Source organism: Mirounga leonina, unplaced genomic scaffold (genome assembly GCF_011800145.1).
Source record: "Mirounga leonina isolate KUSES-001 unplaced genomic scaffold, KU_Mleo_1.0 Mir_168, whole genome shotgun sequence".
In the NCBI taxonomy this organism is placed as follows: domain Eukaryota; kingdom Metazoa; phylum Chordata; class Mammalia; order Carnivora; family Phocidae; genus Mirounga; species Mirounga leonina.
In genome coordinates this window covers 17,657,268-17,758,816 of record NW_023270426.1, presented here as the reverse complement: position 1 = coordinate 17,758,816, position 101,549 = coordinate 17,657,268, and the positions used below count along the sequence as shown (strand labels likewise).

The following is a 101,549-nucleotide window of genomic DNA, read 5'->3' as shown; positions in this document are numbered from 1 at the left end:
TGTGCAGAGTGGGGGCTAAAGAGCTGAGTCTGATATAATGGAAATTGCGAGACACGATGTCTCACCTGGGAAGAGCCATACACCAAAGCCTTTCCCATTACCTGTGAGGCCCTCTCCCACTCACAGAGCTCCCCTCCAATGTGAAGAGGGGGTGGACAGGCTGTGCATACGTGAAGCTGGGCTTTAGACACTGAGGGCCCAGTTAGAGAAGGGAACACAACTCAGCAAATGCTTCTCCACCCTGGAGAAGCTCTCAGACTGGCCAGGGCAGAGACACATGCAGAGAAGAAACCACAGACCTACCTACTCCATGAGCCAAGGCAGTGGGATGCACCAAGGAGATGAGCCAAAGACCAGTCTCCCGGAGAAGGGAGGCGACACACAGAAGCGATCCTAAGTCAGGGCAAATCATTAGCCCAAATCACCCCTAGGGTCAGTGTAAACCGGATGTAATATTCAAAGAGACACAAAATCCTGCCGTCAGAAGTAGTTTAAGAAATTTCAACTCTGACTTGGCATTTCTTAAGGAAGACTTTGCATTTTCCTCTCTTACCACGCCCCCACTACTGTATCTGAATCTCTCCCTTTCCCCCTCCTGCCCACACAGCCTTCACCCCCAGCTGTTTATTTCGTCAATCAACTTCATTGATTTCCCGTTTATGCATCTCCCAAGGTTCCCCTTCCTCGGAACAAAGCATCTGCATCACCTGGGAACTGTTAGAAATGCAAATGCGCAGACCCCGGTGCAGATTCGCTAGATCCCAACGACCTGTATTTCACAAGCTGCCCAGGGGATTCAGAGGCACTTTTGAGCCACTGCGTTACCTTAAAGGGGAGCCCAGCAGCTGATCCACAGCAAGGGTCCTCCCCACCCCTCCCTCCCCTGCCTCTTCTGCAGTCTCTTGCACCCATTCTCCTGATGAGGTATTAGAGAAATCTGGAAAATGAGCTGGCCAAGACTCGAACTCGTAGAGGCTGGGCAGTGACAGGAGACAATCCTCTTTAAAGGGAAGGAGGTGGAGGAAAATGCCTGGGGACACTCATACCGCAGGGAAGCTCGTGCCTTCCCTACCACTCAGAAGGGGGATCTCTGCCACGAGGCAAGGAAAGGAGACTGAGTTAGGTGTCCCGGGGCTCACCTTTGGTCCCGTGGTTCTGCAGCTGCTGTTCGCCCCTCTGCAGCAGACGCCCAGGATTCAGATAATCATGCAGCTGCTTCCTGGAGATCTGAGCCCACAGCTGGGGACTCCTGCACCGCCCGCCCCCCCACAGAAGTCTGCATCACTCCGTTCTGGGGTCACACACAGTCAGGAGGAGCAGCTCAAGGCAAAAGGAATGGTGGGACCTCTGGCTCTAGGTAGGAAGGATTCATGCGTCACTGCAGGGACTGGGAGAGACGCTCCCCCCCACAGAGGCTAGAAGCCACGCCCCCAGGTGGAGGTCAGTGCCTCTCTCCCCTTTGGCCACCCTTCAGCATTGCTCCTCAGGAGCCTGGGTTCCTGGCAGGTAAGCAAAGACAAGAAAGAAGGTTCCCTGGGACTGCTTATTCTTTGCGCTGCCCGAAGGCAAATTACATGACTGGTGTTCACAATACTTTTATCCCTCTTGTTTGTCATGAATGTCTTCCACACCCATCATCTCTGGGGTGGAGGGGACTGGTGTGATCCCAATTTTACAGATGAAGAAACTGAGGCTCCCAGAGTTTTCGTCTTTCGGAGTGAGAATGCGGTGCATGATGGGCACCACCGGCGAGCTTGTTAGAAGTCCCACTCCAGCCTCCTGAATCAGAATCTGCCTGGAGATCCCCAGCTGAGTGTGAGAAGCACAGGACTGGCTAATTCCCGGAGATCTGGGGCCAGTCCCACATTCTGGAATTAGCGAGGCCACACGTGGGGGTGGTCAGAACCTAGGGGGTTACTAGCAAAAGCCGGTAAAAGAGCCCCTGTTTTCCAGCCGGGGCGGGGGGGCGGGGGGCCTCTGTGAAACCACACCTGTTCTTTTTTTATTATGTTATGTTAATCCCCATACATTACATCATTAGTTTTAGATGTAGTGTTCCATGATTCATTGTTTGTGTATAACACCCAGTGCTCCATGCAGTATGTGCCCTCTTTAATACCCATCACCGGGCTAACCAATCCCCCCACCCGCCTCCCCTCTAAAACCCTGTTTGTTTCTCAGGTCCATAGTCTCTCATGGTTCATCTCTCCCTCCGATCTCCCCCCCCTTCATTTTTCCCTTCCTTCTCCTAATGTCCTCCATGCTATGCCTTATGTTCCACAAATAAGTGAAACCATATAATTGAATTTCTCTGCTTGCCTTATTTCACTTAGCATAATCTCCTCCAGTCCCATCCATGTTGATGTAAAAGTTGGGTGTTCATCCTTTCTGATGGCTGAGTAATATTCCATTGTATATATGGACCACATCTTCTTTATCCATTCATCTGTTGAAGGGCAGCTCAGCTCTTTCCACAGTTTGGCTATTGTGGACATCGCTGCTATGAACATTGGGGTGCATATGGCCCTTCTTTTCACTACATCTGTCTTTGGGGTAAATACCCAGTACTGCAATTGCTGGGTCATAGGGTAGCTCTATTTTTAAATTTTGGGGGAACCTCCATACTGTTTTCCAAACAGCTGTACCAACTTGCATTCCCACCCACAGTGTAAGAGGGTTCCCCTTTCTCCACAACCTCTCCAACATTTGTTGTTTCTTTCCCTGTCCATTTTTGCCATTCTAACTGGTGTAAGGTGGTATCTCAGTGTGAAACCACACCTATTCTGCTTCTGGCTATCCTGAAGGAGGGCTAATGGCCGACTGCATTCTCCAAACTCCGGACGGAAGGCTTGAAGGAGTGTGACCCAAGGCAAAGGCAGAGCGATGCTGCCCTCCTGTGGCAGCCTCCGTGCGGCAGCTCATCCGCAGCCCAGTCAGAAGGGGCTGCGGGAGGGCGGGCAGATTCTCACGCAGCCAGCGCTGCGGCAAACAAGGCCATATTCTTAGCAACTCATTTTTGGAGGGCAGAAGCCCCACATTCTAGGCAAACAGCGTTCCGGGAGATTAACATTCGTCCTAACAGCTGGAATGGGGATTCCCCGCTCTGCCATCCACCTGCTCTGAGCGCTTCACCCGCTTAGGGCCCTTCCTCATCCACAGAGCGCAGGCTTGGGCTTGGGATCTGATGTGAAGTAGAGTTCTAATGTTTTGGGGTTGTTATTCATTGAAAAGAACGCCCTTGTGTATTCAGGCATTCCCTGAGCGCCTTCGGCATTTGCGGGCTTCATGCTGCCTGAGGGGCCCGTTTCGAGCTAGGCAGAGTCCACCACCCTTCAGGTGGAGGAGGTAGAATTGACAAGGACAGGACGAGTCAGAGGAGTGGCCCCGGCCCAGCCTGCGGCTGCCCTTACCACTGCAGGGGCCTGAGTCCGATCCCACACAGCTCTCCTTGTCCTCACAGCAATCTCCCCTGAGTCCTAATGGTCTCTCCACTCGTGCTGCTCATCCTCAGAAATGCTTCGCTGGGATTTACATCTTGCAAGCTGAGCCATTGAGATGGTTTTCCATGTGTTTCCAGTTTTCTCTTCCCCAAACATTAGCCAAGTGTTAACTGATGAGACCAGTATATTTAAAAGTTTTAAGTGCAAGTAGAAAAAAACAATGTGGTGGGTAAGGGCCTGCTAACTTGAGGTTAAGAAAAGTGAAGTACTCTCTCTCCCTCCATGGATCCAGGACTCCAAATCCAACAGTCCTGGCCTGCAAAGGAAATACATTCAGACACAACCAGTGAAAAAGCCCAAACACAACTCTATTTGTATTTTTTTTTTTCTGCTTGTTGAGCTTGATTCTGGGAAATCGCACTGAGGAGTTAGAAGTATGTATCACCCCCATTCTCCCTCTATCCTGAGAGCAGGTGCCAAAAGTGGAGTGACAGTCAGGATTAGCTTGGCACTTATGCTCATGGCTATTGGACAAATCTGGAAAGCAGTCTGTGCCTTGCCAACTCCTCTGAGGGGCTTCCCTTCCCTGAACCCTCAGAAACTTACTCTATCCTCTCTGCTCCTGAAGTGTTGCTCCTACCACAGCATGGCCGCGTGTCCCTTTTGCCTCCTGGCCTGCAGAAGTCGCCTCCTTCATTTCTCCACCCACGACAGCTACTCCAAATAGCGGTATCCGGCTCACAGAGGACGGGGGCCCTGAGGGTCATGTCCCAGGCTGCTCCAGCCAGACGCAAGGGAGCAACACACAGGGAAGGAAGACGCTGCCAACTCCAAGGCAGCATGGGCCACAGGTAAGTGGTGGGAAGAAGCCCCATTTGCACACAGAACCTTGGACCCAGGTTGCTGCCCAATCTCCCTTCTCCCCAAGCTGATCTGTCATTCCAACTGGGCCACGCTTCTTGACCAAGAAGCTCCACCTGCAGCTTCACTGCGAGCCTCTGAGGCCCGGCGCCCACACTCTGAGAGCACCCCACAGCCACTGCCACCTGTCCCTTCCTACGCTCCCCTGCTCCCTAACCTGCCTCACGCAGGATCGCTCCTCTCCAGCAGCTCATTTCCTCCAGAGCTTCCACACTTGCTCTTCCGGACACATCCCAACTCAAGCCTTCAGTCCCTAAACCGGGAAGGCACCCCAACCCCCAAAGCTTCCTTCCACAACCGCTGTAGCTTTGGGATCTCTCAACTCCATCTTGAATGACTTCCTAATCCTTCCCTCGCCGGACGCACACCAGCCTCACACCGGCTTGTCCACGGACTCCTTACAGACTTGAGGGTCTACTCCTCTCACGTCTGCTGCTCCACGTGCAAAAGCTGGGGACCATTCTTTTAAAAAACTTTTTCAACATTACAAAATTCCAAAATGCTTATTACGGAAATCTTAGAAAATATCAACAAGCAAACATGGACAAACAGCAGTCACCCACAATTCTCCCTTGGAAGGAAACCACTTCATTCTGAAACACCCATCTGGTTTTGGTTTTTATGCAAACAGAGTCCATGTTCCTTCCAAACATGGGAAGCTGTGTGCATCTTGTTCTTAACCTACATTTCTCACATAAAAATACAATATTCTTGCTGTTAAAGCCACTTTAAAAAAAATGATTGAAATACATCAAGTGCACAGAAGCGTATCAAGAGCCAGATCAACCAAACCTCATCGAGCCCTTGAAGCCTGCATTGCATGGCTGTGTCATTATGCCGCGGCTTAACTACATGCCCGGCTTCGAGCAGCAAAGTTTGTGTGGGGTTTTTTTTAAGATTTATTTATTTGACAGAGAGAGCGAGCACCAGCAGGCGAAGTGGCAGGCAGAAGCAGGCCCCCTGCTGAGCAGGGAGCCCAACATGGAGCTTGATCCCAGGACCCTGAGATCATGACCTGAGCAGCAGATGCTTAACCGACTGAGCCACCCAAGTGCCCAGCAGAGTTCTTGTTTTCAAATCTTTCCTGTTCCTTCAGTACCAGGACCTACCATTTCCCCCTTTGTTTGGCTCATTCCCTTAAACATGGATTATTTTTAATGTCCTGTTACCTCTCCAACTTCTCCCAGGCCCAACTCATTCTACACACATCAGATGGGCATCCCTAAAACACCGTCACCCTCAGGCTAAAAGATCTGTGGCCCCCAGTGCTCCACACCAGAGCTCAAATGTCTCAGCTCCTCCACTTCCACCAACAGCTCTAGAAACACTTCAGATGCTTGGGAAAAAAAAAAAAAATTCTCAAAGGCCACTAGTCTAATGCCTCTCCGTGAATGCTCACCACCACCGAGCTCTGAAGCTCTTCACACAAGCTGAAGCTGCCACACTGCAAAACCTTCACACCAGCCTGGGCTTCACCTCCAACACCTTCTTCCTCAGTGACATGCAGGGCACGGGCTCCTCTCCCTCAGTAAATAGGACTGTTACTCTCTTTCCACATGATCCCAACACCTCTGTCGCCCTGGATGACCGCTAGCTGGTCCCAGGCTTCCCACTGAATTTACCCCATCCCACTCCTTTCCCAAGGTCAGAAACCCACGGGTATGCCCACCTTGCTGCAGACACACTCGCTGAAGGCTGCTGACACAAGCCCTACTGTTGGCCCTGGCAGGTCAGCTCCTCCTAACACAAAGCACTGGGACTGGTAAGTGGCAGGACTCTAGGGATTAAGGCCCTACACCCTTCCCCATGTAGGCCCCAGGCCTTATAGTTAGGTCTCTTCGATGGATTCGACCCCTTTCAACCCTCATTACTACCCGACATTCACACCCACACCCCCACACCCACACACACACCACATCCAGTGGTGGCCAAGTGTTACTAGCACACTCCAGGCCATGGCATTCTTCCAAGGAGCAGGCATCAATCCTGGCACTGGTCCTCAGTGGGGCCGTAACCACCTTCGGCTATTGTCAAAACCCTCAAAAGGACAGACAACACAAGAGGTGGATTTCTACATACCAGAGAACTGGGCCAACATTCAACGTGGGAGAATTTTGAGTACAGAAAAAGAGCAACTTCTTGCCACCTGTTAACAAGTGGAATTTAGTTAAGAGGACTCCTACCTCTGGAGTTTCCGTTGAACGAACACACACGCGCGCGCACACACACACACACACACACCCTTCATTAGAAAATTAAGGAAACCATTCCTGAGTGTAAGACAGGTTTCTTTTATTAATTTTTCCTAAACTTGTCTGTTTATTTAATGTTTCTCTTAGTGTAAGAATGTGACCTGGAGCTTTAACAAACCAATTTGGATAATGCAACCTGGATAAATTCTTGTCTGCAAACAAGTCGTCAATTATCACACACTCTCTGGCCTGGCCTCCAAGTAAATCCAATTGGTTTTAAAGCCTGTCTAAACAGAGAGCAAGCAGACCACATCATCTTATTTCTAGTTTAAACTTTAAACTTCAATTTCACCCCCATCCCAACACCCACACCCTCCCCCACACAAAGAGTTTTCTTAGAAGAAATGGCCATTGCGGACTGAGTCAGTTGCATAAGGATTGGCTTAATCCTGCAGCCAGCACACCAAAGCAGCTCTTGGCCTCACTGCAGGCCAGCTGGAACTCAAAGCATGACAGGTACAGAATGGATGGACACTCTGAGGACAGGGCCAAGTCCTGGTGCTAGAAGGCTTCCATGCGAGCTTACACACCAACATAAATACACTTCCACCTTCCTCCTCTAAGCAGGCTTTCTCTACCGCACTTCAGAACTTGGTAACACTCTAAAATTTTTTAGTGCAGAGAGGGACAGAAACTTATTCTAAATAAGCAAAGATCATGTTATTTCTAAGGTAGGCCAAAATTAAGAGAGGTACTCTGTTACACAGGTAACAATTATTACAAAGATCTAAAATGTAACCAACAAAGCTTGTAACAGTTTCTAAGGCAGGTACCAGCTATGGCCTCTAATACAGGCTTCCCTTGGAGTTTCCAAAATGCTTCCCTCCTATCAACACTGCCATAAAGGGCAGTCCCAGGGAATGCTTTGGTGCACCTGACATTGGCCACACAATAAGAATGCGGTGTTGCTCAAGTCAGACACCATGCTTCTTTAACACTAATTTCAGATCATCCAGTACAGTCCAGTGTATCTTAGGGTTTGGTGTTTTTTTCTTTTGTATGATCTGTCAGCTGTTTAACATATAAATTGGCAGGTTCATGGCAGATATTAACACAACATACAATTGACTGTGAACGAGCTAAAAAGAACTTTTAACTCTTGTCTTAGGACTTCAAGCTATACCTCAAATTTACACACAACATCTCTCACCTGAATGAGCAGGCCAGGATACAAGTCTTTACACCATAATTAACAAGAATCAGTTCCTCAGCTCAATTTACCATGCCTACATCCAACAATACATCTATCCAATTCTAACTCTGCAAAGAGAAAATTATTTAGACTTGATGTTTGGGGTATTTGTGAATGCATTTTCAGAAACATACTTTCTCAGGAAGAGCTTCCAGGTCCAAAATCCTCAGTTGCCAACTCGCTGCAGGTGAAGGGGTCTGTTTTCCCAAGAGCAGCACTCGGGCATTTGTAAGAGGAGCTCCTTCCCTGGAGCAGGGGGCGGGAGGGGCGGGAGGGGCGGGAGTCTAAGTGGAGCGGAAGTGCAGCGTGAAGGAGCTCAGCGCACGCCCCTCACATTCTGCTATGTTCATCCAGGCCATGCCATGCGCTAGTCCCCAGAAAGCGGGGACCCCAGCCCCATCCCCACACCAGGTGGGGAGCCTTCGTGGCAATCTCCACAACAGATTTCTGAAGCACAATTTCCAGAGTTCCTGCCACACAGGTCACAATGAAAAGTCTGCTTGACAGCTAGTTAGAGCCTTTGCTTATAGCTCAAGCTTTCCAAAACAAACTTATCCTTGTGTAAGCATATTAAACATAAAAGGAGTGAAGCAGAAGCTCGGTAAGTAAGACTAACTGGGCTTCTAAATAGTACCATTATGAAAAAGATACAATGCACTTAATTTCTGTATCTAACTATTTAGAAGTCAAAATGCTCCATACATTACCTATATCCCCTCCCACGAAATCCCCTAAAAACTGACTAAGAAATCTCCAGTATTTGATTGCTCTAGTTGGTATTTAGAACAAAGCTGACAACTTAAAGCTTTATAATAGTCTGTTTTAATATAAACAATTGTTGGAATCAATCAATGTCCATTTCAGGAAGCTTCTTGTCTGAATCCGAAGGCACAGCTGTGTCTGCACCCTGCTCGGCAGCCTGAGGGCCTGGGCTGTCTCCTTGTCCATCCACTGGTCCATTCTGCTCTGCATTTTTTTGCTCCTCTTTCGGAGGTTCCACTTTGGGTTTGGGCTTTGAAACTATAGGGCTACAGAAACTCATCAGCTCCTAGAACAGCAGAGGAGAGAAAACTGTGGGTTCTTAAAAATAGTAAATTTTACATGACATTCTCAACTTAAACCCAAGTCCACCCCCTCCCAACCAGAAGCCAGAAACTAAGATGCACTAATGAAGTTCCCTCCTAAGTGTCACTTTAAGGACCATTAATAATAAATAACAAGGCTGACAAGAAAAGACTATTAAATATTCAAAGCCATAAATTACCTTAATTTTAGCTTCAATCTCTTTTGCCTTGACAACTGGATCCATGGTCAGACTCTGCTTGTTCTGAAGATTCAGTTTGTTATTCATCCACTCCATGGCCTCATTCGTGCTTTTTTCCACCTTCATCATGTCAGCAGCATCCAAATGGTCATACTGGTCCTCCTGCAACCAGATGACAACCAGGCAAGTGTCAAAGGATGATACTCTCCCCACCCAAATATTATCTACTTGTTCGCCGTCTTTCAAAAACGTATATAGTCTTTCCAAAAATGAAGCACATTCAGCCTCACCATCCAAATGGACATTCAATTCCTTTTTAAAAGAATTCAATTAAGAGAAAGTAACCCCAGTTTTTAAAACACTCAGGAAATAGACTTAAGGGCCAAAAACATACACAAGGGTAGCAATTGAAAGACTTCAATGTATAAAAAGCGCATGCCTGACAATCTTATGAAGGTAATTTCACAAACATGACATTACAGGTCACAAGATGTGAGAGCAGAGGTTTAGGCATGCTAGTTAGGAAGCAAAACAATAATGAATACAATTTTTTAAAGGAGACCTTTTAGAAACAAAATTTTTTCAGAATTAAACAAGCCAAATTTACCACTCAAAAGTTTCTTACAGTGACTATCCATCAAGAACCTGGAGTAGAGTGGAGTGGTTAGGAACCCAAAATTTGTGGAGTCAGACCTCAGGCCAAACCCCACTTCTCAACAGTAAGCTTGGGTGTTACTTAAGGACAGTGAGGCTTAAGGAAGTTAGGAGGTACCTGTAATACTACTGACGTGACCACCTACCTCACTGGGGTACTCCTAAGGATTTAATGAAATAATGTATTTATGGAATGTATATCACAAGTGCTCAAAAAATTGTTAAGTAGTTTACTGTTCAGAGAGTCCTGCATCTGCATACCAAACCAAACCATGTGCCTAATGGTTCTCAGAAAAGACCAGGATAGAGCAGGTTAAGTCACTGATGAAGCATTTGACAGCAAGAAAAGGAAATCGAATATTGCTCACTTCCAAATTCTACCTATTAAAGAGTTCTTACTAAGAGTCTATAAAATATTATACACACTACACTAACATCCAAAAAGAAGTATTTAATATTTAACAATAGTTTAAAAAAGGCAAAAAAATCGCTATGTAAATGCCTCAAAACTTTCCCAAAGTAACAGTAGGATAAGAAAAAAACAGATACCTTGTTTTTGAAAGAGCTGATTACTTTCATATACTGTTGGATTTGTTTCCCTAGTTCTTCAAATAATTTTGGTCTTTCTTCAGATTCCTGGAATCGCATCTTAATAGGTTGACCTAGATTCTTAACGTAAGAAAGAATGTTTAAACTATCAGAGAAGTATTGTTTCTACAATTACTGAGATCTACCACGGATTAAAGTACATTTCATCTCCATGCGCTTGATGTAAGAAGCTCAATATTGCTCCCCATTCCACTGAAATCCATCCTTAGGCTATTAGACAATATACCTCTATACCGTTCCATGTGGAGCCACTTCAACTTGTCACTGGAGTCCTAATTCTCAAAACAGAGTGGGGAGACAACCCTAAAGGAGGTGTCTCCTGATAGTGATACACCATCCTTATAAGAAGCATACCTGCCAAAATATTTTTTTGAAAATGAAATCTGATGAAGCCTCTAGTTCTAACCATCAATTTATCCGATGGTGATAAATAACATAGAAGTGAATTAGAAAATAACAGCACAGAAATGAAAACCAGCAAAATCCAGACGGGGTGAAAATCTGACCTAGGACATCTGATCTTTTTAAATAAATGAATATGGGGGCAGAAATGATGGAAGAACTACACAGATTTAAGAGACAAAGCATAAAATATATGGTCCTTAGGGGGATTCAGAGTCAAACAAACTAAAAACTGATTTATAAAACAACTAGAACTTGAAAACTGAATACATGGTGACATTAAACATGATATTAAGGAATCTTTTTAAATGTGATAATAATATAGCTTAAAGTTATATTTTCCTTTAAATACATACTGAAGTATTTTCAGAATAAATATAACATGACGGACTTTCTTCAAATAAATGGGAGTGGGAGGGAGCAGAAACGGAACAAAACTGACCATAAGCTGACAACCATTAAAGCTATTGTTGTACTTTAATGTGTTTGACATCTCCCATAATAAAAAGTAAAGCAAAAGACTCCATCGGAGAGATCTCACTGGAAGCTCTTGTTATCCTTCCACAATGACAGGAAAACTGCAGGCACTGTCCTTGAGCAATTCCATTTCAGGTTAATCACAATGGCCCAGTTTAACAAGAAAGGTAAGTAACCCACAGAAATGTGACACGTTCTTCCCGTGCATTTGAATCCTTTTGCAAACAAAGGCCTCAACCTTAGATCATTTTTTGTATTTTTTTAATAAAGTTTTATTCAAATACAATCACTTCATTCATTTACAGTCCTTAACTCAGAGGAAAGGCATGACGCTGGACATGCACTAAAACACTCAAGTGTACCAGGAATGAACCAGAAACCTTTAGATCTTCAGCCTAACAACTCTCCCAACTGAGCTATTTCAGCACCCTCATTTTTTTGTACTTTTAACCCTACGGTTTAATGACCAGATTCTTTAAATACAAAACATACTTTGCTTTACCGAAAATCAAAATTATATGAACAACCCTGCCTCAACTGCACTACAGGTGCCTTCAGGACAGGGCAACATCTTTCTATTCTTTCAATTGCCACATCCAGGATGCAACCTCCTTCAGGAAAACATTTTAAGTCCAAACTGAATTTTCAGAAAAATAATTTTGTGCCATGGCTGCAAACAGGAGCCTCCCTGGTAGTGTATGCAGCCTGTTGATTGTATGGGTTGTCCTAAGGGACCTTGGAGACAGCCCTTTCCAGTGGACATTGAGGTCTGACCTCATGCTATCTCCAATCTAGGTTGCAGACAGGTATGCGGGGTGCTTTTGGAAAGCCCCAGGGCACAACAGCCAGGGTCCACATTGGCCAAGTCATCATGTCCATCCGTACCAAGCTGCAGAACAAGGAGCATGTGACTGAGGCCCTATGCAGGGCCAAGTTCAAGTTCCCTGGCTGCCAGAAGATCCACATCTCCAAGAAGTGGGGCTTTACTAAGTTTAATGCGGATGAATTTGAAGACATGGTGGCTGAAAAGCAGCTTATCCCAGATGGCTGTGGGGTCAAATACATCCCTAATCGTGGCCCCTTGGACAAATGGAGGGCTCTGCACTCATGAGAACCTCGGCACTGCCCCCTCCCTGTTCATGCCCACCAATAAATCCTACCTCGTGTCCAAAAAAAAAAAAAGAAAGAAAAAGAATTTTGTTATTTTGTAGGGTTCTAAAAACAAGAAAATGACAGTAAGTGATAAAGGGTATAGTTTTTCAATCACTTTCAGCCTGTCTTCATTACTTGATATGAAAATTCCTCCCAATTTTGAGATAAATCCTTGGAAATTACAGCATGGGTTCAGGTTTCAGAACACTTCTGCTTTCAAGAATCTTTTTTTTTTTTTAAACAGTCAAAAGGAAATGCTTTCCATCCTCCTGCTTTATTTAAGTAAACTCTAGGCCCAACATGAGGCTTGAACTCACGAATGTAACATCAAGAGTCATGTGCTCCACCAACCAAGCCAGCCAGGCACGCCAAGAATCACTTACTTTTAATTCCGCCAATTTATCGACATAAACTTGCTTTGGCTGGTCTTCTCCATCCTCATATAACCAATTTTCAGTATCTTCTAGTTTCAAGGTAAAACTGTTACGATCCTAAATATGAAGAAAAGATATGATTAGGTCAGTCAAAAATCAGCTGATTGACCAGCAAAGTCAATAGGCAAAGGCTGCAGTATCTGAATTTGCTTTAAAATACAGAGGGGACGGGACAGACGAGGGACACAGACAAGAATGGCAATGTCATTTTGCTTGATATCTACAGACAGTTTTATTATTCTCTCTGCTGCAGGGGATAGGTTTAAAATTTGGGATAATTTGGTTATTTGAAAATTTCAGAAATAAAAACTGCATTTAAAAATATGTAAGCTAGGGGAGCATGGGTGGTCAGTCAGTTAAGCATCTGCCTTTGGCTCAGGGCATGATCCCAGGGTCCTAGGATGGAGCCCCATATCGGGCTCCCTGCTGAGCAGGGAGCCTGCTTCTCCCTCTCCCTCCACCTGCCACTCATGCTCTCTCTCACTGACTCTCTCTCTCTCAAATAAATAAATAAAATCTTTTTAAAAGGTAAAATAATGTAAGCTATAAAAAAACAAAATCTTAAAAAAATGTAAGGTATATAACTAAAATACCGTATTGTTTATTTGAAAGCTGCTAATAATAAGCAAGTAGCTCTTAAAAGTTCTCTTCACAAGAAAAAATTTTTATAACTGTGTACAGTGAGAGATGTTTAGACTTATGTGATTATTTCATAATATATTCAAATATCATTATGTTGTACTCCTGAAACTAATGTTGTCAATTATAGTTTTTTTTAAAAGTGAATTAAAATACAGAAACATGAGAGAAGGGTGGGCTGACTTAAAGAAAAATACCAGGTAAATAAAAGCATGCAAATGTATCAAAAAGTGATGCATTAAAAAAAAAAAAAGAAAGAAAGAAATGTTTCATGAAGACAAGACTTTGGGAAACACTGCACTAAAAGAAACACAAAACTTTTCCCCCAAAAAGCCCATTTTTAATCATTTGACTGTGTACCTACGGATGCCAGAAATGTGCCTACCACATTTAAGGCTGCTCCCAGAAAACACCTAGTAGGTAAACACATACTTACATCTTCACTCACAAACTTCTCGTATTCCCCACTAAGCTTGTCTCGCATCTCGTACACATATTCTTCCACTGCATTCTTGGCATCATTCCTCTCCTTCTCCAGTTTATCCTGCATGATCATCTTACCCTGAGAACAGTATAAATTAGAAATTCAGACAACTCAGACAATATCCTCTTAAATACTAAGTCCTGTAATTATAAAAGTGGGAGAATCGGGCGCCTGGGTGGCTCAGTTGGTTAAGCGACTGCCTTCGGCTCAGGTCATGATCCTGGAGTCCCGGGATCGAGTCCCGCATCGGGCTCCCTGCTCAGTGGGGAGTCTGCTTCTCCCTCTGACCCTCCCCCTTCTCATGTGCTCTCTCTTTCTCTCTCTCTCAAATAAATAGAATCTTTTAAAAATAAATAAATAAATAAAAGTGGAGAATCCTTCTTCCCCCCCAAATCCTCTTAGTTCTGCAAATCATCCAAGAAAGAAGTGGAAGCATTGTCTCCAGTAAATTATGAAGATCAACTGTGAGTTCTGTGAGTGTGCTTAGAAAAAAACAGTAATAGAAGTATCAAGATTCAGAAACTCAAAAGCAAAATAAGGAAAAGAACTTAAAACAAGAGAACTTTAAGAAACTATTAGCTCCATGTTGTCATAAGGTGGTATATTCTGCTGTAGGATTACTATACAGTAATAAGAAAATCAAATGATTCACACAGTATAAATGTTACAGGTCTGTAAAACAAATCTAAGATCCAAGGGATATGTGATAAAAAAAAAAAAAAAAACTTCAGAGACAACAATTAATTCAATAATTTGTGCACCAGGGTGCCAAACCTTGCATCACTCACGGTAACAAGAGTTCTCAACACTGACTTACAACAGGGGAAGGAACTAAATACACAAAACAGCACTACCATGAATGCTTTGATTTCTCCTACTGATCAACGTCCATGACCCAGCACCTCAAACATCCCAAGCTCCCAAGTGAACAAACACACACACGAACCCGAACATGAATGATACCACCCTAAACCAAAGACATAATGTCAAAGATGTCTTAACAGAGCTCCTAGCTATAGACACATAAAACTATAAAAGCATTTTGATATGACATGGGATTTGCCCTTGAAGTACCCAAAAATCTAAAATCACTCCCTTAAACTCCAAACAACTGAAAATGCATAAAAGGTCACTAGACAAAGAGTTTTAACACTATGGCCACTTTAATCTGTTAGCTTCTTGTTCTAAGAGATCTGAAATAACCACCTCATTTTCAATGTACAAGTTGAGCATCTCTCGGTCTATCTGCCACAACAGCTGATTCTCAATTGGCAGGTCCACGGTACTGGTCTTCACTTTTGCCTTCTTGGCTTGAGGTGGTTGGTCCATCTTTTTGTCTTTTGATCCAGCTTGAGAGGTCTGAAATAACAAGAAATCATTATTAACAAACACATATACAGACTATCTTAAACTTCCAAATGGGTCGTGTTTCAAGAGCTCTTTTTGGTTTTTTATTAGTTTGTTTTCTAATGATATAAATAACCTGGGATGACTACTTGTAATATCTAGAAAGTTAAAAACATCAATATTCTATGAGTAGTCAAATCCAAAGAGACAGAAAGTAACAGTGGGTGCCAGAGGCTGGGGGGAGGGAAAAGTGGGGCAATGGGGAGTTGCTGTTGAATGGGCACTTCACACTAGAAAGGCACCAGTTCTCAAGCCACCTCAATGAAGAAGCCTAAGTAGCAACCACCCCCTGAAATGCCCCACAGCCCCACAGCATGTGGTGGGAGAAGCAGCTCTCCTTTCTCCTCGCCAGCTCCCCACATACACATTGAGGAAGTACTTCTCTCTCACTCTGCTGCCCCCAGCCATACAACATGAAGGGTTTTCCACCCTGGAAAAGGCCTTTCCTTTTCCTCTCCCCATTATATTTTCTTTTTTGTAAATATTTTCATAGCCAAATGGAAGTAATTAAACTTTATTAACTGATGTGAAAATGAGTAACAGACTGAAGCCATCTACGGGCTCTGCCAAACTTTTTTAAATGCCACCATCAGAAATACCTCACAAGGGCGCCTGGGTGGCTCAGTTGGTTAAGCAACTGCCTTCGGCTCAGGTCATGATCCTGGAGTCCCGGGATCGAGTCCCGCATCGGGCTCCCTGCTCGGCAGGGGGTCTGCTTCTCCCTCTGACCCTCCTCCCTCTCATGCTCTCTGTTTCATTCTCTCTGTCTCAAATAAATAAATAAAATCTTTACTAAATAAATTAAATAAATAAATAAATAAATAAATAAAACACTATCTTTGGGGCACCTGGGTGGCTCAGCACGTTAAGTGTCTGCCTTTGGCTCAGTTCGTGATGCCAGGGTCCTGGGATCGAGCCCCGCATCCGGCCCCCTGCTCGGCGGGAAGCCTGCTTCTCCCTCTCCCACTCCCCTTGCTTGTGTTCCCTCTCTGTGTCTCTCTGTCAAATAAATAAATGAAATCTTTAAAAAAATAAAAATAAAACAGGTTTGAACTGCAGAAGTCCATGTATATACAGAGTTTTGATAAATAACAGTACAGTACTGTAAACGTATTTTCTCTGCTTTATGATTTTCTTAGTAACATAATTTCTCTAGCTTACCTTACAGTAAGAATACAGTATTTAATACACATAACATACAGAACAGGAATTAATCAACTATTTGTGTTTTTCTGGTAAACAGAACAGTGAAGTTTTTGGGGAGTCAAGTTATATGCAGATTTTTTTTTTACTGCATAAGGGTCAGGACCCCTAACGTGCACACTGTTCAAGGGTCAACTGTGTAACTACCTTGTAAGATACAGTATCCCATGTATGTGAAGACATTACAAATCCTATTCTAAAACACAATTATACCTCCATTTCTTCAGACTCTGCCTTATTTTCTGCTGGCATCTGCTGCTGCTCTTCAGCATGTGGTTCCTCCTGGTCCACTTGCATCTTCTGAAAAACAGGTCACATCGAATCCCGAAGCTAGGAAATACTAATGGAAGACTAAGCAACCTTCATGACATACTGGCAAAATCCCATGGTATGGAATTCCTGATCAATTACCAGCCATCAGAACGCCTGGACTCAAACTCCAGCTAGGACACATGTTACCTATTAATATGGAAGTTTTCCTCTCTGGATCTCAGTTAATAAATCTGTACAATGGAGTAAACACCTGCCCTACCCTACCCGTATGTAAACAAGGGTGGCTGTGGAAATGCTTTGTAAACCACAGCAGTATTCACCTTAAAGGAGGGTGGCAATACTTAACGCAGTATTTCTGAAGAGAGCAGGAGTTTCTCCACGCTTCCTCATGAGTAAATTTCTCTCAAAAGTCTCAACATTTTCAAGCAGTTCTTAAATTAGTCTTTTCATCCTTACAAGTACAGCCACTGTGTGCATTAGGGGAGGTGAACACCTTGAAAATTCTGTTAAAAGAACAAAGCCTGGGGGCGCCTGGGTGGCTCAGCCAGTTGAGCTCCCAACTCTTGGTTTCAGCTCAGGTTATCATCTCATGGGTCATGGTTGGTTGAACCCCATGGCAGGCTCCCCGCTCAGTGGGGAGCCTACCTGAAGATTCTCTCCTGCTCTTCCCCCAACTCACGTGCATACGCGCGTGCTTTCCCTTGAATAAATAAATCCAACAACAAGAACAAAGCCTGACAATAATGACAAAGAAGGGAAAGTTTGTGGAGACCTGAATCACCAGCTTGCAATGTCTGCAGCTCATAAGAATGACCTCAGAGGCTTCTAAAAGTGATACCTGGGCCTTAACCCAGACCAACTCACTAAGACCTCTGGAGACTCAAACATTTGTAGTTTCATAAAGCTTGATTTTGATGCACAGTAAGGATGAGACCAGGGCATGATTCCAATAAATGACTGTAAAATCAACTTATGAAAATAACCAAGACTCAAAGCATTCTTCAGTAATGAGAATCAAAAACAACTCAACTTGAGTAGTACACTGTCTGAAGAGAGAAGCCAAATTATATTCCATTTCTGTAAGAAAGACTGCATAAAGACCTTCTGCTAGGTCCCCCGTGCTAGCATAAGGGGACACAATGCAAACCCACTCTCAGCAGCTGTCACAAGGTTCCTCCCAACCCAGTCAATTTGTTAGAATTTCTAGACAAGTCACCAGTACACCATCATAAATGGTCTAAAATGGTCTAAAATGTCCAGATTACCTCTTCCTCCTTTGCATTCTGATCTGTTTCCATCGGTTCCTCATTTTCCTCAAACTTAAGCACTTCCACTAGAGATGCACTGGACACACTGAAGATGCCATGGACGTTTACTCGAACCTTGACTTTCACTTTTGAACTGGAGCCATCAGACTGAGGAGTGACTTTCTGAACTAAAAACTGAGCTACGGACATACGAAACAAAAGAGAACACATAACCTGAGAGGACGAATTCAAACATGAATATATGCCCATACGGCCAGGTTATGCCCATTTCTCAGTGACAGGTCAAGTAATCTTACTAAATCATTAGATTTCTCCTCCTTCTCTCATAAATAGTCAAACTCTCAGTACCTTGTCCCGATTAAGGACTCACACATCTCCTAACCCTCCAAACATTTTCTCACCTCTGGTCCCTTATTCCAATTCATCTTTATATGCCACTGCCAGGGAAGTTCCTAAACTGATGCCACTTATCCTCTACTGAAAAAACCCTAGTGATTCCGTACTGCTTCTGTCATTTATCAAGAAATTGCCATACATCAAGAGTCAATTACTACACCAGAGTTCTACTTACGTTTTTTAATTTACAAAACATGAATTCTCATTCTTATTCCCATTTTACAAATGAGGAAAACAGAGTAGGCTAACTTTCCCACAGCTTCTAAGTGCCATTCAGGATATTCCTAATACTTCTAATACTTTACTTGTGTATTCTAAGTCTGTAATGATCATGTAATTCTGGTTTCTCTCTCACCTAGTGTAATTTCCAGATTATAAGAACTTCTGAGGATCTGTGAAGACTCTAGCCAACATGGCTCCATAACCTAGGATACTGACATAACTATTTTCTAATCATTTTCTGTGTACATCTTATAACTCTGTGTTAGGGTGAAAATTGAGTTTAACTCCTTTTTAGTGTCTATGTATTATCACATTATGCACAAGGTATACCCACTATGTGCATTAACCAAGAAATACTGCCCACACAACAGAGATCCAATTAAATAGTAACCATCCTGCTAGTAGTGAAATGGTCACAAGCCTGGAAGAGGTTTTTTGCGTGGGATTTACAATACCAAATTTCAGATTATACTTGCTAGCTCCCAGTTCTCCCAAGTACATAATTTTTCTTTTTTTTAAGTCTCCAATTCTACTTACCTATAGCAGGATCTGGATAGGGCAAATCCTGCAGGGAACTATAATAGGCCTCAAGAGTGAAAGGTTCCTTTCTATAAAATGTGAGTACTTTAGAGAAAGGAGCAGAATGATTTTTTGTAAAGACTTCACAGTCACTAGATGGAGGAAAAAGACAAAAACACACAAATTTAAGATATTCCTGAACACTTTTACCAACTTATTGTACATCTGTAATTACGGTGTGGCTCTAGTTACTCTTCTCATGCTCTCTCATCTGGCATCATTTCCAGGATATAAGAGGTTCCAAGGAAAAAGAAACTTACATATATATCTATAGATATATATAAAGTCCGTTTCAAGGAATATAAATATATTTGAATAAGTACGTCAAAGGCACCAATTACTTCAGCAGGATCAATTATAGTAAACTAAGTAAGGACACAGATTTATTCTCAAGACTAAAGTTAAGGCATCACTTTGCTTCATGCACTGTAATGAAATGTTACAGATCTGCAGAAGTTGAAATGGAGGGCAATATTTTACTCAGACTTAACACTAAGTTAACTGTAAGTATAAAAATAATTAATAAATGTTATTACCTTGACCCTTCTTCAGCTGGAGAATTCCATCTCAGAGATATGGGATATGGTACTACATCAGTGATAGAAAATTCTCTGACTTTGAAAGCGGGCGATAAGATTGCACACTAGAATAATAATTTTTAAAAATTCCATATGACAAATACAGACATTATGAACTGTTATTATGAGACCTATAAATAATAACTTCAAAAAACCACCATCAACGGTTTTTAAGTGTTTACATTAAGTGGTTTTAAAAACTTTCAGATTAACTATTACCTAGCCATTACTTTTCATTTTTCCATGAACTCAAACCTTTACTTAATTTATGTACAATGCTACTTCATATATAGACAACAGATAATGTGCCAAATTCCAGTAGTATTTCAGGCTTACCTATGTTTCTAGTAAATTAATTCAGCTTATTCCATGTGATAGAGTACAATTCCATTTATCAACACCACCTCTGATATCCATTGTAAAACTAAAATTTTAGAATCTTACACCTAGAGATCATCCTAAGCTATCCTCAGATTATTAGCTAGATATAGAAAACCAATGCCATCTTGGCACAATGACCTATAAATGGATGGCTACCTGTGAAAGAAAGCTCACCTGCAATGCACAGCCTCGAGTGACAGCTTCATCAGCATTTAGTGTTGTACTAAGCTCTTTACCAAAAAATTTGCTGATCTTCTCTTTCAATGCAGGGATTCGTGTCGCGCCACCAACTATCTCCACTGCATAAATATCTTCTTTCTTTAACTCTATTTTAAAATGATTAAAAAAGACACTGAGATGAAAACAACCTTTAAATTAGTACTTTACAATGAAATAAAAGAGCAATATAACATCTTAACACAACAAAATAACTTAGATTCCTAACAAAACCCTGCCACTCTTTCACCCCCTCACCACCACCACCACCACCACCCACACACACACACACATACACACACACATACACACACACACCCCTGCGGCATCTGAAAACAAGTAGGTATGTTCTGATGCACCAGGGGCAGTGCGGCACAATATTGGGACTTAAGAGGACAGGGCCATGAATACTAAATGCCCTACAGCGTAGAGAGCCCATAATCTCTGAAACAGTCCCACGTAAAAAAATTGCTGAAACATCAATAGTTAAGCTAGCCACAAGGAAAATAAGAGGGCCTTGAAATACTGAGTTACCCCTGACATGGCATGAAAGAAAAAAGTATTCGAAGCACACCTAGCCCCACCAGCACTCTACCCAGAGCATAGGCATTGGTCAGATTATTAACACAGGTACAGCTTCGTCCTAACATAAGTAAAGAAGGTGCACACCAAAGCTCTTCCATCACTCATAGAATACTCCTAACACCACCTGGTTTCCTGGTCACATTTTATGCAACAAATACTGACGGTATGCTGAGCAGGGCTATTTAAAGAAATGGGCTATCCCAGTATGGAAAGATCATGCCAGTTTGCCTAATCACTCTGATTTAAGAGCTGACCTTTGTCAAGATGACAGTACATCTCAACACTCTGAAATACTTAGCAACCAACACAACAGTGGACTCCAAGTGAAAGTATGCTGAAGGTTTTAGGAAAATTAGTGATATATTACTAAATCAAATATCTACTTTTAGTTAGAGATAAAATTAAAGCATCCTGTTAAAATAACTATGTGGTTATCACATCCTCCCTTGGCTGTATTTCTCAGTAAAACATTCAAACAGAAAAGCCTATACAAGTACTACAAAGCAACAAAGCAAAAGACAATTTTTACCACTATGAAATAAATGGGATGTTTATATCCATCTGGGTCTGAATTAGCTTTCTTGACAAAGTATTAGATTTCCCTGGACACCATTATCAAAAGAGGTGGGGGCAGGAGGCGGGGGTGCTCCAGAGAAAAGACAGACATAAAAAGAAGCTTAATATAGCAATGAAGTAGTGGTATATACAATGAAAATTTGTGTAACTTAAAAAAAAAAAAAGTAAAACAACATTTTCCAAAAAGCCATGATTATACAAACAATTCAGTCACAGTAATACTTACTGGCTTGTTCCAAAACACTACGAAGTGGTGGCTCCACTCTAGCTAAGAGATCATCGCACATCTCCAGAAATTTGCCCCTATGAAAAAAACAGCAATAGGTTTAAATCATATTCCACTTTTATGGGGGGGGGGGGGGGGGGCGATGGCTATAATCAAAAAGGCAGATAATAACAAGTATTGGCAAAAATGTAGAGAAACTGGATCCCTCATACATTCCTGGTAAGAATATAAAATGGTGTGGCCATTTTGGAAAAGAATTTGGCAGTTCGGGGCGCCTGGGTGGCCCAGGTGGTTAAGCGACTGCCTTCGGCTCAGGTCATGATCCTGGAGTCCTAGGATCGAGTCCCGTGCATCAGGCTCCCTGCTGGGCGGGGAGTCTGCTTCTCCCTCTGACCCTTCCCTCTCTCATGCTCTCTCATTTTCGCTCTCTCAAATAAACAAATAAATAAAATCTTTAAAAAAAAAAAGGGGGGGGGGTGCCTGGGTGGCTCAGATGGTTAAGCGTCTGCCTTCAGCTCAGGTCATGATCCCAGAGTCCTGGGATCAGGTCCCGCATCGGGCTCCCTGCTCAGCGGGGAGCCTGCCTCTCTCTCTCTGTCTCTCTCTGTCTCTTATGAATAAATAAATAAAATCTTTAAAAAAAAAAAAAAAGAATTTGGCAGTCCTTCAAAGTGTTAAACGCAGCGTTACCATATGACCCAGCAATTCCACTCTAGGTATATAACCAGAAGAATTGAAAACATACGTCCACACAAAAACTTGCACATAAATGTTCTTCACAACAGCATTACAACAGCCAAAAAAGTGGGAAAAAAACCTAATTCCTATCAAGTAACATTCAGGAATAAAAAGGATGAATACAGTAAGAGAGACTGATAAATGTTAAAACATGGATAAACTTTTAAAAAATTATGCAAGCTGAAAGAAACCAATCAAAAAAGAGCACGTATTATATGACTCCACTTATATGAAATGTTCAGAATAGGTAAATCCCGAGAGACAGAAAATAGATTAATGGCTCCCTAGGGCTGGAGTAGGAAGAACAGATGATGAAGGACAGCTCACGGGTACAATTTTTTTTCTTTTTTTTTTTTCTTCTTTAATACACTTTTTTATATCAGTTTTAGGTTTACAGAGAAATAAAATGAATGTACAGAGAATTCCCACATACCCCTCACTTACCCTCCTCCCCCAGTTCCCCTATTAACATCCTGCATGACTGTGATCACATTTCTAACAGGTGCTGAGCCAATACCACCACATGACAGTATAAATCAGGGCTCCACAGACATCTGACACAAATGTATAATGATAAGTATCCAGCTTGATGGTATCACATGGAATAGTTTCACTGCCCTAAAAATCCTATGCTCCACCTATTCATCCCTCTCTCCCCCTGAAGCCCTGCCAACCATTGATGTTTTCACAGCCTCCATCGTTCTGCCTTTTCCCAAATGTCATATAGTTGAAATCAAACAGTATGTAACTTTTTCAAACTGGCTTCTTTTGCTTACAATTATGCATTTAGGGTTCCTCCAAGTCTTTTTATACCTTGATAACTCATTCAGGGTTTTTTTTATGAGATGATGAAAATATTCTATAACTGGGTTGTGGGGATGGTTGCCCAATTTTGTGAATATACTAAAAAGCACTGACCAGACTCTTCACAAGTGTGATTTTTATGAATTCTATCTCTGAGGTACAAAATGAACACACACAAATGGCAAAAATTTAAGACCACCTATACCAATACTGGTGAGGATATAAAACTAAAACTCTTACATGTTGGTGAGACTTTGAGTTTTTTTCCCTAACAGCAAAAAAAAAAAACTGGAAAAAGCTATTGTTCACCAAGAGGAGAAAACAAAAAACCTACAACGGCACACTAGTCAGTAATACACACGAAGGAACAAATGACAGATACAACAACTCAATGAATGTCCAATTTTATACTGAGCAAAACAAGCCTTACACAAGACTACATACTGGATGGCTACATTTCTAAGAAGTCCTGGAACAGGCAATTTTCATCTCTGACCCCTTAAAATGAAAAGTCCCTGAGGGTGAAGGCCCAGGGAAACATTTCCAGAGATGATGCACTGTCTCCTGAGAAAGGTATTATTACTCCATTGTCAAAACTCAGCAAAGGGAACACTTCAAACTTGAGTATGTCATTATATAAAAATAAAACAAAAACTATGAAACAGTGAATTCTGATTAATATGCATACTTTGGGGGACGCCTAGGTGGCTCAGTCGTTGAGTGTCTGCCTTCAGGTCAGGTCATGATCCCAGGGTCCTGGGACCGAGCCCCGCATCAGGCTTCTTGCACAGGGGGAAGGCTGCTTCTCCCCCTCCCGCTCCCCCTGCTTGTGTTCCATCTCTCTCTGTCAAATAAATAAAATCTTTAAAAAAAAAAATGTGCATACTTTGGTATTTGGGGAGAAGTATACAGATGGATGTCTGCAATTTAGTTTGAGGTGCATCAAAAAACAGAACTGGTGGATAGATAGAAGGATGGATAGATAAACAGGTACAGTTAATGTTATAAATAGAATCCAAGTGGCAGGATAGGGATGTTCACTATAAAATTCTTTGTTTTGCTGCATATTTGAAAATGTCCATCATAAAAAAATGAAAAGACTCCTGCAGAGAGAAGTCTTGAAAGATGGCAACAGCAGTAGTAAAGGCTTTTTCTTTCTTTTTTAAAATTTGTTTGGAAAACTAATTCCCACAACTATAAAATTCACCTATTTAAAATGTATAATTAAATGGCTTTTAGTATATTCAGAGCTGTGCAACCATCATAATCAATTTTAAAACACTTCTGTCACCATTAACCATTATTCCCCTGACCCCCTCACCTACCCCTCAGCCCTAGGCACCCACTCATGCTGGACATTCCATATAAGTAGAATTATACAAAATGCAGTCCTTTGCAACTGGCTTCTTTCACCTGGCGTAAAGTTGCCAAGGTTCTTCCATGTTATAAGCATGTATCTGTACCACATTTTTTTAATTGCCTAATAATATTCCATTGTATGGACATACCACATTTTGCTCATCCATTTTGGTAGTTAACGGACATTGGTGTTGTTTCCATTTTTTGGCTATTAGGAATAGTGCTGCTATGACCACTCATGTATGAATTTTTATGTGCACATGTTTTATTACTCTTGAATGCATACCAAGGAATGGAACTGCTGAATCATATGGTAACTCTAGGTGTAACCTATTTTAAACAACTGCTGAACTGTTTACAAAATGGCTACACCATTTTAGACTGCCACCAGCAGTGTATAATTATTTCTCGGCATCCTCTTCAAGGCTTTTGACAACAGTAATCCTGGTGGGTGTGAACTGTTTTGTCACTGTGGTTTTGATTTGCATTTCCCTAACGGCTAATGATGTTGAGCATCTTCTCATACCCCTAACTGGCCATTTCTGTATCTACTTTGAAGAAGTATCTATTCAGATCTTTTGCCCATTTTTTAATTGCACTGTCATTTTATTATTCAACTGTAATCGTCTTTATATATTCTGGATACAAACAGTATAGTTTTTTAATCTCTTCATATCCTGTCAAATAAATACACAGAGCAACCCCATTAACACCTACAAGAAAAAGAAGTAACACAGTATCCTCCACAAACGCCAAAATACAAACGGGTAAAGAAAAACCACCAATAATTATACAATTCCTACAAAGTATCAGTATCTGTGCAAAAGGAAACAGAGGAAAACAACAGGACATATAATGGGCCTGAAAAAATAACCAAAAGTCAGCAGGCCAATTTGAAAACAGCAGATAAAGTCAGAAGTGGATGGCACACTCCAGAACAAGAGAACATAAAAAAGGTCCTCGATACGGTACATTAAGAACCATGCTGAATAGGAACCAATAAACTCTCTATAGTAACCAAGTTAAAAGTTTCCTTCAAGAAAAAAGGGCCACGATGAGGAAAAACTGCTGATAAAATCCAAACCAAAGAGAACACTGGAGACAAAGGAAGATAGAATAAAGGAAAACAGAAAGTTAAGAAGCCACATTTTTAAAATATTTCATAAAAACAAAAGAGGGCACTATCGAGCAGTGAATTCAGAAAAACTCAACACACTCCAGTCTAAAAGTTGAGAATACTAAAAAAAGAGGGGGCAGGGGGATGCCTAGGTGCCTCCGTCGGTTGACGGTCTGACTCTTGGTTTTAGTTCAGGTCATGATCTCAGGGTCCTGAGAAGCAGACCCGCAGCAGCCCTAAGCTCTGCAGGGAGTCTGCTTAAAGATTCTCTCCTTCTCCCTCTGCCTCTCTCCGCAATGACACTCTCTGGCACACTCTCTCTCCTAAGTAAATCTTTTTCAAAAAAAAGTTCAGGAGGGGCACCTGGGTGGCTCATTCATTAAGCGTCTGCCTTTGGCTCAGGTCATGATCTCAGGGTCCTGGGATTGAGTCCCACATAGGCATCAGGCTCCCTGCTCGGCGGGGAGCCTGCTTCTCCCTCTCCCACTCCCCCTGCTTGTGTTCCCTCTCTACCTGTCTCTCTCTCTCTCTCTCTAATAAATAAATAAAATCTTTAATAAAAAAAGTTAAAATTAAAAAAAATAAAAAAATTTTTGAAAGTTCAGGAATATTATAGATTTCACATAAAATGAGACTAGGCAGGGGCACCTAGCTGGCTCAGTCAGTACAGCATGTGACTCTTGATCTTGAGGTCATAGGTTGAGCCCCACCGTAGAGTTTACTTAAAATAAAAGAAAAAGGGCACTGGGATGGCTCAGTTGGTTAAGTCGCTGCCTTCGGACTCCAGTCATGATCCCAGGGTCCTGGGATGGAGCCTCACATTGGGCTCCTTGCTCAGCAGGAGTCTGCTTCTCCCTCTCCTTCTGCCCCCCCCCCCCCCACTTGTCCCCTCTCTCTCTCAAATAAAATCTTAAATAAATTAAATAAAAAACAAACAAAAAAATGAGACTAGACAAATCCACTGAGACAAAAAGTAGACTGGTAATTGCTTAGGGTTAGTGTGGGAGTAATGGAGAGGACTGCTAATGGATATACGAGGTTTCTTTTTGGCCTGATGAACACATTCCAAAATTAGATCATGGTCCTTGTTGCACAACCTTGTAAATATACTGAAACCACCACTGAATTGTACATTTTAAAGTTTGACACATTTTATGGTATATGAATTGTATCTCAATGAAAAAATGATACAGAAATGAAAGAACAGAATTCGAAAAACTAAGAATTAGAATAAAAAAATAAAAGAAAAGAGTATTAGAAATGAAAAATAACCTAGAAATGACACAAGGACAAACACCCCAAATAGTGGCATAAAGGGATGAATGGAAAGAGAATGACAAATATAGACCATAGTCAAGAAAAGATCCAACATACTTACATAAGAGTTTTGAAAGAATAAAATCAAAGTACAAGAACAGAACAAGTACTGAATGATGTAATTCAAAAAAAACTTCCTTGGTATTTAAATAGCTGTGAAACTACATACCAAAAACACACACTGCATACCTGGGAAAAACTGAACAAAAGCAACCAGCAACAAAACCCTATTACTCTGGTAAATTAGACTTTCAAGAAAAAAAATATATATATATACATACATATATATACATATATATGTATGTATATGCAGGCATCTAGCAAAAAAAAATAAAAGTAACTGAAAAGTACACTGTCACAATTAGACAGCAATGCTATATGCCGAAAGAGTATTATTACTCCATTTAAGATAATCAAGGAAAGGGGCACCCAGCTGGCTCAGTCAGGGGAGCATGCAACTCTTGATCTCAGGGTTTTAAGTTATGCGACCCTTGATCTCAAGGTTGTAAGTTTGAGCCCCACACTGGGTAAAGAGATTACTTAAAAATAAAATCCTTAAAGAAATAAGATAATCAAGGAAAGAATACGAGCTAAGGTTATGTTCTATCCAACCAGGTATAAATGTGGAAAACGGTCATCAACATGCAAGAACTGTACAGGGTTCACATGTGCCATTTTTTAAAAATCTATTAGAATATCCTTCCAACAATCAAAATGATGAAGACACACTAACATAAAGCAGCAGTAAATAACAAGCCTCAGCAAGGATGTGGTGAAACTGAAACCCTTATACACTGCTGGTCAGAATGTAAAATGGTCCAAATGCTGAGGAAAATAAACTGGCAATTCCTCAAAAAACTAAGCACAGAATTAGCATATGACTCAGCAAATCCACTCCTACATTTATCCAAGAACTGAAAACAAAATAGTCAAAATAATACTTATTCATGAATAGTCATAGAAGCACTACTCATGATAGCTAAAAGGTAGAAACAACCTAAAGGTCCATCAGTTGATGAAAGGATTAAAAAAAAAAAAAGTGATGTTATCCATACAAAAAGATTATTTGCCATAAAAAGCAAAAAAGTACTAATACGTGCTACAATGTGAATGAACCTAGAAAACCTTATGTTAAAGAGGTCAGACACAAACGAAGCAAAACACAGTTATAATGCCATTTATATGAAACATCCAGAATAGGTAAATCCAGAGAGAGATAAAAAAAAAGTAGTGGTTGCCAGGTACAAGATGCAGAGAACTGCTTAATGGTTATGACATTTTATTTTGGAGTGATGAAAATGTTTTGTCACTAGATAGAGGTGGTCACTGCACAACAATGTGAATGTACTAAAAATGCCAGAGTCTTTCACTTTAAAATGGTATGAGAGCACCTGGGTGGCTCAGTCGGTTAAGCATCTGCCTTTAGCTAGGGTCATGATCCCAGGGTCCTGGGATCAAGTCCCACGTGGGGGTCCCTGCCCAGCAGGGAGCCTGCTTCTCCCTCTCCCCTGCTCATGCTCTCTCTGGCCATCTCTCTCTCTCTCTCTCTCTCAAATAAGTAAATAAAATCTTCTAGGGCGCCTGGGTGGCTCAGTTGGTTAAGCGACTGCCTTCGGCTCAGGTCATGATCCTGGAGTCCTAGGATCGAGTCCCGCATCAGGCTCCCTGCTCAGCGGGGAGCCTGCTTCTCCCTCTGACCCTCCCCCCTCTCATGTGCTCTCTCATTCTCTCTCTCTCAAATAAATAAATAAAATCTTTAAAAAAAAAAAAAATCTTCTAAAAATAATAAAAATATAAATAAAATGATATGTGAATTTTACCTCAAAAGTTAATTAGAAAAAAGGCTTCAATGTCAGAAAAAATCCGGTTTCATTAGTTAAAAAAAAAAAAAAAAAACTGCTGGTGAGCATTATAGACTATATGAAGACTATAAACTAGAGCACAGGATAGGACAGCTTTGCACTCAATGTACACAAAGCACAACTGTTTAAAAAAAAAAAAACAGCACACACGTTTTCAGTTTTTAAAAAGTACAAACTACTTACAAGAGTCTACTTGGTTGTGATTATCATGAAACATTCCACTAAATTTCTGAGGGACACACTGGTACTAGCCTACCCCCCAGTCTCCCTAACAAATACACACACAACTGCTGCTTAATAAGAATGAAAACGCTCACTTTCAAGTGGAGAGGAAAGAGGACTACCAATGTGGTTACTAGGCACATTAATATAATTCCAATTCCATCTCAATTTTTTGAGGGTAACTGAGGCCATACTTCCCCAAGCAAGTCATCAATTGTGACTAAATTTTTACCAGGAGAGTTCACATCCTTAAGAACTTACCACTCTCATCATCCAAGCAACCCAAGAGAAAACAGTAACATTCTGGGTGTTTCTGAGGATAGTCATGAAATGTCAATTACCCAGAATTCTTGCAGCACTGTACAAAGACCTATTGCCCACAAGTGACCCTGATCTACCCAAGAACACCAATTTCTGAATCAACAACTAAATAAAACTCAATACTATTCAGCATTAAAGCACCTTGCCCTGATTTTTTTTAAAACTACTAATTCACATGTAATACATACACCTGTCAACTTACTGGAATAATCAGAACAAAAAGATCAGTCTACAATATTAGAATAATCAAACCAAACTTCACATAAAAAGCAGGATCCTGAATGGTCTCTAATTTTTACCCACAGAAGTTATCTTTATAGTAACGATGATAATTTCAACATTTGTAGCAGCCATGATAATTTCAACATTTAACTAAATAAATGCTAATAGAAGTGGAGAAAAATCACAGTTCAGTTTAACATCAAAATACTGGTCTGGTTACCTATTCATAGTCCCAGATACATCAACATCATTCATAAAACATTCGATGCTCAAAGGGAGGTCTGAAGCATTTGCACTCATCAATTTCTTGAGTTTCTCACACTCTTGAGACAGTCGTAATAATGCACGGATTTTAGATTTTATGTCTAGTTTGTATTTCTTCCCAAATTCTTCACAGAAGTGATTTACTAACACCTCATCAAATTTTCTGCCTCCCAGTGTTGTGTCAAATGCAGTGGCCAGAACCTTAGGAAAAAAGATGATAATTAATTCAAAAAAAAAACAATCAATTTAATATTTTATCATGATATATATTTAACTGGTAAATTATGAGTGGGCACATTAAGGTTGAAACAAGGCAATGTTGTACCTGTCATTTTATCACTGTGAAAAGAGACACTATAATCTCCAATTTACAGATGATGGCTACAGGCCCAGACAGGTCAGATAATCTGCAGGTCACAAAGCTAGTATGTGGCAGAAGTGCAATTCAAAACCCAATCCCCTCAATTCCAAAATCCAAGGCCTTTCTACTATACCCTTCTGACTGCAAACTAAAATTACATATCCAAGGCCAAATGCACTAACATGTCATTACACCGTTCTGGTCTTATCACTATCACAAAACTATGAATAATAGCAAAGCCCTACCTCAATGCAGTTTACTACCAGGAAACATTCTAGAAGCTTAATTCACAGCAACTTGTAGAAGTCTCATTAGTTTTGATTATCCATTACCCAAATCTTGAGCAGATTAGAAGCAAACTAGATCTAATCCAATTCAATAACAGAAGGTAGGCTAAATAAATGATTACATTCTTTTTTATTTTATTTTATTTTTTTTTAAGATTTTATTTATTTATTTGAGAGAGAGAATGAGACAGAGAGAGAGCATGAGATGCGGGAGGATCAGAGGGAGAAGCAGACTCCCTGCTGAGCAGGAAGCCCGATGCGGGACTCGATCCCGGGACTCCAGGATCATGACCTGAGCCGAAGGCAGTCGCTTAACCAACTGAGCCACCCAGGCGCCCTTTATTTTATTTTTTTAAAGATTTTATGTATTTATTCGTGAAAGACATAGAGAGGCAGAGGGAGAAGCAGGCTCCCTGCAGAGCAGGGAACCCAATGCGGGACTCAATCCCAGGACCATCATGACCTGAGCCGAAGACAGATGCTTAACCGAATGAGCCACCCAGGTTACCCAATGATTACATTCTTATGAAAAAATCAAATCAATAAAAACCAATTTCTTCAAAGATGTTAAATGTCATGGGGAAATCTTAATATATTAAGCGAAGAAAAAAAAAAACAGGACACAGAACTGATTATAGTCTAATTCTAATTTTGTTTTCTTCAAAACAGTAAAATGAAATACAGCATCCTGTTCATAGTAGTAACATTGTGAATGCTTTTTCTTTCCATATAAATGTCTTCCAAGCTGGGAGTGTTTTCATAATGAGTGTTTTTAGAATTAAATTTTAATTATAATTGCAAAACTGACAGACGACAGGAGATAATAAAGGACAATTTTGGTGGCGGGGAAAAAGGCAACTAATCACAAATATACATCACTTTGACCCAAAGCCAAAGCTCAATTATGGCCAGTAGCTTCTGTTTAAAAAGGTAAGGGGTGCCTGGGTGGCTTAGTCAGTTAAGTGTCTGCCTTCGGCTCAGGTCATTCATGATCCCGGGGTCCTGGGATGGAGCCCCACATCGTGCTCCTTGTTCAGTAGGGAGCCTGCTTCTCCCTCTCTCTGCCCGCTGCTCCCCCGCTTGTGCGCGCTCTCTCTCTGTCAAATAAATAAAATATTAAAAAATGGAAAAAAAAAGCCCTAGAAACAATATAAATCAGAACATAAAGTGAAACCAAGTCTAGTTTTCAAAATAAAAAGACTGTAACAAACAGGGTCTCAAAATGCCCTCCAAACCTAACGAATACTTATTGTGAGACAGTCCCGCCCCACCAATCCCCAAATTTGAAGGAGAAAGGTAACTGAAACCTCGGCACAAAGAACCCTGATACACAACCCTAGTAACTACAGCTAACACTCAAAAACTCATTGGTTCTTAAGCAAATTGTAGATAAAATCGGCTAGAGAACTGATTTTATATCCCATTGGGTAACTGCCATATACCGGCAAATTCAAATGTGACCATGTTGACTCTCTGGCCTTCCTTGCCTTAAACAGTGCTAGACTTCTCTGTGTAAAAGTGCTTTCTCCAGAGTTCTAAGATTTCCAGAATCTAGAATATCACTCTCAGTCTGGTTTCTTTTTGGCCATCCAAGTTTTAGTCCCCACACTCTTTTCCCAAACACTCAAAACCTTAAGATCAAGAATACAATACCTTTGTCATCTCTTCAATCCTCAGTGTAAAAAAATTCACAAAGGGACTACATATTAAGGAATCCTAATAAGCCTGCAGGGTAAGCATTATCTTCTGCAAATTATAGATTAGAAAAATAAGGATCAGGAATCTTAAGAGCTTGTTCCTCAAGGTCTATGCTTTTTGCTTCACACCATGCCAACTCTTGATAAACTACAGCTTCTACCCTACTTCTACATACCTAGTTCTAGTTTAGATGGCTCATACCAAGCTTCCATTAATGAAACAAAATTCTTTAAGTTATTTTTTCAACTGTCTCCCATAAATTCCTCATTACCATACACTTGTAATAAAGTTTTCCAGAAATAATATACTTACTTTAAGTTTTCCTCTATTAAACGCACATACAGAAACTTGATAAGAAGAATGCCCCATGTCTACAAAAACTACATTTCGTGGTTTCTCTTCTAGGGCAGGAAGATCTTGCTTATAGATTCCATAGGCAAGAGCAACTAGTAAGAAAACAATGAAATTCAATGTAACATTATCATTTAAATAGTACATTTAAAATACACTTTAAGTAAAAAAAAAAAAAATTTATACAGTGAATAGGGACTGCATCACATGCTATGTTTTACAAAAAATCAAATTCTTCATATGCTTTGCATAATTTATTCATGAGGAACAGTTACTTCAAAGAATTAAATGCTGACATTCACTTAGACCTCCTTAGTGTTTACAATTTCTACTTCCAATGACTTCGGCAATTTTTCCCAACCACTTCCCCCACTTTTCCAAACATATTTTCCAGGATTTCTTTCTTCTGCACCATCTCAACATTCCCACATATCTCTCCCTGAGATGTTGCTTTATAGTTTACAGCCCATTAAAGGGCTGGAGAAAAGGTGGATCTTTAAACTGACACACTGTGAACGCACAATAATTGTGTTACTTTCCAAACGAGGATGTGATTATGTACCAATGTAAGGGCTATGTGGATAAAGAAAAAGCATTGGTCAGATGAATTCTTTATGGGTGACACGGTATCCAAAAACACTATGGCACATAGGTGTAAGTGCTGCAAGCAAAATAAAGAACAAGAAACCCCAGAGTTTTAAAAGATGGCAGAACCTTCAAGATTCACCAAGTCACAGATGCTAACAGTCCCTGTTACCTGCAGTTGTTTCATTCATTAATCGCAGGCAATTAAGGCCAGCAATTTGTGTTGCATCCATCACTGATCGTCTTTCTGCATCAGTATAGAAACAAGGAACCTACAAAAAAATGTAAAAGTTTCCTATATTAGGGAGTCTTCATTTATTTTTTTTATTTAAAGATTTTAAGATTTTTTTTTTTTAAAGATTTTATTTATTTATTTGAGAAAGAGAGAATGAGAGACAGAGAGCATGAGAGGGAGGAGGGTCAGAGGGAGAAGCAGACTCCCCGCCGAGCAGGGAGCCCGATGCGGGACTCGATCCCGGGACTCCAGGATCATGGCCTGAGCCGAAGGCAGTCGCTTAACCAACTGAGCCACCCAGGCGCCCAAGGGAGTCTTCATTTAAAATACACCTCCCAGGGGCGCCTGGGTGGCTCAGTTGTTAAGCATCTGCCTTCGGCTCAGGTCATGATCCCAGGGTCCTGGGATCAAGCCCCGCATCTGGCTCCCTGCTCCGCGGGAAGCCTGCTTCTCCCTGCCCTAGTCCTCCTGCTTGTGTTCCCTCTCTCGCTGTGTCTCTCTCTGTCAAATAAATAAATAAAATCTTTAAAAATAAATAAATAAATAAAATACACCTCCCAAAACACAGTAAAATCCAGAAATGCCCTCAAATACCTACAGCAATTTATTCCTTATATGATCAAGGAAGTATTTCAAACCAGTATGGAAAAGTTAGAATATTCATTAAGTAGTGTTGGAACAAATGGATAACCATACAGAGAAAAAATTAGGTACCATCCCTACTGCACACCTCATACCAAAATATATTTCAAATCAAAGATTTAACAGTTAAAAAAAAAAGATGAGTACCAGAAGGAAAGGGGGTCTTTACCATCAGAGGGAAGAAATTCTGTAAATCTAACACAAAATACAGAAGAAAAAAAGGAGGAGAAAAGATCAATATATTTGAATAGCAATGTAACAGGACAGACGGTAACTACACTTGTGGTGAACAGAGCATAATGTATAAACTTGTCAAATCACTTAAGGTGTACACCTGAAACTAACGTAACATTGTATGTCAACTATAAACAAAACAATTTTTATAAAGATCAATATATTTGACTCATAAAAATTCTAATGACCAAATGCAGAAAATATTTGCGACTCATAACATAAAATGATAGAGCTAATCTAGTATACATGCAGAACTACAAATCAAAATGTAGACCCATAAACTCAAAATGAGCATAGAATAGGAATGTTTTACAGAAAAGAAATACAGAAGGGCTCTTAAATTTAAAAATGTTCTCAACTTCACCTAAAGAATAAAACATTAAAATCACACTTTCTTTTTTTTTTTTTTTTAAGATTTATTTATTCATTTGACAGAGAGAGACACAGCGAGAGAGGGAACACAAGCAGGGGGAGTGGGAGAGGGAGAAGCAGGCTTCCCGCCAAGCAGGGAGCCTGACGTGGTGCTCGATCCCAGGACCCTGGGATCATGACCTGAGCTGAAGGCAGATGCTTAACGACTGAGCCACCCAGGCGTCCCTCACAAACACTTTGATAGCATTATTCACCTATTAGAGAATCAGCTAACACCCCAATAACGTGTGCTGGTGAGACTGCTGTCCAACAAGTTCTCTTATACACTGCAAGTGAAAGTGTGAGTACGAATTCTTTAAAAGGCAATTAAACAAGTGTGGTTAAAATTACAAATACACAGGACACCTGGGAGGCTTAGATGGTTAAGCATCTGCTTTCGGCTCAGCTCAGGTCATGATCCCAGGGTCCTGGGATCAAGCCCTGATTCAGGCTCCTTACTCATAGAGCAGTCTGCTTCTCCCTCTACTTGTGCTCTCAATTTGACAAATAAGTAAATAAAATCTTAAAAAAAAAAAATTACAAATACACATATCCTTTGTCCCAGCAATTGTACTTCTAGGACTCTAACCTATAAATCCTACAAACTTATCACATAAGAGCAAAATCTTATCTGTTCAAGTTTATTCACAGCAAAAATTTTTTTTTTATTCTTTACAATTTAAAAAAAAAAACTGGAAGGGCGCACCTGGGTGGCTCAGTCAGTTTACCGTCCGACTCTTGATTTCGGCTCAGGTCATGATCTCGGTCATGGGATCGAGCCCCATGTTGGGCTCTGTACTCAGCAGGGAGTCTGCCCGAAATTCTCTCTCCCCCTCTGCCCCTCCCCCTGTTCCCATGCACGCTCTCTCTCAAATAAATCTTCAAAAAATAAAATAAATATGTAAGTTTTTAAAAAAAGGAAGCAACCGCAGGTCCAACAAAAACAGACTAATTAAAGAGATTTCATTACATGCATAACCAGAATACTCTGCAGCCACTGAAAAGAATGAAACCCTTCTCTACCACTAAGGAAGATAAGGAAGATAAAATGTCTAAAATTTATCAAAAGAAAAATGAAACTAAAAAAGGATATATATACACATTTACTTGGGTACACAAAAATCTCTGGAAAGATGTGTAACCAAGTAATAAAACTCCTAACATCTGGGAAGAAGAAACTTCCTTCTAGGTAAGCAGAGGGTGCTGAAGCTTCCCATACACGCTTTTGATTTTTGAACACCAGGGCTACTATTACCTTTCCAAAAAAATAAAGTTTATGTTTTAACAATATCAACTTATAAATAAAGCAAAATACGCCCAGGCTCTATTTATACAGCAATTAGACATAGCACAATAGCAAGAGCTAGGGCAGCGAATGTGCAGTGGAGTTTGTATAGGGGCCAGAGCCGGCTATCCTTAGAGAGGCCTGATGAAAAGGTTAGCTCTTTCCCAGCATAGAGGAACTTAAGTGATAAACAGGTCACTAAATTAAAGAAAAATCTCCCTAAAAGACAAGAGTGGCTCACTACACCTAAACTGTTTGTACAACATAATTTATGCTACATAGCTACTTTCCTTCTGGGAGTCTAGAATTTTTGTATGGATTAGGCACAAAGTGCCTATATGACTGACCTCCAGTTAGAAACCCTGGACTCTGAGGCTCAGGCAGAACTTGCCTGGTGTTCCGTATGTCACGTGTTATCACAACTTGTCGCTAGAAGAATTAAGTGCTTGCAGTATGACTCCCCTGGAAGGGGACTCTTAGAAGTTTGTGCCTGGTTTCCTCCAGAAACTGCCCTGTGCCTTTCCCTTTGTTGATTCTGCTTTGTATCCTTTCATTGTAATAAATCTTAGCCATAGGTATGGCTATATGGTGAGTTCTACAGATTCTAGCAAGTCACTGAAATTCAGTACAGTCTTGAGGACCCCTAATACATGACTTAATACATCACCTTTTAACTTGATCTCAAAAGCTGGAAAAGCCACTCGGGCATTCTGCCATTGTACGTACATAAATTTCACTTCCATACTGAGCATAATTGAGAATCAAAGTTAGGGCACTAGGTGGGGGAAGTGGGTACAAATCTGAAAATATGTTAGGGCAAGACAAATGCATCTAAGAAACACAGAGCCTGCAATGAATAGGAGCTCTTAAGAAAAGTAGCACTTTTATTCTTTGGATCCCCGGAATACAACACAACCATAATCCAATTCTTCCTGACAAATGTCAGTTCTACTGTACTAGATAGCCAAGAACCAAGGAATCTATCAGACAACAGACTGCAAAGTAAAAGTCACCTAACAACCCTTGCTTTGCTGATGAATACACCAATAGGAAGACAAAAGAGACCACAGAACTAAGATACTAATATAACAACTGCAGAATGAGGAGATTCAGTTGCAAAGCCAATACATCCACCCAAATTTCAACAGTTCCTAAGGACTCCATCAGGCTTCCATCTTAACAGGAATATGCAAAAGACAAGACTAGTCTACTGCCGCCCTGCCTTTAGTTCTAAATACAGGGCAAGCAAAAATAAAATATAGACATTGAAATGAAGAAAATAACATTTCTAATTGTGAATATTCAAATTCAACAAACAAGTGGCTATCACGTGCCAGGCCCTCTGCAAGGTGCTAAAAGGAATCCAGGGGGGAAGTGGGCTCTGAGGTAAGCCTTCAAATAGGAAAAATAGAGAAGAGCTGAGTAAAAACTAGGGGGCAGAAAAGAATACTCAAGAAAATGAAGACTAGGGCACCTGGGTGGCTCAGTCGTTAAGTGTCTGCCTTTGGCTCAGGTCATGATCCCAGGGTGCTGGGATTGAGCCCCCCATCGGGCTCCCTGCTCGGCGGGAAGCCTGCTTCTCCCTCTCCCACTCCCCCTGCTTGTGTTCCCTCTCTCGCTGTCTGTCAAAAAATAAATCTTTTAAAAAAAAGAGAAAATGAAGACTAGTTTGATAAATTCTTAAAATAATCCCTATAACCGAAGGCAAAAAGCAATTCTTTTTGCAACTGACAAAATTCTTCTCTCTGCTTCTTCACTTAAGTTCCCAATAAAACGCAGGGATCAAACTCACCGAAACAACACAGTCCACAACGGGCTTCTTAAGAACACTTTCTGCTGTCTCCTTCAGTTTGGACAAAAGCATGGCAGTCACCTGCTCCGTAGTAAAACTTCGCTCTTCCTCCATATATTTCACCTACAATAAAACAACAAAAAGGATCTAGACTTATTCCAGTTTTTCATGACCTAAAAGCCATTTAAAATGAGCAATTTTCATCATCAATGGATCACTATCTCAAGAAGGAACTGAAGAACACTCGTCTGGGAAGCAAAAACAACTTGAAGGTCACTTTTAGCTTTTTAACATGTTTATCAAACATGAATACCTGCAGATAAGGACCATTATGAAACAGTATGCTGTGACCACCAACAAAAGCTCAGATCACCTGTGTGAAGAAGCAAACTGGGAGTGCTCACCATGGCCCAACACTGCACCTCCATAAAGAGGTCTGGTGGTGGACACTCTGCCCCCTGGAATACTATGTGGGTTTTACTTTGTTTACCATGTTGACTTTATGATCATTTCCAAAATTAGGATCCGATCTAGCCTGAGGTCAGAGTTTTTGTCAGTTTGTTTACTGCTGTAGGCCCAAGACTTAGGACAAACCAGACACAATAAATACTTGAATTAAAGGATAAATGAATAAAGCTTCAAGATACCCTACCCCGCATAAAAGCGTGCAACTTGGAAAAGGGCTCCAAACTTGAAATGCTGAAAGACTGGCTAAGACAAGCCCCATCCCACATGCCCACAGTCCCCAAATGCAATCCACACCTTGAAAACAGAACTCTCTTCTTCCAGCTGCTGCTCCAAGTGAACCTGAGCACCACCTTCTCCTAAACTCCTGAAGTCTTCGCTCCCCAGCCCAATCCTAATTTATCCTGGTTCACAATCTAGTAGTCCCTTACTTTACTGCACGATGAACATGGGAAAGCGCCCCTCCCCATGAGCCTCTTCTTCCGTGCTATCTGCTTAATTCTTAGTCTACTGCTCCACTCCTGTACTTGGACCCACTTGGTCCCCGGATCTTCTCCCTAGTCTCTTCCTCCTTTGGCTCTTGCAATGCTTTGGACTAAATCTGCCAATACCTAATGCTATTTCTTTCCTGACTGTAAGTATCCTCCATCTACTCACAACCTTTTTTTCCCTTTTTCCCTCCCCTGTACTCCAGATTTATCCATTACCAGCCATTCAAACTGTTCTGAGATTATTGCCACAGATATCCTAAGTAAACCCAGTCAGCGATCATTCTTCCATTATCAGAATTCTTCACTTCTAAATTCACCTGAGTTCTCAACAGCACAACTCACTACCTTTTTCTCACAATTCTCATCATCTCTTGGATTTTGAGCCTGGTCCCACAATCCTGACTTCTCCAACTGCGGTATCTCAAACACCAAATCTCCCCTTGCTAAACTCAGTTGCCTCTTTTGTAGGATCAGTTCACTGCATGCTTCACAAACTCTTCTAGATGTCCCAGAGATATCAAAGACTAAATTCCCTTTCCCCCAAAAGAACAACACCTCTTTCCAATCTAAGTCCTATTGTCAAGAGTATGACCATACATCTGATTAGTGACTTTAAAGTGTTAAGTTCTTTGCTTGGTATTCCAAAAGTCGTTCACTAAAATCACACCAGAAAGACTGCTCCATCAGTAACAATACAAGCAGCAATGGCAATGTTAACTTCAAACCACCACTACCCATCTGTCCAACCCATTTTAACAGTGCCACCTATCACTCCCAGTCAAAATACAGAGCATTCAAAAAAGGCCAAATGGTCTTTCCTACCAAAACCTTCTCCTAGACACTTGTAAACATTTTCACTACAACTTGAACTCAGAATGGTAGAGAGATATATTGACCTGATATAATAAAACACTGTATTTTAATCCTAAGCCATCACTTTGAGACCTTACCTTTATACCCGTTAATCCAGTGGGCAGCTGCACAATGTCATACGCAAGGTTAGATTTTTCTGCTTCCACAAATGGATCAGAGAATGCTCGGCCATGGAATCTTTTAAATCCTTGGACTGTGTTCTTTGCATTAGAAATTACCTAAAGAGAAAGAACATCAGAATCAGAGTGAAAAGACTAAGAGCAATTAAATTAGGGGGAAAAAAAATTCAACAGCCTCAGATTAAACTAGCATCATTTTAACTCCACAAGGTTTCCTTTTGAGTTTCATTTTCTTTAGCACTACACCTTTCTGTATGATGCCTGCTCGTGTGTGAAGTGAGGAATAATGGACTTGTACAGACCACAGTGGCAGGGATGGGCACTAGAGCCCAACTTGTCCTACTTCTCCATGAAGATGGGGCACTGTACATGTACGAAGGTATTTTTCTGTTCTTAAACTTCTAATTAACATTTACATAAAATGAGCTTTAACTTTTAAAAACTACCATAATTTGTGATTCAAACTTTCCAGGAGTCATTTTGGCAATATCAATTCAGAAATTCTAGTGAAAGAAACTTTACAGGAAAAAAGAGGACAGTAAGTACATAAAGATAAATGTAAAAAGACAGTGACCAAATATTATTTACAACAGCAGAAGACTGGAAACAGCCTGGATGGTTAATTAACAGGAGAATGGGTAAATAAATGATATATCCATACAGTGGGTAACATTATTTTAGAAGGTTGGAAGACAAGTATCTATATGCTATGATCTCACTTTTGGAGTGGGGGAAGCATTTAAACCTGTAGAAAGAGTACAAAAGGTTATACGTTAAGATACTAACAGTGATGTTTGGATAAAGGTAGCACATGTAACTTCCAAATTTCTTTTACTTTTATAAGAACTGCAGAGCTCCTCTGCATCAGCTGTGTTATAAAGCACACAGAAGTCTTTCATAAAACAATGTTAGGCCCCCAAAATCGGGCCCTACTTCAGAAGGTTGCCAAGCAGAAACTCAGTACCAGAATAACTATGTTATCCTAGAACTAGGCAGCTGGTTTAGTACAATAACTATTCTCAATAATGAAAGCAAGTTTAAAAAGAGCTCACTGCAATTTTAGAAGACATTTCAAACTAGCTCTGTACTTGCTATCTACTGCTTCCTAATGAATCTTTGACTTCTTGAAAATAAGATTATAGAACAAAACACCCAATGTAATTAAAAATCAATGGGCTAAGCACCATTTTCTTAGGCTTTTTATTTATTTTTTTAGCAATCTCTACACCCAACATGGGGCTCAAACTCATAACCCCAAGATCAAGAGTCACATGCTCTTCCAACTGCATCAGCCAGGCACCCCTGGACTTTTATATTGTAGGCCCCGCCTAGTCCAGAAAAACAGACAGTTATTCATTCTATATGGTGCTCCAGGCTGAACCATAAAAAGGTCAAATATGCAACTCCTTAATTTTACAGCAACCTCAGACACTCAAAGCAACAGAACTCTTGGGGTCCTGCTGCTCTGGTTACTTAGAAACCAACAAATAATGTTAGGTTCCTGTTTTACAAAGTAAACACATAAATGTCAAGTGTGCTTCTATGAGTACACTTTCTTGAGAACCTAGATTAACAAGATCAAATCTACAAACAACAGTGACTCTAAGTATGCGTAAGATGAAAACCCCAAGAGACAGACTTTAAGGAACATATAAAATATAGAGGAATAAGCAAGCCTTGCTTAAACAAGATCTGGACAAACTACGTAACAGTAGTTTGCATTAAATAAATTATACTGTTCATGCTATTTTATCTTTTTTTTTAAGTAGGGTCCACACCCAGCGTGGAGCCCAATGTGGGGTTTGAACTCACAACCCTGAGATCAAGATCTGAGCTAGATCAAGAGTCAGACGCTTAACCAACTAAGCCACCCAGGGGGCCCTGCTCATGCTATTTTAAAAAGCTATTTGCTTCTCACTCAAGCACACAAGACTAGGGATCAGGCAGGGACTGCCGTATTAGGCACATAATGGGGACTGAAATAGTTGAAGGGAAAGATGGACAAAGCAGAGAAGTCATTTTAGGGAAAAAAACCAAAACTCTACCTGGCTTTTAGCTGCTGCTCCAATTGAACGATTCTTAGGACCAAAAGAAATGCAAGCCCTAGGGGAAAAAAAAAAAAAACATTTAAGCATCAAACCTTACTGCAACATTACATCCAACAGGATTACATCGCCACAGCAAGGAACTTTTCTGAGTCTTAGCTAAAAAGCCACATATTGTTAAGGCACACAGGAAGTCTATGATTCTGTTCTCTCCGCTGAGTAAAACTGTCCATGAGAATGGCTGGCCTCTTAGAAAAATGGGAGTCCTGTCAATTAGATGTTGAAGTACAAGTCTGATGTGTTAACCATCTGTCTAGAATACTACAGAGAAGTGATCTAGCCAATCTCCACTATTCTCTTATTCTTCAAGTCTAGTGCTCAAAATCCCAATACAAAGTAACGTACCCTCTTACCAAAACATCAATAAAATGTTCTTGCTTTTTCAAACAGCTTATAACTTGACCTAGAGAATAGTCTATAAACTATGAGAACTCTTGTCCTACTATATATTAGTAAAAAATTTTCCAGAACTAGCTTCCAAGGACTCACAATTTCTTTTTTTAATTTCATCTTTTTTAGTAATCTCTACACCCAACCTAGGGCTCAAACTCACAACCCCAAAATCAAGAAGACTCGCATGCTCCTCCCAGTGGAGCCAGCCAGGCACCGCAAGGACTCAAAATTTCCGACAATGAACTTCATTCCCACTTATGAACATTCTTCCAAATCACCAATTCATACACTGCCTGCCAGTTTGATGTACTTGCAGCTTCTTTTAGAAAGCAAAACTGAAACCTGCTCACAGGTATAGCTACTTTAAAACACCATTTTTAAGCTTAAAAAGTCAGTTATATTGGAATTGATACTTTCACTAGCATGGCCCCTATGCTTCCCCATAGGTTTTTCATTCTAATTAATCCCTCTGGAGCCCTGCCCTACATTCCCTCTACTCCCATGTATTTATCACCTCCCTTTCCAGGGGCTGCTTTCTTTCAAGCTAAAGATCAAATTCATCCCAAAGAACCCAAAATATCCTAAAAGACAAAACTAAATCCTAAACAGAGTCTATTTTCTCCTGAATCCAGTAAAACCTTCTCTTCTTCCTACTTTAATAACAATGACTGTACAAATTGCTATGTGTATTATCTCATTAAATCTTCAAAAGCACCCCATCTTATCCCTCTTTTATAGGAAAAAAAACTGAGTCCAAAAAGGTTTTAGTAAGTAAATTTACCCAGCATCTCAGAATCTGGAAGCAGTGGAGTCAAGACTCTAGACCATTTCCCCATACTTTACACTCTAGCTTTGGCCCTTTCTATCTGCCCTAGATCCCTAGTTCTTCCAATTTAGAGTAGTAAGCTCTGGAGCCATAATGCTTTGGCCCAAATCTCACTACATTAGATGATCTACTGAGAATTATTTTATTTAAATAAACTTACTAGCCCTGTGCAATCTGCCAGAATGCTAGGCCTCTCTGTGCCTCAGTGACCCTTTTCACCCAAAAAGGTAAGAACCCCTGTGAGCCAATCTCCCAGAGCAGCTGCAAGTAGCTTTGCACTGTATAAATATGGCCCAGCCTGGGATCTCGTTAGATTTGCTCTGACCCCTAAACTCTACAGGCCCAAAATGTGCTGGAGGTAGCCTCTGAGAAACACAGGTGGTCAAGCTTAGCCTTTCTGCATATATATATACCCCTACTCACTAATATTTTTTTTAAATATCCTCAATACCAAGTAAATGTCTCTCCTATCAAAGCTCATACTGCCCTTTAGGAAACTGCCAAAGACAATCTTACCCACTCCTTTCACCCTCTCCATTCCAAAAAGGCCTTCTAGCCTAAGCCTAATGATTGGTAAACTCACATCTTTTCTAAAAGCCACCAGATCCCACCAACACCTCAATCCCAACATAATTACAAGGCAACGTTATTTATCTTCCATTGTACCCTGCAGCCCCTTCTTCAAACCTTCATCTCATCAAAACAACTGCTGGCTCTAACAATAAAAAAGACTAATGTTCCCAAGCTTATTATATGTTCTGTGGAAGGTTAATTTTCTCTTCTACCCAGTAACTCTGAAGCGGTCTTACTTGTAATTACCTTTCAAACAAAACCAGTAACCGACAAAGCCCAGATGCTTTACTGTGGAACCTAAGGCCTTGTACCATCCCAATCCCAACCATACTTTTCACCTGCATCTCAGGCACAGTGAACCAACACAAGTTAGTCGTCCCATCTTCCTGCTTTGCTCAGACCACTTTGCCACCTGAAATGCTCTGGTCCTTCTATATCTCACTCATTCTCCAGCAGTATTACCCACTTTGTGAGGCCTTCCCAATGGCCCTCAAGTAAAACTCAAATCATTTTTATCTCTTAAAACTTACTAGAATTGGATACAGAATGCCTCCATCTCAACGAATGTTCTATTGTACAGAGTGGCTCTAGGTAATATTCTCCCTTGAAGTCTGGTAACATTTTTATTTAGTTTTAAAATCTACATCTGCCTTAAAGTAATAAGAATTGCTTTGTACATCTTGAAAAGCTAAATAAAGTTTGTCTCAGTTCAAATTATAACTGACCCTTGAACAACACTGATTTGAACTTTGGGGGTCCGCTTATAACATGGATATTTGTGATATGGTATTGTAAATGTACTTTCTCTTCCTTATTATTTTAATAACATTTTTTCTCTAGCTTACTTTATTATAAGAATATAGTATATAATACATGTAACATACAAAATGTGTTAATCAACGGTTTCTGTTATCAGTAAGGCTGCCAGTCAACAGTACGCTACGGTAGTTAAAATTTTGGTTAGTCAAGTTATACGTGGATTTTCGACTACGCAGGAGATTGTCACCCGTAACCCCAAAATTGTTCAAGAGTCAACTATACTCATTCTTTTGTTGGCTCATATACACACACATTATAGTTGCCACTTCTTACAAAATAATCGAGCATCACTACTGGAATGTCCATCTTCAGCACCCGATATAGCGGGCAGACAAGGCTGCAGACAAGGCCCAACTCCTACAAAGTATGGGGAAGGGCCACACCTTCCTTACCCTGTCATAAGAAAACATCAATATCCTATCACTACAAAGCAACTCTCACTTTTTTTTTTAAAGATTTTATTTATTCATCTGAGACACAGAGAGAGAGAGAGAGAGCATGAGCAGGGAGAGAGGCAGAGGGAGAGGGAGAAGCAGGCTCCTTGCTGAGCCAGAAGCCCGATGTGGGGCTCGATCCCAGGACCCTGAGATCATGACCTGAGCCGAAGGCAGACGCTTAACCTTCTGAGCCACCCAGGTGCCCCGCAACTCTCACATTCTAAAAAAATCCTGTAACAGTATGCCTATTGTGCTGAAGAAAGAAATCCTTAGCATTTCCACTTGGCCATCAACTTTACTGATTTGAATACATGTGCAGTAAAAAGAGCTCAGACTGTAGAATCAGTATGAGTCTGTCCAAATCCCTTCTCTGCCTTTCTAGCTATGTGAATTCTCTGTTGCTTAATCTCTCTGAAATTCTATCTGCTCAACTCTAAAATGGGGAAAATTAGGGCACTGGCCTCAGCAGCGGAGGAGAGCAGCAGAAGGCCACAGTGGTGGGAAGATGGTTCCTTCTCCTACCAACACAAGATCACTCTGATGAGAAGTCCAACGATCATGCTAAAGAGAAAGGGGCCCCCAAGGAGTGGAGCAGGAAGGATGGCGACAGGGATAAAACTCGGAAGCAGCAGAGCCCTAGCAGGGATGGCAGCAGCACCAGGTCCTGGTCCAGCTCTACCTCCAGCACCAGCACAGGCCTGAGCAGTGCCTCAAGCTCCTCTTCTGTATGCAGCCGCTGGGGGAGTTCCAGCATGTCCTACAGCTCCAACTCCAGCAGCTCCTCTAGCTCAACCAGTACCTCTGGGTGCTGGCATGACAACAGCTGGCGTTCAAGCTCCAAATCCAAACCACCCAAAAGAGATGAAAAGTCCTTCCCCTAAACCAGCCAAGGTGTACATTCGGAGGCTCACTAGGAACGTGGGCAGGGACCACATCAGGGAGATAGATACTCTCCACCTCTGGGAAAATTAATAGGATTGACATGCCTTTAAAAGGATGTCCCCCCAATCTTTCTAAAGGCTAAGCACACATGGAGTCAGACGATCCAGATGAAGCCAACAAGGTGCTGAAGGACATGGACAGAGGACAAATCGATGGCCAGGAGGTCACTACCACCACTGTGCTGGCTCCCAGGCCTGTGCTGGCTCCCAGGCCTACGCCGCCCCCCAGGCAATTTATCCCTCCTGGGAAAATGCTGCCACCACCCCACCCCCCGCCGTGGCACCAGTCACCCCCGCGGATGAGACTGAGTTCCCTGAGGGGCAGTCCCCCTGGCTGCTGCGGCCACAGTAGCCACTGCAGCTCCAATTCCTCCCAATAAACAGAGCCACGGAAGCTCTGTGCCCTGGAACTTCTATCGCATCCACTTCACTTTGGTCACTTTTCTAGCCAAAGGAAGATTGGTGAGAAACAAATTCCTCACTCAGGAAAGGTTTTGAAGAGAGTAACTGAGACATACTCTCTGAGAGCAAAGTTCCGGCTGCAGGAGTGTTACTGGGTTGGGGTTGCGCCTATAAAGATGCTCTCCAGCTTTCTGGCTAATGCTCCCACATTTTCAGTTTCTGAGAGAGTCAATTTGGTAGCAAAGCCAGCAGGGACAAACAGGGTAGCAGTGTGGCCCCAGCCTGCGGGTAGGACTTTCATTTCCACAAATGACTGAGGACTAGTCTGGTGGCCTGATCATGGCCTTGCCTGTTGGTCTTTTCCTGACAGTGTCTCAGGAAAATGCAACTGCTGTTCCTGCTAGCCTGGCCCTGCTCCCCTGCCCCCATCCTCTTGCAACTTCTAGGATCAAACACCCCATGTTAGTTACTGAAAATGGTTCTATTTTTACACGTACTAATGCACACACAACCACATCCCAGGTCTCCTTTTCTCTCTAAAATTGGCGAGCAAGTTGAGAGCTAGCTCTGCAGGGTCATCACGGACCCCTCTGTTGCAGCTGTTATTCATGGGGGTCTTGCAGGTTACCTTGGCAACATGAACACTGCTTTTTTGGCTTTTATTGTATAGTCAGTACTATCAATTGTTTGAGTTTTATAAACTTCTAGCATTTTAGGCACTGTTATGTTTATACTTTGTTGGTGCAGACTAAAAGGACTGTGTTGAATAAACCAGGGATTTGAATGCAGATTGGGGAAAACAAAAAATAAAAATAAAATGGGGGAAATTACAGCACCTACCTCATATACCTGCTGTAAAAATTAAATGTGTTGATCAACTTTTTTTTTTTTTTTTTTTTTAGAGCGGGGTAGGGGTAGAGGGAGAAGGAGAGAGAATCTTAAGCAGGTTCCACACCCAGCACTGAGCCGGACGCAGCAGTAGGAACTGCTTTGTACATCTTGAAAAGCTAAAGAAAAGTTCAAATTATAGCTCAGACCTGACATCGTGACCTGAGGTGAAACCAAGAGTTGGACACTTAACCAACTGAGCCACCCAGGTGCCCCTGTGTTGATCCCCTTTTAAAGGGTTTATATCAGAGACTGGCGTATCATAAATAGTAAAATACTAGTCATTATTATTGCTCCACTGAAGCCCTGGTTTGAGTTCCATACAAAAATATACCAACTAGTTTGCTATGAAAGTTCTGCTTCACCTTCTCAAGCTATCCATTAAAACCTAGTCAGTCATCTTCAAAATCATCTACCCATGAGGAATAAAAAGTCCTACTTTCATTCACAAAGAACTGAATGAGGGTCAACATGTCAAACAGCACAAATTGAAGGGTTTTTAAAAATAAAAGCTTACACAAAGAAACCTAACATTTAAATGTGAAGAAAGGCCAAAAGATGAAGTCAAATATTAGAGCCCGTTTTAGAACCTAGTCCAGTGCTTTCTAGCTGGTATAAGCTCTATGCAAAAAATTAGAAAACAAGAAGTATGACAAAGGAAAGAAACATTTGTAATTCCACAACCACCACCCCCACCATGGATGGCCACCATTAGCATTTAAGTAAATATTCCTATGCAATTCTAATAAATACAATAAATCCTAAAAAAAAATAATAAGCTAAATACCCTCAATTCAGTTTGTCTCTCCTCAACATACGATCTGAAAAATCTAGAGAGGCTGAATTATTCCACTAGGATTTTTACATGGAACAAGGATGGAACAAGATATTAAAAAGAAACTTACCTACTACTCCCCACTCACCAGCAACTTCCAAAATTTGCACATAGCATGCATCCAATCGTTATCTATGGCAGGAAGCCTCTCTTCAACCAAGCAGGTCCAGCTCCCATATGCTGGGCAGTGTGCTTAGCAACCTACACTTGATTTTCCCAAATACTCAGAGAAAAGAACTATTACTGTCCAATTTTATAAATGAAAATCTGATTCAAGTCAAGTTAATGCATCCAGAAACATAACTGGTAAATATAAGCATCCAAGATTCAAAATCAGGACTACTGGACTCCAAATCCCATATATACCTATTTTTGTACTGCCTGGCAAACCAATTAGATTCATTCCTACTTCTATACCTTCACTTAGACCATCCCAAACTTTTCATCCATGTATTTTAATCCTATGTGCTCAAGTCCCACCCCTGCCTTTCCTCGTCACTCCACCCCCCACAAATGTAACCTCTCCTCTGCACTGACACTTTGTCTGTACTTAATAACCCATTCATGATTGTTCTTATTCTGTTTACCACTACTTTATATCATTCATATTTCTAAATAGAATGGTTACACCTCTAGAAAGCAGAAATCTTTATCTTACACTTCCTCTCTATGCCACACAATTCCAAGTCAATGCTGCTAAAAACAGACACTTGCTAATTGACTGGCATTACTTGTCCTCCACTCCCAAATACAGGTTGGTATTACAGGAAGTTAATTCAAATTAAGTTCAAGACTCCCTTGTTCTAATCGTTAAGCTGTAGAAATCATCATCTTTTTAGGCCAGAGAATAACACTGTTCTCCCTTTCATGGGTAAGAGATACTACTGACCAAATACTTATGCACATTCTAATGGGATGTTACGAACAGCTGCAATGAACACAGATCCTTAAAAGGCACAGTTTCATGTTTATAAGAATGCTCTCGGGATATTTAGAACAGCTGCTGCTCTAATTCTCTTTCTTAACCTATATAAGAAAATGAGTTTATCAGAGAACCCACAATAATACTGAGACTATCAAATAAAAGATTTAAGCAAAACTGGCATGGAAAAGATTACATTAGTCAGAGTTATCCTCTTACTGCCTTAGCCCTGAACTAGAAAGTACCCCAAAAAACTGACATCAAACAGACCGAACAACTCACACTTAATGATACACAGTTCCTAAAGCACAGCAAATTCTCCAATCAATAAGATTTACATATTTTTTTAAACATTTTATTTATTTATTTGACAGAGAGAGAGAGAGCGCACAAGTAGGCAGAGCAGCAGGCAGAGGAGGAGGGAGAAGCAGACTCCCCGCGGAGCAGGGAACCCAACGCGGGACTTGATCCCAGGACCCCGGGATCATGACCTGAACTGAAGGCAGCCGCTTAACAGACTGAGCCACCCAGGGGCCCCAAGATTTGCATATTAAAAGCTATAAATTATGAACCCTTCAGGCAAAGTTCAATAATTTTATTTTTATTATCCCAACATACAGTCCATTAATGAGGAGGATTAATAAAAAAAATTTGTATTTTTTAGGTAGTAACAGCAATACTAGAAAATACTTGGGCAATATCTACTGTGTCCGGCTTTATCTTAAACACTTTATATAGTTCTAGCCCATTATAATCTTCACAATGCCCAGTGAATCACTTATCTTCCTGTTATAAATTAACCCTTTAAATTTGTATAAAGTATCCTGGCAACAATACTTTAAGAACATAGAGTTGACCCTTGAACAATACAGGTTCGAGATGTGTGGGTCCACTTATGCATGGATTTTTCAATACAAAACAGTAGTATAAATGTATTTCCTCGGGGCGCCTGGGTGGCTCAGTAGTTAAGCGTCTGCCTTCGGCTCAGGTCATGATCCCAGGGTCCTGGGATGGAGCCCCGCATCGGGCTCCCTGCTCTGCCGGAAGCCTGCTTCTCCCTCTCCCACTCCCCCTGCTTGTGTTCCCTCTCTCTCTGTCAAATAAATAAATAAAATCTTTAAAAAAAAAAATGTATTTCCTCTTATGATTTTAATAACATTTTTTCTCTAGCTTAAGAATACAGTACAGAATACATATACAGAATATGTATCAATCGACCACTTACATTATCAGTAAGGCTTCTGGTCAACAGTAGGCTACTAGTGGTTGAATTTTTTGGAGAGTCAAAAGTTTTTATACACAGGTTTTCAACCACACAGAAGTCAGTGCCCCTAACCCCCACACTGATATACAGGGTCAACTGTATATTCTTTGCCCTAGCGAATTCAAGTCTGGAACTCTATCCAACAGAAATAAAAATATTAACAAGTAAATCCAAGTGTAAAAGACTACTGTTCAATTAACTACTTGTAATTACAAAAGTTAGAAATAACCTGTTTGAAAAAAAAATGTTTCAGCCATAATAAAGAATATTACACATTTAAGAAGGTAGGTTCATTATTTACTGACTCTGAAAGAAATCTAAAGTATATGTTAAAGAAAATTTACAAAATATAGTATGATCCTATTTGTTCAAACATACCCACCCCCCACAATGTATATTTGTAGAAGTCTGGAAAAAGGTACAGAAGCATACACAGCAAACAGCAAATTATGAGGACAAGAAATCTCAGCACTTTAGTGTTTTTATTGTTACAACAAACAAATATCTTGTTAAGTCAAGAAAAAAATGTGTTAATTTAGGAAACCCAATTGAGAACCTAATGACGAAGTTCCTGTCGATTAGTCCACAAATTTTGTATACAAGATTGTATTTTAGCTCTTAAATGATTCTAAGGAACTACTTTCATAACTTCTACAATTAGACTTATGAAGGAAAATGGTGTAAGCAATTTGAACTTTAGTTAACAAATCAATTTTCCTTTTCTTTGAATCCAAAAGACTCAAGATCCTACTGCTGTACTTAGCTCTACACAACATGTAAACACATTTATTTCATAGGAATACTTTTCTTGCACAAGTTAGGTATCAGATGTTAATCTTCCAGTTAACCAAAAAGTAAGTACTTTCACCTTTCGCTCTCTCAAGGGCAGCTAATAGACAATTTCATCTCTTCAAATTCCTAATATACTGTTTTATTAGGACCTAAGTCCATGAAAATAGTAATATAAACAATTCACACACAGAAATTATTTAAATAATTCATTTCTACCCTATAAATTGTTCTTTTTGGAAAGTATGGCCCAATTCTTCAGTAATGTTTGGCACTCCATTAACATTTTCATTCCAAAGCTTTAAGGCTGTACCCTTTCTACTGTAATAATCCCACTAAAAATAGGTTTCTCGTCTTATTCCAAAGCCTATGATCAAATTCGTCAACATGGATGCTCCTAAATTAAACCTCCAAAGTTTATCTCAAAGCCGCCCACACTTCCCTCCCCTGCTACTACACTAGTAGAGAACAACACCAACTCCCACATGGACTAAATACTGCCATAACCTAAGTAACACCCTGCTTCCTCTCTTCCCCTTCTCAGATAAATACATTCTCCACAAAAAAAGATAAACCATATTTTTAAAATTTACACTGGATCAACTCCCATTGCACCTAAATAAAAATCCTTAACATAATTTACAAAGTCCTGCTAACTCCTCTTCAATCCATCTCACACCATTCTTTCAAGTGGCTCAAGAGTAGTTATGATCTTCTCAGGCAGCCAAGTGTGCCAAGCTCTTCTGAATGCCTCACTCTTCCTCACTTGCTGTTCCTTCTGCCTTAACCAGCTCTTCCTTAGACCCACCCACCACCTCCATGTAAATTTCTACTCATCCTCCAGGTCTCAACTTAAATCACACTTCTTTAAGAGCACCTTTCATCTCCATCGTACATCTAATTTAAATCAGTTCCCCAGCCATCGTATTCTGTACTATCCCATGTGGACCTTAACCAGTTAGTAATTACATGTTTGTTTAGCATCTGGCTTTTTTCCACTACCCATTCCATGATGGCAGGATCTTGCTTATTTGTTCAGAGTACCTCCAGCGCTTTGCACAATGGCTGGCGTACTGGAGGCACTCAGTAGTTGCTAAAATAAAGCAAGCCTGTATTTGGTGAAAATTAAGAGTCTCTTCTGGACAAGAGTCAACCGGATCCTCAAAAAGTGAATCCAAATACTGTTAAAGCCACAATTTGAAATGAGATACTTCCATCACAGCCAACCCTCCAGAAACTAAATCTCATCTGCACTATGACACTAAAGCAAACCCCCATCATAGTCTCTGTGTACCTGAAACAAAAATCCACTATTCCGTAACTACTACAAAAATCAACCTTTCCATTCCCATCTCCTACTTAGGAACTCCAAGAAAGAAATTTAAGCTAATCAAAATCATAGTTCAAAAATTACTCCAATGTGGGCGCCTGGGTGGCTCAGTTGGTTAAGCGACTGCCTTCGGCTCAGGTCATGATCCTGGAGTCCCGGGATTGAGTCCCGCATCGGGCTTCCTGCTCGGCAGGGAGTCTGCTTCTCCCTCTGACCCTCCTCCCTCTCATGCTCTCTGTCTCTCATTCTCTCTCTCTCAAATAAATAAAATAAAATCTTAAAAAAAATTTAAAAAAATTTTTAAAAAGTAAACAAAAATTACTTCAATGTATGGTATCCCTGGAAGTTCCTGGAAAATATAAAACGTGGAGAAAACATAAAATCCCTTAAAGTATTTAAATAGTACTGTCTTTGGGCGCCTGGGTGGCTCGGTTGGTTAAGCGACTGCCTTCGGCTCAGGTCATGATCCTGGAGTCCCTGGATCGAGTCCCGCGTCCGGCTCCCTGCTCTGCAGGGAGTCTGCTTCTTCCTCTGACCCTCCCCCCTCTCATGTGCTCTCTCTCATTCTCTATCTCAAATAAATAAATAAAATCTTTAAAAATAAATAAATAAATAGTACTGTCTTATCACAATTATGTAATGTATCTGGTCACCCATCACCTAGTCATTGAGGCAAATTTAATTCCAATTTGAAAAGATTAAACTTTTTTTTATGGAATTCACGGTAAAACTGTTGGCTAAAAAAAAAAGGAACATTAACAGAAAGAAAAGACAGGAACACTGTTAGTTCCAATATTGGGAATTCTCTTCCCTTTGGATGGAAATTATGTTCAAATCTAGGCAGGAAAAGGACCAAAAGTTAAATGCCTGACTCAGTGCACCACCCTTTTTGACTTCTTGGGAAAGACTATCTTTACAAATGAAGAAAACTTGAATCTGGAGAGGAAGACGATATCAAATGGAAAATTAATGCTTAAATACTCAAACTTCAATGATTAAAAAAAGCTCAGTATACAATACCTTCTCTGGAATTACAAATTAGAACATAAAACCCACTATTAAAAACTATAAATATAGGGGGTCTGGGTGTGACAGCTAATGAGTACAGGATTTCTTTTGGACTGAGGAAAAGGTTTTTAAACTGATTGTGGGGCATAGTTGCAGCTTTGTGACTACACTAAGAACAATCGAACTCTACGATTTAAATGGGTTAACTGTACATTCTGTGAATTCTCTCTCAGTGAAACTATAACCTAATTGAGAAAGGGACATCAAACCACGTTTTAGGATCTGAGATGGATTTTCAGGGAAGCGCCTGGTCTAGGTCTAAAACAAGGGGCAGAAATTTTACAAGTGGAAGGGAAATGTTTTGAGTCTCTGGGCAGCAAAGATCACTGGAGGGAGCAATCTCGTTTGGCTACCCAACTGCGGGAAGGGTGACCAAAGTTAGGGGGAAGAAATGGGCCTTGGAACAGAAGCCCTTGAAGAGCCACGTGTCAAATAAGAGAACCTAGAAAATAATAAGCTTCTTAAAAGATTTTGCCCCAAAAGAGGATAATGGATTGAAAAGTACCTCTACAGTCAAAAGGAAGACTCTTTACCCAAGGAAAGACCTGAGTGAGTCATGATTTTTTAGAGCTCTGTCTATACTGGTCCCTTAACTTACTATAGGTTCTAGAAGTCAAAGTGAGCCCCTGAGTCATTCATTAACAATTGCGGCCAACACCCTGGTTGGAATGTATTAACTGTGAAAGTGGAACGCTGTTTGGTGTAGACGCGCAGAGAATGAAAGGAGAGAATGACCCAACATAGTTCAGCATACTAAAACGATGTGAAAAACGAACGTGAACGCAAACGTATCAAGACATTGACTTTATTAAGTACTTTTCTGGTAGCTGTGCCTTCCATGCGGAGCCCGAGCCTCTGGTGCTCCGGCTCCCTCTCTTCCGGGTGCTGCCCCGCCCCCACTCACGTGGGATTCTGGCCGCTCCATCTTCAGATCGCCGGCAAACGCCAGAACCCATTTAATTCAACTAACTTTTATTAAGCGCCTACTGTGTGCAAAGCTCCGAACTCTGTGGTAGGCTGAAAAAACGGCAGTACGCCCTGGGCCTGGACTCTGCCCTCTAAAAGAACTCGGTCCACTATACATCCCAGGCCTGCCTTCCCTCCAGCTCCCACCCATGCCCTCCGCTGATACGAGTACCAGCTCAGAGCCTTCATTCAACCGGCAGGCCACTGGGAAAAGGCCTCGCCGCTGGCGCAGACCCTCACGGCGAGTCGCGGCCACTAGTGACCTGACACCCAGCGGGGGGTCCTTACCCACCGGACCCTCGGTTCGCAACCGAGGTGACTCCCCGGTTCGCGTTCCCCAAGCCGCGAGGGTCGCAGACCAGCGCAAGCGCTACCTCCCCACCCCCCCACCCCCCGTGCACGCGGCCGGACTGGCCCACACTCACGGCGTGCAGCGGTCGCTGTACTCATTAGCGATCGTCTCGATGCCGCCGGCGCGGGCCACAGCGACGTAGCAGCTCTGGAAGCCCAGGTCTATGCCCACCACCGACATGGCGCCGGCTACAGTTCGGGCTCGAGCCCAGGTCCGGCCGGCGAAACAGGACACGGACCCCGGCGGGGCTGGCGCGCAGAGTGCGGGCCGCGTGGACCGGGGGGCCGGGGCTAGCGGGGGACGTGAGGGAGTCCTCGCGGGAAGTCCCTGGGAAGGGAGCGGCAGCGGAGAGCGCTGCTCAGGCCGGCTCCGGCTCAGCGGCCGCAGATGGGGCACCGGTAGCGGGGGCGGAGAAGATCTCGAAAGATCTCGTCGCGACGAGAGTAAAGCTGTAGCGCTGCGAAGGAAAGGAATGTTCTCGCGAGACCCCGGCTCAGACGCTTTTCCCTCTGAGGTTCCGCCCCCAATTACGACAAGAGTACGTCACGTCCAGGCAAGAAAACCTCGGAAGGGACCCCGCGGCTGAAAGATGGTTGGGAGGCCAATTGAGCCTGCGCACAGAACCTGCTGCAGCGACTCCCCACGGCGGCAAAAAGCAGTGGGGCCTCTCCCCTTCCAGAAGAAAGTAGCCCAGCCGGCTGGAGGCAAACTACTGAAGAGGCGCCGTTGGCCTACTTCCGCCGGTTTTCTTTATCAAAGAAACTTCCGGCGATGGGACCTCTCGCGCCCCACTTTGTGTTGCGCTTCCAAAATGGAAGCGCAAGCTAATCTTCAAAGTCCAGAGAGCCCTCCCCTCTGGTCCCTAGGGTAGGTCCGCGGGTAGAGGACAAGGCCGCGCTTGGAATGTGGCCCTGAGGAGGGCCTTAGGTAGGGGCTCTCTCGAAGTCCAAGACAGCGCCCCCTCCGGCTGAGGGCAGGAATCCTCAGTCCCGCCGCCGTGGGTTTTTTCACTCAGCCTTGCCTCACCGTTCTCTAAGCCGCTCGCGTCCTTAGAGCCGACGGAGGGGCCAACGTGACTTAAACCTTGAAATCCCCAACCCGTTCCAAGCACCTGTCCTGAGCTGAACGCAAGAGACACAGATGGATGACACGCTACCTAGGTCGGTTCAGACCGGCCAGTGAGTGACAGGCTTACTCGAGGCTAATGAACCTTAAACTTTAGGGCCCCTCGCTTCCGGAGTGTTCCAGGAGCAAGCAGGAAGCCAGCTTGCCATCGGAAAGCATCTTTATATAATAAGAATTTCTGATAAATTGAAGTGGTCTCAGTAGGGGGATCTCGATCTCCCAAGTCTCCAGGAATTTTTGTGATTTTTTTTTTTTGTCCTACATATTTATTTTGTGACTTTATTTTTTTAAGGGTATAAGTGTATATAAGCTTCAACCCCCCCACACCTGAATCCCACCGGTCACGAGGATAGCTAAAAAAGCAAAAGGAATCCCAGTTTACGCACAAAATGGGGGAGACGAGGAGGGCTTTCCAGAAAAGCAAAAGTCTGCTTTCAGGTTGTGAACCAAAAAAAAAGGCAATAGAGAGCTAGTCTGAGTTGCTGAGAATTTCTGTATTGCTGGAATGTAGCGTGAGTTAAAGATCTCTATCTCAAGGGTAGAACAATTGGATCATTTAATGAATGAGCTGAGAAGAAAGTGCATTTTCTCAAATCTGCATTCCTCCCCCACACACACACATACACATACCTCAATCTCCTGGAGCAACGCCCAAAGGCCAGATTGTTTGCCTTTACACTTGCAAATTACTACACAGTTGTTACATTTTGGCTAAACCAAACGTACTTTGTCTTCAAAAGCAAGTACTGAGTGCTACCTAGGGTAGGAGGTTGAGGGAGGTAGGTAATAGGAATGGAGGCAGCAAGAAAAGGCCTTTGAACAAAGAGAACAGGAATGAACAGATACACTGCAACCCTGTTCACAGCATTATTGACAATAGCCAAAAGGTGAAAACAACCCAAATAATCACTGATGCATGAATGGATTTTTAACATGGTAAATGGTATATACATGCAATGCAATATTATTCAGCCTTAAGAAGGAACAAAACTCTTAACACATGTTACAACATGGATGAAAGAAGTCAGACACGAAAGGACAAATCTTGTATGATTCAATTTATATGAGGAAACTTTAGAGGACACTTTTAGCAACCAACTTGAACTATGGAAACCTGAATGAGGTAGAAGGGCCTGCAGTGACCCCCAACCCTCTGGCTGATACAAACAGGCCCATTAGGTGACCTACCTCAAAATAGCCATAAGCCTTAGCTGACCAATGGGTTACTTACACCCAGACACAGGTACCAAAAAAGGAAAAATCCATGTGTTCCCATACTCTCTCACGTTCCCTCTTTAACTACAACTCCCCCAAGAACTGCCTTGGGGCAGAAAGTCTCTGTTTTGCTGTCCTGCCCACATTTCATTGTGGTGTTTTCAATTGAAAATTTCTATCTCCCTTGTTCTGCCTTGGGTGAATTCTTTCACCACGGGCCTCCACCCAATAGGGTTGCCCCACATTTGGTGGCCCCCATCCAATTGGGAGAGACACAGAAATCAGAATAGGCAAATTCATAGAGACAGAAAATAAGATAGTGGTTAGCAAGGGCTTGGGAGAAGGGGAATGAAGAGTTACTGTTTAAAGGGCACAAAGTTTAAGTTTAGGATGATGAAAAAGTTCTGGAGATGGATAGTACTGGTGATCACACAACAGTACAAATGTACTTAATGCCACTGATTTGTATACTTTAGGATGGTTAAAATAATAAATTTTATGTTATGTGTATTTTACCACAATAAAAAGTAAAAAAAAAAAAAAAAAAGGAAGAAGATTTACCTTGACCTTCTTCTGTCTTATATTTATTTCCTACCTAGGAGGATGTCAATGACACCAAGAACAGTATTGACCTTTGTGATGACAGAGAGTCCTGTGTCTGTCTGCTCTGCATTATAAACACTGGGCAAACAGAGGCCAGGCTGCCATAGGCTGAAGTGACTTTACCTAAAATATCACTAGGTCTGGGGGCACCTGGGTGGTTCAGTCGGTTAAGAGTCTGACTTCAGGGCGCCTGGGTGGCTCAGATGGTTAAGCGTCTGCCTTCGGCTCAGGACATGATCCCAGAGTCCTGGGATCGAGTCCCACATCGGGCTCCCGGCTCAGCAGGGAGCCTGCTTCTCCCTCTGACCCTCTCCCCTCTCATGCTGTTTCTCTCTCGCTCGCTCTCTAAAAAATACATAAAATCTTTAAAAAAAAAAAAAAGAGTCTGACTTCAGCTCAGGTCATGACCTCGGGGTCGTGGGACAGAGCCCCACATCAGGCTTCCTGCTCAGCAGCAAGTCAGCCTGTCACCTTCCGTCTCCCTCTGCCCCTCCCCTCACTCGTGCTCTCTTTCTCCTGCTTAAATAGGTAAATAAATAATCTTTAAAAATAAAATATCACTAGGTCTGGGTTATGGACTCTGTCTCTGCCTACCCTCTAGAATGTGGGAGACCTCCCCAGCCTTTAACTGAACTGGCAAAAAAGTACAACCCTATCTTTTTGTGTTCCACCATCATACCTACCTACCTTATTTGCCTTGGCTCTGCTTTCAGTTTAAAATACCATTGGCCCTATCAATCTTTTTAATGATTTGTCCTTCTCAAAATAAAACATAACATCAGTCACAGAGAGTACTCATCCTGCTATAAATAGTTTCCTGGATCATCAAACTTATAGCTCAAGAGGCTATTCTGGGATATTTAAGTAAATGAAGTCAGAAAAAGTTATTTAAGAATTCTGAAGAATCTAAAGTGACAAGTTTCCAAGAATCACAATTGTGAAGCAATGAAGTTGCCAGAATATTTCATGTTGAAGGCATCATGGTTGTAGCACAACTTCCTTTGATTCAGCAGAGCATCTTGAGAATTTTAGAAGGAGGAAGATGTTGCATGCCTTTCTCTGGTACAATGATTAAATTTAGTTCTAAGCAGTCAGGAAGGTGTTTGTTTTAAATATAGTGTTAATAGACTGCTCACCATGAGACCAAAGGTTTCCGGTTGGGAATTCATAATCTTCCCTGCCAAGTAGCCAGTGGAATCCTGTCCTACAGTCTGGAGCAGCTTCTGCAATTCTTTGCTTCAGGAGGAAGGTACAAGCTCTGATAATGGTATTTTTGGGCCTCCCTGATATCACACTGAGTGGACTAAGCGCCCTTAACCCAGCCAGCACTCCTTTCTTAAACTCTAAAATTCTAGTAACTCAATAACAATGGTAATTACCTCATTTCTAGATCCTACAGCATGTGCCAGACATTGTGCTGAGTGATTTGGATATCATAATTCAATTAATATTCATAGCAAACCCATTAGGTAGATATCATTTTCCAATTTTATAGATAAGAAAACAGACCTGGTGAGGTTAAGGAACTGGGTTCAAGGTCACACAGCTTTTAAAAGTCCTGACTTCAACATCGGTCTCCTAAATCATACCACTCTTTTCTTTAAGTTCATGTTCTTTGTAAAGGGTCACTAAAGTGAATATGAAAACATAAAAGAGTAATACGAGTTAAAAAAAAAAAAAAAAGAAAGAAAAGAATAAGAGGAATAATTCAACCATTCACTGTTGACATTGTGGAATACATTTCTCCCTTTCACTATTTTTATTACATACAATGTTTGAATTGGGTTATGCCTTTTTTTTTTATGTTATGTTAATCATCATTAGTTTTTGATGTTGGGTTATAGCTTTTTAACATTAAGTTAAATCGACCTTTCCCAAACTGTGTTCCATGGGACAGTGTTCCATAAGATAATAGATTAATATTGCCATTTTATAGACACTGATAAGTCCTATAGAAAATCTGTTTAACTTTGTTTAATCATAAATTAAACATAAGAATAAACATAAGAAATACTGTTTAAGGAATAGGAGTGCACAATTAAGTCTCCTTTTTTCCTCAAGTTACTTTTCTAATCCTAATGCTCTTTTGATATAAAAACTATCATTACAAATCACTTGTAAGTCCAAATTGGCTGAAATTTTAGGGTCCTTCCTCATTCTATCAAACTGTCTGCTTAAATAGTAGTACCATGATCTCATTCTGAAGTCCTTCCCTAAATCCTCACTTTTTTGCCCTTATTTGGTCTGATTACAGTTATTTTATGTCTTGCAGTTCCATTATCAATCCCAGTCCTTTCCCTCTTTATAATTTTAAAACGCTGGATGAACTTTGCACAGATTTCTCCAAGCCACACAAGCTGATACGATCATGAAAATTTAACCCCCTTATCTAGATCTCTTAATCAACGATCATTTTCCTGGCCTGACTCACAACCTCCTTACCCATTGGCTCAAGCCTCTCCTCAACCAGTCACAGACTCAACTCACTCTTCTCCCACTTCTAGTAGCTGACGTTCCAGCTCCACCCCAATGTCCTGCCTGTGAAATTGTTCTGCTGAGAGCACAAACATGACTCTGACCTGCTTAACCCAACTCTGCCGGGGTCTGTCCTGTTCCTGAGCATTAGGGGACCCCCAGGGAGATATTTTGCCATAGGAACAGCTGCCATCCCATTTCTACAAATTATGGAATTTTCTTGACAAGATCTTTCATTTTAACTAACAAATTCATCAGGACTCAGTGTTACCCTATGCTGGTTGGTTTCCCTTCAGCTGAATACAACTCATTTCTCATGACAGAATGTTCTTTGCTTCTTGCTCTACAACTCAAAGAAAATGATTTTTAAAGGCCCTGTGGCCTCCAACAATAATTTACTCTTCAGATTTCCTGATTAAAGAGGAATCTGGAGCTTGGAGTGTGAATATTTGTAATCTGATTAAGAATCAGTGTTACTATGAACAGTGTTACTATGAACAAGCTCATGTGGCATCCTGCCCACACATTGCTTCATAACCAGAGGGGGACCATTTATTTTCATGTTGACATGTAGTTGATGTTCAAACGCAATGTGAGTTCAAACTCTAAATATATCACCGACGATTACAGTTTGCCACTGAATGCCAGCAGCGTAAGCCCTAACTCAGAGGAGGGTGACCCAGCAATGGCACAGGAATCCATCCTATGTGATGTTTTCCCAGCAATGGCACAGGAATCCATCCTATGGTCAAAGGCGGCAACAGCAGCAGCAACAAGCCCCAGCAAAAATGGAGATGATCTGAGCTCACTAGAAATACCCGAGTTTCTTTTCCAGACAAGACAAAGACAGGCCTGGGAAAGGTGATCAGAAGAAGCTTCCATAATGGAGATATTATGAAACAAAAAGCATGATAAGAACTTTGAGTATTCTTGAAAAGCTTTGAAAGAATAAGGTACTCAGCAGAGAATAGAAATGTGGTTAATAAGTCATTCTTCAAAACTGGATGACCAACCCTTTAAGAATACTATTTAGTCTATTAAATATGGATTATATTTTGTGACATTTCCACGAAAGGCAGAAGTTTACTTTTAAAGAAAGAGCAGTGGCTTAGGGCTTCTTCTCTAAAAGTGAAATGCCCTTCCAAAGTCGGGGGAACACAGTGACAACCTGGCGTCTCTATGTAAATGGACAGGAAGTACAACCACATGATGGAGAGGAAGTTCATGAATGGCTCCTCCACGCCCCCACCTTCCACCCTGGCAGGCAGACGTCTATCCATGCCTGTGTACACACATATATATACAATTCAGCATTTACTTTGATTGCTTGCGTAGAGTGTCTTTCTCTAGAATTTTCAATGGAAATTTCTAAAGCTTGCAACACATTCTCACTGCAATATTTGAGAGTTGCTGCTACTTGTGAAGCAAGGCTAGCCACTTGCCCTTCCTCTGTGAAGAGTTCTCTTCACTGAAGGTGTGGTTGCTGGTAGCAGAACCATCCTGTCAAAACTGCAAGAGAGAACACAACATAATGAAGCAGTAATAATAACTCTGATACTTGTACCAGAAAAGACAAAGACAAACAGAAATAAAAGTCCAGAAACAAACCCAAGTTTGGGAATTTAGCATACGATACATGGCATTTTAAAGGAGTTATGGAGAAGGAGGTTTTCAGATGTTAGCTAACCATCTGGGAAAAAATTTTAGATCCCTCCCTCAAACCACATACAAGAACATATTCCTGGTAAGTCAAATATTTAAAGGTTTATAAGTTAAATTTCAAAAATAAAACCATATAATTACCAGAGAAAAATGGTGATTATATACATATACATATGGATCTATGCAAACACAGACATACAGTGAACTTTTATAAGCATAATATCAAAAGACAAAGACAGTAAAAGAAAAGATAGATAGAAAACAGAATGCAAAAAGGACCATAAACAAAATTAAGGGCAATAAATACAAAATTAAGAAATTTTACCCAAAATTTGGAGATAAGGCAAAAAGATTACTACTTGCTCTTTCAATATCATATTAAAACATTGTTTAATGAGCCTACCTAAGGGACCTATGATTCTCTAGGAAAAATGTAACTTTGTTCAACTTGCCATTTTCTGTTGATTAGGGCCCAGGCTGTAAAATTAGACGTTAACTTCACAGAAGATTGATAAAGTGCAAATGGTGTTTGTATGGGAGAGATGCAAATGATTTCTGTCTCTGGTGGAAAAGATATTTCCAAAGACTATGCTTTTATTGCCTGCTAGAATAATAACAAGTTTTGTATTTAATTTAGCACTCTGACTTCAACATTCTTTCCTTCACTTCAGTCTCTTGAGTTCTTCAATGAATTAGCTTTAAGATCCCGCTGGTCCTCTCATTAATGAGTTACATAAATCATTGACACGTGTATGTTTTTAAATTTTTAAAAATCATACTTTGTCCAGGAAGTTAACCGTAGACTTGCCATATGATCCAGGAATTCAAAGCAAGGACTCAAACAGATACTTGTACAGCAACTTTTATAGCAGTATTATTCCAATAGCCCAAATGTGGAAACAAGCCACGTGTCCATCAACAGGTGAATGGATAAACAAAATAAAGGATACACATGCAATGGAATTTTATTCAGCCATAAAACAGGAATGAAATGCTGATACATGCTACAATATGAATAAACCTTAAAAACTGTATGCTAAGTGAAATAAGCCCGACACAAAAGGACAAATATTGTATGATTCCACCTATATGGGGCACCTAAAACAGGCAAATTCACAAAACATAAAATAGAGACAACCATGGGCTGTGGGGAGGAGCAAATCTAGAATTACTTTTTAATGGGTACAGAGTTTCTGTTTGGGACGGTGAGAAAGTTCTGGAAATCATTAATAGTGATAGTTGCACAACATTATGAATACACATAATGCCATGCCATTGTACACTTAAAAATGGTTAAAATGGTAAGTTTTATGTTATGTATACTTTACCACAATAAAAAAATGTATTCTTTGACAACTTTGCGAAGAAATTTTTTTTTTGGAAAGAAATATTCTTAATATATATGACATCAAAGAGGCAATATTCTTGATCTATACATAGTTGTCATAAGTCAATCAAAAAAAAAATAGACCAAAGATTAGAAGACAAAATTCACTAAAGAATAAATACAAATGACAAACACATAATGCTCGATCTCACTTGGAATTTTTAAAGAGTTAATTAAAACAATAATGTAATTCCATTTTCCCAAACCATATTGGAAAAAAATTACATTAGAAAGTACTGGCAAGGGGCGCCTGGGTGGCTCAGTCGTTAAGCATCTGCCTTCGGCTCAGGTCATGATCCCAGGGTCCTGGGATCGAGCCCCACATTGGGCTCCCTCCTCCTCAGGAAGCCTGCTTCTCCCTCTCCCACTCCCCCTGCTTGTGTTCCCTCTCTCGCTGTCTCTCTCTGTCAAATAAATAAATAAAATCTTAAAAAAAAAAGAAGAAGAAAATACTGGCAAAGGTATATGAGAAATGATAATGTGGTTCAGACTTCCCAGAGAGTATTTTGGGAAGTGTGTATACTCTGTGACAATAGTTGTACTTCAAAAAAGATACTCTTAAAAAATGATAGGCAAGCATGCTTCCCATGGTTACACAAGAGAGGGAGGATAGTAGAGTGTTTAAGGTTCTGTGGCCCTACAACCTGGGCTTCAGTACCAGTTACACCATAATTGCTGGAGTGCCTTTAGGCAAGTTGCTTAATAGTCTCTAAGCCTCAGTTTCCTCACCTGAAAAATGGAGGAAATAACAGGACCTACCTCATAGGGTTGATGTAATGATTAAATAGACAGTTAATATAAAATGTGCATTGCCTGACACATAGTGAGTTATCAAGAATTGTTACAGTGGTGCCTGCCTTGCTCAGTCGGAAGAGTATGTGACTCTTGATCTAGGGGTTGTAAGTTTGAGACCCAGGTTGGGTATAGAGATTACTTAAACATAAAATTTTTAAGAGAAAAAAAAAGGAATATTAGAGATGGTTGTTATTGTTGTTGCTCTAACAGGATATTGCATGAGATTTTTCCCAGTTTTCCCAGAATTGGTGATTAGGGCCCATAGATAAGAACAAAAAAGTGCTCACTAATCCACACCTTTAAGAAAATTACCAGTAATTGGAACCAGCCAACTCCCACAAGAGAGGAGGCAGAAACAGCCTAGGTATTTCTAGCCTCCTCCCCATCCCAACCAAACCAACCCTGCAGTCTCTGTAGAAGAAGTGGGAAGGAATGAAAGGGAGATGAGGAATTAGCTTTGTGGAGAGAACAGAATTACTTCAAGGTAGAAGTGGAAGGTGCTGTCTCCCAGGGAAAGACAAGTGAGAGGGAGGCTCTTGTAAAGATTAGAGAGAGATACATGAAAGGAAGGGAGACCTCCAGTCTCTGCCCTAGTTGGCCATCTGCCAATTTCCTTCTCTGAACAAAAGAGGGACAAATATGGGGGGGGGGGAAGAGAGAGAGAAGAGAACTGGGGAGAGCTAACTATCAGAAGGAACCAGGAGAGGAAAGTAGTGTGTCGTGACACACTACAAGGATCCACTGCACATTGGAATAGGTGGCTGAACTTGGACTGTCTCACCAGACCCTACCCAAGAAGACCACTGGCTACAAGAGGGGACCCTTGCAACAAGAGGCAACAGTTGAGAAGGAATGGTCAAACCGGAGCTAAGATCTGCTCATCCGGGAACTGTTGAGTAGGACATGCCTCCAAGGACACCTATATTGGACACTTGCCACCCAGTAGGCATTAACATAGATGCTAATCAGCATAGACTAGAGAGGCAGGGACAGCCAACAAAGAGAGCATTAAAGACACACTCAGGCAAGTGTGAAACCTTTTGAGTTGAGATTTCTCTGACTTTCAGCTAAAAGTATTTTCATATACTTCTCTCTCTGCAGAGCATATACTTAATGGCTGCCCTCAACTTGGAATGTACATGCTTCAAGCCCAACCCTACATAGGGCTGAAAACTTGAGACCTTCAGTTCTTTCCTTTTTTAAGATCTTACTTTTAAGTAATCTCCACACCTAACATGGAACTCAAACTCACAACCTCTAAATCAAGAGTCACATGCTCCACTGACTGAGCCAGCCAGGTGCCCTATAGACATTCAGTTCTAATATAAAATTCCCAGGTAAAAGATCCTAATTGGTGCAGCGTGGATCAGCCAAGCTAGTTCAGTCAAGTATAACTGGGAATAAAGGGTCACTGATACCCAGCCTCAGAGGACTGTCATCATGAGCTAGAAAGACACCCCAAAAGATGTCTCACAGTGTTGATGTAGTGAAAGAAAATGTTGTGCCCCAGAATACTAGAAAGCTGAGGAATCCACATAGGCTTGAGTAGGCTTTGAAATAAACATTATATTGGGGGAGCATTTACTATTATATTGTGGGATGGGCATTTACTATTCCTCACTTTCTGGAGAGTTTTACAAGGTGATGTGTAGGGACTGTGGGTTCCTTTTGGAAGGGGCAGAGGGCTCTTGATCTGAGGTGAAGTAGGGGAGGTCAGTAATTGCCAGAGAGAGAAAGACAGAGAGTGGTCACTTCATCTACAATGTGACTACCTTCCACTGAAGCCCATAAATTTTTCGTGAGATGCTTGGTGTGATGGGATTTCTGGTGGGTACCTGCAAGGGAGATGCAGCTTCATATATTCAGGTATGACCTGGGGTAGGAAAAGAGACAGAGAAGCTTAAGAGGAATTAAACCATCCAATATATAGAGTAATCTATGAATTACTCCAGAGCCTGGATATTGGAGCCAAGTTTATTAAGTTCTCTAAGGGCACTGAAGCCCTCAGAAACCACAGAGGAGAAAGGAAACCACAAAGATTTCACCAATAGCAGCCTGATTAAATCGCTTGTGACTAAATTAAGTCCAACTAACTATAAAGTGAAATCCTGATCCCTCACAGAATGGGGTTTCTCTGTATCCCTATCTGCAGTTGGGCAGGTGAAATAGAAAGGTGAAGCATTTCAAAACCCTTTAGTGTTCTTTAGACTCTAGGACTTCCAGTCTATATTTGCTTCTTTGGGCACCAGCTGGTCCAAGGAGTCAAATTTCCCTGGGACCTTGTTATAGGGGGGCTGTTTTCTCCCCACACTGATTCATAAACCACAAGGCCCTAAAGCTCTTAGGTGGTAGGAGCAGGGATATCTGTGATTTCCACCACAGTAAGCCCAATTTGGCCTTGAAGTAGAATGGGAAAGTGGCAAGTACCTTGAAAAAAATTGTCAAAACCAGAATGAGTAGCTTGCAATAATACTAAAGGCTCTTAATATTTGTGGTTTCCAGGGCGTCTGGGTGGCTCAGTCGGTTAAACAGCTGCCTTCGGCTCAGGTCATGATCCCAGGGTCCTGGGATCAAGCCCCACATCAGGCTCCCTGCTCAGAGGAGAGCCTGCTTCTCCCTCTCCCTCTGCCTGCCTCTCTGCCTACTTGTGCTCTCTCTCTGTCAAATAAATAAATAAAATCTTTAAAAAAAAAAAAATTTGTGGTTTCCATTTTACAGCATTGATTGGAAAGAGGGAGGGGCAATTTTTCTGAGGATGGAAACATCATGTGAGACTCCTCAGACTGTTTCAAGTTCTAGAAAAAGAATTCTTGGTAATTTACCAATACTATTACTACAGTGCCACTATTTAATTTTGAACAAAGGTTTGTGTCTTCTTTGGCTTTAAGGAAAAATCCTCACATTTAGCTCCCTTGGAATTAAACTGACCGTTTGCCCGCTGAAGAACCATTTTCCTGGTCTCCCCACTATCCCTTCTCTTCACTACTCTGACCCAGGCTGAATCACTCAAAGAACCCCCTCCCACTGGGCCACGAAGATTGACCCAGAGATAGACAGATGAACATGGGACCAAGCACATGGCACTGTTCCAAAAATGTGTCTCTTGCAGCTGGTGGGGAACTTTCTTACTCCCTTCTCCATTGTGACAATGTTGAACCTTACCTAAGCCCCATGTTCCTAGAAAACTGAGGTTAAGAAATATCCTTGACTCTTTCATGTTCCAACTTTACTACAAAGAACCACTCTTCCTCATGTGACTTAGATAAGTCCCACAGATGATCCCCTTGTTTACCTGTGATAAGACCAGACAGAAACTCTCTGAATTCCCATTCACATTCCAATTCACAGAAATGATTCTGTGAATTGTCTGTCCCGCTCAAACTAGCTAGACACAAACATTTCCTGTTCAGCTCACTGACTGACACTCCTTGATTACAAAAACAATCGTAACTATAAAATCACCCTACCTGGAAGTTGTCTATTTCTCCCTAGAAAAATCTCCAGACAGACTACCCTGCTAAGGTAATGATCTTCAGATCCAGGATGCTCTCCCTGTTATAATACCCTAAATAAAACCAGTTTGCTTGTTGTTTGGTTTTTGTCTTTGACAGGCCGTGGAATCGTAAAGATGTGTTCCCAAGGTTCTAGTGGCCATATTCCCAGCCACAGAGAGGGGTCTGAGGGAATGAGGCCATTACTCAGATGAAAGTAGAGACCAGCTTGTCTTTTTTTTTTTTTAAGATTTTATTTATTTATTTGAGAGAGAGAATGAGATAGAAAGAGAGAGCATGAGGGTCAGAGGGAGAAGCAGACTCCCCACTGAGCAGGGAGCCCGATGCGGGACTCCATCCCAGGACTCCAGGATCATGACCTGAGCCGAAGGCAGTCGCTTAACCAACTGAGCCACCCAGGCGCCACTAGCTTGTCTTGTAAAAGGCATCCCATCCCTGGTTCTGGGCCTAGGTGCCTAGAACTGCCCTGTTTTGGCATCTACCAGTATCTATCCCTTAAGTCCCGTTATTTGCTTGTTTGTTTTTGTTTTGTTTTAATTTATTTGTCAGAGAGAGAGAGCGCACTTACATAAGCAGGGGGAGTGGCAGGCAGAGGGAGACACAGGCTCCCCACTGAGTAAGGAGCCCGATCTGGAGCTCGATCTCAGGACCCTGGGATCATGACCTGAGCCCACATTGGCCTCCTGCTCAGCTGGGAGAGTTTACTTCTCCCTCTGCCACTCCCCCCCCCAGCTCATGCTCTCTCTTTGACTTGCTCTCTCTCAAATAAATAAATAAAATCTTAAAAAAAAGAAAAAAGAAAATTTTGCAAAGAGAAAGTAAGTCTATGTGAAATTCGAATTTTCAAAAAGTAAATATATTCTTCAGGGAAAGTGACACCTTTTTAAGATGCTAATGATAGCTATAAGGAACTCCCAGAATTCTACACATAAGAGAATATCCTCCCCCTAATGACCAAGAAATGGGGCTGAGAGTGATGTGGACACTGAAATGCAAAAAATGGGCCCTTTCATTCCATTCCAGATAGACTGCTGTGATGGTAGAACTCTTACTCCTCATGCCTCTTGCTGTGCAACATTGCTTTACGATTTGTAAAAATCACTGAGACGATGTTCTATATCTTGATTTAAGTGGTGGCTGCATCTTTTGTAGTTACATAGGTGTTTGTACTTGGTAAAATTCATCAAGCCATACAGTTCAAAATCTGTCCATTTTATTCTATGCAAATTATACCTCAACTTTTAGAAATATTACCTAAAAGCACAGTGTGTGACCCTCAATAAATGCTGTTGCTAAAAAAAAAAAACAAAAAAAAAACCAAGAAGCAAAGATCTACTAATGCTGCTCAAGATGATTAAAAATTCCCCAGACAGGGGTGCCTGGGTGGCTCAGTTGGTTAAGCGACTGCCTTCGGCTCAGGTCATGATCCTGGAGTCCCTGGATCAAGTCCCTGGATCGAGTCCCGTATGGGGCTCCCTGCTCGGCAGGGAGTCTGCTTCTCCCTCTGACCCTCCCCCTCTCATGTGCTTTCTCTCTCTCTCTCTCTCTCTCTCTCTCTCAAATAAATAAATAAAATCTTTAAAAAAAAATTCCCCAGACATATATTGTCTGTGATATATAATTTTTTTAATTTTACTTATTTATCTGACAGAGAGAGAATGAGCCAGGAAGAAAGGCAGAGGGAGAAGGAGAAGCAGACTCCAACCAGCAGGGAGCCTGATGGAGGGCTTGATCCGGGGACCCTGGGATCATGACCTGAGCTGAAGGCGGACACTTAACCGACTGAGCCACCCAGATGCCCCATTTGTGATATTTTAAAACGTGTTATAGGGGAACCTGGGTGGCTCAATCATTAAGTGTCTGCCTTCAGCTCAGGTCATCCGGGATCGAGTCCCCCATTGGGCTCCCTGCTCGGCAGGGAGCCTGCTTCTCCCTCTCCTACTCCCTCTGCTTGTGTTCCCTCTCTCACTGTGTCTCTGTCAAATAAATAAAATATTTTTAAAAAAATAAATAAAAAATAAAAATAAACAAAAATAAAGTGTTATAATTAGTTAAGGGTCAGTTATGGATATAAGAAATATCTACATTTCCCAAAAGAGAACTTCGAATGTCTCTTTCTGTAGATAGAGGAAGATAATGTACATTATTTTCCTTAATCTGTATTTCCAAGTTTTTCCATAATGAAAATGGATTACCTGTGTTTTAAAAAAGGAGGCATGGTTTCAAGACTATTAAATTCAAACTGGAATAAAGCCATTTTAGCCTTAGCACCCACAATACCGGGAAGGTGCAGTAGAGGGGGTGGGAAGCCAGAGCAGTTCAATGAATGGGGATACATCTAGAAGAAATATTAGAGCATCATTCTGAATTTCACATGAACTTTAATAAAACATTCACCATGTATCTGACTCGGCAATTAAAATGATTGGATTTAGAGGACAGAAGTTTATCATCCTCACCAGAAAAGGGAGAGAGAAAGAGAGCCACCTTCCTTTGGGTTTGCTGTATGACATCTCTAAGTGTTTTGTCACTGTAGGCCTTTGTGAAACACTGTGACCACCCCCACTGCATCTAGCTGTGAATAATTTACATAACAGATCTTGTAGAAAGGTCCTGTTACAGGAGATAGGGTACATCTTTTGTTTTTTTCTGCTCAGCATTCACTCTTTACGGTGTTCCTCTATTCCTCATTCTGGCAGACTGCTGATTGTGGGAGCCCACCCATGGCTAGAGGGATGGACACATCTCAGTAAGAAGCCAGGGAAACTTTTACAGGGAACTTTACTGTTGACATGAGGCACACAGGTACTGCAGGGGGTTGGACCCCATCATCTGCTGGCAAGAGCTGAAAGAAGTAGCACACAAGTTCCCCACTAGTAAGATCTGGACTTTTCTGGGTCGAGAACTTCTCAAGGCTGGGTATGCAATTCCTCCTTCTAAGCTATGATCTCTAGCTAATATGCTGCCAATAAATTCTTTGTTTATTTAGCCAAAGTTTTGTTTCTTGCAATTGAATCCTCAATGATACAAGGGAAGCAGTTCTTTTTTTTTAATTAATTAATTAATTTATTTATTTGAGAGAGAGAATGAGATAGAGCATGAAAGGGTCAGAGGGAGAAGCAGACTCCCCGCCGAGCAGGGAGCCCGATGCGGGACTCGATCCAGGGACTCCAGGATCATGACCTGAGCCGAAGGCAGTCGCTCAACCGACTGAGTCACCCAGGCGCCCACAAGGGAAGCAGTTCTATATTATTTCAAAATAAACCCAACTAGGGGCTCCTGGGTGGCTCAGTCGTTAAGCGTCTGCCTTCAGCTCAGGTCATGATCCCGGGGTCCTGGGATGGAGCCCCGCATGCGGCTCCCTGCTCAGCGGGAAGACTGCTTCTCCCTCTCCCACTCCCCCTGCTTGTGTTCCTTCTCTCGCTATCTCTCTGTCAAATAAATAAATAAAATCTTTAAAAAAAAAAAAAAAACCCAACTGGTGGAAGGGGAGGGAGAGGTATGCAATGGGAAAGGTTCAGGACCATGGACCTTGGATAAATCACGTAACGAAGACGCCTGAAGTTTAGCACAGTGGCGGCATTGTACCCAATGGGGTTTATCAGAGGCACAATTATTTCTAATTGAAAACTCTTCTCAATGCCCTTCCTTGAGTACTTGAAACACAGATGCCTGAGTCTCTCAATCCCTTCAAAGATAAAATCAAAGATTCTTTGGGGGCAAGACAGAAACCCAACTTGAACCATCTTTTTTTTTTTAATTGGCTCCACGCCCAGTGTGGGGCTTGAATTCACAACCCTGAGATCAAAAGTCACATGCTCTACTGACTGAGCCAGCCAGGTGCCCCCTAAATTGAACCATCTTCATCACAAAAGGGATTTACTAAAGAGAAGCCACGATAATCTAAAAGGAAAACAATCAAGTCTAGGTAGTTATTGTTCTGTCTCTCATCTCTGGTCTTCTCAGCATGTCAACTTCCTTTTCTCCTCCTGCAGATCCGTTAATTACAAGAGAGGGAAGGAGCAAATCCTGCACTCAGAATCACACAGAGTTAGGAGCACTCCATGAAGCTATGTCACAGCAGAGTGTTAGATCAAGGCCCAAAGACCGAGGAGTCCCAGCAGCTCTGTCTGAAGATAAAAGAATGTGACACAACTGTTAAGTAGTTAGCTGTCAAGCTATCTCAAGAAGTAGAAGCAACTGAGGAAGGCAGCTCTCCCCCAGTTCCAAGGAACTTCAGGCGCTGTTCTCACCTCTCTGCCCAAAGATGGATGAAAGAGTTTCTTTCTTCATTTGGGGAACCAGAGCCTCATACCCACAGAGGCCCAAAAGCCCTTCTGCCAATCCCCTTGCATGGCTACTCCTCTTTACAGAACATATAGTCACCCTGCTCTGACTCTCTGTCTTATTTATTTATTTATTTTTAAAAAGATTTTATTTATTTATTTATTTGACAGAGAGAGAGACACAGCGAAAGAGGGAGCACAAGCAGGGGGAGCAGGAGCAGGAGAAGCAGGCTTCCCGCCGAGCAGGGAGCCCGATGTGAGTCAATCCCAGGACCCTGGGATCAGGACCTGAGCCGAAGGCAGACACTTAACGACTGAGCCACCCAGGCGCCCCCCCCCCCTCTCTTATTTAGCCAGATTAGTCAAATTCTCTTATCCTACTGTAAAGAAAAGGGCTCCTTTCTTTTTATTCAAAGGCATATGAAGGGAGAACCCACATTTGAGTTTGCCCCAGGATCCAATTTTACAACACTGAGGTTTCTCCAATGGTTACAATAACTAGTTGTAAAACATAATGGAAGAGTAAAAAAAAAAATTTTTTTTTAAGATTTTATTTATTTGACAGAGAGACACAGTGAGAGAGGGAACACAGCAGGGGGAGTGGGAGATGGAGAAGCAGGCTTCCTGCGGAGCAGGGAGCCGGATGCAGGGCTCTATTCCAGGACCCTGGGATCATGACCTGAGCCCAAGGCAGACGCTTAACGACTGAGCCACCCAGGCGCCCCAAAAAACTTTTTTTTTTAAACAATAGCCACCAATCTTCAGGGAGAAGACTGATTCTGAATTCCGGGAAAATCAGTTCTCCTCTCTCTCTTCTCTCTCTCTTCCAGGGAGGATCAGTTCTCTCACCTCTTCTGATCCTGATGGAGCTAGATGGCATTTCACTCGTCTCACAGGGTCTGGTGAAAACACTTTGACCAATTTCTGGTGCAGACCATTTACATAATGTATATGGCACAGAGCAAAACTAAAATGCAGGGTTCCCTGTGCAAAAGTTACTATGAATTTTAAAAATGGCAGTAGCAGAGCATTAAACCAAATGTGGGACTTTTCTAAGCACAGGGCCCTGAACTGTACACAGTTTGCCCCAGAAGCAGGTCCTGTTCTGTGCTCCGCTCTTGAAACACAGGTGCTCTCTAACAGGCCAGGGTCCGAGCAGGAAACAACCATCTTGCCCCAAAGCATCCCAGGCCAGAGAGATGCAACTTTCTCTCCAACACGTCTTCTACATCCATCCTTCCCCCAGTTCTTTCAGACATCTTATGTAACTGGAAGACACTTAGGAGGTTTTCCTAGAATAAACAGTCTGCTTAAAGACTAGTAAAATATTCATTCTTGCCAGATAGAAATTACTTGCAGCTTTCACAGGAATTTTTAATTCCTTCAGCTGCAACCCATTAAGGTTTACAAAACTCAGCATCTGAATTTCGGCCTAAATTCTCTGAACAAAGCTGAGGGGCCCTCAAGCCCACAGGCCTCAATGGGAAACAGCAACATTGGCTTGCTCCTGCCCCTGAAAAAGCAAGTTATTATTGTATTTTGTGTATATGTACTTGACCACAATGTTGAACTCTCCAGAGACTTTTAATTAATTCTTGTAGGCTTTCCAGGTATGCAACCAAATCATCACAAATAATGCCATTTGCTTTCTCCTTTTGATTTGTCAAAGCTCATTCTGTCTCATCTTTTCATATTTGTTATAATGCAGTTTCTTTTAAAACTAGCTGACGGATGAATCCTGTTTTGTGGGAAACTAGAAAATTTGAGAATACAGCTTATCTAGGGAAATAAATGCCTAGGAACAATGAAGAAAATTGGGGAAAAAGAAGGATTAATTAGGAGGGATTGCCATGCCAGATATCAAAATATCCTATTGAATCATGGAAATTAAAATGATGATACATCCTGACAAAAATAGATCTTCAGAAGAAAACAAAATGTTCAAACTAAATTTGTACATATTTAGTATACAAGAAAGTAGAATTTCAAATCAGTAAAGAAGTGATAGATTATTTAGTAAATGGTGTTTCAAAAACTAAAAATGAGGATTAAGAATATAACCATAATTGTAACTAAAGAATTACAAGAAAATATTTTATTATTTATTTATTTATTTATTTATTTATTTTTTAAGTATTCTCTACCCCAATTTGGGGGCTTGAACTCCCAATTCTGACGTCAAGACTCACATGCTCTACTGACTGAGCCAGCTCAGTGCTGCTCAGAACACGTTTCAATAATCTTGGGACATAGAAGGCCATTCTAAGCATGAGTCAAATCCAGGAACCCATACAGAAAAAGATTGCTAAAAATGTCTATTTAGGGAGGCGCCTGGGTGGCTCAGCTGGTTAAGTGTTCGACTTTTGATTTCAGCTCAGGTCATAGGATCGAGAGCAGTGTCGGGCTCCACACTCAGTGGGGAGTCAGCTTGAGATTCTCTCTCTCTCCCTCTCCCTCTGCCCCCACCCCACCAAGTACAAATGCTCTATCTCTCTAAGATAAATAAATAAATCTTTCAATTGAAAAAAGATGCCTATGTAGGGGACACCTGCATGGTTCAGTCAGGTAAGTGTCCGACTCTTTTTTTTTTTAAGATTTTTATTTATTTATTTATTTGACAGAGAGAGACAGCAAGAGAGGGAACACAGCAGGGGGAGTGGGAGAGGGAGAAGCAGGCTTCCCATTGAGCAGAGAGCCCGACACGGGGCTCGATCCCAAGACCCTGGGATCATGACCTGAGCCAAAGGTAGACGCTTAATGACTGAGCCACCCAGGCGCCCCAGTGTCTGACTCTTGATTTCAGCTCAGGTCTCCATCTTGGGGTTGTGAGTTCATGACCAGTGTGGAGCTTACTTCAAAAAAAAAAGTTAGGAAAAAAAAATGCCTATTTAACAATCTAATGCTCTGTAGAGAGTAAATGATCACAAAGTTGAAAGGAAAGATATTTGTAAAATATAAAACAAAGTGTCTTTATATAAAATATTAAAAGTTTCTACAAATTATTATTAAAAAGATAAAAATCCAATAGAAAAATAAGCAAAGAATTTGTTAAGTCATGAAAAAAATAGTCTCCAATGATCATATGAAAAGTACTTACCCTCATCAATAATGTATCAGTTGGCTTATTAGATATGAAAGAGTTTAAAAGTTTAACCATTCTCGGTTCTGGTGAGGAAACACATTTGGGTACAACCTATTTAAAGGACAGTAGGTAATATCAATCAAATTAAAAGTGCATATACCCTTTGACCCAGTGATTCTACTTCCAGAAAGTCATATAACAGAAAGACAGATGAGTGTTTAAAAATATATTCATCTCATCTTTGTGGTAAATGATCTAATTGTTCAAAATTGGGTACTGGGGACACCTGGGTGGCTCAGTCAGTTAAGCATCTGCCTTCGGCTCAGGTCATGATCCCAGGGTCCTGGGATGGAGTTCCGCATCGGGCTCTTTGCATATTGAGGAGACTGCTTCTCCCTCTGCCTGCCCCTCTCCCTGCTTGTGTGCATACCCGCTCTCTCTCTCTGACAAATAAACAAATAAAATATTTTAAAAAATACACAAAATTGGGTACTAGTTGGATAAATTGTGGAATATCCATGTAACCCATATAACTTAACATAGAAAAAGAATGAATCAAATCTGTATGTGCTCACATGGGGAAAGATGTCCGTAAGTACATTGAGAAATGAACGAAGCAAGCTGAAGAATGGAACAGATAGTAAGATTCCATTTTGTTAAGAACAAGATGTGCTCAAAGGTCAAGGAAATCACCTTCTCTAGCTCCCAGTGCTAAACCACTTTTTATGCCCTTACCCTGAATTTTTTTTCTTTAGAGTATGTATGCTCATTGGACATTGCCTTTGTTTATTGTTTGTAGAAAGCTGCATGTGTGCAAGGACTTTATTTGCTCAATGCTCTATCCTCACTTTTTAAAACATTTTAGGCGCTCCATAAATAATACCTGAAAAAAATGAATGGAAGCCCAGAAACATACACACATATCTATTTCAAAAAATTATATACGGTTCAAAGAATGTGGATTTAAGGGAATAAAATTTCCATGATCTGCCACTAAATGCTAAAATATCCTAAAATAATTAATGTTTGTATAAACTTTTTCCAGTAGACAAAGTAGCTTTAGTTACATAGTGTCATTTGGTCCTTAACCATCCCTATGAAATACGTAAATATAGAAATAATTAATATATTTTTGCACTATATGGTTTAGTAAAGTCAGTCTTTCAATTTATGGCCCCAATCTTGCTCAATTCATTCCTTTCTATTTTGCTTTCCGGACTACTTCCTGAACACTGCACAGTTTTGTTCATAGTTATGTATATATGCATATATATTTCCCTCATTTGAGAATGTTTCTCCATGCCTCTTCACGCAGTATACCTGTACTCATCCTTCAAAAGCCTGTTCATGTGACACAACCGGCCTCACTCCTCTTTCTCCAACTGCAGAACTACACAGGAAACCAGACCTACCACCTACCCACCCAGCGCTTACCCCAAAAGTTACCCCAGAAGCCCCGCAGGCCGGACTGGCTCCGCCCAGGCAGGAGGACGCGGGGTTCGAAGTCCCCGCCCCTTCCGAGGAGTTTCCCAAAACCCAGCGCGGCAGTTCTCAGCCGCGCTAAGATGGCGACTCCCATGCATCGGCTCATAGCTCGGAGACAAGCGTAAGTGAGGGCCCGAGTAGGGCCGCGGGGAGGGCTGGGGGCGGGGAGAAGCACGTCAGCCGGCGGGTGAACCCCGGCCGGGGTGCGGGGCAGCTGTCGGATCTTCTGTGCGGACGGGCGGAGGGTGGTCGTTTCTCACTTGTTGCCGCTCCACAGGGGCTCCGCCCGGGTGATGAGTTTGGTGTCCACGGGCTAGTGATTGCGTGGAAGACGACTGCGTAAGGTCCACGGGGCGGGACCTAGGTTGTGGGGTGGGTGTGGGGGGGTCTGAAGAGAGCTTAGCGTTCGCTTTCCGCACAGGGGACGCCCAGGAGTTGGGCACTAAGTGGCGTATGCCCCTTTGCCCACCCAGCCGCTCACCCTTCGGGTGGCCGGGGAAGCCTGAAGCCCTGATCCGACGCCTTCCACTCTCACCGACGTACACCTTCAGCTCCCTATGCGGTCTGCAGCCCAGCTGGCTTTTCCTGCCCCCTTCCTATCGCCTTCCCTAGGAACAGCCTGACTACAACGCCGATTTTCCTCCCAAGTTATTTTCTCTCTGCCATTCATTCTCTTCCATAAATAATAACTTATTCATTATTTGTCGCTCTCTGCCAGAATTGGGGTATAAAGAAAAAGAGGTGTTCAAGACAAGAATTCCTGCTTTCAGGAAACTTACATTCCATCGGTAAAGAGTCGATAAGCTAAACATTTTAAGTGAATAGAGTTGGTGTTAAGAGCTTTGAAGGAAATAAGAGGTGATGGCAAGAAAGGCCCAGGTTAGATTGGTTGGACTGGAAAGACATCTCTGAAGTGGTGGCATTTGAACAGAGATTGAAAGTGTGAGAAAAGAGCCAGTGGTGAGAGGATTTGGGGAAAGAGCATCAGACAGTGACATAATTGCTTTCAGACAGGAAAGAACTTTAGTTTTTTGGGGTTTTTTTTTTAAGGGGGGGAGGGGAGAGAGAATCTTAAACAGGCTACACAGCCAGTTTGGAGCACGTATGGGGCTTGATCCCCAACCCTGAGATCATGACCTCAGCCGAAATCGGGAGTCCTCCGCACAACTGACTGAGCCACCTAGGCTTCCCAAGAACTTTAGTTTTTAAGAACTGAAAGTTGGCTATTGTGGCTAGTGACCAAGAGAGTGGCACAAGAGGTTTGCCGTGGATGCAGATAGCATCCTACATGCCCCTTTCCTGTAAAGCGTTTTTTTTTCTACCAACCTGCACACCCGAAAACCTCCATTTTCCCATTCTTTTAGCATTTCATGCTGTTCCCATTTGCAAGTCCATAATACATCACTCATAGTCTGCTTGCATATATATATATATGTATGTTTCTTTTTACATTTCTGTTTTTTATTCTTTTTTGTTGTCTTTCCTTCTCTTCTTTCCTTCGGATTCTACCTCTCACACCTGATGAAAAAGTTCCTTGAGCGTCAGGATAAAGACCTAGGGAGTCAGGGTAGTATGCCTGGTGGAGGAGAGGCTTGAAAGTCAGACAATTCTGAAGTCAAGAATGGAGTGAATATAATACATAATAGGTGTGCTAAATTATGTCACCAGAGTCTCTAACTCCCAGGTTTGCTCTTTTGGGTGTTAGTTCCACACTTGGATAGGTTAGGTTCATTCCACTGGTCCCAAGATGTTTGTACTATTTTTTGGTCCTTTATATCCTCTCACCTTCAACTTGATGGCATCTCATATGTGTAGATTGAATCATGTCTATGGGACTCTGATGCTCTGATTGGCAGATTGCGTTCTTTTACTAGCACAGTTGGATGGATCTCTATAAACCGATGATGAGCTAGGTAGGTAGGTTAGATAGATAATAAATGCTAGGATGGCAAAACCAAGCAATGTTCACTTAAATATGAAGTGAAAGACTTTCAGCAATCTAAAGAATATTGCTATTTCTCATCTCAGAAGTACCAGAAAGTTCAACAAATGTTGTGGGGTTTTTTTTTTTTTTTTAAGATTTTATTTATTTATTTGACAGAGAGATACAGCAAGAGAGGATACACAAGCAGGGGGAGTGGGAGAGGGAGAAGCAGGCTTCCTGCAAAGCAGGGAGCCTGATGGCTGGGCTCCATCCCAGGACCCTGGGATCATGACCCGAGCGGAAGGCAGACGCTTAATGATTGAGCCACCCGGGCAGCCCCAAGCGTTGTTTTTCTATGGAATGCCTATATTTGCTACATGAGCTACACAGAAGTAAAAGAAATCTTTCCTTTAGGAGCTCCTGGTCTTGTTGGCAAGAAAACTCCTGGGTGGCTCAGTCGTTAAGCGTCTGCCTTCGGCTCAGGTCGTGATCCCAGGGTCTTAGGATCGAGCCCCGCATCGGGCTCCCTGCTCGGCAGGAAGCCTGCTTCTCCTTCTCCCACTCCCCCTGCTTGTGTTCCCTCTCTCGCTGTGTCTCTGTCAATTAAATAAATAAAATCTTTAAAAAAAAAGAAAAGAAAGAAAACAAATGGTGTATAATAAAAGTGGTCATGGTATACAGAGTTAAGTCCTGCGGGGCGCACTGGCGCGCGCCTGTAATCCCAGCTACTCGGGAGACTGAGGCAGGAGGATCGCTTGAGCCCCGGAGTTCTGGGCTGTAGGGCGTTATGCCGATCCGGTGTCTGCACTAAGTTCGGCATCAATATAGTGACCTCCCGGGAGCGGGGGACCACCAGGTTGCCTAAGGAGGGGTGAACCGGCCCAGGTTGGAAACGGAGCAGGTCAGAGTAAGTCCTCAGGGAGTTGGAGAAGGAGACTTTTTTAGAGGTTAGGGGAGTCTCGTAGAGTTTGGGGAATCTTTTGGGGCGGGGGAAGCAGAAGAGGAACTATTACTTTTCATTTTATGTTCATCACTAAGTTTTAGTTTTATTTATAAAAACTATATATTTCTTCCCTAATAAGTTTTAAACTATTTTTAAGTTAGTTATGAGAAGTGAGAAAGTACTGTTGGCATTCTTTTTAGAGTCTTTGGACTAATCGAGGAAAGAGGAAATAAAAGAGAAAAAAGAGAGAGAGCCTAAATTTGAACTTCCTATTTAGCCGATCTTTCAGGGAGTTAACTTTGTATCAATTGAAATGAACTTATTTTCCATTTGTTAATTGTAATTACATCTACTTATATGTAAGTAGATTGTAGAATCTTGGCACTGTGTGGGTCATTTCTTCTGCTAAACCTTCCACTAGATTCTTCACCATCCAGGGGAATTCTCTAACTTTGGCTTGAGGACCTCCAGGAAGGACATACTTACCTTCGGAAGTAGCCTGTTACATTTTTCAAATCTATCAAAAGTTTACATTGAACTGAAAGGAAAATAATATTTATGAAGCTAAACCCTAATCCCTTCTAACTTCCTAGCTTTGGACCTGAACTGTGATTTCAGTCAATTAAAAACCCTAGGTGTTATCCACTTGAATTACCATCAAGTCAAACTTCCCCTGTCTTGGTACTGGTATTGATTTTCTGGACTTAAAGAGTCAGACTTACATTTACCCTTGTTAAATTTCATTTTGTTAGATTTGACACTGAGTTCTAGCTTGTCAAGACATTTTGGGTCCTGATTTGGTTATCCTTTGTATTAGCCCTCCCTCTTAGCTTTGGGTCAGTTGCAGGTTAGATAAATAGGCACATCTGTGTCCTCCAAGTCATTTATAAAATGGTGAACAAATCCAAACTGAGGACCAAGCCCTCAGGCCATCACTGGATACCTCTCTATACATTTACTTCAACCCATTAAACAGTAGTCTGTTGTGGGGCACCTGGGTGGCTCAGTTAGTTAAGCAACTGCCTTTGACTCAGGTCATGATCCCAGGGTCCTAGGATCAAGCCCCGAGTTGGGCTCCCTGCTCAGCAGGAGGCCTGCTTCTCTCTCTCTGCCTGCAGCTCTCCCTGCTTGTGCTCTCTCTTGTCTGTCAAATAAATAAATAAAATCTTAAAAAACAAACCAAAAAAACAGTAGTCTTTTGTCCATGATGTTCAACTGATCTACCTAATTGTTCTGTTTTGTTCACAAGGATATTGTAAGAGACTTTCCAATATGCCTTATTGAAATACAAATTCCCAAAAGCCATTAAGAGTATTAATGTGTAATGATTTGATACTTAGTGATCAGGGCTTTTATTTCTGAATGGATTTAATAAATCCAGCCAGAATTTTGCCTAGGATGAATGTCAAGTTCACTGGTCTAGTTTGTGGAATCTACCTATCTCCCCACTTTGAAAATCAAAACTGCATTTGCCTACTTCTAGTCTTTCAGCACCACTCCTGTTTGCCAGGGTCTCTCAGATTACCAGCAGCAGTATAGTCAACTCACCTGGAAAATCTCTGGTATGTTGGGGAGCAGTCACTTGGGCCATTGTGACTTAAACACATTCAGAGTGGATAAAAGCACTCTTACACACCCCTCACTATCTTGAGGTTCAGTTCTGCTCTTCTCATTCTGCATATCATTGTGTTTGAGTGAAGACTGAAGCAAAATAAAAATAATCCTGCTTGTACTCTCAGCCTATAACTTAACATTGGTGATGTATTCGCCCAGCACCCCAAATAATGAGCCTCTCCCTTTTTTTTTTTAAGATTTTATTTATTTATTTGAGAGAGAGAGTGAGAGAGAGAAAGAGCACAAGAGGGGGGAGCGGGAGAGGGAGAAGCAGACTCCCTGCTGAGCAGGGAGCCCGATGCGGGACTCGATCCCGGGACTCCAGGATCATGACCTGAGCCGAAGGCAGTCGCTTAACCAACTGAGCCACCCAGGCGCCCGAGCCTCTCCCTTTTTTTGGTTCTTTGTACTTTAAATGTAACTAAAACATAAAACAATTTTTGTTGTTCTTGATACTTTTCACAAGCCTCAGCTTATTTTGGTAGGGTATTTATTTATATTAGGCTTAGATACTAATTTTACAGGCCTTTAGCGCTCTCCTATATTCCTTAGTTGTATGTTCCTTTGAAAAATATCTTTTACAACTTGTTTTATGACTTCACATGCAGTCTGTGTTCATTGTAGGCAAGTTAGAGAATACAGATAACAAAAAATATATTATAATCCTATCCCAAAGATAATCATTTTTACATATTAATGTATAACCTTTCAGGCCATTTTTAATATTTTAAATGGCCTCATAGTGTTCCTTATGGATAAACAATAGCACAATAACTTTTTGTTATTAGAAAATAACGTTAGTGGAAATAACATTTCCTTTGCGGTTGGATAGTTAAGTTTACCTTTTTCTTTTTTTTTTTTTTTTGAGTATAGTTGACACACAATGTTATATTAGTTTCAGTTGTACAACATAGTGATTCCACAAGTTTATACATTATGCTGTGCTCACTGTAAGTGTAGCTTCCATCAGGTTTACTCTTATAAACCATATTGTACTTCCTATAATAAATATACAACTAAATTTTTGCATATATCCATTATTCTGGGTTAACTGTATAGACTTTTTTTTAAAACCAGGTTTACTGATGTTTAATTTACATTTAGCAAAATTCATTGCACATATTTATTTTTGAGAGAGAGAGAGACAGAGCATGTGTGCACGAGCAGGGGTGGGGGTGGTGCAGAGGGGGAGTGGGAGAGGGAGAAGCAGGCTTCCCGCGGAGCAGAAAGCCGGATGTGGGGCCTGATCCCAGGATGCTGGGATCATGACCTGAGCCGAAGGCAGACGCTTAATGACTGAGCCACCCAGGCGCCCCAAGTTTGGGATTATTTTTAATAAAAGTGCTATAAATGTTTTTTGGTTTTGGGTTTTTTTTAAAGATTTTATTTATTTATTTGAGAGAGAATGACAGAGAGAGAGCACATGAGAGGGGGGGAGAGTCAGAGGGAGAAGCAGACTCCCCGCCGAGCAGGGAGCCCGATGCGGGACTCGATCCCGGGACTCCAGGATCATGACCTGAGCCGAAGGCAGTCGCCCAACCAACTGAGCCACCCAGGCGCCCATAAAGTGCTATAAATGTTTACATATAGTTTTGGGTTTTTTGTTTGTTTGTCTTGAGAGAGAGAGCTCATGCCGGAGCGTGGGGGGAGGGCAGAGGGAGAGGGAAAAAGAATCTTAAGCAGACTCCATGCCCACCTTGAGCCTTACGCAGGCTTAATCTCAAAACCCTGAGATCATGACCTGAGCCGAAATCAAGAGTCAGGCTCAGGGGCGCCCGTGGCTTAGTTACTACGCATCTGCCTTCGCCTCAGGTCATGATCCCAGGTTCCTGGGATCAAGCCCCGCGTCGGGCTCTCTGCTAGGCGGGACGCCTGCTTCTCCCTCTCCCACTCCCCCTGCTTGTGTTCTCTCTCTCGCTGTCTCTGTCAAATAAATAAATAAAATCTTAAAAAAAAAAAAAAAAAGAGTCAGGCTGAGCCACCCAAGGGCCCTCTGTAGTCTTTTGTGTAAACTTAGGTTTTCTTTTTAATTACTTTATTTTTGCAAGAGAGAGAGAGCGCGAGCGAGAGCACGAGCAGAGGGAAGGGGCCAAGGGAGAGGGAGAAACAGGCTCCCCACTGAGCAGGGACCCCAGTGTGGGACTCAATCCCAGGACCCCAGGATCATGACCTGAGCCAAAGGCAGATGCTTAACAGACTGAGCCACACAGGTGCCCTGAGTTTACCCTTTTTCTTAGGTACATAACCTAAGAGTGGATTGCTTGACCATATAGTAATTTTTTCAGAAATCTTATTGGAAAGTGGCAAACTTTTTCAAAGTTTGTCTTTTTGCACATCGCAATCTAATTGTTCCAGTACCAGTAGTTGAAAAGACATTTTTCTCTACTGAATTTCTTTTGCACCTTTGTCACAAAACAGCTGCCCATGTATGTGTGTGGATTCTATTCTTTTCATTGATCTGTTTGTTTATGTAAACTCCATACTGTCATGATAACTGTAGCTTTATAATAAGTCTTGAAATCAGGTAATGTTAGTCCTCTAATGTTGTTCTTTTTTTTAAGATTTTATTTATTTATTTGAGAGAGAGAGAGCACATGAGAGGGGGGAGGGTCAGAGGGAGAAGCAGACCCCCTGCTGAGCAAGGAGCCCGATATGGGACTCGATCCCGGGACTCCAGGATCCTTAACCAGTCGCTTAACCAACTGAGCCACCCAGGCGCCCAGTCCTCTAATGTTGTTCTTTTTCACAGTTGTTGCAACTATTTTAGATTATTTGTGTTTTTGTGTGCATTTTAGAATCAGGTTATCAATTTCCACAAAAGAAACTGCTGAGATTTCAATTGAGATTGCACTGAATGTATAAATCAGCTTTTGAAGAGTGGATACTTGAACAGTCTTGAGTTTTCTGACCCATGAATGTGTGTTTAAAAATGTATTCATTTTTTTAAGGTTTTTAACTTATCTCACTGATGTTTTATAATTCAGTGTAGAGGTGTTGAACAACTTTCATCAGATTTATATCTAAGTATTTTTTATTTCAATTCTTTTAACTGTTAGTTGCTAGTTTGTAGAAATACAATTGACTTTTGTATATTGTTCTTGTATCCTAGGACTTTACTAATTTATTCGTTCTAGTAGCTCTGTTGTAGATTCCTAGGGATTTTCCACGTAGATAATCATCATTTATACTGTCTTGTTTGGGGTTTTTTTGGTATGTACATTTTTAAGATTTTTCTTGTAGTTACCAAATGGCCCTTCAGAAAGTTGGTGCAACTTATATTCTTACCAGCAGTTAAGAACCATATGCAAAGTGGGGTGCCTGGGTGGCTCAGTCATTAAGCATCTGCCTTCGGTTCAGGTCATGATCTCAGGGTCCTGGGATCGAGCCCCCCATCGGGCTCACTGCTCCGTGGGAAGCCTGCTTCTCCCTCTCCCACTCCCCCTGCTTGTGTTCCCTCTCTCGCTGTCTCTCTCTGTCAATGAATAAATAAATCTTAAAAAAAAAAAAACATATGCAAATTGCCCATTCTATACCTCTGCCAACAATAGGTCGTCAGTATAGCAGGCATGTCCTACTACCTTAGGTATCAAAGGTCATGTCACATAAAAAGCCTGTACCATTAGAATACTTCTTTAGACCTCAGCTTAGGATATAGAAATGGAATATTGTGAATAGGGTATCCACATGGTTAGAAAGAAATGCTAATCTTGTTTATTTTGAAATTATAAGTCGGCCTCATTCAGCACTCTCTGTGGAAGATCACTGTTTTTAGGGGTGATTAATTAATGGTTAGAACATGTCAATCAAGGGCGCCTGGGTGGCTTAGTCGTTAAGCGTCTGCCTGAGCCCCACATTGGGCTCCCTGCTCAGTGGGGCTTCTCCCTCTCCCACTCCCCCCTGCTTGTGTTCCCTCTCTCGCTGTGTCTCTCTCTGTCAAATAAATAAATTAAAAAAAAAAATGTCAATCATAGATGGGCTTTAGATATTTGTGAATATTCTATTTATAGCAACAGAAAACTCCACAGAGCTGGTGGATAATATTTTTAATAGATGGGATCTTAAGTTGTAAGTTTCTTAATATTGGGCCACCTGGGTGGCTCAGCCGGTTGAGCCTCCAACTCTTGCTTTCAGCTCAGGTCATGATCTCATGGTGTTGTGGGATCAATCCCCGCATTGGGCTCCACACTAAGTGGGGAGTCTGCTTGAAGATTCTCTCCTTCTACCCCTCCCCCACTTGCTCTCATGCTCGCTCTGTCTCTCTCTCTAAAAAAAATAAAATTGATTTAAAAAAAATTAAGTTTCTTAATATTGGAAAAACAACCTATGAGTTGGAGAAGATTTCATTTCCTTGATTCTGAGAAGCTTCCCACACTACCAGTCATAGTTTCATTGTTAGGAAATATTGTGAAAGGCTTTGAAATGGATTTCAAAATAAATATCACTAGGTATCTTATCTAATCCACTCTTCCTGGCTATGTAACTCTATGAGGGCCTATGCATCATTGTCTTTGAGCTATTTTATAACTCTGTAAGGTATAGGAAACTGGTAGAAAAGATTCTTACCCATAAAAACGAGGTACAGTTGATTCTTGCAATGTGGCTATTAACTAGTTTTTAACTGGGGCACCTGGGTGGCTCAGTTGGTTAAGCGACTGCCTTCGGCTCAGGTCATGATCCCAGGGTCCTGGGATTGAGTCCCACATTGGGCTCCTGGCTCAGCAGGAAGCCTGCTTCTCCCTCTCCCACTCCCCCTGCTTGTGTTCCCGCTCTCGCTGTCTCTGTCAAATAAATAAATAAAATCTTTAAAAAACAAAACAAAACAAAACTAGTTTTTAACTACCTGTAAATTCATTTCAGCATTCCTGATTGCATATGTATGTGTGTTTTTTGAATTGTCTTTTGAACCCGTTACACCATCTTACTGGTTCCTTTATTAATTAATGATTAGAGAAAACCTTTGACATGTGTTTGTTTTTTAAAGATTTTATTTATTTATTTGACAGAGAGAGACACAGCGAGAGAGGGAACACAAGCAGGGGGAGAGGGAGAAGCAGGCTTCCTGCCGAGCAGGGAGCCCGATGTGGGGCTTGATCCCAGGACCCTGGAATTGTGACCTGAGCCGAAGGCAGACACTTAACAACTGAGCCACCAGGCACCCCGACATGTGTTTGTTTTATATGTATTTGTATGAGAGTCATGATTTTACACTTTTACAAGTTATCTTTTTTCTGAATTTATTAATTCTGGGGTGCATTGTACAATTGTGTATATGTTAAATGGTTCTTTTTGCCTCAAAAGCTAATATTAAGGCCATAGAATGTTTTATTATTGATGCCCTTAAAAATTTGCTATGGGGGGCGCCTGGGTGGCTCAGTCAGTTGGGTGTCTGCCTTCAGCTCGGGTCGTGATCCAGGGGTTCTGGGATCGAGTCCCACATCGGGCTCCCTGCTCAGCAGGGAGTCTGCTTTTCCTTCTGCTCTGCTGCTCCCCCTGCTTGTGCTCTCTCTCTCTGTCTCAAATAAATAAATAAAATAAAAATAAAAAATAAATAAAAATTTGCTATGACAGGGGCGCCTGGGTGGCTGAGTTGTTAAGTGTCTGCCTTCCAATCAGGTCATGATCCCAGAGTCCTGGGATCGAGCCCCGCATCGGGCTCCCTGCTCGGTGGGAAGCCTGCTTCTCCCTCTCCCACTCCCCCTGCTTGTGTTCCCTCTCTCGCTGTCTCCCTGTCAAAATAAAATCTTAAAAAAAAAAATTTGCTATGACATTACATATTCAGATAAGGCCTGAAATTATAATCATGGCTCTGGCAGTTGCTTGCTGAAATTTAAGAACTATTACTAAGCAAATAACTGAGTCTTCTTTATTATCTTTTAATACTATATCTACCAACATAGTCTTAGTTCTTTATTTGTAACATTCATTCTTCAAATTAGGATTAGTTTAAATTTTGGACAGATGCTAAAACTAAATTATTGTCAAGATTACAGAACCTGGGGGCGCCTGGGTGGCTCAGTTGGTTAAGCAACTGCCTTCGGCTCAGGTCATGATCCTGGAGTCCCGGGATCAAGTCCCGCATCGGGCTCCCTGCTTAGCAGGGAGTTTGCTTCTCCCTCTGACCCTCCCCCCTCTCATGCTCTCTCTCTATCTCATTCTCTCTCAAATAAATAAATAAAATCTTTAAAAAAAAAAAAAGATTACAGAACCTGTCCCACAATGCAGGAATTAACTAATGAAAATCCCACTATAAGCAATGTATGTTCTCTTAAACACTCACTTGCCTATTTCAGCAGTCATTCATTTTACAGACATTTACTGGATACCAATTATGTGTTCACCAGGGATAAAAAAGATGACTGCTATAGATCAGAATTAAGAACCCAGCATCTCATTGTGCAACCATGTTATGAGAAAATTTAAAGTGCCATGTATCATTATTCCAGACTATTGATTAGCCTAGTATGTAGATTGACAATAATATATACACATCCCAGTCTGTAGAATGGGGATAGTGCTTTCAAACTCACTGGGTTGTTATGGGGATTGGATGTGATTATGCATAACTAATATTTAGCTAAATTCCTGGCATACAGTAAGTATAAGCTGTGGTTATGGTCTCATCTAATTCTCACAATAACCTAGTAAAGTAGGTATTTACTACATCTTTTAGAAGAGAAACTAAGGTTCCAAAATAATTTTGCTAAAGAGCCTTATTGCTATGTAGTGAAAGAGAAGATTTCTTAAAACCTTTGTTGTGAAATATATCACACGTACAAAAAAATTCAAACAACATAACTATGCCACTTAACAAATTCTTATAAAAGGAACATTCCATGTGACTTCCACCCAAGTCAAGCAATAAAATGGCCAATATACCAGAAGCCCTTAAGGCCCTTCCCAATCATGACCTCCTCCCTCCTTCCCAAAGGTAACCAGTGACCCAACATTTAATGGTAATTGTTCCCTTGCTTCTCTTTGTGCTTTTACCATCTTACTATGCGCTGGAGTTTAATTTTGCCTGTCTTTGAACTTTATACAGAATCAGACAATTTGGATTCTTTTGAATAATCTGACTTCTTAGATGTAAGATCTATGTAAGTTAAACTGTAAAGTTTGTTCATTTTTATTTTTTTTTTAAAGATTTTATTTATTTATTTGACAGAGAGATAGAGAGCAGAGTGGCAGGCAGAGGGAGAGGGAGAAGCAGGCTCTCCACTGAGCAGGGAACCCGACACGGGGCTTGATCCCAGGACCCCAGGATCAGGACCTGAGCCGAAGGCAGACGCTTAACCGCCTGAGCCACCCAGGCACCCCAAGTTTGTTCATTTTTAATACTATGAAGTATTTCACTGTATTCTGTACCACAAATTATCCATTATACCCTATTTCCGGTTTTGAGGATATTACAGATCATGCTGTTACAAATATCCTTATAGTTTTTCCTCTTCCCTTCTTGAATAAGTCACGCCTAAAGCCATTAAGTAGTGTAGAACAGGGTAGGCTCTCAAGCAGAGGGTTGACTTGGCATTGGAATATTGGGGCTGAAGTGGGGTAAGAAGGCATCCACATAGGTGTGTGAAGTGATCCACAGTGTCAGCAGGCTGTGGAGGGCATCCATTGGAGGGAAGGCCTAGTGTAGGGTGTGAGATCCCAAGCAAGGTGAGGAAGGTGTCCACACAGGAGCAATTTAGTATAAGTTGTCACCCTAATGGAGAGAACATCTACATAGGGGAGGTGGCGTGTAATTTGATATGAGGTGTCAGAACCTAAGTGGAAAGAGAAATGTGACTCTAAATATCATCAGGGCTCCATCAGTCTGATTTCTGGCTGGGACAGGGAAAGTAGATGAGCCTTAAATTTTTTGTTGTACCAGAAAGCAAGGAAGTGCCCACAAAATGGAGCCATGTCAGAGGAACACAGAATCCAGCTTAAAAGGATTCCTTTCCACTGACCACATCTAAGACAATTGAGTAACAGAATAAATCATGGTAATGAATTATAGCTCACTGAATAAAATTCACTGACTAAAATAGAAAAATATGAGTTCGTACTGATAGATGAATAAATGAACTAAAAATTTAATGGGCAGGATATTTATATAATATCAAATACCGACCCACAAAATAGTTATTAATTGTTATATTAGTTTTCACTTAGAGTTGTTTAACAAATCACCCCAGAACTTAGCGGCTTCTAACAATCAACATTATCTCAGTTTCTGTGGGTCGGGAATTCAGGAGTGACTTAGCTGAGGGTCCTAACTCATGTTCTCCCTTATTTGTTCTGGTCAGGATGTTGCCAGGGGCTGCAGTCATCTGAAGGCTTCACCAGGACTGGAAGATCTTTCTCCAGGATGGCTCTTTCAGAGGACTGTTGGCAGGAGGCCTCAGTTTCTCACCACATGGGCCTCCCTAGAGGCTGCTTAAGTGTCTGCATGACATGGCAGCTCCATGACTTAATCTTCGAAGTCACACTCCATTACTCTGCTTTATTCTGTTAGAAGAAGCAAGACACTAAGTCTAAGCCACACTCAAGGTGAAGGGAATTAGGGCTCCACCTCTTGAAGAGAAGAGTATCAAAGAATTAATATGAACATTAATTTAAAACCACCACAATTACAAAAGGACAAAAAGTAACTTTACAATGCAAACTCTGGTAGACCCTCCTTAATCAAGGGATCAAAGTGCATTATCAGCAGTAATAAGACGAATTGCAGTCTTGTATCACCTGGTAGGAATACAGTGAGAAGGACAGCACATTTCTATTACATTCCTGCCAAAGATACATGGCCTGTATCTAATCATGTAGAGATATCAGATATGGTAGCTGACCTCCAAGATGACCCCCAATTATCCTTGCCTCCTGGAATTCACACTCTTGTGTAGTCTCCTCCCACATTATACTAGCGTTGGTCTGTGTGAGCAATAGAATACGGCAAAAGGGGTGGTATGTTATTTCCAAGATTAGGTTATAAAAGATTGTGATTTCTTTCTTAAGTTGTCTTGGTCACTCCCTCTGGGGAAAGCCATGTTGTGAGCAGCCCTGTGGAGAGGTCAAGAGAAAGGGAACTGAAGCTTCCTACTGAGAGCCCCCTGAGTGAGCTTGAAAGCAACTCAAATTGAAGCACGTTCTACAAAATAACTGGCCTGTAACCTTCAAAATTGCCAAGGTCATAAAAAACAACACACGACTAAGGAACTCATTAGACAAAAGGAAACTAAAGAAACATGACAAATGCAACAGAATGCTAAACTAGATTTTGCTATAAAGAACATTATTGGGGGGTGCCTGGGTGGCTTAGTCGTTACGCGTCTGCCTTCGGCTCAGGGCATGATCCCGGGGTCCTGGGATCGAGCCCCGCATCGGGCTCCCTGCTCCGCGGGAAGCCTGCTTCTCCCTCTCCCACTCCCCCTGCTTGTGTTCCCTCTCTCGCTGTGTCTCTCTCTGTCAAATAAATAAAAAATCTTTAAAAAAAAAAAAAAACATGATTGGGACATTTGATGAAATAAATGGGGTCTGAAGATTAAATAGTAGGAATATATCTGTATTAATTTCTTGATTTTGATGGTTACATTGTTATGTAGGAAAATATCCTAATTTTTTTTTTTAAGATTTTATTTATTTGACAGAGAGAGACACAGCGAGAGAGGGAACACAAGCAGGGGGAGTGGGAGAGAGAGAAGCAGGCCTCCTGCCGAGCAGGGAGCCCACTGCAGGGCTCGATCCCAGGACCCAAGGATCATGACCTGAGCCGAAGGCAGACACTTAACGACTGAGCCACCCAAGCGCCCCGAAAATATCCTAATTTATAGAAAATATACAACAAAATATCGTGAGTTGATGAGTCATCAGGTTGGCAACTTATAAACGGTTCAGGAAAAGTAGTTCTTTGAACTTTACTTAAAAATTTTCTATAAGGTTAACGATTATTTCAAAAATTTTAAGAGCTACATAAAGGAGAACAATATTCTTACACATGTTATCTGGTATAGCTGTGCATTGATTCTGTTTTTTATTTTTTATTTTTTGAGAATGCACACATGATGGGGGGGCGGTTGGGGAGAGGGAGAGAGCTAATCTTAGGCTCCACGCCCAGTTCGCCCAGTTCAGAGCTCACCCAGGAGGCTCCATCTCACACCCCTGAGATCATGACCTGAGCTAAAATCAAGAGTCAAACACTTAACCAATTAAGCCACCCAGATGGCACTGCATTGATTTCTATTGTATAAATACCTACAAGTGGAATTGCTGAATCATAGAGTGTGCATCTCTTCAACTATAGTAAATATTTTTCAAAATGGTTGTACCAGTTTGAGTTCATCCCCACAATGGATGTGTGTTCTCTTGCTTTGTATTCTTGCTAACATTTGCTATTGCCAGTTTTTAATTTCAGTCTTTCTGGTATGTGATAGGTAGTACCTTCAGAGTTTTTTGTTTTGTTTTGTTTTAAATTTATTTATTTGAGAGAGAGAGAGAGAGAGCACTCATGCAAGAGTGGGAGGGGCAGAGGGAGAGGGAGAGAGATTCTCAAGCAAACTACGCAGTGAGCTCACAGACTGACTCAGGGGTTGATCTCACGACTCTGAGATCACGATCTGAGCCAAAACCAAGAGTTGGATGCTTAGCTGACTAAGCCACCCAAATGCCCCTCTTCAGGGGTTTTAATATACTTTTCTTTGATTAGTAAAAAAACCTTTTTATATATTTAGTGTTAACTTGTGTTTCCCAGGCCCATTTTTGTCCAGTCTTTCCATTTTCCATTTTGTCTTATTTTTTTATGATCCATCATTTTCTTATTGATTTGTAATATCTTCTCCAACCTCTTGGCTTCCCTTCTTACTCTCTTCATAGTGTATTTTGATGAAGAGCAATTCTTTCTCTTTCTTTCTTTCTTTCTGAGAGAGAGAGAGAATCCTTTTTTTTTTAATATTTTTTTTTTTTTAAGATTTTATTTATTTATTTGAGACAGAGAGCATGAGAGGGAAGAGGGTCAGAGGGAGAAGCAGACTCCCCGCCGAGCAGGGAGCCTGATGCGGGACTCGATCCCAGGACTCCAGGATCATGACCTGAGCCGAAGGCAGCCGCCCAACCAACTGAGCCACCCAGGCGCCCGAGAGAGAGAATCCTAAGCAGGCTCCATGCCAAGTGCAGAGCCTGACACGGGGCTCAATCTCAAAACCCTAAGATCATAACCTGAGCTGAAATCAAGAGCCAGATACTTAACCAACTGAACTACCCAGGTGCCTTGATAAAAAGAAATTCTTAATTTTAGCATAGTTTAACTTATCAGTCTTTTTCTTTATGATTATTAGTATTTTGTTTAAGAATTCTTAAGTCGGGCGCCTGGGTGGCTCAGTTGGTTAAGCGACTGCCTTCAGCTCAGGTCATGATCCTGGAGTCCCTGCATCGAGTCCCACATCGGGCTCCCTGCTCGGCGGGGAGTCTGCTTCTCCCTCTGACCCTACCCCCTCTCATGTGTTCTCTCTCATTCTCTCTCTCTCAAATAAATAAATAAAATCTTAAAAAAAAAAAAAAAGAATCTGTTTCTAAAAAAAAAAAAAGAATTCTTAAGTCAAATATGTCACTTTTTTTTTTTTTTTTTTAAGATTTTATTTTTAAGCAATCTGTACACCCAGTGTCGGGCTCAAACCCACAACTCTCAGATCAAGAGTCACATGCTCCACCCACTGAACCAGCCAGGGGCCCCTGTCACTTTTTTTTTTAAGTTTATTTATTTTTAAGTGATGTCTGCACCCAACATGGGGCTGAAACTCAGAACCTCAAGATCATGCTCTTCCGACTGAGTTCAGCCAGGCACCCCATCATGTCACTTTTTTTATACCACCTTCTAAAACATTTATTACTTGAGCAGTCTGTAATCGATGTTTGCATATGGTGGAGAGTAGAGGTTTTCTTTTTTTAATTAAGATTTATTTATTTACTTGAGAGAGAGACAGTACGAGCAGGGGGAGGGGCAGAAGGAGAGAGAATCCTCAAGCCGACTCTCCACTGAGTGCGGAGCCCAGTGCAGGGTTCGACCTGAGCAGAAACCAAGAGCCGGACACTCAACCGAGCCACCCAGGTGCCTCAAGAGTAGAGTTTAAGTCTCATTTTTTCCATATGCATAATCAGTTGTCCCTGCACCAATAATAATATGTCCTTTCTCCCACTGCTCTCTGGTGCCATAGTTGTCATAAATCAAGTGTTCATATATACATTAGTCTATTTCTGGACATTCTTTTCTGTTCATTGGTTTGTGTATCTTTGCTCCAATTTCACATTCTTAATTGTTATAGCTTTACCATAAGTCAGTGTCTTTTAATCCAGGGCTTTCCCACTCATTCCTTTACAAGGGCATTTTGGCTATTCTTGGCCTTTTGAATTTCCATATACATTTTAGAATAAGTTTGTTAACAGAACAAACAAAAACTTGTTTGGATTTTGATTGACATTGCTTTGAATCTATAGACAGTTTGTGGAGAATGGACATTTTTACATTATTGGTTTTCCCAGTCTATGAACATGGTATATTTTTCAATGTGGCTACATACTTAGATGTTTAATTTCTCTGAGTAGTTTATATTGTGCATAGAAATCTAGTATGTATTTTCTTTGATGTTTTTCTAGGTATTTGATATTTTTCAGGAAATTATAAAATATCACCTTTTAAAATTTCATTTTAAATGTTCTCATTATATAGAAATTCTATTGATTTTTATGTGTTTACCTTATATCTAATACAGAGCTCAGCAAACAGTCATCTACTGAATCCTACTGAATCCTACTTGCTGATTGTTCTTGTGGGCTTGCCAGTTAAGGATGTTAATTACATGTGTATATATATGATTAATTTGATGATAGGAAACATGAACTTTAACCTCAAATGAGTGGAATGTTATCTTCTACAAAAGAATTTCATCCTTTAAATCTCTTTTATGTGAAATATTTTTGTTAATAAAATATCTTTGGAATTGTGTTTTCTCTCTTGTCATGTCAGTACCTACATAATATCCTCAATTTTGCCTCCTGATCAGCAAAGCCTGAAACTTTTACTATCTGATTTACAGAGTTTGCCCTCCCCAATCTAAAATCTTGCTGAACTTACGAATTCTAATTATTTCAAAATATTTTTGTCTGTAGATTATTTTGGATTTGCCATGTACATAATAAGTCATCAGTGAGGAATGACCATTTTGTTTTTTCCTTTCCAATTCTTTCATCTGTTTGTCTTTACTTACTGCATCTGAATCCAATTTCAGGGATGGAGGGATTGAGATTTTTCTTAGTCTCCTAGATGACTAAAAGCTGGGCTGTATTCCATATACAGTTGGTTTATTCTTAGGGTATAACTCTTCAGAGACCTAACTCTGGATACATACTTTGTCTCCCTAACTTGTTGTAAGTGAGGGTTACCCTGTTGAGTTGGGCAAACACTCCCAGGGCAAGAATTGACTTAAATACAGAGCTGACTACTCTGGATTTCCATTTTCTTCCGTATCTTGGTTTGGTTGTTCTTCACTCCATTGTTAGTTCTTTGATGCCTCAAGCAGATTCTTAAAAACGTTTTGACTGTTTTTTCTATTTCTGAGCTGACGAGTTGGTCTTAGTTACCTAGTCTGCCGTTACTGGAATGGAATTAAGGAATGAAGATTTGAACTCAGTTCGGTCTAACTCCCAAGGTCCATGCTCTTGACTACTTACTATATTGCCTGTGACTAAATCTAACATAGTAAAGAATTTAAAGTGTAAAATTATGTTTATTTTTGACTTAAAAATGTTCATATTGTTTATGCTTTTCAGGGTAGAAAAGGTCAAGTCAAAATTTTGAGGCCTGTATTCTTTTTTTTTTTCTTTTTGCTCTGTAGTGAAGCAAATAAACAACATGTAAGATGTCAGAAATGCTTGGAATTTGGACATTGGACTTATGAATGCACAGGAAAAAGGAAATACCTACACAGGCCTTCAAGAACAGCAGAACTAAAGAAAGCTTTAAAAGAAAAAGAAAACAGATTATTATTATTACAACAAAGGTATGTTGACCTATGGTATCCAAAGGAGTATTTTTTATTGATAGACTTTATTAAGCAACTAAAGGTATCATGGTGGTTATCCGGATTCCGATTATAATAATAGCTAATGTTTAATGAGTGCTTCCCATGTGCCAGGCACTGTATTAAGCTCTTTACAAGTATTAGCTTATTTAACCATCACCTCTGTACCATTAAGGTAGGTATTATTCTCCCCATTTTACATGTGAAGAAACTGGAGCCTGGAGAAGTTGAGTTACTTGTCAGTGTCACCCAGCCAGTAAGTGGAAAGATTAAGTGTTGAACCAGCCAGTCCATGCTCTTAATCACTTTGCTTTGTTGACTCAGCTGCCAGTGAAATGGCAGCAGAATACTACGAGGTAGATGATATGAGCTGTCAGTCGTAAAGATAAAATGGCCAGTGATTTTACCAGCAAAATGAGTTTATTGGGGAATAGCAGAGGACTTGCAATCCAGGACAAGCAAACTATGGCAAACCGTAGGCAAGTCCAGAGAACAAAGGACAGGAGCTTGCTTTTATCGAGGGAAAGAGGAAATTGGGAAGGGCTGTGTTAAAGAAAAGTCCACTGGAGGAGAGTGAGGGTTCAAGCTGCTCATTGGACGACTGGGGCAGTTGCTGTTGTGAGGCAAGAAGAAAAGTTTCCTTCCTCCTGCTGGGATAGTCAGGTAAGCTTCTTCCTATTGAGGAACAAGGTGCTGGTCTCTGTGTAGGGGTCTGCAATTGATGATGAGTGGCAGTGTGTGGAAGCTCCCCCTTCGGGGTTTCCCAAGTCCATTTTAGGTGCAGTTCCCTTTATTTTCTCAGAGTTGATATGGAAAGATACCCGAAATAAGTATCCAAGATACTTGGACTATAAACAAGGTACAGAACAGTATATATAATATGCTATCATTTATGTTAAAAAAAGAAGAAAAGGGGGCGCCTGGGTGGCTCAGTCGTTAAGCGTCTGCCTTCGGCTCAGGTCATGATCCCAGGGTCCTAGGATCGAGCCCCGCATCGGGCTCCCTGCTCAGCGGGAAGCCTGCTTCTCCCTCTCCCACTCCCCCTGCTTGTGTTCCCTCTCTCACCGTGTCTGTCTCTGTCAAATAAATAAATAAAATCTTAAAAAAAAAAAAAAGAATGTCGCAAACAGGGGCGCCTGGGTGGCTCAGTGGTTAAGCGTCTGCCTTTAGCTCAGATCATGATCCCAGGGTCCTGGGATCAAGCCCCGCATCGGGCTCCCTGCTCTGCGGGAAGCCTTCTTCTCCCTCTCCTACTCCCCCCACTTGTGTTCCCTCTCTCACCGTGTCTGTCTCTGTCAAATAAATAAATAAAATCTTTAGAAAAAACTAAAAAATAAAAAAGAAGAAAAGGAATAATGGAATTTTTTTGGAAACAGAAATGATCCATAATAGTGGCTCCTTTCTAGGAGAACTGGGTCGGAGAGTAACTGGAAATTTGTTATTTACTCTTTTGTGTCTTTTGAATAAAGTCTTTTTTTTTTTTTTTTAAGATTTTATTTATTTATTTATTTATTTTTAAAGATTTTATTTATTTATTCATGAGAGACAGGGAGAGAGACAGGCAGAGGCAGAGGGAGAAGCAGGCTCCCTGCTGAGCAGGGAGCCCGATGCGAGACTTGATCCCAGGGCCCTGGGATCATGACCTGAGCCGAAAGCAGACGCTTAACCATCTGAGCCACCCAGGCGCCCTTAAGATTTTATTTATTTGTCCAAGGGAGAGAGAGAGAGAACACACAAGCAGGGGGAGGGAGAAGCAGGCTCCCTGCTGAGCAAGGACCCAGATGTGGGACTTGATCCCAGGACCCTGGGATTATGACCTGAGCCGAAGGCAGATGCTTAACTGACTGAGCCACCCAGGCATCCCTTGAAATTGCTATGAATTAGGTAAGTAAGCATGTTTGAGAAACTGCAAGAGGAAGGTGCCAGGTGTACTCAATGCTACAGATCAGAAGCAGCATCTTCAGCAGGACGTTAGCTGTATAATAGTGTCTGAAACACGGGAACTTGCAAGACAATGGTCTCCCAATTAGTGGACATGACGGCTCGTCAGAGGTTATGCAGGAATAGATAGGTAATCAAATTCTAAGTCATCAGTGTTCATATATATAATTTTTCAAAAAATAAATTTGTATGAGAACTTGCCTGCTCATTCTCCTTTTCTACTTCCCCTTTCCTCATGTGTAGAAGCCTAGACATTTTTCAAAATACTGGCGTTTGTACTAAGAAAGTGGATAGCTCTAATTATTGGAAGCAAATTCTTTTGGACTTTTTTTTTTCCCAGCAAAATTGAGGAAGGACCTAAGTGGGCTACCAATTTAAAAGTATTTTTTAGGGGCAAATGGGTGGCTCAGTCAGCTAAGCATCTGGCTCTTGATTTCAGCTCAGGTCATGATTTCAGAGTCATGATACTGAACCCTGCATTGGGCTCCATACTGAGTGTAGAGCCTGCTTAAGATTCTCTCTCTTCCTCTCCCTCTGCCCCTCCTCTGCCCCCCAAAATAATAATAATAATAATTAAAAATAAAAATAAATAAAAGTATATTTTAATGATACACCTTTGTGACTTGTGGACCACATCATTGGAGGTATTCAAACAGTGACGTTGCTACAACAAAACTCTGTTCCGATCTACCTATTTAGGTTAGGAAGGCTTCTTAGGTTAAATCTATAAAAATTAAATACAGGAATTGAATTAATGCTGAACCTTGTCACAACCTAGCAGTAAGATCCAGGGATACATAAACTAGAAAAACAATCAGTGTCATTAAGAGATGCATTTCCAATAAATTTACTTTGATGTGTAATAATTATTAAAATTTGTACTGTATTTCTATATTGTTTTACTTTAAAGATTTTATTTATTTGTTAGAGAGGGTGGGGAGAGGGTGAGAGCACACAAGCAGGGGGAGTGGCAGAGGGAGAAGCAGGCTTCCCGCTGAGCAGCGAGCCCGATGTGGGGCTCCATCGCAGGACGCTGGGATCATGACCTGAGCCGAAGGCAGACGCTTAACCGACTAAGCTACCCAGGTGCCCCTGTATATTGTTTTAATCAATTGTATAGTAATATTGGTAATGGTGACTCAATTCAGAAGGTTTTTTTAGAGAGGGAGTGGGGGAGAGGGGGAGGGAGGGGCAGGTTATAACAAGAAATACTGGGCTCTGTACATGTCACGAAAGACAAAATGTTTCTCCAATGTAAGACACTCTGGGGGCTAACTAAAGGGTTGGTCTGAGCTGTGTATAATCACTCTATTAACAGGACCTTTTCCCCCCCTCATGTTTATCAGCATTGGAGAAACTAATACAGAAAGGAAGACCAAGAAAAAAAGGTATGTGTGGCTTTAGAGTTTTATATGGATAATAAATAATACTAGTGGGAGGGATAGGAAGAGTGATTTAAAACAATAGTGATAAAGTTTGGATCTGAAGTCTCTCGTTTGTAATTCATGATTAAGTATCATCCTTATTTCCTGATATGTTCCTCTCATTACCTGAGTGGAACATACTACCTTCATTTCTCCTTTTTCTCCGACTTTCCAGAGGCTTTATACCTGGAAATAGTAAATAATTTCTCTTAAAAATCTCTCTTATTATATTAGAATAGGAAATATTATTAGACTGGTAAAAAAAAAAAATTGTTGACCAGCTCTATCCGGTTCAAAGTAAAGATTATGAAACATTTACCATGCTACCTGAGGTTTAAGTAAACCCAGTTGTTACACTGCAACTTTATTCTACCATTATTCATTCTGGAGCATAATAGAGTAGGAATGCTTAACTGCATCCAAGAGAGTTAAATTGCTAAAGTAGAAGACGTTGTGGTTGCCGCGGGATTTCTTCAGTTACGCAGTCCCCCGCAAGCAAAGCTTCACCGTGTGCATGTCGTTCGCCCATGCAGTTGCTTTTAACCATTCTGTTCCATGTCAGCTTCCCGTGCATATAACTAACTACTCGTTGTCTAATAGGTCTAAGAGTGTAACCAGTTCCAGTAGCAACAGCAGTGACAGTTCAGCCAGTGATTCCTCATCCGACAGTGAAGACACGTCTACCTCATCCTCCTCCGAGGACAGTGACACCGACGAAAGCTCCTCCAGTTCATCATCTTCATCCTCATCCACAAGCTCCTCCTCGTCCTCTGATTCAGACTCCGATTCCAGTTCTTCCAGCAGCAGCAGCACCAGCACGGAGAGCAGCTCTGAGGACGAGCCACCAAAGAAGAAGAAAAAGAAATAGAATTGCCCCATCGCCATTGGACTGCTGGACTGCAAACATTAATGTGATTCTCGCAAGGGAACTTAGAGTATGTTAAGGCCAAATAGATTAATCGGTCAAAATTTCTGGAGTTCAAAAGTTTCTAAGTGTTTTACATCATTAGAGCATAAAGAGTATTAATAATGGATTATATAAAAAATATATATGTGTGTGTGTGTATATATATGAAAGACTTTTTTTATTTTAAGGGTAAATCTTGTTTTTCTTTTTTATCTTTAATATATATCTCTAAAACTTAAAGCTGAATCCAGTAAATCTGTTTTGGGGATGAAACTTATCTTTTCTCCCTGTGAAATAAATGCCATACTTTGTTATTTGTTAGTGCTATGTATGTATCAGACATGTTTTCAGGATAATGCATCAGAATATCTGGCAGTGAATTTCTAATGCTTTTGGCTATGTGTTATTATATAAGATTTAATACATTGTTACTACAAAATTAGGAGCATTCCTCTTAATAACTCTGCCCTATTTTTATGCTTATGTTCAGAAAGTTATTCTGACTTCTTGTCCTAAATGAAAAGCTCAAGAAACCTATTAATATCTTTATACGTTTTGGATGGTACAAATGTCAAGTTATTGTGTTATATCATTCATTTTCTTCTGGTTCTTAGAGTTACTCTTTTTTTTTTTCAAGTAGGCTCCACACCTGGCGTGGAGCCCACTGCGGGGCTTGAACTCACAACCCTGAGATCAAGACCTGCGCTGAGATCAAGAGTCCAATGCTTAACTGAATAAGGCACCCAGGTGTCCTGTAAAGTTACTCTTTTCTGAGGAAAATCAGTCTGGAGGAACCTAAAAAGGAACAAAAATTCTGAAACTACTTAGGAGTCTAATCTTGGTGCCTTTTGATAAATGCTATGTATCAGAAAAGAGTCATTTAAAAGCCTAACTTAAGGTAAAAGTGATATAAATATCTTTGTGTGTTATTACACTATAAAAAGTAGGAGAGGAAAAGAAAGGAAGAGAGGTAATTTTAACAGAAAATTAGGGCGATGTTCGTTGCCTTTTATTAAGCTTTTCTAAGCTTTCATAAAGATTGCCTTTTATCATTTTTGCAATTGTGGTATGATGGTTTATATGGCAGCTGGTCATATATGACACTCTACTGCGTAAATATAAATGACTTGGATTAATCTGGTGTGTTTACATAGCATATACACAGTTGAAATGTAGCATGAAAGATTAAAGAGAAATACTGCACAATGTTTCTTAAAAGTAAAATTCTCTGCTGTAGTGAAATTCTTTAGTTTCGCATGACATCATTCTGTGATGTCTTTTAAGCTTTTTGGAAAGAGGTATCATTTGTAGAAAAATCTTGATTTGGGCTAAGTAATGGGTTTTTAAAACTATGAATGTTGTCTTTTTTTATATTTTTATGAGAAAGTAGTAGAAAATTGCTTTTGAAAAAATGGGCTTCTATTTAACTGTTGAAATATACGTAATAAATATTGTAAGTTTGAGGAGCCTGTAATTCCTTGTATGTTTTATAGAACCATCCGCTTTCAGTGATTGTAAATAAACTCTCAAAACATCATTTCAGAGGCTCCATACAGAACATATCAATTGACAGGTAGATTTAATAAATATTTAGGACATATTTTACAACGTTGGTCATCTCCGTAAGGGTTTTTTTAGCAGTTAAAAAACCTGGAAGAGAAACGTGTACATAGGTTGCAACACTTGCAATTAAATAAAACTCATCATTTGTGCTCACAAGCTTAAGCATCTATTATCTCTTTGCTGTTTTAATACGAGCTCTTACTCCTTTTGAGGGTAAGGACATTTACGCAAATTCTAATTATGTTTACTCTTCTCTTACAAGGTGTCCCCGGAGAAGTGCAGGAGGTAGGAATTCTATTCTTTTCTAGTCACACAGTTCAGTCATAACAGAATCAATGGCAAAGTAGAGTCTAACTTGCACAAAATTTTTCCCTGTCTTGCCAAAAAGCAAAAATGTGGAAGTTGAGTCCCCGGCAAATGTATTAAATGTCTTATTTCTCAACCACAAGCTTATCAAGAAAAGTCATTAGATCATAGGTTTTTATCCCAAAACATTTCATTAGTACTTTATCCTGCAATTAAAATATCGTTATAGGCCACACGTTTAGCCCTGGTAATGGAAAAAAAGTACAAAGAAGGTATACTTCATAGTTTTACTTATTCTTTTAACTTTTTATTTTGAACTGATTGTAGGTTTACAGAAAAATTGCAAAAATGTTAATGTTTCCATATATACCTCAACCAGCTTCTCCTTATGTTAGCATCTTCCATAACCATAGTTCACCAGCTTTCCCATTAATGTCCTTTTTCTGTTCCAGAA

General features: G+C 41.2%; 2 protein-coding genes, 1 non-coding gene and 2 pseudogenes across 4 annotated transcripts; 4 read left to right on the top strand and 1 right to left on the bottom strand.

The window, feature by feature from the left end:
* Positions 1-6,628: 6,628 nt before the first annotated feature.
* Positions 6,629-55,292, bottom strand: HSPA4 (heat shock protein family A (Hsp70) member 4). The gene is made up of 19 exons (XM_035014125.1): positions 54,869-55,292; positions 41,931-41,988; positions 39,844-39,984; positions 37,938-38,060; positions 33,511-33,610; positions 32,715-32,848; positions 30,013-30,257; positions 21,831-21,907; positions 20,402-20,553; positions 19,805-19,911; positions 19,227-19,360; positions 18,069-18,250; positions 16,744-16,830; positions 15,127-15,279; positions 13,873-13,998; positions 12,747-12,854; positions 10,273-10,392; positions 9,070-9,231; positions 6,629-8,853 (listed from the first exon to the last, which is right to left on the bottom strand). Exons 1-19 carry the CDS (start codon positions 54,973-54,975, stop codon positions 8,650-8,652), a joined length of 2,520 nt encoding a protein of 839 aa, XP_034870016.1. The 5' UTR covers positions 54,976-55,292; the 3' UTR covers positions 6,629-8,649.
* LOC118017223 lies at positions 11,827-11,959 on the top strand. Its single transcript, XR_004681086.1, has one exon. It is a non-coding gene; the product is annotated as a small nucleolar RNA SNORA70 (small nucleolar RNA).
* On the top strand, positions 45,544-46,359 carry LOC118016513 (annotated as a pseudogene).
* A 15,839-nt stretch (positions 55,293-71,131) lies between the features above and the next one.
* On the top strand, positions 71,132-71,245 carry LOC118017262 (annotated as a pseudogene).
* Positions 71,246-76,475: 5,230 nt separating this feature from the next.
* On the top strand, positions 76,476-100,951 carry ZCCHC10 (zinc finger CCHC-type containing 10). 2 transcript variants are annotated; one of them, XM_035014124.1, is made up of 4 exons: positions 76,476-76,543; positions 94,769-94,933; positions 98,242-98,283; positions 98,920-100,951. In XM_035014124.1, exons 1-4 carry the CDS (start codon positions 76,503-76,505, stop codon positions 99,185-99,187), a joined length of 516 nt encoding a protein of 171 aa, XP_034870015.1. In that variant the 5' UTR covers positions 76,476-76,502; the 3' UTR covers positions 99,188-100,951. The 2 variants fall into 2 exon arrangements, with proteins under 2 accessions (XP_034870015.1, XP_034870014.1); XM_035014123.1 differs by lacking the exon at positions 76,476-76,543 and adding an exon at positions 89,258-89,345.
* Positions 100,952-101,549: the final 598 nt, after the last annotated feature.

Bases quoted from the DNA above. Each gene is read 5' to 3' on its own strand.
- HSPA4 (XM_035014125.1), bottom strand. From the start codon at position 54,975: ATGTCGGTGGTGGGCATAGACCTGGGCTTCCAGAGCTGCTACGTCGCT. The intron at 19,912-20,401 runs GTGAGCTTTCTT...TTATTATTCTAG, and splicing joins CTCGAGGCTGTGCATTGCAG to TGTGCAATCTTATCGCCCGC. The intron at 13,999-15,126 runs GTGGTTATTTCA...TACTGTTCTCAG, and splicing joins ACTTGTACATTGAAAATGAG to GGTAAGATGATCATGCAGGA.
- ZCCHC10 (XM_035014124.1), top strand. From the start codon at position 76,503: ATGGCGACTCCCATGCATCGGCTCATAGCTCGGAGACAAGC. The intron at 76,544-94,768 runs GTAAGTGAGGGC...TTTGCTCTGTAG, and splicing joins CTCATAGCTCGGAGACAAGC to TGAAGCAAATAAACAACATG. The intron at 94,934-98,241 runs GTATGTTGACCT...CATGTTTATCAG, and splicing joins TTATTATTATTACAACAAAG to CATTGGAGAAACTAATACAG.